The sequence below is a fragment of the Staurois parvus genome, unplaced genomic scaffold (genome assembly GCF_062004578.1).
Source record: "Staurois parvus isolate SC_StPar_1 unplaced genomic scaffold, SC_StPar_1.0 ptg000068l, whole genome shotgun sequence".
Lineage (NCBI taxonomy): Eukaryota > Metazoa > Chordata > Amphibia > Anura > Ranidae > Staurois > Staurois parvus.
This window is the reverse complement of record NW_028317864.1, coordinates 9,819,684-9,963,862: the sequence shown is the minus strand read 5'-3', so window position 1 is coordinate 9,963,862 and position 144,179 is coordinate 9,819,684. Positions and strand designations below refer to the sequence as shown.

The window sequence follows — 144,179 nt, the reverse complement described above, 5'->3', positions numbered from 1 at the left end:
TACTGACACTGATGGTAGGGCACTTTTCCTTTTACTGACACTGATGATAGGGCACTTTTCCTTCCACCGACACTGATGGTAGGGCACTTTTCCTTCTACTGACACTGATGATAGGGCACTTTTCCTTTTACTGACACTGATGATAGGGCACTTTTCCTTTTACTGACACTGATGATAAGGCACTTTTCCTTTTACTGACACTGATGATAAGGCACTTTTCCTTCCACCGACACTGATGGTAGGGCACTTTTCCTTCCACTGACACTGATGGTAGGGTACTTTTCCTTTTATGGACACTGATGGTAGGGCACTTTTCCTTCCACTGACACCAACAATGGGGCACAATTCCTTCTACTGACACCAACAGCACTAATGATAGGACACTATTTCCTTACACAGACAATGGGGTACAATTCCCCTTACTGACTCCAGGACATTTTCTGCTCCCATTGGCCACAGTCCGGTCCCCCCTAAAAAATCTGAGGGATACTAACCTGGCCCTTACGTTTTGAAAGTTTGTTGATCCCTACCCTAGACACACAAAAGCAATTAACCCTTGCAGTGCAGGCATGGCCCCCCCCCCCCCGAAAGGAATAATTTTGTCCAGATTCAGGGTTTAAATAATCTTCTGCACAATCTAATACACCTTGGTTTTGTTTTGCAGTGAATATTGTTAGGATTACTTGGGTTATCTACATTGTTCTACTGCAGCAGTATATTTTACACATGGAGACGGGAAAAGTGTGATGAGCATTGTTTTTTCTAAAAAAAAAAAAGAAAAAAGAAGAAACAAGGCCTTTATGTGTAAATCTCTAAAATCCCTGCAACCGTTCACCAATGTGCTTCACAGTAACATGTTCAGTCTTACATCTTCTTGTTTGCTCTTTTTCTTCATTTCTTCCACCTTCTCCAGGAAAGCTCTGAAGAGGCCTGGCACCCTGGGAGTTCTCATGCCTGCACCAAGCGCTCTTTGGGCAGCGGAGCCGCGCATCTACAGACAGGAGGTGGATATTTTGGCCTAAGCTTTACTTGTCCTAGTCTCAAAAACCCTATTAGCAAGAAACCGTGGGCTCGCAAATTAAAAAGCTGGGCATGCAGGTTGCGGCATTCCAACAGCTTATTCAAGAGGTCAAGAGTCCGCCAAGGTAGTGTTGCTTACAGTTAGGCCCCTACCATAGGAAACATCCCTTTTGGTTATTTCCGTACGTATATATTTCTTTTTAATGCGTTCCCTTATTATTTTTGTTTTTACTCATCCTCAGAAGTGTTCCTCACGTCTCTTGCTCCCTCACTTTGCCTTTTTTTTTTTTTTTTTTGTGTTTGTCTAGCTTTGTGTCTTAAAAGGCACGGTTGTAAGAGCCCTGGGCTTTCATTGCTTTTTTTTTGTCTTTCATGTGTTACCACTGGTTTCGGCCTGAGCATGGCAATGTGTATTATCAACTGGAAGCCGCACTCGTCGTTGTATTCTTCTGCCGTATCCCCCCTTTATTTTTGGTAGGAGGTTGTAAGTCACGAAATCTACTGAGCAGTGTGACCTGTTTTTGTCTTTTTTTTTTTCTTTTTTTATTAGTAGCGGATGAGGATGGCACAAGACGGGAAGTATCTGATGCCACGCAAAGGGTTGTAGAAGCACTGGCTGAATGTGCCTTGTCCGAGGGGACCACCTCTGGAACCAGTGCCTTCAAGCGTGGGCGGTTTCAGGTGTGTAGCCTGAATAGCTTAACCAACAGCAGTCTTCATATGCATAAGAATTTTACCCGATAAGTTGTTTGCAGTTGTATGTGACAGCCAGCCGCAATGGCCAATCTTTCTCGCCCCCTGGCATTCAGACCTTTTAAAGGGACGCTGGCGTGGCCAGGAATGGGTCAAAGACTTATTAACATAATAGAAAAAAAATGATCCCCAACCATAGTTTCATTTAAAATGAGAACTCCAAACAATACAAGCCTTACAAGCAATTTTAAAGAGATACTTTTAGCAAGGCGGATGATAAGGCAATACAGCCGGCCCTCCTGTACCAAGCCTTGGCCCTATCAGTTCAAAGGAGGGAGGGGGGGCCCAGACATTTTTTTGAGTAGGTGGGCCGGCTTTACTGCTTTGTGACTCCTGTGGATACCCCTGTAGCGCATCTGGCTTTTTCCCTCTTGCTGCGCTGCTGGGATATCGATTCTAGTATCTGCTTCCATCTGCTGTCGGGCCCCCCTATGTATCCCCCTACCCTTGTAGTGCTGCTGGCTACCCTCCTCTCCTGCCGGCAGCTGCTGAGGGCACATAGAGGGGGGGTTGTTTCAGAATAGAGAGCTGGGGGCTAGTAAATGTAATACTTCCTTTCCTGCATTAACACAGTGAGTGATCGACACCAATCACTTCTGTGTCCATTCATGACTGAAGCATAGTAAACAGTGTTTACTATGTTTGTTTGTGAATGCACAGGAAGCCTCAGAGCGCTTCTATTCATTCATCTGCAGCTGAGGTTGTAGAGAAAGGGACTGATGAATCTATGTCTCTTTCTCATTCTCAAATGAGACATCAGGGGTCTGATGTGATGTGAGATCCCTGAGTTCACTAAAGTGCCCCCAACAGGGCAAAAAAAAAAATACAAAATGTGTGAAAAAATGTAATTCTAAAAAGTAATAAAAAAAAATTAAAATCTCGTTCACATGTGCTTTGCTTTCTGCCAGCTCTTGGATCGCTCTTCAGAGAACATTTGACAGGTGGTGAGGAGGCATATTGCCTCCTCACGGCCTGCTTTAACCCTGTACTAACTCACATGTTTTGCCCACAGGTGGGGGGGGGGTGCTTGCAGAGCAGTGCTAATCCATGGCGTCACTAGGTTTAATGTCACTCCCCCACACACCATGGTTTACCGCATCGCCGGATCTAGCCTGTCTGATATGGGGGTGCAGTAAAAATGTCAAGGGGGGCAGAGGATGCAATGCCAGCAGTGCAGTGTATGAGAGTTGGTAGGACAGTGTACAAGGGATCAGCAGGGCAGAGAATAGGGTCGGCAATTTGTAGGGCAGCTGTGTACAGGGGCCATATGTGTGTAGGGCAGTGTTCAGGGGCCATTAGTGTGTAGGGCAGTGTACAGGGGCCATTAGTGTGTAGGGCAGTGTACAGGGGCCATTAGTGTGTAGGGCAGTGTTCAGGGGCCATTAGTGTGTAGGGCAGTGTACAGGGGCCATTAGTTTGTAGGGCAGCAGTGTACAGGGGCCATATGTGTGTAGGGCAGCAGTGTACAGGGGCCATATGTGTGTAGGGCAGCAGTGTACAGGGGCCATATGTGTGTAGGGCAGCAGTGTACAGGGGCCATATGTGTGTAGGGCAGCAGTGTACAGAAGCCACTAGTGTGTAGGGCAGCAGTGTACAGGGGCCATTAGTGTGTAGGGCAGCAGTGTACAGGGGCCATTAGTGTGTAGGGCAGCAGTGTACAGGGGCCATTAGTGTGTAGGGCAGCAGTGTACAGGGGCCATTAGTGTGTAGGGCAGCAGTGTACAGGGGCCATTAGTGTGTAGGGCAGTGTACAGGGGCCATTAGTGTGTAGGGCAGCAGTGTACAGGGGCCATTAGTGTGTAGGGCAGCAGTGTACAGGGGCCATTAGTGTGTAGGGCAGCAGTGTACAGGGGCCATTAGTGTGTAGGGCAGCAGTGTACAGGGGCCATTAGTGTGTAGGGCAGCAGTGTACAGGGGCCACTAGTGTGTAGGGCAGCAGTGTACAGGGGCCATTAGTTTGTAGGGCAGCAGAGTACAGGGGCCACTAGTGTGTAGGGCAGCAGTGTACAGGGGCCACTAGTGTGTAGGGCAGCAGTGTACAGGGGCCACTAGTGTGTAGGGCAGCAGTGTACAGGGGCCACTAGTGTGTAGGGCAGCAGTGTACAGGGGCCACTAGTGTGTAGGGCAGCAGTGTACAGGGGCCACTAGTGTGTAGGGCAGCAGTGTTCAGGGGCCATTAGTGTGTAGGGCAGCAGTGTACAGGGGCCATTAGTGTGTAGGGCAGCAGTGTACAGGGGCCATTAGTGTGTAGGGCAGCAGTGTACAGGGGCCATTAATGTGTAGGGCAGCAGTGTTCAGGGGCCATTAGTGTGTAGGGCAGCAGTGTACAGGGGCCATTAGTGTGTAGGGCAGCAGTGTACAGGGGCCATTAGTGTGTAGGGCAGCAGTGTACAGGGGCCATTAGTGTGTAGGGCAGCAGTGTACAGGGGCCATTAGTGTGTAGGGCAGCAGTGTACAGGGGCCATTAGTGTGTAGGGCAGCAGTGTACAGGGGCCATTAGTGTGTAGGGCAGCAGTGTTCAGGGGCCATTAGTGTGTAGGGCAGCAGTGTTCAGGGGCCATTAGTGTGTAGGGCAGCAGTGTACAGGGGCCATTAGTGTGTAGGGCAGCAGTGTACAGGGGCCATTAGTGTGTAGGGCAGCAGTGTACAGGGGCCATTAGTGTGTAGGGCAGCAGTGTACAGGGGCCATTAGTGTGTAGGGCAGCAGTGTACAGGGGCCATTAGTGTGTAGGGCAGCAGTGTACAGGGGCCATTAGTGTGTAGGGCAGCAGTGTTCAGGGGCCATTAGTGTGTAGGGCAGCAGTGTACAGGGGCCATTAGTGTGTAGGGCAGCAGTGTACAGGGGCCATTAGTGTGTAGGGCAGCAGTGTTCAGGGGCCATTAGTGTGTAGGGCAGTGTACAGAAGTTTATCAGGGCAGTATACAGTATCTGTAGGGCATTGTACAATACAGTGGTCAGCAGAGAAGAGGACAGGATCAGTGATGGCAGGGCACTTAGCTGATCCCTTTCTAGCACAAATTCCCCTTCCCCCCCCCCAATACAAATATCCTCCCTTTCCTAATGAAAATATCTTCCCCATTCCCCCTCCTAATACAAATATCCAACCCCCCCCCCCCCCCCCATCCTAATTGTGACTTCTAACCTCCCAGCACATACCCTTCCCCCATTAGAACAAATTATTGTTCACCCGTCATCACCATCCACCCCCCCATTGTGTTACCAGTACAATTCCCAACTCCCCTCCCCCTGAAACATACAGGCTTTCTGCCTATACAGGAGAAGTGGCAGCGGTTCAGGCTGAGCTGTGCTCTCTCTCCTGTCATAACAGCGATTCTTCATCATGCAGCAGATAACACTGGATCGCTTGTTAACATCAAACTGCGCACTTTATGACTACCTATCCACATTTCCTGCTGCTAGGAGAACAAAAGTCCTTGGAGGAGATGGGGACGCATAGGTCTGGCAGTGCTTTCCCCCTAGCCTGCCACAGTGCTCTGTCTTGCCACTGCGAAGCGACAGCAGGACAGAGCAGCTGCTGATCAGTGCTGTGCTGTCATGGATATGATGGTGTGACTCCTCTGGCGGGTGTCACCCGGGTGAAGTCCTCACACCCCCATAGCGACACCACTGGCACTATTCACTTCAATGAGACTTGTTTGACAAGGGTATCATTTCTGCCATGGCTTCAAAGCATGGCATCCAGGCTGTGGTATTTTAGCAAATATATCTTTTGATATTTTCAGGGATGTGGGGTCAGGTAGGCTGTACGGGGCCCTATGATTTCTAACAGCAGCCCTGACTGTTAGCATGGATGGCTAAACAGGTATTCTGTATTTTTGCTCTGCACTGTATGGCAGACTCCACTGCAGTGTGGGCACCAGTACAGCCTTGGCCAAAAGTTTTGGGAATGACAAAACCTGCTGCCTCAGTTTGAAATAATGTCAATTTGCATATACTCAAGAATGTTATGAAGAGTGATCACATGAATTGCAATTAGTTGCAAAGTCTCTCTTTGCCATGAAAATGAACTTATTCCCAAAAATCTGTTTCCACTGCATTTCAGCTCTGCCGCAAAAGGACCAGCTGACGACATGTCAGTGACTCTCTTGTTAACACAGGTGTCAGTGTTGATGAGGACAAGGCTGGAGATCGCTCTGTCATGCTGACTGAGTTAGAACAGGGGTCCTCAAACTTTTTAAACAGGGGGCTAGTTCACTGTCCCTCAGACCGTTGGAGGGCCGGACTATAGCTTAAAAAAAAAAACTGAACAAATGCGGACACAGTATAGGAGATGACCAGAGACTGCGGACATACAACGGCGACAGGAATACTGGGCCGGACACTCAATAAGACGCACAGACATTTCCCCCCAAGTGTGTCTTATGGAGCGAAATATACGGTAAATGCAGGACACCTTGTTGGGTCAGATCTGTGTACAATATAAAGAGAGAGAGAGGGGGGGGGGAGGGAGAGAGGGGGGAAATCGATCATCTATTGCACTTATCTAGGGTCCGTGGCCGTGATACCCGACATGCAGCGATGGAGTCTCCTCTCTTGCTCCCCCTCTTCATGGTCAGCTCTAGGCTCCGCCCTCCGGCCATGACGGTTGCATGCACTGATCAGAATAGATGACCGGCTGGCTGCAGAGAGGCCAAGTGAGTGGTGCGGGTTCATAAGCCGAGCCCACCTTCCCCTGTTCTAGAATTGCTGATCCCGCCCTCCTGCCTCCCGCCCTAGCCCTGCTGAGCTCTCCCGACCTGCCAAACCCTAGTCCCTTGCCTCGCGGCAGATACGCCCCTGCCCGGCAGGCCGGATAAATGTCCTCGGCGGGCCGTAGTTTGAGGACCCCTGAGTTAGAATAACAGACTGGAAGCTTTAAAAGGAGGGTGGTGCTTGAAGTCATTGTTCTTCCTTTGTTAACCATGGTTACCTGCAAGGAAACGTGCAGTCATCATTGCTTTCCACAAAAAAGGATTCATAGGCAAGGATATTACTGCTACTAAAATTGCACCTAACTCAACCATTTATGGGATCATCAAGAACTTCAAGGAGAGAGGTTCAATTGTTGTGAAGAAGGCTTTAGGGTGCCCAAGAAAGTCCATAAGCGCCAGGACCGTCTCATAAAGTTGATTCAGCTGCGGGATGGGGGCACCACCAGTGCAGAGCTTGCTCAGGAATGGCAGCAGCAGGTGTGAGTGCATCTGCATGCACAGTGAGGTGAAGACTGTTGGAGGATGGCCTGGTGTCAAGAAGGGCAGCAAAGAAGCCTCTTCACTCCAGGAAAACCATCAGGGACAGATATTCTGCAAAAGGTACAGGGATTGAACTGCTGAGGACTGGGGAAAAGTCATTTTCTCTGATGAATCCTCTTTCCAATTGTTTGGGGCATCCAGAAAAAACCTTGTCCGGAGAAGAAAAGGTGAGCACTACCATCAGTCCTGTGTCATGCCAACAGTGAAGCATCCCGAGACAATTCGTGTGTGGGGTTGCTTCTCAGCCAAGGGAGTGGGCTCACTCACAATTCTGCCTAAGAACACAGCCATGAATAAAGAATGGTACTAAAACATCCTCCGAGAGCAACTTCTCCCACCCATCCAAGAACAGCTTGATGATGAACAATGCCTTTTCCAGCACGATGGAGCTACTTGCCATAAGGCAAAAGTGATAACTAAGTGGCTTGAGGAACAAAGCATCAAAATTTTGGGTCCATGGCCAGGAAACTCCCCAGACCTTAACCCCATTGAGAAGCTGTGGCCAATCCTCAAAAGGTGGATGAACAAAAAAAAAAACCCCACAAATTCTGACAAACTCCAAGCACTGATTATGGAAGAATTCGCTGCCATCAGTCAGGACGTGGCCCAGAAGTTGATTGACAGCATGCCTGGGAGAATTGCAGAGGTCTTGAAAAAGAACGGCCAGCACTGAAATATTGACTCTTTGCATAAACATAATGTAATTGTCAATAAAAGCCCTTGACATGTATGAAATGCTTGTAATTATACTTCAGTAACATCTGACAAAAAGATCTAAAAACACTGAAGCAGCAGACTTTGTGAACAATATTTGTCATTCTCAGAACTTTTAGCCAAGGCTGTAGTCAGTTGATTTACAGGTGTCACTCGGGTTAGCGTGCACAGCCCCACACCCCCAAACGGCTCCCCTTTTCCACTTCCAAAACCGGGAATGGGGAGGAGGAGTTCTTCACCTTGATGGCTTCAATTGCTCAGCCGCATCATTCATTCACAGGAATCTTTACATGGAAAAAAGGAAAATACTACTGCGTACTACCATTAAAGATCTGTTACAGAATACTTGGCTCTTGGGGCCCGCGTCTGCTTTTGTTGCATGAATGCTTGTTATACATGGTGTTATGTTTTAACTGCATTGCAAGAATGGACTTAAGCACCTTCACACATGGATATTGTAGTTTATCAAATGTATTTATTTCAAGTACTTCTATAGCGCCGTCAATTTACGCAGCGCTTTACATACATATATATTGTACAATCACATCAGTCCCTAACACATACTAGGACCAATTTAGACAGGAGCCAATTAACCTACCAGCATGCCTTTGTTTTGTGGGAGGAAACAGGAGTACCTGGAGGAAACCCACACAGGCACAGGGAGAACATGCAAACTCCAGACAGGTGGTGTCGTGGTTGGGGTTTGAACCAGCGGCCCTAGTACTGCCAAGTAGACGTGCTAACCATTAAGCCACTGTGCTGCATGATGGTAGTACTTTGATATGTTGCATTGAATAAAAATGTATTGAAAAATACCACTGCAGCAGAGGGACTGTAGGTCTCAATGGAGCACAAGCATGGGGATGTCACACTTCCTCATGTCACACTGTGACACTTTCACCAGGCCGGTGGCAGAAGGTGTGTACCTTTTAGTACAGTCCAGTGGCTGCAGGAGTAGTCAGCATTGTACCCATGATTCACTGATCCTATGCAAAAAAAACCCCAATAAACCCACTTTTTTTTTTTTAAATAAAAAAGGGTGCATTTATTATTTATTATATAGTGCTGAGAATGTCTGGTGTTGCCTCGGAATAGAGCAGAAAGTTCTAAAAGGCAATATAAACCATCACAATATGCATCTGATTTAGTCCTTGCAACTTTGTAGGCACAGTCATTGGAAACCGCTATTAGGCCTCATTTGGACGTGTGGTGGGGTGGGGGGGGGGGGAGTTAAAATGCACGGTTGAGCTACATTTTTACTGCCCCCCTTAAGCCACAATTGTCAGTGGATGTGGGGGTGTTTTGCATGCCATGGTCGCGATACTTCGCTCCTGTAGCAAAGACTACCTGGCATAGCGATGAGGAAAATGGTAAAGTACAGCCAATGCCCCAGAATCGCGTACAATGCACACGGTTGTGGCAAGTTTGTAGGCAAAAATAGGGTTAAAACAGTTGGTAAGGAAATGTCACATCACCTTCTCGCCACCTGACAATCGCCTCTGAAAGGCGTTCTGGATGCGGATTGCACTTCAAAGGAGAAATGGATTTAGACCCACATCTAAATCTACCCTTTGGGCCAGTTCACACTACAAAAGCGCACTCCGGATACATTTTGGATACGTTTTAGCTTGCAGTTCATACCACGCTCCGTTCCGGTGCAGTTTTGATGCAGTTTGTCATGTTTCAGTACAGTTCTGTACAGAAAAAATGCAGCATGTTCTACTTTTTTTTTCTGCACTGGAAACTGACTGGAACTGATTGCACTGGGGTAAACTAGAACCATTGGAATACATGGAAAATACTGTGCATGCGTTTTTGATGCAGAAAAAAACGCACTGGACTGCATTTAATGTGAACTAGCCCTTAGAGTGCAAGTGCTCATTTAGACGTGCTTTACAATTTCAGATACCATGGACACCCAATAACACGCCTATCGTGTTAAGATGCGTTATTGACGCATTTTGCATGGCGTGCTTGCATCACATTATAAATACTTTCCAGGTGCCTCCTCTGTGTCGGTTTTCTATTGTATGGTATCTTTGTGGCACACTTGCAGCGTGTTTACATTGACCTGATTGGAGGCGTATGGAGAGCAGTAAAGCCGGCCTGCCCAATGCTACATGTTGGATATATTTGGCACAAAGCGATGCAAACTCAACATTGTGAACAACACTGTCCGCTGCAATGCATATAATTGATGCAGTTTCTTGACAGGCATCTGTGAGGCTTCAGAAATGCAGATTAACCCCTTGACGCCGACGGCACACAAATATGCGGCCTCACGGAACTGGGCTACCTGTCTTTGTCCTGGGTGCACACAGCACGGCGCGCTCCCAGCACAGAGACCGCGGTGTCACTGAGAGCCCCAGGTCCCGTTCTAATAATCGGGACCAGGGACTCCCGATTCTGGGTCACGTGATCGCTGTGATAGCCTCTGATTGGCTACCACAGTGATCAATCCCTGTGCAGCCCGGAGCCCCTTGTTTTTTCACTGTCTATGAATGGAGAAGAGAGATACATTGTATCTCTCTAACTCCTGACATAGAGAGATGAAAAAATGTTTGTAAAAACAAAATAAAGATAAATATTAAAAAATAAAGTAGATCAAGGTTTGATCTAGTTCAGTGCCAGAGTTAGTGTTTGGGTCAGGGTCAAAGGTCAGGATTTAAAAAAAAAAAAATTGGTATTAGTGTCAGTTAGCGTTAATGTCAGTGTCGGTGTGTTTTAGGTAAAAAAAAAAGACAAAAACAAAATGCGTACTATTGTTTCTGGGCTGTACTACTTGTACAAATAACATACACATACAGTGGGGCAAAAAAGTATTTAGTCAGCCACCAATTGTGCAAGTTCTCCCACTTAAAAAGATGAGAGGCCTGTAATTGGCATCATAGGTAGACCTCAACTATGAGAGACAAAATGAGAAAAACAATCCAGACAATCACATTGGCTGATTTGGAAAGAATGTATTTGCAAATTATGGTGGAAAATAAGTATTTGGTGAATATGAAAAGTTCATCTCAATACTTTGTTATATATCCTTTGTTGGCAATGACAGAGGTCAAACGTTTCCTGTCAGTCTTCACAAGGTTGGCACACACTGTTGCTGGTATGTTGGCCCATCCTCCATGCAGATTTCCTCTAGAGCAGTGATGTTTTGGGGCTGTCACTGGGCAACACAGACATTCAACTCCCTCCAAAGATTTTCTATGGCGTTGAGATCTGGAGACTGGCTAGGCCACTCCAGGACCTTGAAATGCTTCTTACGAAGCCACTCCTTCGTTGCCCGGGCGGTATGTTTGGGATCATTGTCATGTTGGAAGACCCAGCCATGTTTCATCTTCAATGCCCTTGCTGATGGAAGGAGGTTTGCACTCAAAATCTTACAATACATGGCCCCATTCATTCTGTCCTGTACATGGATCAGTCGTCCTGGTCCCTTTGCGGAGAAACAGCCCCAAAGCACGATGTTGCCACCCCCATGCTTCACAGTAGGTATGGTGTTCTTTGGATGCAACTCAGCATTCTCTCTCCTCCAAACACGACGAGTTGTGTTTCTACCAAACAGTTCTATTTTGGTTTCATCTGTCCATTAGACATTCTCCCAATCCTCTTCTGGATCATCCAAATGCTCTCTAGCAAACTTCAGACGGGCCCGGACATGTACTGGCTTAAGCAGGGGGACACGTCTGGCACTGCAGGATCTGAGTCCCTGGCGGCGTAGTGTGTTACTGATGGTAGCCTTTGTTATGTTGGTCCCAGCTCTCTCCAGGTCATTCACTAGGTCCCCCCGTGTGGTCCTGGGATTTTTGCTCACCGTTCTTGTGATCATTTTGACCCCACGGGGTGAGATCTTGCGTGGAGCCCCAGATCGAGGGAGATTATCAGTGGTCTTGTATGTCTTCCATTTTCTAATTGCTCCCACAGTTGATTTGTTCACACCAAGCTGCTTGCCTATTGCAGATTCAGTCTTCCCAGCCTGGTGCAGGTCTGCAATTTTGTTTCTGGTGTCCTTCGACAGCTCTTTGGTCTTCACCATTGTGGAGTTTGGAGTGTGACTATTTGAGGTTGTGGATAAGTGTCTTTTATACTGATAACAAGTTCAAACAGGTGCCATTGATACAGGTAATGAGTGCAGGACAGAGGAGCCTCTTAAAGAAGAAGGTACAGGTCTGTGAGAGCCAGAAATCTTGCTTGTTTGTAGGTGACCAAATACTTATTTTCCACCATAATTTCCAAATAAATTCTTTCCAAATCAGCCAATGTGATTGTCTGGATTTGTTTTCTCATTTTGTCTCTCATAGTTGAGGTCTACCTATGATGCCAATTACAGGCCTCTCTCATCTTTGTAAGTGGGAGAACTTGCACAATTGGTGGCTGACTAAATACTTTTTTGCCCCACTATATATGGTATCGCTGCGATCGTCAAGAGCTGGAGAATTTATTTTGGGTTGTTCTATGGAGGTAGGTTATGGTTGTCACTAGAAACACACAGCTAAATAAAAAAAAATGATTTTGTTTTACTATTTTGGGCCAGTTTTCCTTTGATAATAAAAAAAAATTAGGAGCTATCCATTACTATTTACCACCAAATGAAAGCCCAGTTTGTCCTGAAACAAAGTAGTTGTGATGATATGGACAGTTTTTTACTAACACATGTCAACGTTGCAGAATTGTGCTTAGGCATTTAGATTTGTTTTACCCTTAGGTGTGAAGGGGTTAAACATCTGATTTTGACGCTAGTGTGAACTTATCCTTAAATTTCAAAGTTTCAATGTCTTTTTTTTTTTTTTTTCCCCGCTGTAGGTTGTTACTATCCCACAACAAGAGCAACGTGCTACTAATGAATCTGCCAATGTTCCCCCCACATCCCTGCAAACACAGAAACCCATCCCTTTTGAAGAAACGGGGTCTGCTGGTGCCAAAGCCGAGGAGACGCCGCAGTCGGCTAGCACGGCATATGAGACCGATAACTCTTCCCTAACCCCTGACCAGGAGCTAGAAGAGACCTCTGTAACTGGCAGCAGTGCTCAGTCTAGGCCGACAATGTGGATGAAGGACAGCAAGGAGGAGGATAACTTTCCGAAGCAGCCAAGTAGTGATTCTGAAATGTCTGCAGCTCCCAGCAAAGAGCCGGAACATAATGCTCGAGAGGCTGGACAAAACTCCCATGGAGACAAGGCATTTACTCCAAATCAAAATGCCCTGCTGTACTCGCCATCATCTCCCATGAGCAGCGATGATGAGTCTGAGCTGGAAGATGAGGAGCTGAAGGTGGAGCTGCAGAAATTGCGAGAGAAGTTAGTGTGTTTTGATTACATTTGTGGCTGTTTTGTATGTGTTTTGTATTTAGCCCAACTAAAACTTCTTGATGTGTCATGGAGGGTTTCTCACGTTCTATTAAAGTGTTATTAAACCCCGGACCCTGCATTCACTATATCTTGGCTCCCCGGACCCTGCATTCATTTTATCAGGTCTTTCCGGACCCTGCATTCACTCTCTCTGGTCTCCCCGGACCCTGCATTTACTCTGTCTGGTCTCCTACAGTACACAGAACATGGAAATGCAATTATTTTAGTAAATATAAACTGCGATATACCTTTTCTCATCAGCGGTTAGAGCAGTCTTGTGACTTCTATCAGTGTCCAGCAGAGCACTGGTTAAAGCTTGTAGGAGGAGTTTTATTCTGCTCTAGGAGGATGCAAAACCCCTGATCTTCGTCTGGACAGTGCTGATTGGCCCTGTGCTGATCACATGCACTCTCCTAAGATAAAAAAAAAAACACCTCTAGCAATACACACTAAACTGAGCATGTGCAGAATGGCTACGGTTCAGTCAGTCTTATCAGGAGATAAGATGTGGACATTTGAACAAGAGGAGGAGCAGAGAAGACAGGATCAAACAGTCTTTTTACATAATGTGGAGGATTAACCCCTTAGATTCCACAGTGAGTATAACAAGCATGCTTTACTGCATCTACAGACTGATTTTACTATTGTGGGTTTAGTAACACTTTAACTATTTTCTAATGTAATGTTGGCCCCCAGCATAATGATTTACTAAACTGCCACTTGTATTTCCCCTTCTTCAAGCTTTTTGTTCCATTGCTTTGTGCAGCTTGTTGTGTTTAACATAGTAGAGACGAAGTAAGGCAGAATGGGGCCCTGTGCAAACTGCTTTGGCCCCTCCCTGATTGCGTGGATTGGCATTGATAGAGATTACATTAAGCACAGAAAAGCAGTACTATGTGCGTGTGTTGTCTGTAATGGCGGCACCCCCTCCCCTCCCCCCCGCCCCTTCATCAGACACAATACAGAAGCACATTCTCCATTGTGAAGTGTCAGGGAGATGTGCAGCTTTCTAAAAAGGTGATTCTTGAAGTAAACTTTTTATTTTCTAACAATAACAAACATATGAAACTTACCTGCTCTGTTTAATGGTTTTGCACAGAGCAGCGCTGTTCCTCCTCTTCCCAAGTCCCCCTCTGGTGCACCTGGCTCCTCCCCCTTGCAGAGTGTCCCCATAGTATGCCCCTTGCTATGGGGGAACTCTGTCGTACTCACTCTTGAGGTGGCTGTGTGTGTGTGTTCCTAGAACAAACAGAGCATGGCTTGGCCCCACCCCTGCTCCCTCCTCACTGGCCGTGATTGACAGCAGCAGGAGCCAATGTCTCCTGCTGCTGTGAGCCTATGAGGAGAGCAAGAATGGAGATAGCCTCTGCTCTCATGCACATTGCTGGATCAAGATCAGGCTCAGGTAAGTGTTTAGGGCGGGGCAGGGGTTGGTGGGAGGAGCTGCTTGCATAAGGTTTTTCACCCTAACGCATAGAATGCAATTTGCGAAGTGCACAGTGATCTGCAATATGCGAAGTGCACAGTGATCTGCAATTTGCGAAGTGCACAGTGATCTGCAATTTGCGAAGTGCACAGTGATCTGCAATTTGCAAAGTGCACAGTGATCTGCAATTTGCGAAGTGCACAGTGATCTGCAATTTGCGAAGTGCACAGTGATCTGCAATTTGCAAAGTGCCCAGTCTATTTGCCTTTAGTAAAACAACCCCTATGTTTCACGCTTACAATTTATACAATTGTTTCCTTTCAAAGTTGAATTATATTACACACTCCTCCAAATAGTTTGGTAAATTTTGTGTCCATTCCCTCCACAGGCACATTCAAGAGGTTGTAACGTTACAGGCCCAGCAGAACAGAGAACTCCAGGAAGTATACACACGCCTGCGTTCTTTGAGAGAGAACAAAGCACAGGTCTCCGATACGTCATCCCAGCCAATGTCCCCACGTCGTCCCAGGTCACTAAAAAGTAAGCAGCGAAGCAGAACCCATTCTTTCACCCATATGGACAATGGAATTGCACTTTCAGGTGGGTACACTAAATGTAAAATACATGGCGGGCATTGCATGGCATGGAAAGTGTCTTCTACTCTGTCGGTGTTACTTGGCACTATTGCTATATGATTTTTGGAGTTGATTTGTCTGATATATGTTTTGTCATTGATATATCATAGCGCATAGCTTTGATTTATTGTAAGAAATCGACTAATGGTGAACAAAAACAAACAAGCTAGCTCTGAGGAAGGGGGTTCGTCTCCCGAAATGCGTTAGCCTATCCCTTATAGGGTGTTTGAATCCATTGGACTGTTCTTACGGATCACCTGTTCTGTTTTTATCCCTTTTTGGTTTGTGAGTATATATCTACAATTTTTCAATAAATATGTGGTGTACCACGTTAATGCACGATGGGAGTGCGCCCTTGTTTGTTTTTGTTCACCATTACCTAGATTTCCCGATCTCTGAAGGGCTGCACCTCAACGTTTGGCATTCAGAATTTCCTTTAGTCTGCATTAAGATTTGGGCGCTGGTTTTGTTTTGTTCTTTAAGAAATCGACTGTTCAATAGTAGTATTCATGTTGGATTTATGGGTTTGCTTAGGTGTCAGAGTTGGGGTGTTAGGATAAGGTTTAGGGCTTGGAATTAGGTCCCGGTTTTGAGGTAAAGTTATTGGTTGGGGTTAGAGGATCCATGAAAAGGGATTATGGATAAAGTTATGATTCAGCTATGGGGTATCAACCCTCCATCCCTTACAGCTGAAAACTGCACCATCTTGGATTCTACTTAAAGCGGAGCTCCACCCAAAAGGGGAAGTTCCGCTTTAAGTCTTTGTCCCCCACTCCCCATTAAGGATTGGCACCTTTGGGGAACGGGTACTCGAATTTGACAGGTTCCCACTTCCACTGCGATCGCCTAAGGCATGTCCATGTCCTAGAAGACGACAGGGCCATTCACAAAGTGCAGCGCTTCTTGCGCATGCGCAGTGGGCACCCGTCTGTGAAGCTGCAGGGTGCCCACACTGAAAATGCCGGGGAGAGAAAACGGCCGGTGAAACCAGTGGTGGTGAGGACACCACTGGACCGAGGGACAGGCAAGTGGCTTTATTTTAAGAGTCAGCAGCTACAGTTTTTGTAGCTAACTTTTTTTTTTTTTTTCATCTGGAACTCCGCTTTAAGTTTGACTCCAGTTGCCATGGTGCTACCCACATTATCAGCTATGACCGCAGTCATTTAAGGGCTTGACAGTTCAGTCAATGTGTTCTGCAATAAAATACACCTACCTGCCAGCTTGCTGTCTTTTGTTGCATATAAACTGAGCTGCACATGTGCAGCTCACTTGCATTGCTGGCACAGTTCCTGTGTGCCAGGATGACTTTCTCCTGTTTATGTACAGTAGTGAGGTTATTCTGTGTCAGCCAACGAAGGAGGACAAAGACTGGTGCCTTGCAGAAGATGCCAACAAGGCACGGGGACCATTAAAGAAAAGATCAGTTTAGCTCCGCTTAACCGTTTCCCGTCCACCCTATAGCAGAAGTACTGCTACAAGGTGGCACAGGTGCGCAAAATCACGTGTGTGTGTATATATATATATATGTGTGTGTGTGATTTTGCAGTTTCGGATAGGGGTTGCGTACGCCCTACCTGCTGTCAATCACCGGGTCCCAGCCGGTGATTACTTGCCTGGGCATGGTGATTGTCAAGCATCTCCGACAGAGGGGAGAACTGTTTGTAAACAATACAGTTCTCTTCCCTGTCAGCTCCTGCACACTGCTTTGCATGGCTGTGCATAGCACAGCCATACAAAGCAGTGTGCTTACAGTGAAGCACTAACACAGCACACTATGTAAAACCACACACAGTTAACCCTTTGATGACCCCACATGTTAACCCCTTCCTGCCCAGTGTCATTAGTGCAGTGTCAGTGCTTTTTATTAGCACTAATCACTGTATTGTTGTCATTGGGGATGTCAGTGACACCAAGTCAGTTCCCCCAGTATCAGACTACCCGCCGCAGGCCCGCTATAGGTCGCTGATCACTGCCATTACTAGTAAAATAAAAAATACACCGCCATTTGTATACGCCATAACTTTCACGTATGTTTTTTTTTTAGCAAAGACATGTAGTAGAATAAATTTTTTACTGGACATGTTTAGTGGCAAAAAGTAAAAAAATATTGTTTTCTCAAAATTGTTGGATTTTTTTTTGTTTATAGTGCAAAATATAAACGCACAGGTGATCAAATACCTCTGAAAGAAAGCTCTATTTGTGGAGAACAAAGGACATACATTTCATTTGGGTGTAGCATTGCATGACCGCGCAATTGTCAGTTACAATAACGCAGCGCCGTATCGCAAAAAACGGCCTGGTCAGGAAGGGGGGTAAATCCTCTGGAGGGCAAGTGGTTAAATGGTTTGCTTGGTCCATAGCTACACTGCCCTGAAAAAGTATTCATACCCCTTGAAATTTTCTACATTTAATCATGTTACAACCAAAAATGTAAATGTATTTTATTGGGATTTTATGTGATAGACCAACACAAAGTGGCACAAAATTTGTGAAGTGGAAGGAAAATGATAAATGGTTTTCAAAATGTTATATCTGAAAAGTGTGGCGGCATTTATATTCAGCCCCCCAGAGTCAATACTTTGTAGGACCCCCTTTCGCTGCAATTACAGCTGCAAGTCTTTTTGGGGATGTCTCTACCAGCTTTGCACATCTAGAGAAGACATTTGTGCCCATTCTTCTTTGATTGCAGAATAGCTCAAGCTCTGTCAGATTGGATGGAGAGCGTCTGATCAGCAATTTTCAAGTCTTGCCACAGATTCTCAGTTGGATTGAGGTCTGGACTTTGATTGGGCCGTTCTAACACATGAATATATTAGAAGGTTTCATTGGCTCACTGGCTGTGATTGACAGCAGTGGGAGACAATGGCTCCTGCTTCTTTCTCAGCCAATGAGTAGAGGGCGTCCTGGGATAGCCGAGTCTCCAGTGCACGTCGCTGGATCGAGAGGGGGCCTAGGTGAGTATTAGGGGGAGCTGCTTCATGAATGCTTGAATGTAAAAAATCTTCAGCCTTTAGAACCACTTTAAAGACCGTTTGTATTTGTAAAGTACTGAGTGAAAATGCAGGCTGGATACTGACCTTCTCTCTTCACTTTTTAGACCAGCAGTGCACGGAGAGCAATTCTGATGCTGGTCAGCAGTCTGTCACGGGGAAGAAGAGCATGTTCACAGATGACCTGCACAAATTAGTGGATGACTGGGCCAAGGAGAATGCAGGCAATATCCATCAAAAACCCAGTCTGAATCAGATCAAACAGAGCCAAAGCCGCCCAGAGTCAGAAAGCTGGAATCGGGTTCATGAGGTAAGGAAACGCTTGCCTGGCTTACAGTCATCTACCTAAATCTATGTTACCCAAGCATTGTATATGATCTCATTTTGTACCTTTTTAGTTTGCTTTATCTATTGCTGAAACTTTTTTTCTTAAAGATGAGCTTCATGCTCATCGTAACATTACAACAAAGGCACCTTTAAAAATGTTTTTTAATGGCAATGTACAAACAGGTACTTGGAGATAATAGAGATTTTTATGTATTCTTTGCACACTTTGCTTTCTCACAGTGACCACCATCACTAAGGGCAGATGAATCCATCTCCTTTTACTTTCTGGAGCACTGGGTTTGTCTCTCGGAACATGTGACAGTGCACATTATCTGAGGTTGAGGGGGGGGGGGGGGGGCGTTGGTGATGTCTTGCCTCCAAGATGTCACTCAGTGTACCAACAATATCCCAGGAAAGCACTGGTGATGTTGCCTTCCCAGGATGCAAGTGTGAGGCCAGGGCTGATTCTCCAGTGCCTTACTCAACCAGGAAGTGGAAAACAGTAATTGTAAGTAAACGCAAAAAATTTTTAGCTTCTGAATATCAGGTGGTTTTATACTGGCATGTCTCCTTTAGGCGGAATAGGAAACTGTCAAAGAAAAAAAATTGCTGATGGCCAGTCCCGTATAACCCCTAACACTCCCATGATTCTTTAGTTTTTTTTTGCTAGTGTCCTGGGAAGATGGACGTCTTGTTTTCATTGTAGAAACATTTCCCTATTTTTTTTCTAGACATTGTTACCATTTTCAGTCTATTTTCCTTTCAGTCGGGATTCTTTGTTAAACTGCGTAGCTGGGATCAGCTGATCTTCGGCGCTGCCTTGAAGGCCATATCCTAACAACACTGGACCTAGGTTTACAGGGCTAGCCTGTAATGTGACCTCGGCGCTGAGCTCTGCTTCTGTCACACTCCAGACACTTTTGTGTATTATTTTTGTTTTTTTTTTTACTTTAACAACAATCAACTTAGAGGTCCAGGGCAGTGACAGTTTGCCTCTGGTGTGACCCTGATCCCCAAAGACTCCCTTGGTATGTCTGCAGTGGGGCAAAATATTTTTCACCATGTGACCATTTCCCTGGATTTTGCATGTGGCATTCTGTAGTACTTACACTGCTTATTAGTCATAGAACACTGTCCCATGCCTATGACTGTGGTAAGTCTGGGGATTGTCATTGTACGAGTGTGACATTATTATTCTCTGCAGTCATTTCCTGAAAGGCATTGAAGATTTTAGAATAAACAAACTTAATGCTGCGCTGCTAATGTAAAGTATAAATACCAAATCATCAAACAATTGGATATGAAAACATCAAATATACATTAAAAAAGTGCATAAATCATATAAATAAAACACAATGTCCATAGAAACAAGTCTATGTGAATATGAATTAGAATGGTGAATCGTGGATATAGCTTTACACAACTCCACAGGATTTCTCACGTGCTCCTATAACCAACACCATCCTAGAGTGCTGCAAAACATGCAGGTTGTGCCAACTCTCACTTTAAGAAAATTTGAGTGCACTTATAATAATTAATAAATTGGGGTTCTTCCTCTCTCCTGGTCATCCACCAGTTTAAAACCACTGGGTACCCTCCTTCCTTTTTCTTGATCTCCGTACCCGGTTGAGCAACCGGTCTCTTTAAGGGTTGCTTGGGATCAAATCTCCTACACTCAATGGAGGAATCTCCAAACACAGACCGCAGTTCTGAATATGTCTCTTCCGGTTCACGTCTGCCTACGGCCACGTCCTATGCGTTCTATCACGCCCACTTGGCGTCATCTTTATCCCATGGCTGTTGAAGCCCATGTTCTATAGGAAAGGGGGCATCTCTGTGTCTTTGATTCCTGTGATGCTAAAGGCTAGAAATCCACTTCTCACAATCCATATCTCCATAGTCTTATCATGGTTGTTTTTTAATTCTCTAAGGTCTCCTTTGTTATTTGACCACTGCTCCCAAGTTACCAGCTTCTCTTGTGAGTATCCCTGGCATATCCTTTTATATGTATATATCTCTGCTTTTTGTTGCACGTCATCAGCCCTGTATTGCTCTGAATCCGGCGCTCTTAGTGTTAACCACAGCCCCTCCGCTTGCTGTGAGGTTTAATTGACTTGACAGCTCCGCCCACTTGCTTTGCCCATATTAGCCCACACTAAGATGGCCGCCGCATGCTCCGAACGTGCACCATCTTGGAAACCTGGTCCATGTGGTGACGCCATCTCTGTGAGCCTCCCTGCACCTCTCTGCAACTCCCCGAGCCCTGAACCAGAGTGGCAGGGATACACCCAGAGCACGGCTAAGGACTTCCTCCTCCACCGGACCTCCATTCTCTTGACATGCCTACTTGCTACCTGCCTATGTGAGTGCATTTTACCATTAAATGTGCCTGATTTTAAACCTACACTTTTAGTCTTGTAAAGGTACAAGTTGGTGTTGATGCCCAGGACTTCCTTCTTGCCTAGGCTAGTCTTTGCCTTTCACGTTAACCAGGGCATTGCTCTACCATCTCTGTGCAGCTCTGATTCATCATAAGAAAATGTTCTGGACATGCATTAGACAGTGAGAGTCTGTTTTTCTTTCAGAAAAATGGATTCCCTTCTTGTCCTTTCAGATGTGCCCAGGAAGGATGCCTTGGCTTCTGGTTTCATTGTCTTTAGCTGGTCCAGACACACCATCCTTCAATTTATGGTCTCGAGGATTAGGTTCCCGCCTTTTCTGTGAAGGCTAACTTCACTAGTTCTGGTGCTTTTCTGCATCATGTAATGGTTTCCCAGATTTGTAAGGCCTGCCACCTTGTCTCCTGTTCACACATTCTGTAAGCTTTACCAGATGGATGTTTCTGCCTCATCTGGAGCCGAATTCGGGTGTAGGTTCACTGAGCTGCAGGCAGGCCCCAGTTTTCTGTTTGCATTTGGCCTGTTAAGCTAATGTTATATGAATCAATATTCAATCGTGTCCCCTCCCCCGTTTGACAGAACTCGATGGGGCATGTTGGAGAATTTTCAGATGATCCGTGGCTTCAGTCAGTCAGCTTCTTTCAGAGTACAATATCCTGGTTTGTGGGGGGATTTCCTCATCCACTTTGGATGGAGGAATCCATTTGTGTGTTTGTTTTTTTTGTTCAGTCCAGGGGCGGACTGACAACTCATGGGGCCCCCGGGCAATAGAGTATCATGGGGCCCCTGTGTCCTTGGCCAAACTCAAAAAAGCCTATGAAAAAGGTACCAGGGGCATCTCATGGGGCCCCCTACTGACCCCAGGCCCTCGGGCAGTGCCCGAGTTTCAAAATGGTCAGTCCGCCCCTGGTTCAGTCCACTATTCAGTGTACGGCCAGCCTTTACCAGGTTGGGCCTGCTTGGCCTCAGATTTTTTTTTGCCGAATCTCCTGCAAGTGTCAGTATAACTCAGATTTAAAACTTTGTGATTCCTTCAGTGAGTACAAGAATCCTTTTTTCTCCAGTAATATACAGGGTGATATTTAGAGACCAGTTTTATTGCAGAGAGCGGATACTGCTCTACGCCGATCACCGTAGTTGAGCAATTCATAAAATAGAGGCTACAGTGTGGGTACCTTGATGCCCAAGGCTGCAAATAGCACTCCATCATTGAGTAAGAGGCTGATCACATAACTGTGACAGGTAATGTGGATGGTCTCTCATCCTCCTCATTTTTTGTTTGCAGTACATTTTTGAGTATACAAAATGAAGTCACAACGTCAAGCCAACATATTTTCTAGTACAGCAATACACAATGGAACATGACATATGACACGACATTCAAAAAAAAAAAAACCAACCTTAGTCAGAAATTACACATCTTGACAGCATACCATTAAAGTTCTTCGGTAGTACCTGGGGGAGAAGCTGAAGAGTATTTGGGCCCATCAAACAGATAAGGGAGGCATGGACTTGAACCTCATATAGAAGTGGCATGTGGGAACCGCAAACCAAGCAGTCGATATGGTTCGCTTCATATGGCTATAGTTGTGCCTGTGCCCTGTAGTAGGTATGGGACTGGGGAAATTCCCCAGCCTAGAGGATTACGGTGACCAGGCTGTGGGTTTGATGTAAATGAACAGGGAGAAGCATAGTGCAGAGTCTAGAAAGAAGAACAGAAAAGAATAAAGGGAGAGGAAAAGGGAAAGAAAGAAAGTGCTCTTTTATCATATGAATAAGGCTTTACTAGAGTATTCAGGCAAACAAATTTCTAAACACATTTGTAAAAGACATATCTGTTCTTTTATGTGAGGTTGTGTTTTTGGCCACAGTAACCATACCCCTGCTTTTTAATTGGTCCTGTTATTTTTATGCAGTGTTTGCCAACTTTTAAAAACAATTGACTAATTTTTTGCCAAGCAGAGTCCACTTTTCATTTTGTAGGGATAGAAAGAAATTTAAGCCGATTTAACTTGGTATTCTACATATAGTGAATGAGCAAAACTTTATTTTATTTGGCTTGTGGATGTCTTTTTCCAATAACGTTTTGTATTTTGTTTGCATTTGTTTCTTTCCTAGAATTCATCAGCTGCCCCTGGCTTCACATCGACCTGGATGCCCACGATATCTCCGATTCACGGGACTGTTCCTGCTGCTATTTCTTCATCTCTTGTACTCCCCAACTACCCAACAGGAGGAATTCAATCATACCCTGTATCACACACCTGCCAGTTCAATGCAATAGGCAGCACTGGCTACCCAGTACAATGGCCTACCCAGACACCGGGACATCCCTCACAGCATCTTGCAGCATTCCAACCTGGAATCGGGATGCAAGCATTTCCCTCTGCTACAGCCCAGAAAGCTGCTACAATACCAACATCCCCCAAATGAATCCCACAAAAGACTTTGGACTGTTCTCGGGGATTCATCCCACCATGCACCCATGCGCTCTTGGTTTAGTGGTTTTTAGCCTACCTGATTGAGGAATGGCTGTGAAGCAGAGGGGGCTATGTTGTAATTTTCCCCTCTGTTTTGGGGATGTTTTTCTTTTTTCTTTTTTTTTTTTTTCCAGTAAGTGCTGTGTTGTGTGAATTGGATTTCTAAGTAGCCAATCTGCTACGTCTAGTCACTCTACAATGTTATTCACTTTTTACATTTGTTGTGGATGAAAAATTCCTGGTGCCATACTGGTTTATGAATGTTTTCCAGCCTACAACAGAAGCTGCAGCCAATCCAGTTATTGGGTGAAATGTTAAGGGGGATAATTCACGTGACTGCGTTCTCCAAACAGCACCCCGGCCTTTTGTACAGGGTTGCATACCGCACAACCGTATCCTGTCTTTTTACTGGAAAATTTCATTATGGCTTCACAGTCTCTTATTCCCATGTTTGGTAATTGGTGCAAACAAGGTTCCTCAGACACCTATTTTCTGTTCTTCATTATTTTGTAAGATGGGAAGTTTGCTGATGGTACACTATTATGCCTTTTTTTTTTTTTTCTTTTTTTTTTTTTACTCCACAAAGAGAACATGACAAATGACTCCATTGTGGACTGTTCTAAAGCAGTGATATCTTTTCACCAGCTAAAAGAAAAATGTGAATGGTTTATGCTGTTGTACGACATTTGTTAGTGACCTCTTCCACATTGGTTAAAAAAAAAGTGTCTGTTATATGCTTTATTTTTTTCATTGCCTTTTCATCAGTGACTTGGGTTTGCTGCCCCTGAAATGGGGGCTGTTTGATTTGGTCAGTTCTTGTAAGGCCTTGCTTTATTGTACAATTTTTACAACTTCTCCAGCTTGCATGTGCTACCCCCCCCCCCCCCAGTACCTGTAAAACAAAGAGGCCTTTTAGTGTCTTCTGTCTTTAGCACAACTGCTGCTTCTGCTTTGCCTGCAGACTTCTTGCTGTGCCTTTTGGGGGATATTATTGCCATCTCTGAATAAATAACCTGTCAGATTGTCTTTCTGTGCTTAGACACAGTGTATGGGCTAAGGCAGTTTTAGTTTAGCTTATTGTAGTTAAGTTCTATACTTGAATTTATTTTTTTTTTTTGCCTATTTTGACCCTTTCTGCTTGTATTCTTCTTTTCAATGAGGGCTATTATCAATACACAAACAACTCTGTAACACAGAATGTCAACTCTTTTTTATAAAACCTGTCTCTAATTTTTTTTTGCTTAAAGCAAAGCAATTCTCAAACTAAAATATCTGTCCAATAAATGGCTGCCTGCAAAAAAGACATGGGATGCTCAACTCTCCTGCCAACCGGCTAAAGAACCTAACTAGTCTTAAAAATGTCCCCTTCAAACGCCTATTCTGGTTAACCTATTGAAAAAAATGATGTATACACTTACCTATTCTCAGTCCGGTCCAGTCACATGATCACCTGTGTCGGTCAGTGGCAGCCACAGGGGAGAGGAGAGAGGCATGCTCAAAAGCGGCAAGGAATGCCTGGGAGTGGTGACATCACCCATAGTCTGCAGAATGAAATGGTACTCACAAACAGCGAATAAAATCAGGCATGTAAGTCCTCCAAGGGACTTCAGAGACAGGAAGCCAGCGCGAATCCCATCATGGGGGTAATCACTCAGTACAGCTGAAGCGTTTTGAAGGCCATGCCTTCTTCATCAGAGCTAACTGGACTTACATGCCTGATTTTATTCGCTGTTTGTGAGTACCATTCCTTTATCAATAAATTTTGGTTACAAGGTTGTGCGCTTCTCGGTTTTGGTTTCATTCTGCAGTATTGGTCGGGCTTCCCCAGCCTTGTGTGGAGCTGCACAACCTTTCATGCACTGGTGGTCGCTTTTTCTGGTTTTGGTTCCATCCATTTGCCACCGGCCTGAGTCCTGGAGTGCAGGAGAAATCATTATTTGGTCCATCACCCATAGTCTCCCATGTCCCAGCTGTTGTTAGCGCTCCCTCCTGCAGCAGCTGATGACTGACAAAGAGAAGCCAGATCACGAGCTGGGCTGGAGCGAGCTGAAAATAGATAAAACATATATATATTTTTTACACTGGTTAGTCAGCATAGGTGTTTGGGACATTTTTAAGACTAGTTAGAATTGGGCTGGAATTTTACTTTAGGAATTTGACACTTCCTGGAGTGTCAAATTCCTGTCCTCCCATTGCCCATTACAGTAGTGATTTACGGGCCAGTGGATTGAACCACTGAGTGAAGCAGGGGACTAGGAAAAGAACAGACCTAAAAGTTTTGAATGCTGATGTGTAGCTGGTGGCTTCTATTCGCTACTGACGAGACTAGGCAAGAGAAGAAGTGAGTGTTGTTTTTCTTCTTTTGCAGGCAGTCCTTTAAGGGACATATTTAGATTTGCACTTTAAAGCAAACCTGTCTGGATCGAAATAAAGGGGCTGCCATTGTTGGTTTGTTTTTTTTTGGGATTCAAGCTGTGGGATTGTCATTCTGATCCTTACTTTGCTACCTGGAAAAAGAATTCAGCTAGCGAAGTGTCGGGACACCACGTATTCTAAGCACTTGTTTCTAGGTCGACAATTTACCAAGTTGTGAAACAAGAGGAACGATAACAGCTTCCATAGTTTGTACCTTGAAGAAACCTCTGCAATTACAGCTGCTATATTTCTGTCCCCCCGGTTCCTTGTAAGGGTTGTGTCACATGAGTGCTCTTCATACCTGGGATTTGTACCTAATTGAAAGTTGCATAATATCAATTCTTCCTGGACCATCTCTGGTTGGAAGTCAGTGGAAACATTCTTAGCCCTTCTGACATGCATTGTTGTTTGGGTATTTAAAACCTCTATGGATCACAGACTGAAAATCTCTGAGGACCTTGGCCTAGTTTAATGTAGTAGCATGAACAGTTTTGAACAGAGATTTACTCCAGTTAAGGAGGATCTATATTTCAAGAAATGAATCCATGCTTCTGACTTTCTGTAGTAGCACACACACTTCCCCACTACCAGTCTAAGCAATACTAAGACCTTTTCTCTATATTGCATTTGGTGGACTGTCCATGCTGACATGAGTGCTTATAAGAGCATCAATGCACCTGGATGACTAAAAAAAAAAGCTGGTATGTTTATGGTGTCATAGATAAACCAAGCAGGGGGCACTTTGTTCTTGCTAAATGGGAAAGAAACAGAGAGGTCCACTTTGGAGCAAACTACATTCCCCAAGCATATAGCTGTGACAATATCATCTTGATTCTCATTTCACTACCTGGAAGAATCCAACTGGTAGAGTGTTGGGATACCACCTATAAACCTTTGTTCAAAGTTAGCAACATACCAAATTGTGAGCCAAGGAAATGGATGACAGCCCCATAGTTTGCACTTTGGCAATTTCAGCTGCCATATTTCTTTCCTGCTCAGTTCCTTGCAAGGTCCTTTTCACCAGGGCGGTGTATGGCCAGTTCTGCAGGCAGGATCCCCTGCTGAACCGAAGTAGAGCGGGAACAGATGTCACTTTTGTGATATCCATGTCTGTTCAGTGTCTATGAAAAAAAAAAATCTGAGCTTTCCATGTTGGATCTGTGGGTGGCTGGATGTAAACAGACTTGCATCTGGGTAGGCAGACTACCTCCATCACTCTTAGGTCTTGAAAAGGATGCAGACTATTTCCGTGTTGTTTTTTTGTTTTTTCCAGACCTGGATGGTATTGGAGGCAAATGGATGTAAACACTGGCATGTCCTTTTACGTCTGTCTGTCCATAGACTTACATGGAGCTTCCGCTTAGATCCTCCTAAAAAACTGATCGGCCCAACTGTGCAAAGGGGCCTTGGAGATGTGTCAACTGAGAGCTTTTCATGCCTGGAATTTTTTTTTTCTAAATGAGTATTTTTGTAAATTGCAATATGTAATTTCTTCATGGACCAGCTGTAGATGGAAGTCTATGGAAACATTTTTATCCCTTAGACTTTGGAACACAAAGGGGGAGATTTACTAAAACTGGGGCGCTCAGAATCTGGTGTAGCTGTGCATGGTGGCCAATCGGCTTCTAACTTCAGCTTGTTCAATTAAGCTTTGACAATAAAACCTGGAAGCGGATTGTTTTCTTTTCTCTTCAGTTTTAGTAAATCCCCTCCAAAGGTTTACATACATTGAAATAATATCAGAGTAATAAATCCAAAGTGTTGCCATCCTGATTTGTTTCTTATAAGGAGATCAGAGTTTCCTCTTTGTTGGCCATTCTCAGGTTTCTCTCATTGGATAAAAACTTGAGTATCTAAATGTGAAGTGATGGATAGTGACATTTCATGACTTTTAGGGCAGATAGTCTACACATCACTTCATTATTCAAATGTGAACGCAAGCTCGTAAAGGTTAGCTCTGGCTGTATAATGTGTGTTTTTTTTTTTTTTGTTTAAATCTTTTTCCTTCTATTAGTAGAATGTATCACTTAAATTTTTCTGCCGTAATGGCCGCATCTATTTTCTCCCCCTCGTATGAGTTTGCTTGTAATCATTTTATTTTAAATCTACCTCGTCTTGTAGTGCCCATCCTAGACAGAAAACGTTCACCTTGACATGGTTTCATCCATTAGAAGAGGGTCTTCCCATTATTTTCTGCCTTCCTCTAGACTCTTCCTCTAGCTGATTGGCTAGAACGTACTCTTAGCATTTCCTCAATATCGCCCGTGGCCTTTTCTATAACCACGAGACAACTGCCACGCAAGAAAATCTCATAATAGGGAAAGATTATTTCTTACTGCTTCCAGAAAGACAGCTTTAGCAGAAGGTTTTCATTGCAGGACATTGCAATGTACAATATCAGTTACTCCGGTAAATTGTTAATTTTTATTTTGTGCTGATATGTTCAAAATATTTTGTGATGAGTGTTTCCTGTCGTTATTTAAGAGGACTATTTTGTGTAAAACAGGGATAGGTGAAAAAGATTGCATTGCATTTGACCTTGGTTAACATTTTCTTTGGAGAACATGAGGTTTAGTTGGAAGGGCATTCAGTATTTGAATCCATCAGGAATATAGGATTCCTTTAGAAGGAAGACTCCAAGAAGCAAAAGAAATCCCTGTTGATTAACTGTGACACCTTTAGCCTACATGCACACGGGTGGTTTGGGTCCATCTGTGTTTAATCCTGTTTCTTGTCAGGTGACAGAGAGGCGCAGGTGCAGCTTCCAACTCCGCTACTGGTAGCCTGTCAATGTTTGATAGACTGAATTACTCAGCCGCTGGATGCGACTGGAAGCTATAATGAGCAATACTCACATTTATGGCCGTACGCGCTCAGGGACGTATCCCCAAAATGCAGGAATTCTGTGTTTGAGGAATATGTCCCTAAATGCAAATACCACTCACTACAGCATCCAACAGCCATGTATTTCAAAATCTATAACAGGCTGCTGGCAGAGGGGCAGTACCAAGGTCGGACTGACCATTTGGAAACTTGGGCACTGCCCGAGGGCCCGGGGTCAGTAGCGAGCCCCATGAGATGCCCCTGGTACTTTTTTCATAGGCTTTTTTGAGTTTGGGTCCCATGATCCCCTATTACCCGGGGGCCCAATGAGTTGTCAGTCCGCCCCTGGGCAGTACACTACACCTGTTTCCTCTGGGCACATGAAACCAATGGGGATTTGGCGCTGGCGTGCCAAACTGCCCGTGTGCAGGAGGCCATAAGTGTTACCAAAGAAGCTCCACCATTCACACAGCTTCCTTTTCTTACCGGACTTCAGGGCTAACATTTTCATAGATCACAAGGAGTGCTTGGCATTGCAGCACGTTACTACAGCTGTTTACTATGGATCCCAAGGTATTCTAGTCTGATTTAAACAATTTCCAAGGGGAAGGTGACGGGTAGGATTTGCAGGCCCCTCTGTGGTTCACACATATAGGCAATTTCTCTCTCCCTCAAAAAGTCCATTATTGGCAATTCCACCTGCTTCTGGTTCAGATGAATATTTTCCGTTGATGTACCTTTTTAATTTAATACGTTTTTCTTTTGTATTCAGTGTTATTTGTTTAGGAAGAAGTAGCAGCATATTGTTAGCAAGCTGTTTTGCAACCATAAAACTGTCAGAATGGAAACAGAGGAATGAAGAATTCTTAATGGTTTTTGTTACCTTCCCTGCTTTGAAGTGTTATAGAAAGTTCCTTTCAACTATTGTCTTAGGTGTCCTTAATTTGAAACTCAGTCCTGCAGGTAAGGGAGAGTGGTAAAGTTACTATTCGAGTCTAAATGTGAATTTGCTATGTTGAACCATGTGGTTAGTGAATGTTAAGGGGCCCAAACATGTGGAAATAGAAAATATAAACTTTTTAAAGGATTGCTCACCCAGCATCAAATTTCCCCTGCTGAAAGTTGTAGTCTGTGGAATCCATTGAAAGCACGCAGCCATTGTGGGTCAGGACTGGTCCCTTTTTTGTTTGTTCTTCTTCAGATATACTGAACCGCAAAATATTGTAACAAATCTGTGCAATTCTGATTTCTGTACCATGGAAATGGTTTTTGGGTACAGCATTGCACCCATTTCCGGGTGGAAAATAACTTGACTTGCAACAGCTAAAGTGGGCAGTCCATTCCATTTTGGTTTGCATATGTGTCACCGGGTTTACCAGCAAGCTAAATCATAGTTAGGATCCCTTACATTTTTGTACTGTATTGTACGCTTCTTGTAAAGGAAATTCCCCCCCCCCGTGTCATTTTTAGTCTCTTTTTTTTAGGCTGGCCATACATAAGATTTTTTTCAGGCTGAACAGATTCCTCCATCCACCCTCTACAGCTTGGATGGGTGTAAAATTCACTGTTTTCAACACCAGCAGCTGTCAGGATACCCGAACTGTGGTTGCCTCTGATTGGATGCAGCTGCTGTTTGGCTGGCAATTTTCCACCCAGCCCAGGGGTGGACTGACCATTTGGAAACTCGGGCACTGCCCGAGGGCGCGGGGTCAGTAGGGGGCCCCATGAGATGCCCCTGGTGCCTTTTTCATAGGCTTTTTTGAATTTGGGCAAGGACACAGGGGCCCCAAGATCCCCTATTGCCCGGGGGCCCCATGAGTTGTCAGTCCGCCCCTGACCCAGCCTCTTCAATTTTCAATCAAAGGAGGTCATATTGGAGGGGGCAACAAAGCCAGCAAAGCTAATTTTGGCTGGTTGATCTAGAACCTGCTGAAATTTGATTAGTATATGACCAGCTTTATGGTTTTTCTCAGTTAACCCATTGCCATCTGCCACTGCATCCCTTTATAAAGTTCTCAACGTTGGGGAGCAGGAAGGCTTGGCAATCACAGGACCACTGTGATTGGCTGCCACTTGATTGGGAGACAGTCCCACTGGCCACTGATAGTTAGTGGGGGCTGAGAGCTGTCATTGACAGCTGGGAGCACGCAAGGAGCGCACTCTTATAGGCTGCCCAGTGACTCATATGTGCAGCATGTAGGTGTTACATCTCACCCCTTTGCACCTTCCTATGTGTGCTATATGGGCAGCAACAGGTTAACATAACTGCCCAGCAAATCCAGTACTGATCTGCTGTGATCTAACGCTCTGCTGTCACCTACCAGGCCCTGCATCTCCATCCTCTCCCTACATTTTTGAGAGCCAGCAGTCTCTTCTGTTTCTTTTGCTGGCCCCCTGATGTGGCACCAGGTCCTTCCTCTTTCAGCTTCTATGAGGAAGCTGATGCCTCCTGGGAAATGTGAAATATATCCTAGCAGGCATCAGGAACAGGACACTCATTTCTCTTTGCCATTGTGATGGTTGAAGTTTGGTCAAAATAGCTCCAGTATCATTCATTTACACTTATCGTGCTCGGGTCCCTTTCACAACCTATACCTAGCATGCTTTGAAGATAAGAGAATGAGAACCAAATAGTAAATATTACTATTTAGTAAGGGGGGTGGGGGGATGTGCAGAAAGTGAGACTTCATTTAAACTAACCTCTATAAAAAAAATTAACACAAAAAATCCCCCCAATGCATAAAAAAAAAAATACTGTAGATATCCCCTTCCCCCCAAAAAAAAAATGAAGTAAAACCAAATACTGTAAATCTACTTCAAAATATGTTACAATGACAATCGAACATGGCTGCAATTACAACAGGAATGTGACTCTGCCCAAAAGGTAAGCTTGGCAAGCAAGTGCAGCTGACTGCATTGGGCTTTGTAGTTGTAAACGTGAGTCTACATTGTGAGGAATTCCCCTAGAAAAGGGGGTGGTTGTGTTGATCAAAGGCACATTCACATGGCTGATAAGGGCTGGACAGTGGCAAGAATCAGTGTATGGCTTACAGGTGAATGCAATCAGCTAAGGCCAAGAATGACAGGCTCTGCAGCGGACTGCAACTGTTTGCATGTGACCGCACATCCAATGTTATCCCCCGGTCACATCAAGCCCGACTTTGAAATTGTAGGACTTACAGTGAAGTTGCATGATTTCAAAGTCAGGGGAGCATGTCGATTTCAGGTGCGATTTGTAAGACATCTGACACAGATGTCTATGCAAATCGCACCAAAAGTAGTGCATGTACTGCTTTGGAAATCGGTGTGGCTCCGATCAAGTCGAAACCGCACCGATTTGACCGCTGTAATTGCAGACAATAGGGTGCGACTTGGCATATGATTTGCAAGTCGCAGCCGATGTGACCGGCTGTTGGGGGAATATGTATCAGCCGCACTCCACTCTTCACTTCTTTTGCCATATTTATTAGTTCTCAACAGACTGGCTGCATACAGCAATGTCTCCACCTGGGAGTCAGCTTTTCTTGACGCGTTTCACCACTCCTGGCTTGCAAGGACTTTCCCTTTATTTGTGAGCTGGCCAGGAGTGGCGAAACACGTCAAGGAAGGTTGGTTCCCAGATAGACATTACACATCCATTCTGTTGATTACAGTAATGTCTGCACCTAGGAACCAACCTTCCTTGATGCGTTTCACCACTCCTGGCTTACAAGGACTTTCCCTTTCTTTGTGAGCAGGGCAGGAGTGGTGAAACGCGTCACGGAAGGTTTTCTTTCCCCCAGGTGTAGACATTGCTGTATGCATCCATTTTGTTGCTAACTAATACAGCAAGATGAGCTACGAGTGGAGTGCGGCTGATGCATTTTTTTTTTTCTTAATTCTGAGGGTGAGTGTAGACAGACTACATTGGCCGGCACCCCATGTGCAGGAGGGGGTCAGATTTGAGCAGTGCTGCAGATTTGGGTTTGTTTCCGCACGTCTAGTGGTTCTATGCAACTAAGGACAGATGAATGGCCTGTCACTGTCTGCATCCAAGGCCGCTCATCTGTCTCTAGCTGCATGCAACTGTTGGATATGTGAATACTTGCCTACACCCACGGACAGCTGCGGGCCCGTGTCATTGATTTGTACAGGCTTCCTGTCTGTGGCTGATCACAATCTAACGTTGATTCTTGCCGCTGTCTGTGTGAATGAGCCCTTAAACGGTTATAAAACTTGTAACACATTTTGAAAGGAATCTGTTTGTTGTTTTTTTTTTTTTGTTGGTTAGTTATTTTAGCCTCTGTTCACACTGCTGCACCCCCATTGTGCGTTATCCAGTGCGACTTGCATGTGATATTGACGTCTATGGGACTCTTAAGTCACACTTAAGTTGCATCAAAGTAGCACAGAAACCTTTTTAAAAAGTCACTGAGACTTGAGCCACATTAAAATGAATATGTTTTCACTTGTCATGCGTCACAAGTCACACCAGGGTGAAATAGGACTTATTGGGGCATGTCGTCTGAATTTGTGTCAGGTATTTCCTTTCTTGTTCCTGTTGCATCTTTCCCGTGTAGGTAGAAGCCTATATACTTGAAAACCCACGCAGACTTATTCTGCTATTTGTTTTTTTTTTATTTGTTTAAGAAACTGAATAGATACTGTAACTTTATTTGCTGCGCCCCCCCCCATCCTTAAGCACAGAAAATATTGCAGCAACTGAAGCTGAGGTTGTTCATTTTTGGGGTCTCCATGTAGCGCGTTTGCTGCTCTGGCAGCTCAGAATATTGTGTTGTAGCATTGGTCTGCTGACTGTGCATTTTATTTCACCGTACTGTGAGGCTTTACCATGCCGGTAATTGATGTTTTGGTGGCTGCTATAGACCTGGTCATATTCAAGTGACCATTACTTATCCCTGTTAACATGTTTTGGGTTTTTTTTGGCAGTTTTCTTAATTGTGTTCTAAGGTGAATGTTGCCTCGTGGAATGTAATCTTAAATATCTCATTCTTCTCGTTTCGCTCGTGAAGCCATGTGAGCAAAAAAAAAAAAAACATCAGTCAGTTTTTTCTGTGTTCCAATCAGTCTCCATCAGTGGTTTGAGTTGATCAGAACAGTTGTATTTGGTGTTTGCTGCGCTATACGGTCTCTTTGTGCGGTAGGAAGACTTTGTTTTATATATATATATATATATATATATATATATATATATATATATATATATATATGTATATCAGGGGCGGACTGACAACTGATGGGGCCCCCGGGCAATAGGGGATCATGGGGCCCCTGTGTCCTTGGCCAAACTCAAAAAAGCCAGGGGCATCTCATGGGGCCCCCTACTGACCCCGGGCCCTCAGGCAGTGCCCGAGTTTCCAAATGGTCAGTCCGCCCCATATATATATATATATATATATATATATATATATATATATATATATATATAATGAGTTAACAACTGGAGGAATGCCATGAACCAAGAAGGGTGAAGTCTTTGTAAAATTCCTCACATTTTTATACTTTGCCATTTGAGCTTATAAGTAGTTTTGATAAATTGAATCATTTTGCTGTTGATTAGCAAAGTTTTTCCTGTACCAGCATCAAGAGCAAAGCTTTATTTGTAACATGCAATGGTTTAGGGTCATGTTGACATTTGCCTTCAAGTGTACATGTAGGACAGTGAACAAGTTGGCCATAAACAGGACAATTTTTGATGCATCTAAGATTTTGGATACTGCTTACTAGAATATTTTAGTTTTATATGGGAAGAAGGATTTGAAATGACTGCTGTGGAGCAAGACAACTCTGTAGCTTTAGTGGAATGCAGATCTTTGGCTGACCATACACTTAGATTTCTCTTGTTTAGCCCCACAGGCTAAATTAGAGAAATCTATGGATTCCTCCATCCACTGTACAGTATGGATGAAGGATTCTGCCTTGCCGGTTATTGTATTCTGACAGCCAACATCTGTGGCTGTCAGAATACTCAGTTCAAAAAAGGCTGCACTGCTCAAAGCTCCGTATCGCATTCTCTGGTCCTTCACTGCAACAGGTGCCGGTTTCAAAGGGCTCCTCTCAATCAGGTTGTATGGGAAGGTAGAGAACAAAACCGCACTCAGCAAATGCCGAATCGTTGCATTTATTCAATATACCAGGAGTCTGAGACACGTCCAAAGCAATTATCCCAACGTACCTGAGAATGTCTGAAGAGTGAATGCTGTAGTGTCCTCTGGCTGAGGACTTGAATGTCTTAAATCAAGGAATATGTCACCAGCACACGAAGAAACTCCATTAAAAAGGACGCTTCATTGAACGATCACAGCAGAAGATAGTGACGTTTCAGAGCCATGCAGGACTCCTGTATGATGACCCCTGCCTGATGAAGGGGTCCTGCGTGGCTCCGAAATGTTGCTATCTTCTACTGTGATCATTCAGTAAAATGCTGATTTTGTTTTTAATGGAGGTCCTTGGTGTGCTGGTGACATATTCCTCGATTTGAGACTTCTGACATAGTCCCTGCTGACGTGTTTCACCCCAAGTGGGTGTATTCATAGAGATTACCGCTACGAAAAAGCCCATTTGGAGTGAAACACGTCAGAGTTGTGGCTTAGGGTGGAAGCCTGTACATTGGATAAACTCAACAGTTTGACATTTGCTGAGTGCAGAGTTTTGCTCTCTAACTTTCCATAGTCTTTCAGCGGCTTCAATCACTGTTGGGCTGACAGTTTTCCACCTGGCTCCTTTCATTTTCAGATCGAAGGAGGTCAGGCAGAGTTTTGCCGAGAAGGCCAGTTTTGGCCGGTTCTCTTAGAATTGGCCAGTGTATGCCCAGCTTTCAAGCCTTCCCGGCACATGATTTCCACTCTATATGGAAGTACCTAAGGGCATGTTGCAGCTTCTTCCATGAAACCTACAACACCTAGCCTAAGGTAGGTATCTCATAATAGAGATTTATTCTACCACAGCTGTCAAGTCCCCTGCTATGGACCTTTGTTGGGAGTCCTGTTCAGTAGAGGTGAATGGTGCTCACAGCAGATGTGACGGTGTGGCAAACAACAACAACATGACCTGGTTGCCTATACCTACTCTAGGTGTCTAGTACCAGACATGGCTGAATGTTCTCCCCAGCCTGACCCTGAAATTGTTTTAATAGCAGTTGTAAGACTCTGACACTGTCCTCTCTATAGGAGTTCGAGATGTGTAACATCTGCCCAGGAGATGAAAGGCGATCATCTTGGTCTCTCTGCTCTGAGATCCTCTGAGGAAGAAGCATAGAGCATGGTTGGCCAAAGATCTACATGTGTATGGCCAGCATGAGCACCTAGTTGTGAAGGCAAGATACCGTTTCACTGCTGAACATTCTAGGGTTTTTTTTTTCACAGTGAACACATTTGTTTCTTTTCCTTTTTATTTTAAACGTTTTTTTTTTTTTTTTTTAATTTCTAATAATAAAAAGTTGCAGCTGTCCATGTAGTGAAAAGATGCTGGTTGTGAATTATAACTGCTGATTTAGAACGACGTTAATGTACACAATTTTGTTCCTGTCATTTCCAAACTGTGAATATTTTTTTTTTTTTTCCACTTTACAGGGATTTGTTCAGAATGTCTGCCCCTCTTTCATTCCCCTTCATTCCTTTACTGCTGGAAACCAAATAGCAGTGAACATTGCAATGTTTAAAGGGCCGGAGCTAAAACTGCATTTCAGTTCTGTAGAAATGGCCGCTCTGGCTCTCTCTGTCCCCCCTTCCTTGCCTTTTTGTATTATTTCTTACAAATCTGAACAGATCCCTGCTTTAAAATCTACCAGTGGTTTGTGTTTTATACATAATATATATATTCTTATTACAAGTACTGTGTTTATTTTTGAAAGTTTGTCTTTTACTGCAATATACTTATGTTTAGAGACGCAGCATGCACTTTTTTGGGGTATTTTAGAATACTAACATTCCATCACTGGAATTGTAATAATTGTTTAACTACAGGAGGGTCTTGTAAAGTTTGCATTAAAAAAAATTCATTAAACAGTCATTATTAAATTGTGTTTTTGTATGTTTTTCTGAAGCAGCTGCTGGACGTTTACAAACGACTGGAGAACATTTGTTTCTTAAACAGGGGTTAAAATTTTGAGTCCAGACCTACTAGCCGGTCACAAAACTTACTCTCCACCAGTTGCCCCACCCAACCTTGCCCAGGTCTGCCCCCAACCCCACCCCCGGTCCTCCCCAAACCCCACCCCAGGCCCACCCCCAACCACGCCCCCTTAAAGCTTATGAAATTACATTTTTCGTTAGAATAAATAGTCCAAAATATAAAACTGTACACAGTAATGTATATCCCAGCTCCCCTGTACTCCATTATAGTGATATGACATGTATACAGTAATGTATATCCCCCTCCCCTGTACTCCATTATAGTGATATGACATGTATACAGTAATGTATATCCCAGCTCCCCTGTACTCCATTATAGGGATATGACATGTATACAGTAATGATTACTGTATACATGTCATATCACTATAATGGAGTACAGGGGAGGGGGATATACATTACTGTATACACGTCATATCACTATAATGGAGTACAGGGGAGGGGGGATATACATTACTGTATACACGTCATATCACTATAATGGAGTACAGGGGAGGGGGGCTATACATTACTGTATACACGTCATATCACTATAATGGAGTACAGGGGAGGGGGATATACATTACTGTATACACGTCATATCACTATAATGGGGTACAGGGGAGGGGGGATATACATTACTGTATACACGTCATATCACTATAATGGAGTACAGGGGAGGGGGGGATATACATTACTGTATACACGTCATATCACTATAATGGAGTACAGGGGAGCTGGGATATACATTACTGTATACATGTCATATCACTATAATGGAGTACAGGGGAGGGGGGATATACATTACTGTATACATGTCATATCACTATAATGGAGTACAGGGGAGGGGGATATACATTACTGTATACACGTCATATCACTATAATGGAGTACAGGGGAGGGGGATATACATTACTGTATACACGTCATATCACTATAATGGGGTACAGGGGAGGGGGATATACATTACTGTATACACGTCATATCACTATAATGGGGTACAGGGGAGGGGGATATACATTACTGTATACACGTCATATCACTATAATGGGGTACAGGGGAGGGGGATATACATTACTGTGTACACGTCATATCACTATAATGGAGTACAGGGGAGGGGGGATATACATTACTGTATACATGTCATATCACTATAATGGAGTACAGGGGAGGGGGATATACATTACTGTGTACACGTCATATCACTATAATGGGGTACAGGGGAGGGGGATATACATTACTGTGTACACGTCATATCACTATAATGGGGTACAGGGGAGGGGGATATACATTACTGTATACACGTCATATCACTATAATGGGGTACAGGGGAGGGGGATATACATTACTGTATACAGGTCATATCACTATAATGGAGTACAGGGGAGAGGGATATACATTACTGTATACACGTCATATCACTATAATGGAGGACAGGGGAGGGGGATATACATTACTGTATACACGTCATATCACTATAATGGGGTACAGGGGAGCTGGGATATACATTACTGTGTACACGTCATATCACTATAATGGGGTACAGGGGAGGGGGGGATATACATTACTGTATACACGTCATATCACTATAATGGGGTACAGGGGAGGGGGATATACATTACTGTATACACGTCATATCACTATAATGGGGTACAGGGGAGCTGGGATATACATTACTGTATACACGTCATATCACTATAATGGGGTACAGGGGAGGGGGATATACATTACTGTATACACGTCATATCACTATAATGGAGTACAGGGGAGGGGGGATATACATTACTGTATACACGTCATATCACTATAATGGGGTACAGGGGAGGGGGATATACATTACTGTATACACGTCATATCACTATAATGGAGTACAGGGGAGGGGGGGATATACATTACTGTATACACGTCATATCACTATAATGGGGTACAGGGGAGCTGGGATATACATTACTGTATACATGTCATATCACTATAATGGGGTACAGGGGAGGGGGGGATATACATTACTGTGTACACGTCATATCACTATAATGGGGTACAGGGGAGGGGGGGATATACATTACTATATACACGTCATATCACTATAATGGAGTACAGGGGAGGGGGATATACATTACTGTATACATGTCATATCACTATAATGGGGTACAGGGGAGGGGGATATACAGTTGTGTTCAAAATAATAGCAGTGTGTTGAAAAAAGTGAATAAAGCTCAAAATCCTTCTAATAGGTTTTATTTCCATACACACAAATGCATTGGGAACACTACACATTCTATTCCAAATCAAAACATGAAGAAAAATATATCACATTTGTGTTGTTCCTCTAAAAAAAATTGAAGAAAAGTGAATATTAGACGGTTCAAAAAAATAGATTTTGTATTCTTTACAAACTCAAACATTCACTATATAAACTGAAAAATGTTTGAAGATTTTGCTTTCCTTTGAATCACTTAATGAATATTTGGTTGTAGTCGCACTGTTTCTGAGAACTGCTGTACATCTGTGTTGCATGGAGTCACCCAACTTCTGGCCCCTGTGATCAGGTATTCCAGCCCAGGATGATTGGACTACATTCCACAGTTCTTCTCTATTTCTTGGTTTTGCCTCAGAAACAGCATTTTTGATGTCACCCCACAAGTTTTCTATTGGATTAAGATCCGGGGATTGGGCTGGCCACTCCATAACGTCAATCTTGTTGGTCTGGAACCAAGATGTTGCACGTTTACTGGTGTGTTTGGGGTCGTTGTCTTGTTGGAACACCCATTTCAAGGGCATTTCCTCTTCAGCATAAGGCAGCATGACCTCTTCAAGTATTCTGATGTATTCAAACTGATCCATGATCCCTGGTATGCGATAAATAGGCCCAACACCGCAGTATGAGAAACATCCCCATATCATGATGCTTGCACCACCATGCTTCAATGTCTTCACAGTGTACTGTGGCTTGAATTCAGTGTTTGGGGGTCATCTGACAAACTGTCTCCGGCCACTAGACCCAAAAAGAGCAATCTTACTTTCATCAGTCCACAAAATGTTGCGCCATTTCTCTTTAGGCCAGTCAATGTGCTCTTTGGCAAATTGTAACCTCTTCAGCACGTCTTTTTTTCGACAGTGGGACTTTGCGGGGGCTTCTTGCAGATAGCTTGGCTTCACATAGGCGTCTTCTAATTGTAACAGTCCTCACAGGGAACGTCACACCTTCTTTCATCTTCCTGGAGCTGACTGTTGGCTGAGTCCGCGCCATTTTGGCTATTCTATCCATTCAAATGGTAGTTTTTCGCTTTCTTCCACGTCTTTCAAGTTTTGGTTGCCTTTTTTCACCCGGTGCGTTCTTTGGAAAGGGTCAGGGACTTTTTTGAACGCAAAAAGTTGCTTTTTTGGGTCTATAAACTTCAATGGAAATGCTGCAGAAAAGCATGTATTGTGTTTTTAATGCGTTGTTGCTGTGTGTTTGATGTGTTTTAAATCTGCCTAGCAACAAGAAAAAAAAAATGCAAACACATCAAAAACGCAACATGCATAGGTGTGAACCTAGCCTTAGAACCAAGAGGCCCCCATTCTATCCCTTTCCATTTCATATATATTGTTCATGGCAGACCTGGGATCAGCAGGTGACCTGGACCACGGGTTTAGGAAGCTCCTCTATCCGCTTCAATGAGCTGGCAGGTTGCAGCATACTGCGCATGCGCGGCCTTTTCCCAATTTACCCTAAGGCTAGGTTCATACCTAGTCAGTTTGCGTTTGATTTGTTTCTGTGATGCTTTTTGCGATGCATTTTTGCACATGAGCTTTTGCCCCATTTTGCGGGGGGGGGGGGGGGGGGGGGTTTCAAGCTTGTTGCTGGGCAGCTTAAAACGCATCAAAAACGCACTACATGCTTTTCTGCAGCATCTCTATTGAAGCAACGTTTTGTGTTTAACCCCTCACCTACAGGGCACTTATACCCCTTCCTGCCCAGGCCAATTGCACTTTGAATGACAATTGCGCGGTCATGCAACACTGTACCCATATGAAATTTGTATCATTTTTTTGTGACAGAGCTTATTTTGGTGGTATTTAATCACCTCTGGGTTTTTTTTATTTTTTTCTTAAACCAAAAACCACTGAAAATTTTGAAAAAAAAAGTTTTTTCTTAGTTTTTGTTATAACATTTTGTAAATAAGTGATTTTTCTCCTTCACTGATGTGCGCTAATGAGGCTGCAGTGATAGGCACTGATAGGTGGCACTGATGAGGAGGCACTGGTAGGTGGCACTGATGGGCATGGACAGGCATCACTGATGGGCACTGAAAGGCAGCACTGATATATGGCACTGGTAGGCGGCACTGATGCGCACTGATTGGCATTGATAGGTGGCACTGACTGGTACTGATGGGTGACACTAAGGCAGCTCAGATGGGCACTGATATGTGGCATTGATGTGGCACTGATGGGCACTGGCACGTGTCACTGATGGACACTGACAGGTGGCACTGCTGGGGCTACACTGATCATCAGGGCACATGTCCCCTCCGCGGAATGCCGATTACCGGCTCTCCTCTCCTCTGTCAGCGTGACAGCTCGAGAGGAGAGAAATGCCGATAACCGGCATTTCCCTGTTTACATGTGATCAGCTGTGATTGGACACAGCTGATCACATGACCGAGCCGACATCTTCGGCTCTTTCCATTGATCGGTGATCCACTGTGTCTGAGGGACGCGGTGCACTGCCGATCGCCGCGCTGCAGGAGCCACGCATGTGCGGTTAGAATGGGAGGACATCATATGACATCCTCCCAGAACGAGAGAACCGCCTTCCGTCCGTCATATTACTATATGGCAGGCGGGAGGTGGTTAAAAAAATAACTCCCTGACCCCTTCTAAAAAAAACGCACCGAGTGAAAACGTGGAGATATGAACCCGTCCCATAGGCAATCATGTTAAATGGACTGCTGTGCGTTTCTGCAAAACGCAACAGAAAACGCATAAGTGTGAACCTAGACTAAGCAGTCTACTTCCAGGCCTATAAATCGATGGTTTCTCTATGAGGATCTATGGAGAACATTTTTCTTCAAACATTTATGCCAGAAGATTCTGTTGTGACCGATCTCCGCCTGTACGCCGCCCAATGTGAAACATGGCAACGCTAGGTGCAGGAACTCCCCCTTCTGAATCCCCCGTGTCTCCGCCCCCTTCTCTCCCTCACTATTCCTTGGTTCCACCCCTGCCCACCTCTCAGTACTGCCCTTTTTAGAGAATGCAGAACCAAATCTAGTTTTGTGGTGGTCATTTGTAAGGAATTTGTTAATCACAAGAAAGGCAGTAAAATAGATCCACTGTGGCTAGCAACAGCAACCCCCCCAAGTGACAATAGATCCTTTCCAGCATCAATAGACCCTCCAGCAGCCAGCAACAGTAGACCCCTCCCGCAGCAGTAAATCCCTCTCAGCATAGATTGACCGCTAAGCAACATAAGACTCATTCTAAGCAACACTAAAAAAAAAAAATAGATCCCCTCCAGCAACCATAGACCCTCCCAGCACCCCTTGCCAATAAATTCAGTGCTGGCGGTGCCGGAACTGCGTTTCCCCTGAAAAAAAAAAGGCCCTGATGGCCGCTAATTCCTTCAGATGGCTACAGATGCCAAGTAATCAGCGCCACAATTAAGACTACATCCACACTGAGCTAAGCGGTTTCAGGAGTTTTTGAGCATTTTTTTTTTTGCAGATTTGCAAATATAGATGTTTTTTCAGGCATTTTCATTTAGGCATTTTTTGCTGTGGCTTATAGAAATAGCTCCTGTTTGAGCTGAAAATGCCTGAAAAAAAAGTCTCATTCCCACTGTTCAGGCATTTAACATTCCAACTCTTTGGCTGCATTCACACCTGAGCGTTTTGTAGCGCGAAGCTGCAAAACGCTCAGGGGGGGCAGGAAAAAAAAAATCAATATTACTCTATGGAGGTGGTTCACATCTCCGCTCCAAGTCGCCTGAAGCTCAAAAAAGTTTTGAAGCTCCTTTTGTAGCTCAAGTTGGGTCGATTGTGCTTGTTGTTTTAGCGTGTTTTTATTTCCATAGAAAAGAATAGAAACCCACGATTGACACATTTGTGCGATCTTCTGCTCATATGAAAAAATGTGAAATAAAAAATAGTAATAGTATATAAATAAATAAATGTAAAAAGAAAATACATATATAAATAAAATCATGATAAATCATAAATAAATACGTACCTTAAAAAAATGAAACAAACTATTAATAATAAGGATAGTAATAATAAACACCCAAACAATAAAATACATTATTAATAATAAATTGCTATTTTATTACTTTTTTAGGTTATGGGTTAATTATTATTAATATACTAATTTAATTTAACAGTGGCTAAATGATTAGCACTTCCGCCTGGCAGTACTAGGGTCGTTGGTTCAAATCCCAACCACGGCACCTCCTGCCTGGAGTTTGTATGTTCTCCCTGTGCCTGCGTGGGTTTCCTCCGGGTACTCCGGTTTCCTTCCACACTCCAAAGACATGCTGGTAGGTTAATTGGCTCCTGTCTAAATTGGCCCTAGTATGTATATGTATGAATGTGAGTTAGGGACCTTAGATTGTACACCTCTTGAGGGTTAGGGACTGATGTGGATGTACAATATATGTATGTAAAGCGCTGCGTAAATTGATGGCGCTATATACAGTGGGGCAAAAAAGTATTTAGTCAGCCACCAATTGTACAAGTTCTCCCACTTACAAAGATGAGAGAGGCCTGTAATTGGCATCATAGGTAGACCTCAACTATGAGAGACAAAATGAGAAAAAAAATCCAGACAATCACATTGGCTGATTTGGAAAGAATTTATATGCAAATTATGGTGGAAAATAAGTATTTGGTGAATATCAAAAGTTCATGTCAATACTTTGTTATATATCCTTTGTTGGCAATGACAGAGGTCAGACGTTTCCAGTAAGTCTTCACAAGGTTGGCACACACTGTTGCTGGTATGTTGGCCCATCCTCCATGCAGATCTCCTCTAGAGCAGTGATGTTTTGGGGCTGTCGCTGGGCAACACGGACTTTCAACTCCCTCCAAAGGTTTTCTATGGGGTTGAGATCTGGAGACTGGCTAGGCCACTCCAGGACCTTGAAATGCTTCTTACGAAGCCACTCCTTCGTTGCCCGGGCGGTATGTTTGGGATCATTGTCATGTTGGAAGACCCAGCCATGTTTCATCTTCAATGCCCTTGCTGATGGAAGGAGGTTAGCACTCAAAATCTCACAATACATGGCCCCATTCATTCTGTCCTGTACATGGATCAGTCGTCCTGGTCCCTTTGCGGAGAAACAGCCCCAAAGCATGATGTTGCCACCCCCATGCTTCACAGTAGGTATGGTGTTCTTTGGATGCAACTCAGCATTCTCTCTCCTCCAAACACGACGAGTTGTGTTTCTACCAAACAGTTCTATTTTGGTTTCATCTGACCATATGACATTCTCCCAATCCTCTTCTGGATCATCCAAATGCTCTCTAGCAAACTTCAGATGGGCCCGGACATGTACTGGCTTAAGCAGGGGGACACGTCTGGCACTGCAGGATCTGAGTCCCTGGTGGCGTAGTGTGTTACTGATGGTAGTCTTTGTTACGTCGGTCCCAGCTCTCTGCAGGTCATTCACTAGGTCCCCCCGTGTGGTCCTGGGATTTTTGCTCACTGTTCTTGTGATCATTTTGACCCCACGGGGTGAGATCTTGCGTGGAGCCCCAGATCGAGGGAGATTATCAGTGGTCTTGTATGTCTTCCATTTTCTAATTATTGCTCCCACAGTTGATTTGTTCACACCAAGCTGCTTGCCTATTGCAGATTCAGTCTTCCCAGCCTGGTGCAGGTCTACAATTTTGTTTCTGGTGTCCTTCGACAGCTCTTTGGTCTTCACCATAGTGGAGTTTGGAGTGTGACTGTTTGAGGTTGTGGACAGGTGTCTTTTATACTGATAACAAGTTCAAACAGGTGCCATTGATACAGGTAATGAGTGCAGGACAGAGGAGCCTCTTAAAGAAGAAGGTACAGGTCTGTGAGAGCCAGAAATCTTGCTTGTTTGTAGGTGACCAAATACTTATTTCCACCATAATTTGCAAATAAATTCTTTCCAAATCAGCCAATGTGATTGTCTGGATTTGTTTTCTCATTTTGTCTCTCATAGTTGAGGTCTACCTATGATGCCAATTACAGGCCTCTCTCATCTTTTTAAGTGGGAGAACTTGCACAATTAGTGGCTGACTAAATACTTTTTTGCCCCATTGTAAGTACCTGAAATAAATAAATAATTTACTTTTACAAGTATTTGATTATTTTTATTTATGTGTATTTATTTTACATTTATTCATTAATTATTAATGTATTTTTGTGTTCGGTTTAGATGTTTAGATTTAGGTGTTCAAATATTATTATTATTATTATTAATAATAATGATAATAATTGTTATTATTTTCTAAGGATTAGGGGTTAATTATGTATTTATTAAAACCTAGTATGTATTTGATTTTTTTTTTTTTTTGCTTGTATATTTAATAATAAAAAAATAATAAAATACTAATCTCAACCCAAACCCTAATCATAACCCTAACCTAACCTTAACTCTAACCCCTTACACTATCAAAAAAAAAAGAAAAAAGAATAGCAATAAAAACTAAAGCTAAAAAAAGAAGAACCTAGCAACAAATTCTAATTATAATCTAAGGATTAGGGATTAATTATTCATTAAAACCTAGTATTTATTTGATTTATTTTTTTTCGCTTGTATATTTAATAATTAAAAATTAATAAAATACAAATCTCAACCCAAACCCTAATCCTAACCCTAACCTAACCTTAACTCTAACCCCTTACGCTATCAAAAAAAAAAAAAATAGCAATAAAAACTAAAGCTAAAAAAAGAAAAACCTAGCAACATATGGTGTCACTCAAAGGATGCTGTTTACATGGATCCTAAGGTGTCACTCGCAGGATGTTGTTTACATGGATCCTAAGGTGTCACTCGCAGGATGTTGTTTACATGGATCCTAAGGTGTCACTCGCAGGATGTTGTTTACATGGATCCTAAGGTGTCACTCACAGGATAATGTTTACGTGCATCGTATGGTGTCACTCAAAGGATGAGGTATACGAGGATTGTATGGTGTCACTGAAAGGATGAGGTTTACATGGATCGTATGGTGTCACTCAAAGGAGGATGCTTACATGGATCTTGAGTTGCCACTTCATCCCTTTAAACTCCAAACTCCAAACCCCAAACACATATTAATTACACGGGTTCTGAGATTAATCTATTGCAGATAAGGCACTGAGTGAGTTTATTTACCATCTTAATCAGTCACAGAACCTGAGTAATGTGTTTGGTTTTAAAGGGATAAGGTAGCAGCCCTACATGGATCATATGGTGTCACTCAAAGGATGAGGTTCACACGGATCGCATGGTCACTCATTGGATGAGGTTTACATGGATCGTATGGTGTCACTCAAAGGATGAGGTTCACATGGATCGTATAGTGTCACTCAAAGGATGAGGTTCACATGGATCGTAGTGTCACTCATTGGATGAGGTTTACATGGATCGTATAGTGTCACTCATTGGATGAGGTTTACATGGATCGTATAGTGTCACTCAAAGGATGAGGTTCACATGGATCGTATGGTGTCACTCATTGGATGAGGTTTACATGGATCGTATGGTGTCACTCAAAGGATGAGGTTCACATGGATCACGTGGTGCCACTCATTGGATGAGGTTCACATGGATCGTATGGTGCCACTCATTGGATGAGGTTCACATGGATCGTATGGTGCCACTCATTGGATGAGGTTCACATGGATCGTGTGGTGTCACTCATTGGATGAGGTTCACATGGATCGTGTGGTGTCACTCATTGGATGAGGTTCACATGGATCGTGTGGTGCCACTCATTGGATGATGTTCACATGGATCGTATGGTCACTCATTGGCTGATGTTTACATGGATCATGTGGTGTCACTCAAAGATGGAGATTGCAGGAAAAATGGGAGTTGGGGCCCAGTACAAGCTGTGTGCTTCATAAACCCATAGCAAACGAAGATTTCTATTTTCGAGGTGAATCCCTACCATCTGGTGCACATAGCGATTACCTGCAGAAGCTGGCAGCCCCCTGCAGCTAATCGCTGGGACCCCCTCCCCCGCTGGGGAATCTTGCAGGTAGATGCTGTAGGGCAAAACCTTTAGGTATGAATGCAGCCTAAGCCCTGCGACTTGTCATGCGATTTGACAGTTCCAAACCGCATGACCGGTCACGCCCTCTTGTCAGCAATGGAACCGTTCAAATCGATTTTGAAAATCGTTCCTACGCTATTTTTGCCGATATCGGGTGTGACTTCCATCGACCTCCGTCCATGATATCGCACTGACCTGTGGTTTTAAAATTGCGCTACTTCGAGTGAATTAGTGTGATTTCAAAGTCGCATTCAGTGAGAACCGGGGCTTAGCCTACGCTCACGTGTGCGGGAGTGCATGGAAGGCTCCAAAATCGTGCAATTTTCATCGACTTGATGCGACTTTGGCTTCGATCGGGGAGGATTGTTGGTGCTGTCCAGTCACATGTCTATCATTCAGGTGCGACTTTCATGCAGCCCTGGAGGGTTTACATTAACCAGTTGCCGACCGCTGATAGCTGAATGACGACTACACTGCGGCCGGCCAGTTCTGGGAGGGCGTCATATGACGTCCTCCCAGAACGCGCTCCCCTGCGCGCCCCCGGCGATCTCCGTGGTCGCTGTGTTCTACGGACACAGCTGATCATGTGATGTGGTAAAAGGCCAATCACAGCGGCTTTTTACCATGTGATCAGCCATGTCCAATGACACGCTGATCACAGGGAAATGCAATTGCCGGTTCTCGGCTGCACTTTCCTCACGCTGTCAGATCGTGAGGAAAGTACTGTCAAGAACCGGCAGTTGTCAGAGCGAGGATCGGCACCGATCATCAGGGCACTGATGATCACTGCCCTGATGATCGGTGCCCAGCAGTGCCACCCAGCAGTGCCCAGTGGTGCCATCCGCCTGTGCCCTTCAGTGCCATCCACTTGTCACCCAACTCTGCCCATCAGTGCCACCCACGTGTCACCCAACTCTACCCGTCAGTGCCACCCACCTGTGCCCATCAATGCCACCCACCTGTGCCCGTCAGTGCCTCCCACCTGTACCCATCAGTGCCTGCCAACTGTACCCATTAGTGCCACCCACCAGTGCCCATCAGTTCCACCCACCAATGCCCATCAGTGCAGCCCAGCAGTGCCACCCACCAGTTCCACCCACCTGTGCCCATCAGTGCCACCCACCAGTGCCCATCAGTGCAGCCCAGCAGTGCCACCCACCTGTGCCCATCAGTGGTGCCAGTCTGTGCCCATCAGTTCCACCCACCTGTGCCCATCAGTGCAGCCCAGCAGTGGTGCCAGTCTGTGCCCAGCAGTGCCACCAGTCAGTGCCTAGCAGTGCCGCCAATCAGTGCTGACTATCAGTACCCATCATCAGTGCCGCCTATCCGTGCCACCTCATTAGTGCTGCCTATCAGTGCCCATCAGTGCAGCCTCATCAACTCACATCAGTAAAGGAGAAAATTACCTGTTTGCAAAATTTTATTATAGAAACAAAGAAACCTTTTTTTTTCAAATTTTTTGCTTTTTTTTGTTTGTAGCTCAAAAAATAAAACCCCCAGCGGTGAGTACATACCACCAAAATAAACCTCTATTTGTGAGAAAAAAATTATAAAAATTTCATATGGGTACAATATTGCATGACCGCGCTATTGTCAAAGTGCGACAGCGCTGAGAGCTGGAAATTGGCCTGGGCAGGAAGAGGGTAGAAGTGCCAGGTAGGCGAGGAGTTAAAGTCTGTGGTCCTCAAGTCACATGAAAGTCGGACCAAGGTAGTGCAGGAACTATTGACTGGAAGTCCCACAGATATGAATGGTACTCACTGGGAAACGTGGGGTGCGACTTTGTCATGTGACTTTGGACCCCAGCCATAGTGGCGGGGAGAGGTGAAAGAGATAAGGGGTCGGTCACAAATGGGGTTCACGGATTATTTTTAATACAAAAACTTTATTGGTGCTTGAACTGTAACAAAAAGTTAACAACTCTGACACCTCAGCCCCCTCCTGAGGTAAAATGAAGGCTTGTGTGGGACATAATGGGAAGGAGAGTTCTGCAGCGCTCGCAGAGGGCGGTTGGTAAAATTTTGGCACAACCACCTGTTCTTTTACTACCTCTGTGTGGATGAGGCCTTGTGGAGTGAACAAGCCTGAGAAAACAATGGTCTTCGAGGTGGTATTGCCCTGAGCTCCGGCAGCCATAGTGGTGGGGAGAGGGCTGGTTACAGAAATGTTCATGGGTGAAGTATATTCAATAGGCCATCGCAGGGTGATTTTAAACAAAAACTTTATTTGAACTTGAACAGTGCTGGACGGGAGACGCCTCCACCACCTCGTGAGGTAAAAAGAAGGCCCGTGTGCGCGCGCGAGGCATGACGGGAAGAGGAGCTCTCCCGACAGCCGCCATTTACACGAAGCGGGATTTCACTCCCAGCATGCCCCGCGGTGGCCGCCCTCCCTCACACAAGCGTCTGAGTTGCCCTCTTTCGGGTGTTGGAGGGAACCCGGGCTCCGCGGGAGGCCCGTGTATAGTTAGTAATAAATACAATTGCCGTCTCTGTGACTCCGGGCTCGGGCGCGCTCCCGTGAGGGGGAGGAGGCGCGGGGCATGACGGGAGTTGTAGTTCTCGGGCCGCGGCTCGGCAGCGACGGAGGACGGGGGCTGGGACTGCATTTCCCGGGCTGCACCGCGCCTCTCAGGGGCGTAGTAAGCCGAGCCGTGCTGAAGAAGAAGAAGGCGATTAAGATGGCGCTTGGTGGCGCGCAGGGACCGTCCCCCCGCAGCCAGGCTCTGTGAGGGAGGAAGCCGCTCGCCGCGTACCGCCAGCTCCGTCCTCTCCCGAGCGCCCCTCCTCCTCCTACCGTGCACAGCCCCGGGCTCGGTTCCGCCGCTCCCCTCCCCCCGGGACCGGACACACAATGGGGGTGCAGGGCTTCCAGGAGTTCCTGGAGAAGCGCTGCCCGGGGGCCGTGGTGCCCGTAGACCTGCTGAAGTTGGCCCGGACGGTCGCTCGACAGCAGCACCGGGCCGGTTACCCCCCTCCGCCTCCTCCCCCAACACAGCCCCCCTCCCCGGCGGCGCCCCCTCCCTGCCGGGTGCTGGTGGACGCGGACTCGGCCCTGCAGCGTCTGTACGGCGGATACCAGACGGACTGGGTGTGCGGGGGCCAATGGAACGCCATGCTGGGCTACCTGGCGGCCCTGTCCCAGGCCTGTCTGTACCAAGGCGGCCTGGAGCTGGTGGCCATGTTCAACGGCACGCTGGCCAAGGAGAGGCTCCCGGAGTGGGCGAGGAGGGCGCAGGGCGAGCGGCAGACGGCCCAGCTCATTGTCAGCCACATCGGGAACAAGGGCACCCCGCCCCCCCGGGCCTGGTTCTTACCGCCCGCCTGCCTGGCCCACTGCATCCGCCTGGCCATGATCCGGTTCAGAGTCAAGGTAACCGGGGACACCTACCTACTGCACCCCTGCTACCTACCTCCCCCGCTACCTACCTATATCACCCCTCCGCCTGCTACCTATCTACTGCACCCCTCCCCATCTGCCTGGCCATGATCAGTTCAGAGTCAGTAATCGGGGACACCTACCTACCGCACCCCTTCTACCTATCTACTGCATCCCCAGGGGCGGACTGACAACTTGTGGGGCCCCGGGCAATAAGGGATCATGGGGCCCGTGTCCTTGCCCACACTCAAAGCCCACCCAAAAAACCCTATGAAAGGTACCAGGGGCATTTCATGGGGCCCCTCCTAACCTCGGGCACTACCTGAGTGCTCGAATGGTCAGTCTGCCCCTGTGCACCCCTACTACCTACTGCACCCCTCCCCCCACTACCTACTGCACCCCTCCCCCATCCGCCTGACCATGATCCGGTTCAGTCAAGGTAACCGGTGACACCTACCTACTTCCCTTCCCCCACACCTACTTCTCCCATCCGTCTGGCAATGATCTGATTCAGAGTCAAGGTAACCGGGGACACCTACCTCCCCCCTACTGCACCCCTCCCCCATCCGACTGTCCATGATCCAGTTCACAGTCAAGGAAACCAGGGACACCCACCTACATCACCCCTCCCTCATCCACCTGACCATGATCTGGTTCAGAGTCAAGGTAACCGGGGACACCTACCTACTGCACTCCTCCCCCTGCTACCTACCTACATCACCCCTCCCCCTACTACCTACATCACCCCTACTACCTTCTGCACCCCTCCCCCATCCGCCTGGCCATGATCTGATTCAGATCAAGGTAACCGGGGACACCCACTGATATACCTACATCACCTCTCCCTCCCTAACTACCTGCCTGCATCACCTCTCCCTCCCTAACTACCTACATTACACCCCCCCCCCAACTACCTACCTGCTACATCCACCTAACCATGATTTGGTTCAGAGACACCTACCGGCATAGCTACATCCCAACTACCTACCTATATCATCCCCTTCCCCACTACCTACCTACTACACCTATCTTCCTGGCCATGATCCGGTTCAGAGTCAAGGTAATCGGGGACACTCACTGACATACCTACATCACCTCTCCCCCTAACTACCTACCTGCATTACCCCTCCTTCCCAACTTCCTACCTACTTCACCTACCTCTATCTAACCATGATCCAGTTCAGAGTCAAGGTAACCAGACTCTACCGACATATGTACACCCCAACTACCTACCTATTACACCTATCTGCCTGGCCATGATCTGGTTCAGAGTCAAGGTAACCGGGGACACCTACTGACATACCTACCTACACCCCTCCTCCCACTATCTACCTATACCCCTCCCCTACCCACCTGGCTATGATCCAGTTCAGTGTCAAGGTAACCAGGGACACCTACTGACATACCTACCTACACCCCTCCCTCATCTGCCTGGCTGTGATCCAGTTCAGAGTCAAGGACCACCTACTGCTATATCTACACCCACCTACCTACACCCCTCCCCCCTACTACCTACCACACCCTTCCTCTCACATCTCCCCCGACTGCCAACTTACTACCCTCATCTATCTACACCCCTCCCCCAACTATACCCCTTTCCCATCTATCTGGCCATGATCTGGTTCAGGATCAAGGTGACCAGGGACACCTACCTACACCCAACTACCTACCTATTTCACCCCACCACTTCCAACACTACCTATCTACTACATCCCTCCCCCTCTTACCAGCCTACTATATCTCTTCTCCCATCTGCCTGGCCTTGATCTGGTTCAGAGTTAAAGTAGCCGGGGACAGTGTACATACCAAGCCTCTTCTACTTGTACAGAGTACCTACCTCCATACTCCACTAGATACCTAGCCCCTCACACCCCCCCTTCTACGTCCCCTCCCCCATCCACCAGGCCATGTTCTAACACCCCTCCCTTATACCCAACTACTTGCCTACCCCTCCCCTTATTCCATCTATTTGTGTCCCCCTCTACTTTCCTTACCTCCCCATCCCTCTGCCCAGAGGCAGTTCATCAGAACAGGGCAGTGTACTCATAGGTGTGTGTACCCCACCCTGTCTACTTCCTTGTCCGGAGACAAGCCAGTGTCCCCAATAACTGTACTCCCTCCCCCATTACCCAGATACAGGCCTACTTACAGGACAGTATCCCTTATCTTCATCCCTGTACCCCTCCCCCACCCCTTCTACTTTCCTCCCCAGAGACAGACCTATTTAATAGGACAGTTCCTCCCCAGACCTGTACCCACCCCGCTTCTTCTGCTTCCCTACCCAGATATGGGCCTGCTATCGCCCTGCCCAGAGACAGGGTCCCTTCCCCCACCTCTTTTACTTTCCTACCCCCTCACCTAAGTACAGGTCTATCCAACAGGTCAGTGCTCCCCAAACCTGCATTCCAGTTCCACCAACAGTTCCTATGTTATGCATAATCACAGACATGGTTACATTGTTTGAGTACCCCAAAACTGATTTTATTACTCTACCTGTCCATGCCCCCAAAAGGTTGCCTGCCAATGTTTTTTTAGTTGACATTGCAGTCTTGTTGGGGTGCCTGTTGATATGCTGTGCTGTTAATTGGTACTCCGAACATGTACTCCAGTCCCAGCAACAGTTCATGTTTGTGCATATAGATATAATAGTAATATATAATTAGTTACATTGTTTGGCAACTCAAAAAGGTTGTGTGCTTTTCTTAAGGCATTGCAATTTTGTTAGGCCCCGTTCAACGTGGGCGTATCGGAAATGAGCGTTTCTACAAACGTGCTCACGGTGCCATTATTTTTTTAAAGGCACCCCAGATGCAGTTGTGCAACAAAACATGCAAAAATGTGCATCTAAAATTTGAGTACATGAGTTTCTTTTATCGTATTTTTGGAGCAGATGGAGGCCCATTCGAGTGAATAGTGCCGCTCTAAAAATATGCAAAAAAAAAGTTCTCGCAAGCTCAAGTGTGAACCAGGTTGATTTTTCTGTCTGCTGTGTTGGCAATTGGTACCCGAAAGCTGAACTCCAGTCCCGGCAACACGTCGTGCTTTATGTGTGCAAACAAATTTACACACTATATTTTAATAATATACTAGACCATGCTCCATAATACCCCGGTCACATCCGGTGCAGCTTGGCACGCTATGCGATTTGCAAATCGCATGCTAAGTCCGCAATTAGAGCGGTCGTATCAGTGCTGTTCCGACTTGGTCGGAGCCACACCGATTTCTAAAGTAGTACATGCACTACTATTGGTGCGATTTGCATAGACATCTGTGTCAGATCGCAAATCGCACCTAAAATTGGCTTCTCACCCGACTTTGAAATCGTGTGTCTTCACTGTAAGTCGCACGATTTCAAAGTCGGGCTTGATGTGACCGGGGTGTAAATGTCATGGTGGGGATGTACTAAAACTGGAGCATTTAGAATCTGGTTCAGCTCTTCTTGGTGGCCAATCAGCTTCTAACTTCAACTTGCTCATTTAAGCTTTGGCAATAGAACCTGGGAGCTGATTGGTTTCTGTTCAAAACTGCACCAGATTTTGCACTCTCCAGAATGTGTCTATTATTTTCATTCACATTGCCAGGGCGCATATTGACCCTTCCATTTCCTGTGTCCTTAAGATGGTTAGACCCCCCCCCCCCCCCCGGTACATGTATGAGGCTTGTTTGGGAACATAGAGGTATAGAAAAACTGGAGATCTCTGAGCATAATGCTTAAATACTGAAGACTCATGTTAAATCTGTAATCTATACCAAAAAACATCCTAAAAATTATAGAATCAACATTGTACATGGACACTCACTGATGCCTCAACAAGTATTAGAAAAAAGTACATTCTTAAAAATAAGTGTGCCTGTTTTCAAAAACACCCAATAAAAACTACAGCCTGGAAGACTTGAAAGAAAAAAAAAAAAAATCTGAAAATAAAAATCTTCATTCAAATATATTCTTCAATAGCCACAGAAGATATGAATCCACTTGGTGTGAATCCAATCTTTGCAAACACAGATTGTCTTATGATTTCATTGTGGGAGGGACCAGCAGGCTTCATCAACTACAGGCTGCCTGGAGAGAACTACAGGAGGGGGCGGAGTTGAGACCAGTCAGCCTGCGCAAGGAGAGTGAGCAGCAATGAGAGGTTGGTTCATTACTGGATGTTCCTACAAAGGGGAAAGTCTCACACTGGATTACTGCACAGATCTGGAAGAAATGCGCAAAGCACCCGAAGATTCAAGAGGAATACACATGAGGAATGTATTTAGCCAATATTGTCTTATCATGCAGTTCAGCTCTAAGGCCTCATTTACATGGGCAGGTGAGGGGTGGTGACAGCTTTACCACTCCCCAAATACCAAGCTGCATGTTAGTGAATGGTGCTGCAGTGAAAATTATGCCATTCATTGCATTTAGTAGGTGGCACTGCCACCGACCATGAACCATTCAAATGCATGGGTCTGCTGAAAGGGCAGGTCTTGATATTCCCATTCAAAATCTTCGCATTTGAGAGTGGTGGTGGATACTGCCCCTTGTCTCATCAAGTTGCAGATCATAATTGTCCTTATATGAGGCATTAGGCCCCCGTTCACACTGATGTGATTTGACAGATCAAATTGCATGCCAAGTCGCTCCCAATTATCGGCAATGGAACCGTTCTAATTGGTGCGACTTTGGCGGAGTTGCACCAATTTGAGATGTAGTTCCTGCACTACTTGTGGCGATTTCCGGTGCGACTTGCATAGACATCTCTGTGTGAAGTTGCACTGACATCTGACTTTGAAATCCTGCAACTTCAAGTTATATTCAGTGTGAACCGGGGCTTATTCTTTTGTGTAGTGAAGTTCTTTTGTTTTTGTAATTCTTAGATTTTTTTTTGTTGATTCCTGAATAAAAAATTTTGTGTTTATGTACTGTGCTCTGAGATCTCCCTTATTCTATAATACTTCTATGGTGCAATTTTTCAGTTGGCGATCATTTCATATATATATATATCATAAATAAGACAGTATAATCTGTCATTATGTGAAACATGCACTGCAGGTAGGACTGGAGAACAGGTGGGAACCACTATAATGTATTCTTTTTCTAACAGGTATTTGTATAGTGCCAACAATGTACGTAGTGCTTTATATAATGTGTATTCAAGTCGGTCCCTACCCCAAGGATGTTCCCTATCTCACATACAGGTGCATCTCAATAAATGAGAATATCATCACAAAGTTATTTTATTTCAGTACTTCAGTTCAGAAAGTGAACTTCTATATAGATTCATTACACATGGGATATTTCAAGCATTTCTTTCTTTTAATTTTGATTATGGCTTACAGCTAGCGAAACCCCAAAATTCAGTAACTCAGAAAATTAGAATATTAAATAAAAAAAGGGTTTTTAATAAAGACGTGTGTCCATGTACAGTGCATCTTGAAAGTATTCACAGCGCTTAGCTTTTGCCACATTTTGTTATGTTACAGCCTTATTCCAAAATGGATTAAATTCATTTTTTTTCCTCCATATTCTACAAACAATACCCCATAATGACAACGTGAAAGAAGTTTGTTTTGAAATCTTTGCAATTTATTAAAAATAAAAAACCCCATGTACATAAGTATTCCCAGCCTTTACTCAATACTTTGTTGTTTAGCACCAATTACAGCCTGAAGTTGTTTTGAGTATGATGCTACAAGCTTGGCACACCTGTTTTTGGCCAATTTCTCCCATTCTTCTTTGTAGGACCCCTCAAGCTCCATCAGGTTTGATGGGGAGCGTTGGTGCACAGCCATTCTCAGATCTCGCCAGAGATGTTCAATCGGGTTCAAGTCTGGGCTCTGGCTGGGACACTCCAGGACATTCACAGAGTTGGCCTGTAGCCCCTTCCTTTATTATGTGGGCTGTGCTTAGGGTCATTGTCCTGTTGAAAGATGAATCGTCGCCCCAGAGCGCTCTGGAACAGGTTTTCATCAAGGATGTCTCTGTACATTGCTGTATTCATCTTTCCTTCGATCCTGACTAGTCTCCCAGTTCCTGCCGCTGAAAAACATCCCCACAAATATGATGCTGCCACCACCATGCTTCACTGTAGGGATAGTTTTGGCCAGGAGGTGAGTGGTGCCTGGTTCCCTCCAGACATGACATTTGGCATTCAGGCCAAAGAGCTCAATCTTTGTTACATCAGGCCAGAGAGTTTTGTTTCTCATGGTCCGAGAGTTCCTCAGGTGCCCTTTGGCAATCTCCAGGCAGGCTGCAATTTGCCTTTTACTGATGCGTGGCTTCCGTCTGGCCACTCTACCATACAGGCCTGATTGGTGGAGTGCTGCAGAGACGGTTGTTCTTCTGGAAGGTTCTCCTCTCCCCACAGAGAAACGCTGGAGCTCTTTCAGAGTTACCATCGGGTGCATGGTTACCTCCCTGGCTAAGGCCCTTCTCCCTCGATGCTCATTTTGGCCGGGCAGCCCGCTCTAGGAAGATTCCTGTTGGTTCCAAACTTCTTCCATTTACAGATGATGGAGGCCACTGTGCTCATTGGGACCGTCAATGCTGCAGGAATTTTTCTGTATCCTTCCCCAGATCTGTGCCTTGATACAATCCTGTCTCAGAGGTCTACGGACAATTCCTTTGACCTCATGGCTTGGTTTGCGCTCTGACATGCACTCTTACCTGTGGGACCTTTTATAGACAGGTTTATGCATTTCCTAATCATGTCCAATCAACTGAATCTCCCACAGGTGGACTCCAATCAAGTTGTGGAAACATCTCAGATGATCAGTGGGGACAGGATGCACCAGAGCTCAATTTTGAGTGTCATGGCAAAGGCTGTGAATACTTATGTACATGTGGTTTCTTTATTTTTAGTAAATTGCAAAGAGTTCAAAACAAACTTCTTTCACGTTGTCAATATGGGGTATTGTTTTTAGAATGTTGAGGAAAAAATGAATTTAATCCATTTTGGAATAAGGCTGTAACATAACAAAATGTGGCAAAAGTTAAGCACTGTGAATACTTTCTGGATGCACTGTACAGTACAGTATGCACTCAATACTTGGTTGGGGCTTCTTTTGCATGAATTACTGCATCAATGTGGCATGGCATGGAGGTGATCAGTCCGTGGCACTGCTGAGGTGTTATGGAAGCCCAGGTTGCTTTGAAAGCGGCCTTCTACTCGTCTGCATTGTTGAGTCTGGTGTCTCATCTTCCTCTTGACAATACCCCACAGATTCTCTATGGAGTTTAGATATGGCGAGTTTGCTGGCCAATCAAGCACAGTGATCCCATGATCATTAAACCAGGTATTAGTACTTTTGGCAGTGTGGGCAGGTGCCAAGTCCTACTGGAAAATGAAACCAGCATCTCCATAAAGCTGGTCAGCAGAGGGAAGCATGACGTGCTCTAGAATTTCCTGGTAGAGGGCTTCACTGACTTTGGACTCGATAAAACACAACTAGCCAACACCAGCAGATGACATGGCTCCCCAAATCACTGACTGTGGAAACTTCCCACGGGACCGCATGTAACTTGGATTCTGTGCCTCTCCACCCTTCCTCCAGACTCTGGGACCTTCATTTCCAAATAAAATGCAAAATTGACTCATTCAAAAAGAGGACTTTGGACCACTGAGCAACAGTCTGGTCCCTTTTCTCCTTAGCCTAGGTATGCCGCTTCTGACGTTTGTCTCTGGTTCAGGAGTGGCTTGGCACAAGGAATGTGACAGTTATAGCCCATGTCCTGGATACGTCTGTGTGTGGTGGCTCTCGAATCACTGACACCGGCTGTAGTCCACTCTTTGTGAATCTTCCCCAAACTCTTGAATGGCCTTTGCTTCACAATCCTCTCAAGGCTGCGGTTATCCCTGTTGCTTGTGCATCTTTTTCTACCAAACTTTTTCCTTCCACTCAACTTTCTATTAATATGCTTGGATACAGCTCTTTGTGAACAGCCAGCTTCTTTAGCAATGACCTTTTGTGGAGGGTGTCGATGATTGTCTTCTAGTCAACGGTCAAGTCAGCCATCTTCCCTATGATTGTATAACCTACTGATCCAGACCAAGAGTCCATTTAAAGGCTCGGGAAACCTTTACAGGTATTTTGAGTTAATTAGCTGATTAGAGTGTGACCCCACGAGTCTACAATATTGAACTTTGTCACAATATTCTAATTTTCTGACATACTGAATTTTGGGTTTTCACTAGCTGTAAGCCATAATCATCAAAATTAAAAGAAAAATGCTTGAAATATATCACTGTGTGTAATGAAACTATATAACAGGGGTCTCCAAACTTTTCAAACAAAGGGCCAGTATATGGTCCTTCAGACTTTAGGAGGGCCGGATTAGGGCCAGTTAGGATAGAAAATGTCCTGGCCCCAGCCTCGGGGAGAATAAACATGGCCTTGGGGTTGATGGTCATTAGGAATAGTGCCCCATCATTGGTATTAGTGGGAGGAATAGTGCCCCATCATTGGTATTAGTGGGAGGAATAGTGCCCCATCATTGGTGTCAGTGGGAGGAATAGTGCCCCATCATTGGTGTCAGTGGGAGGAATAGTGCCCCATCATTGGTATCGGTGGGAGGAATAGTGCCCCATCATTGGTATCGGTGGGAGGAATAATGCCCCATCATTGGTATCAGTAGGAGGAATAGTGCCCCATCATTGGTATCGGTGGGAGGAATAATGCCCCATCATTGATGTCAGTAGGAGGAATAATGCCCCATCATTGGTATCGGCGGGAGGAATAGTGCCAGTGGGAGGAATAGTGCCCCATCATTGGTGTTAGTGGGAGGAATAGTGCCCCATCATTGGTGTCAGTGGGAGCAATAGAGCCCCATCATTGGTATCTGTGGGAGGAATAGTGCCCCATCATTGGTGTCAGTGGGAGGAATAGTGCCCCATCATTGGTGTCAGTGGGAGGAATAGTGCCCCATCATTGATGTCAGTGGGAGGAATAGTGCCCCATCATTGGTATCAGTGGGAGGAATAGTGCCCCATCATTGGTATCAGTGGGAGGAATAGTGCCCCATCATTGGTGTCAGTGGGAGGAATAGTGCCCCATCATTGGTGTCAGTGGGAGGAATAGTGCCCCATCATTGGTGTCAGTGGGAGGAATAGTGCCCCATCATTGGTATCAGTGGGAGGAATAGTGCCCCATCATTGGTGTCAGTGGGAGGAATAGTGCCCCATCATTGGTGTCAGTGGGAGGAATAGTGCCCCATCATTGGTGTCAGTGGGAGGAATAGTGCCCCATCATTGGTGTCAGTTGGAGGAATAGTGCCCCATCATTGGTGTCAGTGGGAGGAATAGTGCCCCATCATTGGTGTCAGTGGGAGGAATAGTGCCCCATCATTGGTGTCAGTGGGAGGAATAGTGCCCCATCATTGGTGTCAGTGGGAGGAATAGTGCCCCATCATTGGTGTCAGTGGGAGGAATAGTGCCCCATCATTGGTGTCAGTGGGAGGAATAGAGCCCCATCATTGGTGTCAGTGGGAGGAATAGTGCCCCATCATTTGTGTCAGTGGGAGGAATAGAGCCCCATCATTGGTATTAGTGGGAGGAATAGTGCCCCATCATTGGTATCAGTGGGAGGAATAGTGTCCCATCATTGGTATCAGTGGGAGGAATAGTGCCCCATCATAGGTATCAGTGGGAGGAATAGTGCCCCATCATTGGTATCACTGGGAGGAATAGTGTCCCATCATTGATATCAGTAGGAGGAATAGTGCCCCATCATTGGTGTCATTAGGAGGAATAGTGCCCCATCATTGGTATCAGTGAGAGGAATAGTGCCCCATCATTGGTGTCATTAGGAGGAATAGTGCCCCATCATTGGTGTCAGTGGGAGGAATAGTGCCCCATCATTGGTATCAGTGAGAGGAATAGTGCCCCATCATTGGTGTCAGTGGGAGGAATAGTGTCCCATCATTAGTATCAGTGGGAGGAATAGTGCCCCATCATTGGTATCAGTGGGAGGAATAGTGTCCCATCATTGGTATCAGTGGGAGGAATAGTGCCCCATCATTGGTATCAGTGGGAGGAATAGTGCCCCATCATTGGTATCACTGGGAGGAATAGTGCCCCATCATTGGTGTCAGTGGGAGGAATAGTGTCCCATCATTAGTATCAGTGGGAGGAATAGTGCCCCATCATTGGTATCAGTGGGAGGAATAGTGTCCCATCATTGGTATCAGTGGGAGGAATAGTGTCCCATCATTGATATCAGTAGGAGGAATAGTGCCCCATCATTGGTGTCATTAGGAGGAATAGTGCCCCATCATTGGTATCAGTGAGAGGAATAGTGCCCCATCATTGGTGTCATTAGGAGGAATAGTGCCCCATCATTGGTGTCAGTGGGAGGAATAGTGCCCCATCATTGGTATCAGTGAGAGGAATAGTGCCCCATCATTGGTGTCAGTGGGAGGAATAGTGTCCCATCATTAGTATCAGTGGGAGGAATAGTGCCCCATCATTGGTATCAGTGGGAGGAATAGTGCCCCATCATTGGTATCAGTGGGAGGAATAGTGTCCCATCATTGGTATCAGTGGGAGGAATAGTGCCCCATCATTGGTATCAGTGGGAGGAATAGTGTCCCATCATTGGTATCAGTGGGAGGAATTGTGCCCCATCATTGGTATCAGTGGGGGGAATAGTGCCCCATCATTGGTATCAGTGGGAGGAATAGTGCCCCATCATTGGTGTCAGTGGGAGGAATAGTGCCCCATCATTGGTGTCATTAGGAGGAATAGTGCCCCATCATTGGTGTCAGTGGGAGGAATAGTGCCCCATCATTGGTATCGGTGGGAGGAATAGTGCCCCATCATTGGTATCGGTGGGAGGAATAGTGCCCCATCATTGGTATCGGTGGGAGGAATAATGCCCCATCATTGGTATCAGTAGGAGGAATAGTGCCCCATCATTGGTATCGGTGGGAGGAATAATGCCCCATCATTGATGTCAGTAGGAGGAATAATGCCCCATCATTGGTATCGGCGGGAGGAATAGTGCCAGTGGGAGGAATAGTGCCCCATCATTGGTGTTAGTGGGAGGAATAGTGCCCCATCATTGGTGTCAGTGGGAGGAATAGTGCCCCATCATTGGTGTCAGTGGGAGGAATAGTGCCCCATCATTGGTGTCAGTGGGAGGAATAGTGCCCCATCATTGGTGTCAGTGGGAGGAATAGTGCCCCATCATTGGTGTCAGTTGGAGGAATAGTGCCCCATCATTGGTGTCAGTGGGAGGAATAGTGCCCCATCATTGGTGTCAGTGGGAGGAATAGTGCCCCATCATTGGTGTCAGTGGGAGGAATAGTGCCCCATCATTGGTGTCAGTGGGAGGAATAGTGCCCCATCATTGGTGTCAGTGGGAGGAATAGTGCCCCATCATTGGTGTCAGTGGGAGGAATAGAGCCCCATCATTGGTGTCAGTGGGAGGAATAGTGCCCCATCATTTGTGTCAGTGGGAGGAATAGAGCCCCATCATTGGTATTAGTGGGAGGAATAGTGCCCCATCATTGGTGTCAGTGGGAGGAATAGTGCCCCATCATTGATGTCAGTGGGAGGAATAGTGCCCCATCATTGGTGTCAGTGGGAGGAATAGTGCCCCATCATTGGTGTCAGTGGGAGGAATAGTGCCCCATCATTGGTGTCAGTGGGAGCAATAGAGCCCCATCATTGGTATCCGTGGGAGGAATAGTGCCCCATCATTGGTATCAGTGGGAGGAATAGTGTCCCATCATTGGTATCAGTGGGAGGAATAGTGCCCCATCATTGGTGTCATTAGGAGGAATAGTGCCCCATCATTGGTATCAGTGAGAGGAATAGTGCCCCATCATTGGTGTCATTAGGAGGAATAGTGCCCCATCATTGGTGTCAGTGGGAGGAATAGTGCCCCATCATTGGTATCAGTGAGAGGAATAGTGCCCCATCATTGGTGTCAGTGGGAGGAATAGTGTCCCATCATTAGTATCAGTGGGAGGAATAGTGCCCCATCATTGGTGTCAGTGGGAGGATTAGTGCCCCATCATTGGTATCAGTGGGAGGATTAGTGCCCCATCATTGGTATCAGTGGGAGGAATAGTGCCCCATCATTGGTATCAGTGTCAGGAATAGTGCCCCATCATTGGTGTCAGTGGGAGGATTAGTGCCCCATCATTGGTATCAGTGGGAGGAATAGTGTCCCATCATTGGTATCAGTGGGAGGAATAGTGCCCCATCATTGGTGTCAGTGGGAGGAATAGTGCCCCATCATAGGTATCAGTGGGAGGAATAGTGCCCCATCATTGGTATCAGTGGGAGGAATAGTGTCCCATCATTGGTATCAGTGGGAGGAATAGTGCCCCATCATTGGTATCAGTGGGAGGAATAGTGCCCCATCATTGGTATCAGTGGGAGGAATAGTGTCCCATCATTGGTATCAGTGGGAGGAATTGTGCCCCATCATTGGTATCAGTGGGGGGAATAGTGCCCCATCATTGGTATCAGTGGGAGGAATAGTGCCCCATCATTGGTGTCATTAGGAGGAATAGTGCCCCATCATTGGTGTCAGTGGGAGGAATAGTGCCCCATCATTGGTGTCATTAGGAGGAATAGTGCCCCATCATTGGTGTCAGTGGGAGGAATAGTGCCCCATCATTGATATCAGTGGGAGGAATAGTGCCCCATCATTGGTGTCATTAGGAGGAATAGTGCCCCATCATTGGTGTCAGTGGGAGGAATAGTGCCCCATCATTGATGTCAGTGGGAGGAATAATGCCCCATCATTGGTATCAGTGAGAGGAATAGTGTCCCATCATTGATATCAGTGAGAGGAATAGTGCCCCATCATTGGTGTCATTAGGAGGAATAGTGCCCCATCATTGGTGTCATTAGGAGGAATAGTGCCCCATCATTGGTGTCAGTGGGAGGAATAGTGCCCCATCATTGATATCAGTGGGAGGAATAATGCCCCATCATTGATATCAGTGGGAGGAATAATGCCCCATCATTGGTGTCAGTGGGAGGAATAGTGCCCCATCATTGGTGTCAGTGGGAGGAATAGTGCCCCATCATTGGTGTCAGTGGGAGGAATAGTGCCCCATCATTGGTGTCATTAGGAGGAATAGTGCCCCATCATTGGTGTCAGTGGGAGGAATAGTGCCCCATCATTGATATCAGTGGGAGGAATAATGCCCCATCATTGGTGTCAGTGGGAGGAATAGTGCCCCATCATTGGTGTCAGTGGGAGGAATAGTGCCCCATCATTGGTGTCAGTGGGAGGAATAGTGCCCCATCATTGGTGTCAGTGGGAGGAATAGTGCCCCATCATTGGTGTCAGTGGGAGGAATAGTGCCCCATCATTGGTGTCAGTGGGAGGAATAGAGCCCCATCATTGGTGTCAGTGGGAGGAATAGTGCCCCATCATTTGTGTCAGTGGGAGGAATAGAGCCCCATCATTGGTATCAGTGGGAGGAATAGTGCCCCATCATTGGTATCAGTGAGAGGAATAGTGCCCCATCAATGGTATCAGTGGGATGAATAGTGCCCCATCGTTGGTATCAGTGGAAGAAGTGCTGCCCTATTGTTGGTCTTAGTGGGAGGAATAGTGCCCCAAGGGCTAGATAAAGGGTAGCAAAGGGCCATATCTGGCCCTCAGGCCGCAGTTTGAAGACCCCTTCTATATAATAAGAGTTTCACTTTTCAAATTGAATTACTGAAATAAATTAAGTTTTTGATATTCTAATTTATTGAGATTCACCTGTAGATACCTATACTAGAGTCAGTTATCCTACCGACATGTCTTTGGAGTGTGGGGAAGAAACCCGCACAGTCACAGGGAGAACATGCACACTCTGGTAGTGGCCTGGTTGGAATTCAAACTAATGATCTTAGTGCGGCAAGGCAGAAGTGCTAACCACTGTGCAGCAAAGAGAATAAAAGCATGGTGTAACCCCTTAAAGTGTAACTAAAGGCAAAAAAATATCTGGGATTTTCTTCTACTATCATTCTCTGTGATATTGGTAAATGGGGGCAAATAGAGAGGATGAATCTCCCTGATGGGGGCACAGACACCAATAAAAACCTGAAAAAAAAGGTTTGCCTGTAGTTACACTTCAGTTACATTTGTACATTTTCCTATTGCGGTGCCCCGTAATGTGCGGGCTACCATCCCCTCCCCCACTGGACAGACAGCAGAAAGCTAAGGGCTATATACATCTCTGTACCTGAACATGCTGGTTGTAGTATATGTGTGCGGCAGAGCTGATACGCTTTATTCACTGCTCATGTGTTTTGTTATCAAAGGTTGTAGATTTCAAAGCTTTCACCATTCTTGATTTCTTAAAACAGCCGGGTTCCAACAGAATGAATGACCTGTGAAGTGTGTACACCCATAAACACGAGTCTGAAAATCTAAGTTTCAGCATAGTAATACATTTTTAGTAAAGAATTGACACTATTAACGGCTTGGCCATCATATACCATATTTGCCGGCGTATAAGACGACTGGGCGTATAAGACGACCCCCTACTTTTCCTGTTAAAATATAGGGTTTGAGCTATACTCGCCGTATAAGACTACCCCTCTTCCAACGCACACCAAATAAAAATGAAAAAACATCAGATTTGATTTCAATATGGTATGCTATTTCATTATGGCATTCCAATGATGGGGTGCTATTCCTCCCACTGACACCAATGATGGGGCATGATTCCTCCCACTGATACCAATGATGAGGCACTACTCCTGCCACTGACACTAATGGTGCCCCATCAGTAGTGTCAGTGTGTGAGGAATAGTGTCCCATCATTAGTGTCAGTGGATGAAATAGTGCCCCATCATTAGTGTGAGTGGGAGGAGTAGTGCCTCATCATTGGTATCAGTGGGAGGAATAGTGCCTCATCATTGGTATCAGTGGGAGGAATCATGCCCCATCATTGGTGTCAGTGGGAGGAATAGCACCCCATCATTGGTATCAGTGGGAGGAATCATGCCCCATCATTGGTATCAGTGGGAGGAATAGTGCCCTATCATTAGTCAGTGGGAGGAATAGTGCCCTATCATTAGTCAGTGGGAGGAATAGTGCCCCATCATTGGTATCAGTGGGGAGGAGGAATAGTGCCCCATCGTTGGTGTCAGTGGGGAGGAGGAATAGTGCCCCATGTTTGGTGTCAGTGGGGGAGGAATAGTGCCCCATCATTGGTGTCAGTGTGGAGAATAGTGCCCCATCATTGGTATCAGTGGGGAGAAAAGTGCCCCATCATTGGTGTCAGTGGGGGAGGAATGGTGCCCCATCATTGGTGTCAGTGGGGGAGGAATAGTGCCCCATCATTGGTGTCAGTGGGGGAGGAATAGTGCCCCATCATTGGTGTCAGTGGGGGAGGAATAGTGCCCCATCATTGGTGTCAGTGGGGGAGGAATAGTGCCCCATCGTTGGTGTCAGTGGGGAGAATAGTGCCCCATCGTTGGTGCCAGTGGGGAGGAGGAATAGTGCCCCATCGTTGGTGTCAGTGGGGGAGGAATAGTGCCCCATCGTTGGTGTCAGTGGGGAGGAGGAATAGTGCCCCATGTTTGGTGTCAGTGGGGGAGGAATAGTGCCCCATCATTGGTGTCAGTGTGGAGAATAGTGCCCCATCATTGGTATCAGTGGGGAGAAAAGTGCCCTATCATTGGTGTCAGTGGGGGAGGAATGGTGCCCCATCATTGGTGTCAGTGGGGGAGGAATAGTGCCCCATCATTGGTGTCAGTGGGGGAGGAATAGTGCCCCATCATTGGTGTCAGTGGGGGAGGAATAGTGCCCCATCATTGGTGTCAGTGGGGGAGGAATAGTGCCCCATCATTGGTGTCAGAGGGGAGAATAGTGCCCCATCATTGGTGCCAGTGGGGAGGAGGAATAGTGCCCCATCGTTGGTGTCAGTGGGGGAGGAATAGTGCCCCATCGTTGGTGTCAGTGGGGAGAATAGTGCCCCATCATTTGTGTCAGTGGGGAGGAGGAATAGTGCCCCATCGTTAGTGTCAGTGGGGGAGAGGAGCGGCTGCTCCTTCATTCAGTTCGGCAGCTTGATTTTCGCAGGGCCGTTCGGCTCCGCCTCCTCGCCGGTGATTGGTCGCCTGTGTGCGCTGGCGCCCAATCACTGGTGAGGCGGAGCCGAGCGGCCGCGCGACCATCGAGCGGCCGAACTGAAAGAAGGAGCAGCCGCGATTCCTGGACCGGATCATCGTGGGACCGGGACCGGAGCCAGGTAAGGTACAGCAGCCCCTCTGCCCACCCCTGTACTTAGGACACCGCCCCTGGAAAAAGTGCTGCCCTGACACCGGCTCGCCGTATACCGGCGTATAAGACGACCCCCGACTTTTCAGAAGATTTTCAGGGGTTGAAAAGTCGTCTTATACGCTGGCAAATACGGTAGTTTATCATGTCTACTGTGCGATGTGGATGACCGTGTTGTATTAAGGCAGTTTATGTACTGCCGTCTGTTTTATGCAGGCCATAGACGGGTCGTTTATCGGCTGAATTTTTGTCCGCACGTAAAAACGACCGATATTCACGCCGTTAGTGGGGCCAGTGGGGCCAGCCCGGCGCCCGTTTTTCGCGGATGTTCTCATTTATTTTTATCGGTCATGCTGGAAAATCCACAAAAAATTATTATTATTATACAGTATTTATAAAGCGCCAATGGTTCGCTCAGCGCTGTACATTACAAAGGGGGACAGAACATGTGACAGAACAATACCAATACAATGCAAAACATGAGGGGATGGAGGGCCCTGCTCTTTTGAGCTTACAATCTAGGAGATGGACGTTTTTCATGGACATTGGTGGCAGCAACTGCACCGACCGATTTTTCGTTTATCGGCCGACAATTCGGCCGATAAACGGCCCATCTATGGCCTGCATTAGTACCCGATTTGGGAAGGTGCATATTTTACCTATCCAGATGGTATGCCACATCTACTTGTCCGGGCCAATTCTGACATTCCTTATACATGTAGAAAAACAAGTTTTTGTCTAGAAAACTATTTAGGACCTCCAAATATATGTATTAAGGCAGTTTATGTACTGCCGTCTGTTTTATGCAGGCCATAGATGGGTCGTTTATCGGTCAAATTTTTGTCCGTCCGAAAAATCGATTGATATTCACGCTGTTAGTAATAAATATATATATACACACCTTTTTTTTTTTTTTTTTTTTGCAGAGGCCCTAGAGAATAAAATGGTGGGTGTTGCATATTTTTATGTCATGATATTGTCACAGCAGTTTTTTTAAAAAATTTTTGGAAAAAATACACTTTAATGAATTTTAACTGCTTCCCGTCCACCCTATAGCAGAAATACTGCTACAGGGCGACACGGGTGCGCAAAATCACGTATATATAAAATTGATTGATATTCACGCTGTTAGTAATAAATATATATATACAGTGGGGATCGAAAGTTTGGGCACCCCAGCTAAAAATTTGTATTAATGTGCATAAAGAAGCCAAGGAAAGATGGAAAAATCTCCAAAAGGCATCAAATTACAGATTAGACATTCTTATAATATGTCAACAAAAGTTAGATTTTATTTCCATCATTTACACTTTCAAAATAACAGAAAACAAAAAAATGGCGTCTGCAAAAGTTTGGGCACCCTGCAGAGGTAATATCTTGTACTGCCCCCTTTGCCAAGTATCACAGCTTGTAAACGCTTTCTGTAGCCAGCCAAGAGTCTTTCAATTCTTGTTTGAGGTATCTTTGCCCATTCTTCCTTACAAAAGTCTTCCAGTTCTTTGAGATTTCTGGGCTGTCTGTCACGCACGGCTCTTTTAAGGTCTATCCATAGATTTTCAATTATGTTGAGGTCAGGAGATTGTGAAGGCCATGGCAAAACCTTCAGTTTACGCCTCTTGATGTAATCCCCCGTGGATTTCGAGGTGTGTTTAGGATCATTATCCATTTGTAGAAGCCATCCTCTCTTTAACTTCAGCTTTTTCACAGATGGCATCAAGTTACCATCCAAAATTTGCTGAAATTTTATTGAATCCATTTTTCCTTCTACTCGTGAGATGTTCCCTGTGCCACTGGCTGCAACACAACCCCAAAGCATGATTGATCCAACCCCATGCTTAACAGTTGGACAGAGGTTCTTTTCATTAAATTCTGTGCCCCTTCTTCTCCAAACGTACCTTTGCTCATTCCGGACAAAAAGTTCAAGTTTAACCTCATCGGTCCACAGAACTTGTTTCCAAAATGCATCAGGCTTGTCTATATGTTCATTTGCAAAGTTCAAACGATGATTTTTGTGGTGAGGACGTAGAAGAGGTTTTCTTCTGATGACTCTTCCATGAAGACCATATTTGTACAAGTATCTCTTTATAATGGAATAGTGACCACAACTCCAGTGTCTGCCAGATCTTTCTGGAGGGATCTTGCAGTCAAACGTGGGTTTTGAATTGTTTTTCTCACAATCCTGCGAGCTGTTCTGTCTGATATTTTTCTTGGTCTTCCAGATCTTGCTTTAACTTCCACTGTTCCTGATGACTGCCATTTCTTAATTACATTCCGAACAGAGGATATTGACATCTGAACACGCTTTGCTATCTTCTTATAGCCTTCTCCAGCTTTGTGAGCGTCAACTATTTTCAGTTTCAGTTTTCTAGACAACTGCTTAGAAGAACCCATGGTGCTGATTGTTGGGGCAAGGTCAGATGAGTCTGGGCATTTAAAACCTTTGAGATTGACATCACCTGGTCTTCCCAGACGATGATTGAGAACAATCCATGACACTGGCAGGTCTCAGCTTGGCAAAGGGGGCAATGCATGCTATAAATTCTGCAGGGTGCCCAAACTTTTGCAGACGCCATTTTTTTGTTTTCTGTTATTTTGAAAGTGTAAATGATGGAAATAAAATCTAACTTTTGTTGACATATTATAAGAATGTCGAATCTGTAATTTGATGCCTTTTGGAGATTTTTCCATCTTTCCTTTCTTTATGCACATTAATACAAACTTTTAGCTGGGGTGCCCAAACTTTTGATCCCCACTGTATATATATACACCTTTTTTTCGCAGAGGCCCTAGAGAATAAAATGGTGGGTGTTGCATATTTTTATGTCATGATATTGTCACAGTAGTTTTTTTAAACAATTTTTGGGAAAAAATACACTTTAATGAATTTTAACTGCTTCCCGTCCACCCTATAGCAGAAATACTGCTACAGGGCGACACGGGTGCGCAAAATCATGTATATATATGTGATTTCGCCTTTCTGGGTAGGGGGCACTCGCCCTGATCACTGTGTTGGTGTCACTGGGGATGTCAGTGACACCAAATCGGTTCCCCCCAGTGTTAGAATGTCTGCCACAGTCCCGCTATAAGTTGCTGATCACCATTACTAGTAAAAATTTTAAAAAATCCCAGTATATGTATACCGCCATTTGTAAACTCTATAACTTTCATGCAAACCAATTAACTTTTTTTTTTAGCGAAGACGTAGCAGAATACATATTGGCCTAAATTTATGTCGAAATTTGATTTTTTTTTACATTTTTACTGGACATATTTAATAGCAAATAGTCAAGCGCAAAAAATAAAAACCGCACAGGTGATCAAATACCACAGAAAGAAAGCTCTATTCGTGGGAAAAAAGCATGTAAATTTCATTTGGGTGCAGCATTCCATGACCACGCAATTGTCAGTTAAAGTAACGCAGCGCCGTAACGCAAAAAATGGCCTGGTCAGGAAGGGGGGTAAATCCTCAGGAGGGCAAAGGGTTAAAGGATAAGTTCACCTTTGGGAACATGTTACATGTTCCACCTGTTTTTAGGGTGGAACATGTAACATGTTCCCATAGCTGCCCCCACCCCCCTCCCTCTGACAGTACGGGGAGAAGTCTCCCACATGGCCGCATCATTCATTCACAGATTTCCATGAATGAGTGAACTGCAAGTCCCGATATATATTACCCTTCCCATCCAGTGACATATGGACAGGAAGTGGTTAAAAGGTGCCTGCGGTCAGTATGTAAAATCATATGTTTATTTCCACTTTGTATTTCAATTATTTCTAGCCTACTCCTATTAATCTGAAATAACAGAAAACAATTCTCTGGCTCCCTTTCTGATTAATCTGAGTGATTTTGAAGTTTGAAAACTTTTTAAAGGCCCGAAAACATTTAGGCTGCTTTCACACCGATCCTTTTTTCATCTGCTTTTACGTTAAAAAAAACAAAAGAAAAACGCGTGACCATGTATTCCTATGGAACTCTTCACACTGATCCGTTGCCGGTCCAGTGTGTTTTTTTAAAATCCTGCTTACTGCATTTTTGGTGCAGGTTTGGTTTGGTAAAAAAAAAAAAAACAAAAACACCTCCCCATTGAAATCAATGGAAAATGTATCAAAAATGCAACGGAGTTGCGGTTTCTGAGTCACATATCCTATAAAAGATGCACCGCAAACAGGACAAAAACACATGCGTTTTTGCCACGGATCAGTGTGGACGTAGCCTTACTTCCTTTAATACCTGTGCCCTGTGGGTAGACACTGCTGTGTCACACATTTCACAGAGCCTGCCTTCTGAGGTGCAGAGAGAAGGAGTTTCTGGAGGTGGAGTCAGTACAGGAATCGGGGCATGAAGGCATCAAGGTACCTTGGGACATGTAGTTCTTAGAAATTGAGGAGAAGCAGCAACGCATGCAGGAAATTCGGGAAGTTGTGGAAAGCGATGATCAGCAGAAAGCAGCAGCACCATGAAAGGAGAATTTTCAAGAAAGCTTATACTGGATTATGAATAATAACTTGTTTTATTGCAGTTACAATGCTGAGGTTATAGAAGGAAAGTGCATGCTGTGGCTATAGATCACTTTTTAGGCCACCACGTCTTTGGCCACTGCAGGCCATACTTACTTAGGGTGACCATACAATCTAATTGTACAATCTTGTTTAGATTGGCCTATGTAATACAAAGGTCTGTCTGATTTGATTCAAATTGAATATATTGTTTAGGCGTGTCCTCCTATTAAATCGTTTTGGTAAATCTAACCCTAGGTTCACACTTAAGCGTTTTCCGCAGCGTTTTGCAGAAACTCAGTACAATCCATTTAACATAAAAGAAGAAGAGAATAGTACTGCGCTAACAAGCAAGATAATAATAATAATGCGTATAAAGTGTAATAAATAAATAATATCCTCAAAAAATAAGCAAAAAATAAATACAGTGACTGTATATTACCCTATAATAACAGTTGTAAATGAGGTCCACATAAACAGAAAAACTCCCCCCTATCCCGAGGTATACAGTGCATCCAGAAAGTATTCCCAGCGCTTAACTTTTGCCACATTTTATGTTACAGCCTTATTCCAAATTGGATTAAATTCATTTTTTTCCTCAACATTCTACAAATATTACCCTATGATGAAAACGTGAAAGAAGTGAATTTTGAAATCTTTGCAATTTATTAATTTTAAAAAAAAACCCATGTACATAAGTATTTACAGTCTTTGCCATGACACTCAAAATTGAGTTTTGGTGCATCCTGTTCCCACTAATCATCCTTGAGATGTTTGCACAACTTGATTGGAGTCCACCTGTGGGAAATTCAGTTGATTGGACATGATTAGGAAAGGCATAAACCTGTCTACATAAAGTCCCACAGCTAACAGTGCATGTCAGAGCACAAACCAAGCCATGAAGTCCTAGGAATTGTCCATAGATCTCCGAGACAGGATTGTATCAAGGCACAGATTTGGGGAAGGGTACAGAAAGATTTCTGCAGCATAGAAGGTCCCAGTGAGCACAGTGATTTCTATCATCTGTAAATGGAAGTTTGGCACTACCAGGAATCTTCCTAGAGTGGGACTCCCGGCCAAAATGAGCCATCGAGGGAGAAGGGCCTTAGCCAGGGAGGTCACCAGGTGCCTGATGGTAACTCTGAAAGCTCCAGCGTATCTCTGTGGAGAGTGGAGAACCTTCCAGAAGAACAACCATCTCTGAAGCACTCCACCAATCAGGCCTGTATGGTAGAATGGCCAGACGGAAGCCACTCCTCAGTAAAAGGCAAATGGTAGTCCGCCTGGAGTTTGCCAAAAGGCACCTGAGGGACTCGGACCATGAGAAACAAAACTCTCTGGTCTGATGAAACAAAGATTGAGCTCTTTGGCCTGAATGCCAAGCGCCATGTCTGGAGGAAACCAGGCACCGCTCACCACCTGGTCAATGCCATCCCTACAGTGAAGCGTGGTGGCAGCATCATGCTGTGGGAATGTTTTTCAGCGGCAGGAACTGGGAGACTAGTCAGGATGGAAGGAAAGATGAATGCAGCGATGTACAGAGATATCCTTGATGAAAACCTGTTTCGGCTTGAATGCCAAGCGTCATGTCTGGAGGAAACCAGGCACCGCTCACCACCTGGCCAATACCATCCCTACAGTGAAGCATGGTGGCAGCATCATGCTGTGGGGATGTCTTTCAGCGGCAAGAACTGGGAGACTAGTCAGGATGGAAGGAAAGATGATTGCAGCAATGTACAGAGACATCCTTGATGAAAACCTGTTCCAGAGTGCTCTGGACCTTAGACTGGGGCAACGATTCATCTTTCAACAGGACAACGACCCTAAGCACACAGCCCACATAACAAGGAAGGGGCTATGGGCCAACTCTGTGAATGTCCTGGAGTGTCCCAGCCAGAGCTCAGACTTGAACCCGATTGAACATCTCTGGAGAGATCTGAGAATGGCTGTGCACCGACGCTCCCCATCCAACCTGATGGAGCTTGAGGGGTCCTGCAAAGAAGAATGGGAGAAATTGGCCAAAAATAGGTGTGCCAAGCTTGTAGCAGCATACTCAAAACAACTTCAGGCTGTAATTGGTGCTAAAGGGGCTTCAACAAAGTATTGAGTAAAGGCTGGGAATACTTATGTACATGGGTTTTTTTTTGTATTTTTAATAAATTGCAAAGATTTCAAAACAAACTTCTTTCCTGTTGTCATTATGAGGTATTGAATGTAGAATGTTGAGTAAAAAACTGAATTTAATCCATTTTGGAATAAGGCTGTAAAATGTGGCAAAAGTTAAGCGCTGTGAATACTTTCTGGATGCACTGTATAACTTATTGGACCAATAATATACAGTATATAATATACATTCATTTAACATGAATAAAGTGCAACGTAACTGTAATAGTAATTGGATGGTTTGTGATGGTAAGTCGTGCATCTCAAGTAAAAAGGGGTGACAAGACAGAGATATGATTTTTCTACCTGTTGTGTAAAAGGGTCTTTTTGCTTAAGACTCACCACTTTCCGTCACAAAGCATCCGATTACTATCCAGCAACCAAGTGATTACGGCTGTGGTCAGTGTGGTGGAGAATGCCTTGGATGTTCATGCTAACAGCATTGAAATAAAATGAATTATACCTGCTGGACTGATTTCGGTTATCTGGTCCCATTGACCAGAATACATCGAGGATTATTGCTGTCTTGACCTATGTGATGTGGGTCAATTGATGAGGTGAGCATCAGGGTGGATTTGATTTAAATCCCGATTTAAATCACTAGTAAGTAAGGCTTGATTTAAATCCTAGTTTTCTACATAAAGACTAATTCTTGCTGGTATAACTTTAATATACAAGTAGATGAAGATTTTTAGAATAACAACTTTTCATATTAGTTTTTTTATCCCCAGTTTAATAGGTTAATCATTCATATTTGGACAACTTTTCTGTTGTACTTAGGAAGGAGAAAAATAATCATTACCTTAATAATAACAATTTAAATAGATTTATTCATCTGAAACAATAACATTCCAGCATATCTTATTTGCTTAAACATCCATGTTTGTTAACTAATTTGGCTAAACAAAATATATATATTTTAAGAAACTTAGACTGTCAGCCCCTTCCTCCTCACACTTAGTTTCCCTTTCTTCCTGTGCAGATCTATTCCACTCCAAACAATCAGAAAAATATTGTTTCTATTCTATTCACTGAACTTCTTGAAACTTAGCAGTGAAGGGGTTGATTCTGTATTCATAGGTTTGTAGAAGTGAGGATTAAGGTCTTTTTCTTAACTCTGTTTATGTTATAACATTTTTGCTGTGAAGAAGAGGCATGTGATCTCCGCTGAGTCAAATTCAGTTTTGAGAACTGCAAAAGTAAACCAATCATCTGTGATAATATCTTGTAGGCAGAGAAACTGCCCAATAATCTTACAAAAACCTCTGGAAGAGCATGACATTGTGAATGGATTCATGGAATTTATTTACCAAAAAAATTAAACATATACAGCCTTATTCTACATAATAAAAAACTAATCTTTATTTCATGATGGAATGACCTTTGGATGGTAATATATTTTCCTCAAAAAGCATTTTATTTAAAAAAAATCCGATTTAAATAAAAAAAATCAGATTTTTTTTATTTTTGTAAAAAAATCATTGATTTTTATCCACCCTGGTGAGCATGCATGGCTGGTGATGGTGAATATCACACGAGCACAGTAAAGGAGAAAAGTCACAAGGTTTTTTTTTTTTGCTATTCATTTATATGGACTGTTACGTTGCACTTTATTCATGTTAAATGAATTTCTCTATATTTATTTCATCCACTATACGTTATATACCCTGTGATGGGGTGATTTTTCTGTTTAGGTGGACCTCATTTACACCTGTTATTACACCTGTAGGGTAATATACAGTCACTGTATATTTATATTTATTTTTTGAGGATGTTATTTATTTATTACACTTTATACGTATTAATATTATTATTATCTTGCTTGTTAGCGCAGCACTATTTTCTTCTTTTTATTCCTTATAGTGGTGGAACACCTTACGGGTGCTTTCTGCTTTCTTGATTGGTTTTTATTTGTAGTGTAGGTTTTTAGTTGGTTTGTGTGGTAGCGCATAAGACCTTTTACCATTATAGTTCATTTAACATGATTTCCTATGGGACATGTTCACATCTCCGCGTTTTCACCCGGTGCTTTTTTTGGAAAGGGTCAGGGACTTTTTTGAACGCAAAAAGTTGGGTTTTTGGTTCTACAGACTTCAATGGAAACGCTACAGAGAAGCATGTAGTGTGTTTTTTCTGCGTTTTGTGTTTTAAATCTGCCTAGCAACAGGAAAAATACAAAAAACCCCTGCAAAACGCTTAAAAAACATAAGTGCAAAAACGCAGCGCAATGCACAAATGGATCAAACGCAAACTGCATACGTGTGAACCTAGTCTAAGGGCCGGTTCACATCCTGAATTGCACAGGAATGCATTGTGCAATTCAAATGCATTCTAGGTGCAGTGCGATCTTAGCCTTTTCATTTGATTTGGTTTAAGTCGCACTGGACCGGAGAAAATAAAGTGCGTGCACTACTTTATAAAACACACAGCAACCGAATTGCATGGTGCTACTTTACCATGCGATTCGGTGTAGGCAAACGCACTCTGCTGGCGACCTGTGTATGGGATGTCATTAAGTTAACACTGACGCCTGCTGCAGATTACATCTGCATTGCGTCTTGATCTTAGTTCGGAAAACGCACAGAGAACTCGCCTTGTTCTGGTGTGAACTGGCCCTAAGAGGATTATATAGAAATTGTACAGTGTGTGGCTAGTTTACAGGCAATACCCTCCTGTTTTTGAGCTGGCTGGTTGATATAGTCTAGACCAGGGCTTAAAATTTCAAGTCCTGAGCTACTAGCCAGGCCTTAAGAGGTACTCGCCACCAACAAACAGAGACACCTGTGCACACACACACACACACACAAACATGTACATACACACAGACACATGTATACAGAAACATGTATACACACATACAGACACATGTATACACACAGATACATGTACATACACAGAAATACACACGCACAGACACATGTACATACACACAGACACATGTACACACATACACAAAAACACATGTACATGCACACAGACACATGTACACACACAGACACATGTACACGCATACACAGACACACACACATGTAGACACACACACACCCCCCCATAAAAAGTTGCAGTACTTCCTTGTTCACTCACAGAGCCGGGTACTGCACTCTAGTCTGCCGGCTCCCAGTGCCAATGACAGATCTGGCCTGAGCTCCGAGCCTTCTCAGCAAGACGGCCCTGGGGGATACACTCGCCCCCACCATAATTTCAACTCGCCATTGGCGAGCAGGCGAGTGGAAATTTCAAGGCCTGTATATATATATTGCCACCGCAGCACATGAACTTGTATTATTAATGAACTGCAAGCGCACTGCTCAGCGTGTTCATAGTTCATTCACACTGCCTACAACTCAGGAACTGTCTGCCCACACAGAGCAATAGGCAGTGTGTTCAGGATCCTGATACTGCATGGGTGCTGTGCTCTGCAGGCTCCTGTTAAAAAAATAAGTGCACATTTCTGTAAAAAAAAAGTGCATTTATTTATTTTATTTTTTTTAGAAAAGGTGAAGTTAGTCTTCAGCGCTCTGTTAATGTTCCATGATGCTGTGTTTTAACAGGAAAGGGGCATTTAAATAGCAGACTTTGTACCAAGTGCAAGGTCCATTTGAAATCATTATTTACATTTGATCTTTGCAAACTGTCAGAAGAGAAGGGAGTTTGGAGTTCATACAATTCTTTTAGGACAGCTGGGTTACTGTATCAGGAATATCACTACTGGTCCGCCCTAAGTATTATATCTTTAATTCAGCAGTCAGCTTCCATATTTTATTTGCCATTTTCTGGGACCCCAATTACTCTTCTTTTCCTGAACTTGAAAAGACATATAGTTCCAGAAAGCTTGAAGTGCTTGTAGTTTATCATATAATTTGGACTCCCAACAAACCGTTCTGTCATTTTCATTGACCTGTCTGATGGACGGGCCAGAAGTAGCCCATTCATTAGGATAGGTTCTGTAATATGTGAAAGACAAAAACAACATTGGAAGAGTAATTGTAAGGTCTGTATTCCAGGTGTTGTGTGTTATGATGCCATCCTATGCCGTAACATTGTACAGTAAAATTATTATTATACAGTATTTATAAAGCGCCAATAGTTCGCTCAGCGCTGTACATTACAATGGGGAACAGAACATGTGACAGAACAATACAATACAATGCAAAACATGAGGGGATTGAGGGCCCTGCTCTTTGGAGCTTACAATCTAGGAGGAAAAATGTAGAATCGATGGACAGAATGTTCCTCCACAGTCACAATACAATTGATTTATCAGGGAAATGGCGTTGTGAAGTATATGGATGCATTGCCTGTGTTCAGGGTTACCGTTGTCCTTGGTGGATAGTATAGAACAGGGACAGGTAACCTCAGCACTCCAGCTGTTGTGTACTACAAATCCCATGAGGCATTGAACGACTGACAGGCTCAGCCCAGAGGTATGATGGGATTTGTAGTTTCAGTTGGGTGCTGTGGTTGCCTACCCTGTCATAAGAAATCATTGTAGGGGTTGTAAAGGTCCATTTTTTAAAGCCAATACTTTTTTGCACTTGGAAGAACTCAGATGACTCAGTCAGGTTGTGACATCATCAGCCCGCTTTCTATGAATGGCTGAGTGCTGCTGAGACAGATGCTGTTGTGCTCCGGATATGAGACAGAAATGTCTCGGCTTGTGCCTGGAACACAGTTCTGTATGTAGCATTAGCTACATACAGTTTATACCAGCCTTTCTCAACCGGGGTGCCTTGAGGTTTCTTCAGGGGTGCCTTTGCAAAATGCCAAACAATTGCCCAAAACTTGTACACAAGCCAGTAGGTGGAACAAGCCGGCCTTTTAGTTACACAAAGCCACGTTTTCATTTTGCATCCTTACGACCTTCTAGAAATCGGCGTCCTGACAACTAATTACATCAGTTGATAAAGAAAATGTCAGCTGCCTACAAAGCATCCTACTTTGACCCTCCCCCGTCCCTCTCTGTCAGTGCTGGGGTCACATTAGCTCAGTGATGAAGAAAAACTGAGGGAGAAGAGAAACCATGGAATACTAGTCAGTACCAATCTGAAAGAGTGTATTTGCTTTGGAAGAATAAATCACTTCTAACAATTGGGTGTCCTACATGTATGGATGTTACATACATGTACATAGTACCATTGGGCCAGCTTGGCCCAAACAAACTATGTAAAGTGTTAACAAAAGCTGGAGATCAGCTTTAAGTTCCCTGTCCCTACCCAGTGTTGTGTAATAGGTAAAACAATCCTTTAAGACCCCTCTATGCCTAGTACCCATGATCAGAAAATCAGACGAAAAAACCTGCATTTGGAGCAATCATTCGATAATCTATTTGTTAGTGCACAGCTTTAGAGAGCCAATCAGGACAATTCACAAGAAAATTTGTAAAGGGGCATGCAGGTAACTTTTTTTTGTTAGGTAAAGTGGTTGTAATGGCCGAAGGTTTTTTACTTTCATGTATTTTATGCATGAAAGTAAAAAACCTTCAGTGTGCATCTCCCCCCCCCCCCCCCCAGTACTTACCTGAGTCTGATTCTGATTGAGCACTGTTCCTGAGAACAGCAGCTCTCCTGGCTCTCTCCCTTCTTATTGGCTCAGACACAATCGTAGCCTTGGTCAAGGCGGGAACGTGCTCTATGTGTCTATGGACACACAGAGCTTGGGAACGAACCCTCATATGTTCCCCCAGAGCAAGTGTCTTCCTATGGGTGAGGAGCCAGAAACGCTGATGGGAGACCAGAGAAGAGGATCGAGGCTGCTCTGTGCAAAACCACTACACAGAGCAGGCAAGTGTGACTTGTTTATTTTCTTTAAAAAAAAAATAAAAAAAAAAACCCTTTACAATAAATGTAACAGAATTAATGATTATTGTATAATTAGTATAGCAGTGGTTCATCAAAAATCGAGTGACCAAGACAGTGCATGAATAGAGAATGACCCAGAAAAAGGAAATGGCAACGAAAATGTTTTTTCATAAATAACGGACAATGTTCTTTTTAATACACCACATTGTTTGTACAAATGTGTAAAGAGAAATGTTTGTTATTAAGAAAAAAATATTTCACACTTACCTGCTCTGTGTAGTAGTTTTGCACAGAGCAGCCCCGATCCTCGTCTTCTTGAGTCACCCGCTGGTGGTCTTGGCTTCTACCTCCTGCTAAGTGCTTCCAAATATCTTGCTATGGGGGCACCCCTCTTTCCTCATTGACTCACTGGCTGTGGTTGACAGCAGCGAGAGCCAATGGTTCTCGCTGCTGTCTCAGCCAGTGAGGAAGGAGAGTCCCTGGAGAGCCAAGGCTCTCATGCACATCGCTGGATCGCGATGGAGCTCAGATAAGTATTGGGGGGATGGGGTGGGTTGCCACGCACAGATGTTTTTTTTACCTTCATGCACTGAATGTAAAAAACCTTCAGCCTTTACAACCACTTTAATAGCAATAATGGAATGGAAGTTTCTAGTGCTCTGATTATCTGTAGATCTTCCAATAAAAATTGATACCCTTGTTATTTTTTTTTTTTAAAGAAGAGGTGCCACAAGTACATTTCCGATTCCACACAGGTACATGTGCGGGAAATTGAATTTCCATACCTATAGTAGCGCTTTTGTTTTCAATATGAGACTAGCATAAAAAAAATGAGGATCGTTCGATTTTCTAATAGTGTGTACTAGGCATAAGTGTTCTCTTCCACATTGTGTGTAATGATTAGTCTTCCACACGAGTTTCCTTCAGTCTGTAAAAATAAATGTTCTCTAACACAGCGTTTTTCAACCACTGTGCCGCGGCACACTAGTGTGCCGTGAGATATTGTCTGGTGTGCCGTGGGAAAAATTCCAATTTCATCTGTAACATGTGGCTTCGGCTCACAAATAGACCAATCATTAGAATCTAATGATTCAGTGGTCGGCAAGCCGCGGCTCGCGAGCCACATGCGGCTCTTTACCCAGTCTAATGCGGCTCTTCTGTGTGCCGGGCGCCTGCTCCCCTCCCTCCTCTCGGTCGGCCGCTCCCCTGCCTCCTCTCGGTTGGCAGCCCCAAAAGTCCGCGCGGACCTTTTAATCCGGCTTGCGGATGTGGCTGTCAGGATGTGTGTAGGCGGGGCAGCGTGCCGAACGTGAGGGGAGGGGAGCTAGGCTCCTCTCACAGTCCGCCCTGAAGACCCGAACGGCGCGGGAAGACAGCGAGAGGAACGCAAAAGGTAAGTGAATTGACACGGGGGACTTGGCTTACTAGAAGGGGGGGGGGGGAATAGTACTGTGGGGGATGAAATACTATATGAGGGATGAATTACTTTATGAGGGATGAAATACTATATGGGGGGATGAAATACTATATGGGGGATGAATTACTATATCAGGGATGAATTACTATATGAGGGATGAAATACTATATGGGGGGATGAAATACTATATGGGGGGATGAAATACTATATGGGGGGATGAATTACTATATGGGGGATGAAATACTATATGAGGGATGAAATACTATATGAGGGATGAAATACTATATGAGGGATGAATTACTATATGAGGGATGAAATACTATATGGGGGGATGAAATACTATATGGGGGGATGAAATACTATATGGGGGGATGAAATACTATATGAGGGATGAATTACTATGGGGGATGAATTACTATATGGAGGATGAATTACTATATGGGGGATTAATTACTATGCTTACTATGGGGGAATATTACTATACTTACTATGGATGACACATACACATCATTCATCTACTCTTGGTCCGGCCCCCGGGTCCAATTATAAAATACTTTATTATTTCATAATAAAGTAATTATAAAATAATTTCTTTGTGTTTGATTCCTATTCAAGAGAATTACTTTATATATAGTCAATATAGGCACAGAGGTAAATTTTTTTAACATTTTCTAATGGTGGTGTGCCTCGTGATTTTTTTCATGAAAAAAGTGTGCCTTTGCACAAAAAAGGTTGAAAAACACTGCTCTAACACACAAAAATAATCAAAATATGCCCGCCGACCTTTTGTTTTCCCCTGTACGTGACACACATTGGCCAAGTGGCAGTGCAGCTTGTGCTGGCGCTCATTAGCCGAGGGCGTTGACAAGTGATAGGAGACACAGTTTAATTTGCAATCAGCTGATCCTTCTCCAGATTTCGCACTGCTTCCAGTGACTTTTATTAAAAGATGCTTTCAATATCACGTCTTGCTGAATACATTTATAAAGCATTGCATTTGCAGTGATAGATCAAAACACAAAGTAAAGGCTTGCGTATGTAAGATTTCATTCAAAGCTTGCAGTAGATTCCAGCTAAAGCCTGTATCTTATTGATCCCTCTAGTAAGGGAGATATAAATATGCCGATCTTGTTAGACAACAGAGCATAATGTTGGCGGCTGGCAGCTTGATTCTGCTTTTGTTGCCTCATGAATAGGTTTAATGACCTGGAACTCCAGGTTGTGAGACTCCAGCTACCTGCTGAGTGGTTGCAAATTGCTTGCTAAAAAGTGAGCAGGATTGTTTCCTTTTGTTAAAGCCCAACTCCGGGTTACTGTTAAATTTAGTGCATGGATCAGGGGCAGACTGACAACTCATGGGGCCCCCGGGCAATAGGGGATCATGGGGCCCCTGTGTCCTTGCCCAAACTCAAAAAAGCCTATGAAAAAGGTACCAGGGGCATCTCATGGGGCCCCCTACTGACCCCGGGCCCTCGGGCAGTGCCCGAGTTTCCAAATGGTCAGTCCGCCCCTGGCATGGATTAAACACTTGTTTGGTTAGAGGAAGAGAAAGTATGAGTACAAATATAAAAGATCAGGTTCAGCGAGCGCTTAGATTTGAAGAAGCAGCTAGAACACTAAAAAGGGAAACCATAAAACCTTCTATAAAACCATATAAGATGTAGTGCAGCGCTAAATATACGTGATCTTAATCATTAATACTTGTAACACACAATTTAAATCTCCATATAAAGAATTATAAAGGCATGTGGATATGGATAACGTCCGTATAACCATATATCAGAAAGAATTTCCCACAATAGTGTGAATTATTCCAATATTAAATTTCAACAGGTGTGTCAATAGGTGACTTCTCTTAATCCCAGTAATAACTGTAGTCCGGTGACGTGCGGGAAGAAATTATAAGATTGCACACTCACCAGAGGTGCAATATATATGCGCATTTAAGTCAGATAAGCCCGAGGAACCCTCAGTTCTGGGAAAGATGCAGCCTGGAATGGACAACCTCTTCTATAGCTTCTAGAGGTCCCCTTTAGGTCTGCGGTGAGGGTCTGCAACAGGTGTCTCTCCTCTGGGCCCTGGGATGGTCACCTTGGGTACCAGCTGGTTAAAAAGATGGCCGCCGGACCTCCATGATCCGGCGGCGTGATGCCTCAGCGTGCGGGGCTCCTCCTTAATGCATTTCGTACAAAACGTACATTTTCAAAAGGGGTGTGCGCCCAGTTAACAGGTTCCCTGTGTGCTGTGTTCGTTTTACTACAGAGACATGCTGCTGTTCGTGCTGACAGGGGAGAGATCTGTGTTGTTTACATACAGACCACTCCCCTCTCAGCTCCGCCGATGAGGCCGGGACTTGGTGATTGACATGCCGAAGGAACCAGTAGCAGCGTGGGTGAGGAGTGCGCACGTGTGCCCCCTACCCGAAAATACAAGATCGTGTATTACACGTGATTTTGCGCATCCCTGCCACCCAGTATTTCTGCTATAGGGCGGTCGGGAAGCGGTTAAACTAGGATCATGGATAAGGTGAATTACTGTTGCTAATATGCAGTGCCAGTTATGTCACAGTACTTTTTTTCTGACACATTTGTGGATGTAAAAGGGAGGTCATAAAGGAAAAGACTTTGAAGGCTTAACCACTTGAGCACCTGAGGATTTACCCCCCTTAATGACCAGGCCTCTTTTTGCTACTCGGCGCTGCACTAATTCAACTGATAATTGCAATGCTGCACCCAAACGAAATTTACGTCCTTTTTTTCACACAAATAGAGCTTTCTTTCGGTGTAATTTGCTCACCCGTGCGCTTTTTATTTTTCACGCTATAAACAAAAAAAAGCCAAAAATTTTGAAGAAAAACAATATTTTTTACTTTCAGCTATAAAAAATATATAGTAAACTCAAAGTTGGTTATAAATTTAGGCCAAAATGTATTCTGCTCCATGTTTTTGGTAAAAGAAATCCCAGTAAGTGTATATTGATTGCTTTGTGTGAAAGTTATAGCGTCTACAAACTATGGTATAGATACTGCAATTTACACCATTTTTCTGCTATACAGAGCTGCGCTAGTTTAACGAACAATTGCGCGGTCATACAATATGGTACATAAATGAAATTTACCTCCTTTTTTTCCCCACAAATTGAGCTTTCTTTCGGTGGTATTTGATCGCCTGTACGGTTTTTATTTTTTGCGCTATAAAAAAAAAAGGCTGACAATTTTGAGGAAAAAAAAAACAATATTTTGGACTTTTTGCTATAACATGTCCAGTAAAAAAAAAATGCAAAAATAAAATTTAGTCATAAATTTCTGCCAAAATGTATTCTGCTCCACGTCTTTGCTAAAAAAAAATCCCAATACGTGTAAATTAATTGGTTTACGTGAAAGTTATAGCGTTTACAAATGGCGGGAAAGATACTGGGATTTTTAATTTTTATTTATACTAATAATGGCGCCGATCAGAGACTTTTGGTGGCAATCAGCGACATATGGCGGCGACCAGCGACTTATGGCAGGACTGCGGGACAGCGGCGGACATTTTGACACTGGGGGGGGAACTGACTTGGGGTCACTGACATCCCCAGTGACACCAATACAGTGATCAGTGAAAAAAACCCACTGAAACTATACTAATGTCACTGGGGAGGAAGGGGTTAACATTTTTAGAATTTGCAGTGTAAGGGGAGTGTTTTACTAGGGGGCGGGGGTGTGTACTGGGAGGGGGGAGCTGATCGAGGGAGAGAAACTCTGCAGCTTCTCACAAGCTGTCAGAGAAGTGACACAGAACAGGGCTGTGTGTAAACAATGCAGCCCTGCTCTGTGTTAGCGATCACCAGCAATCGCGGGAAAACGGCCGGTAAAAACCGGCCGTGCCCCGTCGGCTGACACCCGCTGCTGACACCTGCGGGACAGGTAGGGCGGGCGCGCGCCCCCTACCTGTTTTAAAGGCAGCCGTTTTAAAACGTGCTTTTGCCTACGAGCGCCGCCCTGCCACCGTTTATATGCAGTGGCTGGGCGGCAAGTGGTTAAAATGTTTATTATTTTTTTTTTTTTATGTTGGTTATTAATGGAGATAGGGCCTATTCACACTTTGCTGCACACGCTGAGCCTTCTCCCCACTGCACCACGATTCATTGCACGCCTTTTTGTAAGAGTTCTTTAACCCTTTTGCTGGCACCAACGTATGGCATATGTTGGCAGCAGCGGGACGTTTTTTTCACGTAAACTTTGTAAATTTGGCAAGCTGACTGCCTGGACAGCTAGGTCCCCTGATAGCGTGTACCCCTATGTTTCCTAGACTGCTTATCCCCTATGAGGTGAAAACTTTAAAAAATTAAGAGTTCCACCCAAACACTTAAACCCCCCTCCCCACGTGCACACACATACAAACACGTCGGGACGCCTACGTAAGAAAACGTTGATTGTGCAACACATATGTTGCATATGACTGCACGGGCAATAATTCTAGAGCCGCTATTCACAGGTATTTGATGACCTGTAAAATCTTACTTGTCACGTATGGAAAGTTTTGGGTAACAACGTTTATTGCTGTTTTATGAGCATGTTCAATTTTAAGACCTGACATAGTTGGTATTGATTTAATTTCTGCATCCTCATCCAAAAAACGCGTATTAGTTTGTGTGCACTGAAATTACAGTGGAAGTTCAGTCAAATTCTAAGGCTAAATCCACCATCTGTATTCTAAGACAATTCTATCTACCCTGTGAAAGAAAAGATTTATTTATTTCAGGTACTTATATAGCGCCGTCAATTTACGCAGCGCTTTACATATATATTGTACATTCACATCAGTCCCTAACCCTAAAGGGGTGTACAATCTAAGGTCCCTAACTCACATTCATACATACACATACTAGGGACAATTTAGACAGGAGCCAATTAACCTACCAGCATATCTTTGGAGGAAACCGGAGGAAACCCACGCAGGCACAGGGAGAACATGCAAACTCCAGGCAGGTGGTGCCGTGGCTGGAATTCGGACCAGTGGTTCAGGTCAGGATTTTATCCTGTTCACACCTGATTTCTATGGGTTTAAACAATACCCATAGAAATCAATAGCTTGTAATCTGCACCTGAACCGAACTGCACTGCTCAGAAGTTGGACAGGACTTTTTATCATTCCGCACTGCCTGTACACTGGACATATGTGATCAGACACCATAGGAAGCAATGTTATTTCACGTCATGCAGATTGCATGCGGTTCAAAGAGCATATATATGAACCGGCATTTACACAGCATCTCTGAGCTCCAGTAGGCAGGGGGTGGGGATCAGATGTCACACTGCAGAGCAGGGATCTGAGTGTAGTCTGAGACCTGAGTGGAGGGAAACGTCTGTAAAGTCTCACAGGGAAACATGCACAGCTGAGGTTGTCTAATCACCTTCTGCTTGAAGAAAAAGGGATTGGTGCATGCGCCTGTAAATGTAACATCATTTACAAACATATACTCAAGCACAGCATATTTTGTAATTAATTTCTATGGGCAGAATCACTCAGCACCTGGATTCCCCGGATGCCACAAATACAGGCATATGTTATGTTGTACGCGTGCAAAAAATGTGCATGACCCCTTACTGTTGAATAGGAGATGAATATTCTGTTGTTTTGGCATCTAGGTGTTTAACAGGTTCCCGCCCGGCCTATAGCCGGATGGCGGCCGGCAAAACACCTCGTCCCTCCGGGTGGACGTCATATGGCGTCCTTTCAGGAATGCACAGTTTGCTTGTCCGCAGAGCCGCACAGCGGTGCGATCTGTCACTGGCCATGTACCTTGAACACGGCCGATGCCAGATCTGTGTACCGGCACCATGTGACCTGCTGTGACCAATCACAGCAGGTCACATGACAGTTGTATACAATGGATGGCTTCCTTTCACGCCATCCATTGTATACAGGTGTGGCTAGCTGTGAATGGTCACAGCGATCACATGCACAAGCTGGGCCAATCACAGCCCAGCTGTGTCATGTGATTAGCTGTGGTCAAATAACAGTTAAGAAAAAAAAAATCCTGAATGAATCGATTTCATTCAGGTAAATGCTTGCTTATAGCAAAGTAATTATTTTCTATAAGCAAATTGTAAAAAAAAAAAAAAAAAAAAAAATACTGATCGCTTCCCCAAAGCAGTACAATGTTACTATGGTAACATTATACTACTTTGGTCATAGTGAAATATGAAAAATAATCTTAAAAAAAGAGAAAAAATGTAATAAAAAAAATCAATTTTTTTTTCGTACTGTCACCAGTCAGTGTCCCTGATCACCGCCATGCCAGTTATATGATGACGCTGTACTGCACTGGTGACAGTATATAAAAAAAAATAGTGAAAATCATTTTTTTTATTTCTTCATTTCTGAAAAATTATGACAAAAAAATTACAACTTCAGATCGGCCGTCAGTACTTCAGGATTGATCAATTTTCAGATATATCCCATAGTTTGTGAACTCTATAACTTTCCTACAGACTAAATAATAAATATTAATTTGGGTTATTTTCACCAAAGACATGTAGCAGAATACATTTGGCCTAAATTTATGAAGAAAAATTATTTATTTGCAAACTTTTATACAAGAAACAAAGTAAAACGTGTTTTTTTTCACAATTTTTGGTCTTTTTTGGTTAATTTAGCAAAAAATAAAAACCTCGGCGGTGATTAAATACCACCAAAAGAAAGCTCTAGTTGTGTGAAGAAAATGATAAAATTTTAGTTTGGGTACAACGTTGTATGACCGCGCAATTGTCATTCAAAGTGTGAGAGCGCTGAAACGTGAAAAATGGCCTGGGCAGGAAGGGGGTAAAAGTGCCCGGTATGGAAGCGGTTAAACAGAAGATACATTTCTGAAAAGTTTTCATGTCAGAATTTAGAAGATGGCAAACCTTGACCTCCCAAATACTAGTGTAATAACAGAGATGGATATACAGGCGTACCTCGGTTTACGAACCTAATGCGTTCTGCGGGACAATTCGCATTGCGAAAAATTAGTAAACCGAAATGCGGTTTCCCATAGGAATGCATTGAAAACCAATTAATTCCGGAGGTCAGATAAAAGTCAAAAGTCTTATCTGTTCAAAACTTTTTACAAAGTGCACTTTAACCACCTCCCGCCCGCCATGTAGTAATATGACAGACGCAAGGTGTTTCTCTCGTTCTGGGAGGACATCATATGACGTCCTCCCATTCTCACTGCGCATGTGTGGCTCAGGGAGCGTGCGGCAATCGGCGGTGCGCTGTGTCCCTCGGACACAGCCGATCACGGAAAGAGTCGAAGATGTCGGCTCGGTCATGTGATCAGCTGTGTCCAATCACAGCTGATCACATGTAAACAGGGAAATGCCGGTTATCGGCATTTCTGTCCTCTCGAGCTGTCACGCTGACAGAAGAGCCAGTAATCGGCTTTCCACGGAGGGGACATGTACACTGATCATCAGGGCACTGATGATCAGTGTAGCCCCAGCAGTGCCTCGTGTCATGTCCATCAGTGCCTCGTGTCAGTGCTCATCAGTGCCACATCAATGCCACATATCAGTGCCTACCAGTGCACATCAATGCCACATATCAGTGCCCATCTGAGCTGCCTTTCAGTGTCACCCATCAGTGCCAGTCAGTGCCACCTATCAATGCCAGTCAGTGCCACCTATCAGTGCTTCCTATCAGTGCCAGTCAGTGCCGCCTATCAGTGCCATATATCAGTGACATGTATCGGTGCTGCCTTTCAGTGCCACCTACCAGTGCCACCTATCAGTGTCCATCAGTGCAGCCTATCAGTGCCCATCACTGCAGCCTCATTAGCGCATATCAGTGAAGGAGAAAAATCACTTATTTACAAAATTTTATAACAAAAACTAAGAAAAAACTTTTTTTTTTTTCAGAATTTTCAGTGGTTTTTGGTTTGTTTAAGAAAAAATAAAAAACCCAGAGGTGATTAAATACCACCAAAATAAAGCTCTATCTGTCACAAAAAAAGATAAAAATTTCATATGGGTACAGTGTTGCATGACCGCGTAATTGTCACTCAAAGTGCGACAGCGCTGAAAACTTTCAATTGGCCTGGGCAGGAAGGGGGTATAAGTGCCCGGTAGGCTAGTGGTTAAAGGCACAGGGCTGGCGCTATAAACGCTTTGTATTGCGAGAAAAATTTGTAAACCGAGACATTATTTTCAATGGATTTTCATTCGTAAACTGAAAATTACGTTAACCGAGGCGTTTGTAAACCGAGGTACCCCTAAAGGATTGTGTCAACTGGCTTTGGTCGTGTGTTGGTGGGCAAAAGCAAGGTGATTTCAGGCACATGCAGATTTCATTTGGGATCTTTTAGAGCTGCTTCTGTGATCAGACGTCATTGACAGGTTTTGTATATTTGACCTCTTAAGCTTTGAGCTGCTTTTTTGGTTGAATGGGAAGAGAAGCAGTACTAAAGTGAGCAAAAGCCTGTTGACACAGACCCTTCACCGTGTACTATGTCATCAACGTTTTCATGGACTGCTATTCTTACACAAACATTTCAGGTGCTCTGTAAAAATCTTCCCCTTTCAATGCTCGGTTCTATCTCCTGATATGCATGTTAAAACAATGAGCTCAGAGTGTTGTTTAGTAGCTTTATGAACCTTGTGATCTTTACTGTTTTTTTTTTTCAGGTATTTCAGAGCTTGGAGGATCATCACCTGGAAGTGGTTTCTTTTTTCCGGGAAAACGGATTTCACGGCCTCATCGCCCACGACTCTGAGTATGCTTTGTGTAACATCCCATCGTACTACAGCTCTCATGCTCTCAAGCTTAGCTGGAATGGGAAGAATCTTACCACCAACCAATTTCTAATGCAGGAAGTGGCCAAGCAGCTTGGCCTGAAGATGATCAACTTCCCAATCTTTGCTGCTCTCTTGGGTAAGTTGACAGCCAGTGAGCAATAACGCACTATAATGAAAAACCTCTGTTCCACTTATGAATGTATGTGTTTGCATTTAGTAACAGACAAATGCCTATTTGATATATTTAAATCGGTAATATAATCTTGCTTTAGGTAATCATATTCTTCCTGATGAAGATTTAGCTGCGTTTCATTGGAGCTTGCTGGGACCAGATCATCCTCTTGCATCTTTGAAGGTGATAGTCTTTAAATAAATTACATAAATACATTCTTGTCTGAGTTTAAATCAAAATGAAGTCCAGAAACAAGGGAAATCATACTGTACACCGGTAGTGGACTCCAAAGTACTTTTCAGACTTTATCTAATTCTCTTTTCCTTGTTCCAGTCAGTTAGAACAGGGCTTGTGGGTTAGAAGGTGTTTGTGGGTAAGACTCCTTGCTGCTTTTGATGGATAAACTGTAGTAAAGACACAAACAAAGGTACAAATAATATCTGAATGGCATGGAGTTCAGATTCCGATTGAGAATTCCAAATCAGAATACTTTATACTAAAAGGGACATTTTTAAGGTACAGTTACAATCAACAAGACAACACAGAATCACAATAAAAAACAAAAACAAGACACAATAACAACAATACAAATTACCAATAACAAGTTAATATAAACAATAGTCATGAATTAAAACGAAGCACTATACTGTAATAAGCTATCCCATCCTATTAAAACACCACACAGAATATTCACACCAATTGAAAAATAACAGAGAATCAAACTACAAAATGTACTTCCTCTAAACATTACCCTAAAAATGATTACACTTAATTAACCAATACTATAAAACTACATAAGAAACTGGATCATAAACCAGATTAAATCCTCACTCACAGAGAAGTAGTTTATAATCTGATCATTTGATGGCCACAAGTAAAAATGATTTCCTGTGTCATTCTGAGGTGCATTGTGGTTGTACACAATTAAATATAATGATCCTGCAACCTGCACAGTTTTTAGAGGACTTGTATATTTTATACCACCCCAAGTATATAGTTTGCCACTGAGGGTTGTATTTCAAAATCCATAACCTGAATAGTCTCAGGGTGGCCTGGTGTATATACATTATACTGAGGTGAGAACAAAAGGTCCTGAGACAGAATGTTGTGTGTCCTCTATGTACTGTAGGTGGAACTAAAATCCGTAATTCTTACCTCTGGTCCAGTATCTGCAAGGTCCCTCGCTGACGTGGCATCTTCTCCTTCTTTTCTTCTATGTGCCAGTCTTCGGCTGTCTTCATTGGCTGGTGCAGGTTGACATAACTCATTTGCATTCACAGGAGTTGAGTCATTCCGGCACAGTACCTGTGTGCCGGAATGAGTGAACACTTGCACATGTGCAGCTCAGTGTACATTTAAGGAAGACAGGGAACAGGTGGGTTTGATTTTTATTGTATAAGGGACATTGCCTCTCTCTTTTACAATAAGGAGCCTGTCTGCTCACAATAATTTTTTTATTTAGACCTTAGTTCCACTTTTAAAAAATCCCCTTATATACAGTGAGGATTTAAAGGCACCTGCTGTGAAACTACACTTCTGAAAGGTTTGAAGTCCCCTGCAGCTCTCACTGGTTCTTCCTGCTGAACTCCATGTCACTACAGGAGATGGTGGTAACATGGATGTCTTCAGAAGGAAATAGAGATACCAAGGACCCAAGACTGTCACTCCAGGAAGTGTTAGTTTTCCAATGGACCTTTGCGGAACAATAACCTCAGGTGGGCAGCAGTAAAGCTTAGTATTTACAGCCTTCTTTTACAGGTTTGTCTTGCCTTAAAAGTGAAATTCTGCCCAGACTATGCACACTGAGGTATTTACATACTCTGAACAAGCAGCAAATCATCTCTCAGCAGCTATAGGCATTGTGGAGAAATTAATTTTTTTTTGCAACATTGTCCTTAAGCCGGCCATAGATGGAGCGATTTTCTTTTCTGCAACCACAGGTTGGTGGGGGAGCTGCCTCCGCCTGGAGAACACAGTGATTTCTGCTAGCGGCTATAATAGCCGCCAGCAATAATTGCATGGAAAATCTTACAGGATGGTTGTACCCAAGTTGATCAATCACTTAACTTGGGTACATTCTGCCCGCTCATACATGGTTCGAATTTTGACCTGGCTGAGATTTGTCGTACAATTGCACATAAGGAGCAGGCAAGCTATATGTACATGTCAGAGCTTTGCCTGTTCAGAAAAGCCCGACATTCAAGCATTACCTGTGCTATGCTTCTTTCAGGTCCGTGCCCACCAGCTGGTCCTACCGCCTTGTGATGTAGTGATAAAAGCCGTTTCTGAGTATGTGGCCACAATCAAAGATGCTTCTAATTTAGACGTGGTCGGGAAGGAAATATTCAGACACTCTCAGGTGAGAGTTTGTAATGTTTTCTGCATTTTTGTTCACCAAGTTTCTGAATATGAGAGCAGCGTAATGAGATTCAGCCTAGATTTGTACTATGCAGTTGTTGCTGCTGATCTGGGAACTTTCTGCCTGATGCATCTGCTTTTTTTTTTTTACAATTCATTTAAAGATTTGAATGTTTTAAAATTTTGATTTGTTTTCCAGTCCAGGACAGAAGATAAGATTGAACGATTTAAAAAAGCTGTGGAATATTACTCAGTTGCAACCAAACAGCGTCCACCCCAAATGAACCCATCGCCTTTTGTTGGTGAGTATATGTAACTGGCTGTGTAGTTCAAATCGCTGACGTGTAGCACCGCTGCCTCATTCGCTGTCATGTGAACGCCTGAGGTGCTCATAGAATTTGTCTGCATTTATCATCTAGGCCAGGGGTGGGCAAACGTTTTGACTTGAGGGCCACAATGGGTTCATATATTGGACCCGGGGGCCGGACCAAGAGTAGATGAATGATGTGTATGTGTCATCCATAGTAAGTATAGTAATATTCCCCCATAGTAAGCATAGTAATTAATCCCCCATATAGTAATTCATCCCCCATATAGTAATTCATCCCCCATATAGTAATTCATCCCCCATAGTAATTCATCCCCCATAGTAATTCTTCCCCCATAGTAATTCATCCCCCATATAGTAATTCTTCCCCCATAGTAATTCATCCCCCATATAGTAATTCATACCCCCTATAGTAATTCATCCCCCATATAGTAATTCATCCCCCATAGTAATTCATCCCCCATATAGTAATTCATCCCCCATAGTAATTCATCCCCCATATAGTAATTCATCCCCCATATAGTAATTCATCCCCCATAGTAATTCATCCCCCATATAGTAATTCATCCCCCATATAGTAATTCATCCCCCATAGTAATTCATCCCCCATATAGTAATTCATCCCCCATATAGTAATTCATCCCCCATAGTAATTCATCCCCCATATAGTAATTCATCCCCCCTATAGTAATTCATCCCCCATAGTAATTCATCCCCCATATAGTAATTAATTCCCCATATTAATTCATCCCCCATATTAAGTCCCCAAGTCCCCCCTGTGTCAATTCACTTACCTTTGCTCCGCGCGTTCCTCTCGCCGTGTTCCCGCGCCGTTCCGGTGTAGCATGAAAATCTGTCTCCTATGAGGATCTGTCCCCCTCGACGTATCTGCGCATGTGCCAGTTTCAGGCATTAGCAGCCGATCGGCGATCTCCAGCACATGCGCAGATACGTCGAGGGGGACAAATCCTCATAGGAGACAGATTTTCATGCTACACCGCAGGGCGGACTGTGAGAGGAGCCTAGCGGGAGCCTAGCTCCGCGGGCCGGCTTAAAAGGTCCGCCGGGCCGTAGTTTGCCCATTGCTGATCTAGGCATATTAGTCAATTCAGGCCGCACGCAAAATTCTCTTTTCCTCCAAAGCTTTTTATTTTGCTCTTAGTGATACAAATGCATCCATGTTGTCCCCACCTAGGAATGGCCCCTCAATGCCTTCCACCATTGAAAGCTTGATCGCAAGCATCCCTGTATAGCAGAGCAAGAGTGTAAAAGCAAGTAGCAGCACAAGGAACCAGTCAGTTCATGTGCTGAGAGGAGGCATGCTGATAGCAGGAGAAAGCAGGAAGGAAGAAAAGCTCATCAGCTTCTTGCTTCCTTTACTGTTCAGTTACAGGCTGGGGTAGGTCCAGTGGGTTAAATCATGCTCATCAGACTGAGGACACCTAGCAGCAATTAAAAAAAATGTATTATTTCCTTTAGTTGCAGGATACCCACCCAATCAGTTTGGAATTCCTCATCTTCCTCATAACCAGATGGGGGGAATGCCTGTTGGGAAGCCCATGGTGAGTTTTGCATAAAATATATCTTAACCTCTGATAAATTATGTAATATATTGTAACTGCTTACCAATCCTTAGATGTGGTGACTGCGTTTTTGTTTGTTTTTTATTTCTTTTGTTATAAAGGACTGCGTTTGTTTAATTCCTTTCTCTTTTCGTACCTGGTAATCCTGCAAGTAACAAATGTCTTGTGCTATCCTTGCTGTGTGCCTGGACTGCTGTAAGCTGCCATGAATATGGCTCCTGTATGAAGAAATGTGGCCACCATACAAGTGTATTATTGCTTATGGAGTTATAATTTACTTTTCACTCTAACCTACACTAGTGGGGTTTGTTGTAGCTGCTGGACAAGTATGTAAAGGGCTCTTAAAGCATTTGAGGTTTTGCATTGGATTGTTGATATCAGCCATTCTGTTGTGCACTGATATTCCACTAATTATCTTCTTTAAGCCCTGGTTCACACTAGAACGTGGTGTGGGAAACCCGCAATACGTTCACATTTCCAGCACCACATTCAAAAAGCACTGAGCTAGCAGTACTTTTGTGTGATGCTGCGTGATTTGCGTCCATTCAAAATGAATTGTCTCAAATTGCACCACACCGAATTGCATGTGAATTGCACCGGAATGCGGTGCACATTCTTGTTGCGATACATAGTATGAACCTAGAGTAAAAAGCAGTGTCTGGTGTTTTTCCATTATATTTTCTTATGGTAATGACTTAAAAAATACATTTTCACATGTACCGTATTTTCCGGCGTATAAGACGACTTTTTACCCCTTGAAAATCCTCTCAAAAGTCGGGGGTCGTCTTATACGCCGGTAAACGGCATACTGACACTTTTTAGGGGGGCGGTGCGGTGCCGTCGCCGCCCCCCCCCCCCCCCTTCCAGCGGAAGGAACACTAAGTACAGGGGTGGGCAGGGGCTGCTGTTTCTTACCTGGCTCCGGTCCCACGACGATCCGGTCCAGGAAGCGCGGCTGCTCCCTCAGTATGGCCACTGGATGTTCGCGCGGCTGCTCGGCTCCGCCTCCTCACCGGTGATTGGCCGCCAGAACTGTAGCTCAGGAAAGGCACACAGGCGGCCAATCACCGGCGAGGGAATGGAGCCGAGCGGCCCCGCGAAAATCGAGTGAAGGAGCGGCCGGTAAGTGTGCTGTGTAGAGGTGCTGCTGCAACCACATATGCTGGCTGCAGCAGCACCATACTAGAACAGGGGTCAGCAAGTGTAATTGATGTCAGTGGGAGGAATAGTGCCCCATCATTGGTGTCACTGATACTAATGATGGGGCATTATTCCTCCCACTGACACCAACGATGGGGCACTATTCCTCCCCCCCACTGACACCAACGATGGGGCACTATTCCCCCCCCCCCCACTGACACCAACGATGGGGCACTATTCCACCCCCCACTGACACCAACGATGGGGCACTATTCCACCCCCCACTGACACCAACGATGGGGCACTATTCCACCCCCCACTGACACCAACGATGGGGCACTATTCCACCCCCCACTGACACCAACGATGGGGCACTATTTCACCCCCCACTGACACCAACGATGGGGCACTATTCCTCCCACTGACACCAACGACGGGGCACTATTCCTCCCACTGACACCAAGGTTGGGACACTATTCCTCCCACTGACACCAATGATGGGGCACTATTCCTCCCACTGATACCAATGATGGGGCACTATTCCCCCCACTGATACTAAAGATGGGGCACTATTCCTCCCACTAATACCAATGATCGGGCACTATTCCTCCCACTGATAACAATGATGGGGCACTATTCCCCCCACTGATACCAATGATGGGGCACTATTCCGCCCACTGAAACCAGTGATGAGGCACTATTCCTCCCACTGATACCAATGATGGGGCACTATTCCTCCCACTGATACCAACGATGGGGCACTATTCCTCCCACTAATACCAACGATGGGGCACTATTCCTCCACTGACACCAATGATGGGGCACTATTCCCCCCACTGACACCAATGATGGGGCACTATTCCGCCCACTGAAACCAGTGATGAGGCACTATTCCTCCCACTGATACCAATGATGGGGCACTATTCCTCCCACTAATACCAATGATGGGGCACTATTCCTCCCACTGAAACCAATGATGGGGCACTATTCCTCCACTGACACCAATAATGGGGCACTATTCCTCCCACTAATACCAATGATGGGGCACTATTCCTCCCACTAATACCAATGATGGGGAACTATTCCTACCACTGATACCAATGATGGGGCACTATTCCTCCCACTGACACCAATGATGGGGCACTATTCCTCCCACTGACACCAATGATGGGTCACTATTCCTCCCACCGACACCAATGATGGGGCACTATTCCTCCCACTAATACCAATGATGGGGAACTATTCCTACCACTGATACCAATGATGGGGGCACTATTCCTCCTACTGATACCAATGATGGGGCACTATTCCTCCCACTGATACTAATGATGGGGAACTATTCCTCCCACTAACACCAATGATGGGGCACTATTCCTCACACTGATACCAATGATGGGGCACTATTCTTCCCACTAACACCAATGATGGGGCACTATTCCTCACACTGATACCAATGATGGGGCACTATTCCTCCCACTGACACCAATGATGGGGCACTATTCTTCCTACTGACACCAATGCTGGGGCACTATTCCTCCCACTGACACCAATGATGGGGCACTATTCCTCCCACTAACACCAATGATGGGGCACTATTCCTCACACTGATACCAATGATGGGGCACTATTCTTCCCACTGACACCAATGATGAGGCACTATTCCTCCCACTGACACCAATGATTGGGCACTATTCTTCCCACTGACACCAATGATGGGGCACTATTCTTCCCACTGACACCAATGATGAGGCACTATTCCTCCCACTGATACCAATGATGGGGCACTATTCCTCCCACTGGCACCAATAATGGAGCACTATTCCTCCCACTGATACCAATGATGGGGCACTATTCCTCCCACTGACACCAATGATGGGGCACTATTTTTCCCACTGACACCAATGATGAGGCACTATTCCTCCCACTGATACCAATGATGGGGCACTATTCCTCCCACTGACACCAATGATGGGGCATTACTCCTCCCACTGATACCAATGATGGGGAACTATTCCTCCCACTGATCCCAATGATGGGGCACTATTCCTCCCACTAATACCAATGATGGGGCACTATTCCTCCCACTGATACCAATGATGGAGCACTATTCCTCCCACTGATACCAGTGATGGGGCACTATTCCTCCCACTGATACCAATGATGGGGAACTATTCCTCCCACTGATCCCAATGATGGAGCACTATTCCTCCCACTAATACCAATGACGGGGCACTATTCCTCCCACTGATACCAATGATGGGGCACTATTCCTCCCACTGATACCAGTGATGGGGCACTATTCCTCCCACTGATACCAATGATGGGGCACTATTCCTCCCACTGACACCAATGACAGGGCACTATTCCTCCCACTAATACCTATGACGGGGCACTATTCCTCCCACTGACACCAATGATGGGGCACTATTCCTCCCACTGACACCAATGATGGGGCACTATTCCTCCCACTGACACCAATGATGGGGCACTATTCCTCCCACTGATACCAATGATGGGGCACTATTCCTCCCACTGACACCGATGATGGGGCACTATTCCTCCCACTGGTGTGCATTGGAAGAGGGGTAGTCTTATACGGCGAGTATAGCCCAAACACTACATTTTAGCAGGAAAAGTAGGGGGTCATCTTATACACCCACTCGTCTTATACGCCGGAAAACACGGTATTTGTGTAGTTAAATGTTATTTCATATCTATACATTTCCAGGCAGCAGGTGGAGTGCTAGTCTTCTTTTCACATATTTACCATGTTAACCTTAACTGCTTAGCTACATGAAAGTCTAAAAGGAAATGCATCTGTTCTCTTTAAAACCCATAATTTTTTTCACAAACGGTGTTGTGAATGCATCCTATAATAAATATTTATTTGATGGTTGTAGACTGATTTTAAATAATGGTCAAATTCTTCCAGAGCATCATGGAAGTTCCTTAGATCTTCCAGGTTGGTTATGGGTTTGCAGGAAATGCCACGTCCTTGACAGCCAACAGTCCATTTTACATTGGTGTGAGATGAGGGAGAGTCTGTTCAGCTTAAAGCTGGGAGCTGCTGAGGTGCAGCAGAGACAGAAAGGTTGTAACCTCACTCTTCAAAACAGCTGACCAGTCTAACGTCCCTTCTTTTTTCCTACAGGTACACTTAAAAAAATGTTTGAATTTCTAATTCTAATCCAACTGCAGGACGTAACATACAATATATTGTCAAAAGTATTGGGCCTGCCCTCCAAATCACTGGATTCAGGTGTTCCAATCACCTCCGTGCCCACAGGTGTATACAATCAAGCCCCTAGGCATGCAGACTGCTTCTACAAACATTGGTGAAAGAATGGGTCGCTCTCAGGAGCTCAGGGACTCCAAGCGTGGTCCTGTGATAGGTTGTCACCTGTGCAGTAAGTCCATACGTGACATTTCTTGGCTACTAAATATTCCACGCTCAACTGTTAGTGGGATTATAACAAAGTGGAAGCAACTGGGAACAACAACAACTCAGCCACCAAGTGGTAGGCCACGTATCATGACAGAGCGGGGTCAGCGCATGCTGAAACGCACAGTGCGCAGAAGTTGCCAACTGTCTGCAGAGTGAATAGCTAAAGACCTCCAAACTTGGTGTGGTCTTCAGATGAGCATAACAACAGTGTGTAGAGAGCTTCATGGAATGGGTTTCCATGGCCGAGCAGCTGCATCCAAGCCTTACATCACCAAGTACAATGCAAAGCGTCGGATGCAGTGGTGTAAAGCACACCGCCACTGGACTCTAGAGCAGTGGAGACCTGTTCTCTGGAGTGACCAATCACGCTTCTCTGTCCGGCAATCCAATGGACATGTCTGGGTTTGGCGGTTGCCAGGAGAAAGGTACTTGGCTGACTGCACTGTGCCAGTTGTGAAGTTTGGTGGAGGGGGGATTATGGTGTGGGGTCCTTTTTCAGAGGTTGGGCTTGGCCCCCTAGTTCCAGTGAAGGCGTCAGCATACCAAGACATTTTGGACAATTTCATGCTCCCAGCTTTGTGGGAAGAATTTGGGGAGGGCCCCTTCCTGTTCCAACATGACTGCGCACCAGTGCACAAAGCAAGGTCCATAAAGACATAGATGAGTGAGTTTGGGGTGGAGGAACTTGACTGGCCTGCACAGAGTCCTGCCCTCAACCCCATAGAACACCTTTGGGATGAATTAGAGCGGAAACTGTGAGCCAGGCCTTCTCATCCTACATCAGTGCCTGACCTCACAAATGTGCTTCTGGAAGAATGGTCCAACCTTCCCATAGACACCCTCCTAAACCTTGTGGACGGCCTTCCCAGAGGAGTTGAAGCTGTTATAGCTGCAAAGGGCGGGGCCAACTCAATATTGAACCCTCCGGACTAAGACTGGGAGGCCATTAAAGGTCACGTGCGGGGAAAGACAGGCCGACCAATACTTTTGACAATATAGTGTGTATAATTTTTTTTTAGTTTAGATAAAATGGTGAAGGTCTAGAACCACTGCCAGGTTTTTATTGCTGTCTGTGTATCATTTAGGTAGATTCACTCTCTCCCTGTTTGTCCTGATCACCATTGTCATCAGAATTAGAGCGAGAGTGAATCCATTTTAATTTGACCCCAGAACAGGAATAGATTGGAAATCTTTCCAGTGAGGAAACTTGTTCCCTTGATAACGGTCATAGAGTGGATTTCCCTCACATTTGGTAAGATATCCTTTCACTTCCTGTTGTGTCTACCGAATGGGAAGTGAAGGGAAATCTCCCTAATGAGCCATTTTAACTTTTCTGTATTCTATCCAAAATGACAAAAAATGTTTGAGCTTTAGATATACTTTAAATGGTAGGTGGTTATTGGCATTTGGAGAGGTGGGACAGGAGGGTCACTTGGACAGATGCACCTTGTAGGACTGGCCATGTTATGTTAAGGGTTCATAAACATTATACTTCTGAGACAAAGTTTACATTGATTTAGCTACAGTTGTGTCCAAAATTATTCAACCCCCAATGCTGTAAAGGGGTTTAGGGACTATAGTGTACATTTGGAATTGTATTCAGAATCAAATCCTACAAGGACGTTGTAACTACCCAAATGCAACTAAAATGACATCAATTGTTTATGTAATACAGTAGTAAATGGTTCTTATGTGGTTTCTTCATTGCCACAATTATTCAACCCCTTAAAGACTACCACTCTGAAGAACAGAGGTTCATACAGGTGCTTTCCATCAGGTATTGAAAACACCTGTGGATGTCACCGAGCAGCAATCAAGCATAATAAGCACCAATTAGGCAGCTTTAAAATGACTGTGATACTCAGCTCCTTCTAGACATTTACTGGTGTGGTTACAAACATGGTGAAGGCAAGAGAATGGTCCAGGAAGACAAGAGAAGAGGTGATTTCTCTTCACAGGAAGGGCAATGGCTATAAGAAGATTGCAAAGATGTTAAACATACCAAGAGACACCTTAGGAAGCATCATTCGCAAATTCAAGGCAAAGGGCACTGTTGAAACGCTACCTGGTCGTGGCAGAAAGAAGATGCTGACTTCGACTGCTGTGCGCTACCTGAAGCGTAGAGTGGAGAGAAGTCCCCGTGTGACTGCTGAGGAACTGAGAAAAGATTTGTCAGATGTGGGTACAGAAGTTTCAGCCCAGACAATAAGACGCACACTGCGTAATGAAGGCCTCCGTGCCAGAACTCCCAGGCGTACCCCCTTGCTGTCTCCAAAGAATAAGAAGAGTCGACTGCAGTATGCCAAAAGCCATGTGGACAAACCACAAAAGTTGTGGGATAGTGTTCTGTGGACTGATGAAACAAAATTAGAACTGTTTGGGCCCATGGATCAACGCTATGTTTGGAGGAGGAAGAACAAGGCCTATGATGAAAAGAACACCTTGCCTACTGTGAAGCATGGTGGAGGGTCAATCATGCTTTGGGGCTGTTTTGCTTCTGCAGGTACAGGGAAGCTTCAGCGTGTGCAAGGTACCATGAATTCTCTTCAGTACCAGGAGATATTGGATGGAAACGTGATGCAGTCCGTCACACACCTGAGGCTTGGGAGACGTTGGACCTTTCAACAGGACAATGATCCCAAGCATACCTCCAAGTCCACTAGAGCATGGTTGCAGAGGAAAGGCTGGAACATTTTGGAGTGGCCATCGCAGTCACCAGACTTAAATCCGATTGAGAACCTCTGGTGGGACTTAAAGAAAGCAGTTGCAGTGCGCAAGCCTAAGAATGTGACTGAACTGGAGGCCTTTGCCCATGAAGAATGGGCGAAGATACCCGTAGATCGCTGCAAGACACTTGTGTCAAGCTATGCTTCACGTTTAAAAGCTGTTATAACTGTAAAAGGATGCTGTACTAAGTACTAAGATTGAATGTCACTTGGGGGTTGAATAAAACTGATAATGCTGTGAGCACAGAAAAGACATTTGTGGTTATTTCATTATAACTGTTATGTTATATTTGTCTGACCTACAAGTGCCTCTTTAATGTAAATGTAAGCAAGATGACTGAATGATCAAAAGCAATGTCAAACTGGCCAAAACACTCAATTTCAGTGGGGGTTGAATAATTTTGGACACAACTGTATAATCTTTTTTTTTTTTATTTTATAGTTTAGCCATCAGATGCCTCCAAAGCTTCCCTATCAGCATCACCCGTTTCCTCCAGGACCCAACTCTGGTTTTGTGTTTCCTCCTCACCCCATGGGTGACCTATCTCACTTTCATGACGAAAACCTTCTGAAAGGGGGACCATTCTCAGGCTGGTCCATGCCGTATGACACAACTGCCTCCAAGTTCCCCAACCACTTGACTTTGAAGCCTTCTCCTTCATCTGGCCATGACTCATCCCCGTCCTCTTCTTCTGATGAAGATCAGAATAGTGCAGCATCAAAGTAGGTCTATGAATTTATATGATGTTTCTGCAGTTGACAGCTTATGTTTGTGTGTTTTGTTTTTTTAATATATGAGTGTAAAATTAATTTGGCAAGGCTAAAGGTTGAGTATACTTAACTTAGGTCTCCCTTAAACTCTCTGACCATCTTACAACCAGCGTATGAATTTGGCAAGGTTAACCGCATGCCGCCCAGCCACTGTAGATATACGGCGGCAGGGCAGCACTCACAGGCAAAACCACGTTTTAAGACGTGTGTTTTGTAAACAAATAGGGGGCGCGTGCGAGGCGCGCCGCCACCGTATTTGTCCCGCAGATCACCGCCGCAGATGTCAGTCGCCGGGTCACAGCCGCTCCTTAGCGGCTATGTCCCGGCGATCGGCGGCAAACAGTGACAGACAGCACAGCTGCAGTAGCTGTGCTGTCTGTCACTTCCTTCTCAGCTCGAGGATGAGCTGATCGAGAAAGAACAGTTTCTCTTTCTCGATCAGCCTTGTCCCGCCCAGTACACACCCCGCCCCCTAGTAAAACACTCCCCTCACTCCTATAACCCTTCCCTGCAAAATAAAGTTAACCCCTTCCTCCCCATTGCCATTAGTACAGTGTCAGTTTTTTTTTTTTTGCACTGATCACTGTATTAGTGTTTTTGGGGATGTCAGTGACCCCAAGTCAGTACCCCCCAATGTCAAAATGTCTGCCGCAGTCCCGCCATAAGTCGCTGGTCGCTGCCATAAGTCACTGATCGCCGCCATACTTCGCTGATCGCCGCCATTATTAGTATAAAAAAACCCTAAAAATCCCAGTATCTTTACCGCCATTTGTAAAAGCTATAACTTTCACGTAAACCAATTAATTTACACTTATTGTTTTTTTTTTTAGCAAAGACATGTCGCAGAATGCATTTTGGCCTAAATTTATGACTAAATTTGATTTTTGCATTTTTTTTTTACTGGACATGTTTTATAGCAAAAAGTCCAAAATATTGTTTTTTTTCCCTCAAAATTGTCAGCCTTTTTTTTTTATAGCGCAAAAAATAAAAACCGCACAGGCGATCAAATACCACCGAAAGAAAGCTCAATTTGTGGGGAACAAAGGATGTAAATTTCATTTATGTACCGTATTGCATGACCGCGCAATTGTCCGTTAAACTAGCGCAGCGCTGTATAGCAAAAAAATGGCGTAAATTGCAGTATTTATATCATAGTTTGTAGACGCTATAACTTCCATACAAAGCAATCAATATACACTTATTGGGATTTTTTTACCAAAAACATGGAGCAGAATACATTTTGGCCTAAATTTATTACCAACTTTGAGTTTACTATATATTTTTTATAGCTGAAAATAAAAAATATTGTTTTTCTTCAAACTTTTTGGCCTTTTTTTGTTTATACCGTGAAAAATAAAAAGCGCACAGGTGATCAAATTACACCGAAAGAAAGCTCTATTTGTGTGAAAAAAAGGACGTAAATTTCGTTTGGGTGCAGCATTGCATGACCGCACAATTATCAGTTGAATTAGTGCAGCGCCGAGTAGCAAAAAGAGGCCTGGTCATTAAGGGGGGTAAATCCTCTGGAGGTCAAGTGGTTAAAGGATGAGTATACTTGAGGTGATGGGAGCTGCCATAAAAATGTATTAGCATGCTGCTGGTGTAGGAGCTTCCATCTTGGTCATCGGCCCTGGAGCATGCACCAGCAAGTTGTGCAGTTTTATAGAAGCCTCCTGAGCCCTCTTGTCCTGAATTGTATTGTAATTGTACTACCTCCTTTTTGTTTTGTAAGGCTCTACAAAAACTGAGGGCGGTATTTAACCATTTGACGCCCGGCCTATGGCCAAATGGCGTCCGTAAAAATGTATTAGCTTTCCGGGAGGCCGCCATATGGCGTCCTCCCGCACATGCGCAGGTCGCGCGCTTGCAGAGCCAGATCTGTCACCGGCTGTGTACCTCGGACACGGCTGATGACAGATCTGAGTACCGCCTCCGTTGCCGGTACCATGTGACCTGCTGTGACCAATCACAGCAGGTCACATGACAGTTGTATACAATGGATGGCTTCATTCATGCCATCCATTGTATACTACTGCCTAGCTGTGAATGGTCACAGCAGGTCACATGCACATCTCATGTGATTAGCCGTGGCCAAATCACAGCTAAGCACAAAAAAAAAAAAAAACCCCTGAATGAATCGATGTCATTCAGGTAAATGCTTGCTTATAGCAAAGTAATTCTTTGCTATAAGCAAATTGTGTAAAAAAAAAAAAAAAAAATACTGATCACTTCCCCAAAGTAGTACAATGTTACTATGGTAACATTATACTACTTTGGACATAGTGAAATATGAAAAAAAAATCTTAAAAAAAATGTAATAAAAAATTTAAAATAAAAAAAATATATATATATTTTTTTGCACACTGTTACCAGTCAGTGTCCCTGATCACCACCATGCTAGTTATATGATGACGCTGTACTGCACTGGTGACAGTATGTAAAAAAAAAAAATTGTGAAAATAATTTTTTTTATTTTTTCCGAAAAATTATGACAAAAAAATACAACTTCAAAAAACTCGCCATGCCTCTTATGAAGTACGTCGGACTGTCTACTCTGCAAAAAGGGCTCATTTGGGGGATATCTGTACTTTTCTGACATTCTCGGACCTCAAGAAATTAGATTGGCTGTCAGTACTTAAGGATTGATCAATATTCAGATCTATACCAAATGTGGCAAATGTTAAGCGCTGCGAATACATTCTGAATGCACTGTAACTTGAGTAAATACAGCTGGAAACAGAAACTGTGTCGGTCTTCATTTCAGGCTGCAAAGCAACAAAATGTGATTGTTTTAAAGGAGGTGATTATTTTTTCTACTCACTGTACCTCCTTTTTTGGAGGCCACGCTGGCGCTTTTTACTTCTTCCAAATGCCCCCTCAGCAAGCCAGGCGGGGCACCTATCTGAGCCAGGCTGTGTGCATCCATAGACACACACAGTGTGGATCGGCTATGCTCCTCTTTCCCTCCTCACTGGATTTAACTTACAGCAGCGGGAGCCTATGGCCTGTGAGACCGGTGACAGGAGCAGTGCTGCAGATGGAGCAGAGCTGGATCAGTGTGAGGATCTAAGTACATTTGTAGGGATGGGGTTGGGGGAAAATAGGAAGTAGAATGTTTTTTACCTTCATGCAGGGAATGTATAAAAGTAAAAAACATTTACACTTTAAACCACTTTAAGCTTGTAAATGTACAGTATTGTGCAGACATGTCCAGCCTGGAGAAAGTGGCTGAAAGTCTGTATATAGAGGGGGCTAAGTGTCGCATACAACAGTACCTTGGCTAATAGCTAAAGTGGCCTTAATGCAGGCAGCATCACCACTCCTTGTCTGTTCTCTCAACCACAGGGTGTACTTACAGAACCAACAGTGCCATGTATAGAATACAACTGCATATTAAAGTCTGTGGTTTTTGCTACATTCCTTTTGAAAATCTTTTTCATTCTTAAAGAAATATATGGATTCTCTAAAACCCCAATGCCCAACCTGCAGCTCGAGAGCCACATGCAGCCCTTTTTGTACTTGCTGTGTGGCCCTTTGCAGGACCCAGCAGTCAGTAGGACAAGCAGCCGTTTGTAAAGAGTCTTCAATGACAGTGATCTCTAGCAGTCTCATGTAGCATGTCCCCAGTCTCTATCTACTGTAGTGTCTATTCCAGGGTTTCTCAATCAGGTTCCTCCAGAGATTGCTAGGAGTTCCTTGAATAATTTAGTAATATCCGCCTCTCAGACACTGACACCATTGATCCTTTTAGCCATCTATAAGGGGGTAATTCTTCCCAATGACCACAAGAGTAAGGAGCATTCTTCCCACTGACCATCACACTAATGTATCATGAGTTGTAGATATAGTAATTTTTAGCAGGGGTTGCCTTACACCAGAAATTTATTTCAATGGTTCCTCTGTGAAGAAAAGGTTGAGGAAGGCCGACCTATTCACAGGTGCCCAGGTTGCATGTTTGCAGTCTCTGATCATCTCATCTCATATGTGTGAAGTCTCTGATAGTCTTCTGTGGTATACTGGACATTATGTGTGGCCCTTTAGAGCTGCCATAGTGGAGGCCCCCCACTCCTCGTATGTTGACAACCACTGCTGTAAAAGACTAAAATAGTTTTATACTATGGTGTGCCTTGGTAGTATTTAATTTTTTTTTTCTTTACTCTCCATCATACAGTCATGTCACAGAGGCACGACAGCACAAGACCAATTGGGAGGAGTCCTCCGGAGAGAAAATGACACAGAATTGGGGCCACCAGTCAGGATCTGGAGAATCCCAACAAAATATGGGGCAAAATGAATCCCAGATTCCATCCCTGCTATCCATGGCGACCAGAAACCACATGGATATCACCACACCACCTTTACCTCCTGTGGCTCCTGAAGTATTACGAGTGGCAGAGCACAGACATCGAAGGGGTCTCATGTACCCATACATCTACCATGTCCTCACTAAGGTTTGTGCAGCACAAAAAATGCCGTATAAAGGAACCTCTGGGGAAGTCAAGCATTTGGGGTTGTTACTCTAGCAATTCCACCTGTCATATATTCCAGTACAAGTTTGCACAACTAAATAAAGGACTTCCCCTTACATACAATCCAACCCCATTCAGGAGTATATTTAGGTTATCTTTTGCAGTCACTTAGGCTAAGAAAATGATATTTGTCAACAATACAACCAGTTTAATTGCAACAATTGTGCAGTTTGACTTTTAAGCAGTAATTTGCACTTCCAACATGTACATGGAGTCCAGGAAGGTCCCATTGTTTGTTAGGCTGAAGACGAGCAGATCTCTTGCCATCTTTCATTTTTGATGAGAAATCTGCACGTCTGTGGCAGTCCTGTTACTGAAGGTGGTATACACAGCTTACCTTTATCTGGCTTTCTCTTCTTCCCATAGGGTGAGATTAAATTGCCAGTGTGCATAGAGGATGAATGCAACACTGATCTCCCCCCTGCCACCATTCTTTTCCGCCCAGCACGCCAATATGTATACGGAGTCTTATTCAGCCTGGCTGAGACTCAGAGGCGGCTTGAGCGGCTAGCCATGCGCAGGCGTCTGCCAGTGGATGGTAAGGGAATTGTTATGTTTTGTTTTTTTTCATTGATGTAGTTGTTTTGGTATGTTCTATATGTGTTGTGTGTATTGTGGGGTTACACAGTTCTGAGTACATTACAACAGTCGTGGCAAAAACACAGAATTTGTATGCCTTGTTAATTTCCTGTCTTGGCTAGTTTCCTCTTCTCTTAGTCCCTATAAGTCCTTTGTTCTACTAAGCAGACTTATCTGAAACCTAATCTTCCTAAGGATATTTTTGTCTGTTGTTTTGCTGTCATCCTTTCTGCTTAGTTGCCGAGTTGTCTTCAATTATTTGCCATGTCATTGCCAAACTGTCCTTTACCTGTCATGTGATTGAGTGTTAAAGGACCATCTTATTATTCCCACTTGTGCATGTAAATGTACCTGTAACTCTTCATAAATTGTCCGACTTTTTGTCCTGTTCACCCGAGCTTTGCTCCCTAAAAAACGAGCTGTGTTCGGATCGTTCTTCAGAAAGCATTTGACAGGTGGTGAGGAGGTGTTGTATCAGCCTCCTCATCTCCTGCTTTTTACCCCTTGAACCCCACATTGGAGCGCTGCAACCGTGTGCATTGCATGCACTAGTGGGGTGTTTACAGTGCAACCCCAGTCACTTGGAAGCAACATTTGTTATGATTGCTGCCAACCCTTGGCTGCTGCCAATGCGGGTAAAGAGGGTAGCAGTTGAGGGTGGTAAAAGCACTGCTCAGCTGTGAGGTTGTACTGCCCCCCTCCCCCCCAACGTCACATGTGAATGAGCCCTTATGTAACTTTACACTTTGATTGCTTTCATTCTTAGTGTTTTTTACAGAACATTGAAATCTGTGAAGAAGCTGAGATGTAAGTCATGACATTCGCAGGCTACAAATGTCCAGGCATTAGCTACAATTACATTCAAACCTCCTCCTTCCCCTCTGGACCGTGTCCTATTTTTCTTTTTCCTTGTTCCAGTAGCAAGAAACTTGCTTACTGTGACATCATCCAAAGGCTTGTCAAATTCCTAAAAGGCAGCTGAAGGGAGGTCAGTTCCTACTAGTGCAGACTTGCCCCCAAATTCCCCAAAAACTCATTCCCACATGGAAACTTGTATGGGCAGCTCCTGGGACTCAAGGCATCAGCATTCTTTTAGTAAGCAATGTACGCATGAGGTAAGGACAAAGGTGTAGTCTGGGAGGCAGGGTGGACAGTGCTGGTTGGGATTTGGCTCAGAAGTTGACAAACCCAAACAGGAAGTTATGGGCAGATCAATGGGTATGTTTCTGTACCTGCTGCATTTTAAAGGGATGAAACATGGGGAATTTTGCATGTATTGAGGACTTGAACTACATTTGTGTTTCTTTTTCCCTAAGAATAAGTTTCCATGATATAATCCTGACATTTTACACCTTCATTCAGTTTTGAGTCTTCCTTTCATGACCGGTACCTTTATCCTAGATTTCACGATAGAATGCGGTGTGGGAAACCCATGATCCGTGTGTTTCCTGCACTGCATTCAAATCGCACTGCCCTTGCGATCTGCAATGGGTAATGGGTGTCAATGCAATTTTAATGATAATGACACCCTAAATGCAGGTCGCAAAGGCTGTGCGTTTGCCTGCACTGGGTCGGATGGTAGAAAACAACCACGCAATCTGGTTTCAGTGCGGTTTCAGTATTGCTGCATGCACAAGTTTGGTGCATGCCAATCGCACCGCACTGAATCGCATGTGAATCGCACAGCAATGTGGTGCCGTTCCTGTGCAACTTATATGTGGTTGATAGTGTACACCGAGGCTTTGACCTCGTAGATTGGTAATAACTGATATGTTGCTCTTCATCCATGTTCTCATAATTGCATTTGCCACTAGACAGGAGCTCACCCCTACAGTGTGAGCGTCTTCTGCTGGTTTTCCCAGGAATATTCAACCTGGGTTATGTGTTTTGCTTCCATATTGCACATTTTGCTATGGAGGGGGTTTATTGAGTCAGCATGTCTTCCATCATCTGGTTAGCAAAATCTGGACCCCTTGCCATGCTCAGATGCAGTATTGCATCCAGGGAATTTTAATAGTTTCAACTCAAGTTCTTCCAACTCCTCCACTGTTAAAAGGCTTTCAGAGAAGTATGATTTCTTTTATTTCTCCTCTTGACTTCATTATATTCTTTTGTTTACCAAAATAATGTTACTTCCCCTATACCTATGTAATAATCAGAATGTTGGCTGCATGTCAAACCGTTTCTGTTGAATAGCCCTGGCATATGTTTTATTTTGCTTGTCAATGAAGGTTTTGTAAGAGTTGTGTACATTTTGGTTATTTAGATTAGATAGGTGTGGAAGGCTTCTAGACTGTACTCCTGCTGACACATAATGTTTGTGGTTTCGTGAGCTCCCAGATTTTGGTATCTTGAGTGTGGGGATTTCTGGAAAGTTGGAGTTATGCAACAATTTTCCTTGTATTACATCTGATACAACCCCACATGGACATCTTTTGGCCATTCCACAAATTATCTGCACCGACAGGTCTTTCCCCTTACTAAAAGATGACAACCCACGTTTCTGTGATTTTGCTTTTGCAGTTCCGCCAGTGATAATTAAAGAATGGTCTGCCTATAAAGGGAAGTCACCTCAGACTCCAGAGTTGGTATCGGCCTTGACCTTCAGAGAATGGACTTGTCCTAATTTGAAGAAACTGTGGCTTGGAAAAGCCGTAGAGGACAAAAACCGCCGGATGAGAGCTTTCCTGGCCTGTATGAAGTCAGACACACCCAGCATGTTGAACCCAGCTAATGTGCCCACCCATCTCCTCCTCATGTGCTGTGTGCTGCGGTGAGAAGAGTCAGCAAATCTATAGGTTAAATGTCCGTCGTTCCTTCCGGAGGGTGAATAGTCATGGCCTGTTCTTTATTTGCAGGTATATGATGCAGTGGCCTGGAGGAAGAATACTACTTAGGCATGAGTTGGACGCATTTCTAGCACAGGCTGTATCTGCACAACTTTATGAGCCCGACCAGCTACAGGAGCTCAAGGTAGGTCACCTTTATAATATCTTCTACATAAAAGATTGTGCCAGAGATATATTGTGTAAGCGACTTATGAAACTCTGACTTGTTTTCATTGGCCAGATTGAGAAACTGGATACTCGGGGTGTGCAGCTTGCAGCTCTGTTCATGAGTGGAGTGGATACCGCACTATTTGCCAATGACGCCTGCGGCCAGCCTGTTCCCTGGGAGCACTGCTGTCCGTGGATTTACTTTGATGGGAAGCTGTTCCAGAGCAAGCTGAACCGAGGAGGACGGGAGAAAGCACCTTTAATTGATCTTTGTGATGGCCAGGTAAGAAATCACAAGTCTTTGTGAAATGCACAGGACTACAGGTAACATCAAAGTTATGTCATTATATTTCAGGTAAGGTTTCTGTAGTACATCAATTAATGTAAGTGCCGCAATATGACTTGGTATCAGCAATCCCCTGCACAGAAGAGTTCAGCTAATGAGATTTACTTATAAATAAATAAATTATGAGATGGGTGAATTTGTATGATGAAAAATCAATTGTGCAGTCATGTTCACGTGATAACATGGGACATGCTAAGGAGGAGAGAACAGGGAGATACGCTATCAGAGGGCTGGTTTTCCTTTCACTGTCCTGTCATGGGGTGGGAGGACAAGACCTGTAAGTGAAATTGCCCCCCTCCCCTGTCAGACTGTGGTGTGTAGCAGAGCTGTAAAAATCTCCGACCTGGAGAAACAGAAATACAATTTCTTTGCAGTGGTAACTTGCCAATCTATAGGCTCTCTCTTTGGTGTCTGATTACATAAAACGCCTATAATGTTCCTTGTAGCAGGGGACGAGGGACACATCTTTTTCTTCTTTCTTGTATATCCAAACCTAAAACCAAAAATGTAATATATTGCAGGTTGCTATTAGTGGCTGGATGCTTTTTTTTTCCCCTTTTCTTTTTTCCAGCTGTTTTTCCTTAATTTTCACCAGGTAATCCTGACAGAAATACACGTTCTGTCCTAGGATGGCAACACCCAACTGTATTTATGGAGAGAGCAAGGGTTGTCACACTAGACTCTACAGGCTGAGGACATTTTCCCAGTCAGTAAAGTGATGCGACCACCACACCTATGAACTGATAAACAATAATGTGTTACACATTTTTATTTTTGGGTTTGGATATCTTACAGCTTGTTGGTGCTGGCATGTTCCCTGTTTAACCACTTGCCCTCCCCCCTTCCTGACCAGGGCATTTTTTGCGTTATGGCGCTGCGTTACTTTAACTGACAATTGCGCAGTCATGCAACACTGCACCCAAATTAAATTTACGTCCTTTTTTTCCCACTAATTGAGATTTCTTTTGGTGGTATTTGATCGCCTGTGCGTTTTTAATTTTTTGCGCTATGAAAAAAAAAGGCTGTCAATTTTGAGAAAAAAAATATTTTAGAATTTTTGCGGTGTAGATACTGGAATTTTTTTCATTTTTCTTTTTTTTTTTACTAGTAATGGTGGCGATCAATGACAGGGAGGAGAACTGTTTTGTTTACAAACAGTTCTCCTCCCAGTCGGAGATCCTTGCCATTCGGCAGGCGCCAGCGAGTAATCACCGGCTGGGACCCGGTGATTGACATCCGTGGCCGCGAATGGCGGTGCGGGTAGGGCGAGTGCGCTCCTCACCCGGAACTGCAAAATCACGTATAATCATACGTATATGTACGTGATTTTGCGCATCCGTGCCGCCCTGTAGCAGTATTTCTTCTATAGGGGGGTGTAGAAGCGGTTAAAAGAACAGATCAGTGTGAGATGAGTGTAATTATGTTCACTTCAAATATCTGGAAAAAGTGATAAATGTAGTAAACGGGGGGGGGGGGGGGGGTAATCACTCCTGCTGAACTATTGTGTTCCGACAGTGGGAAGACTTTTCCCCTGTCAGAATACAATGATCGGCGGTGATAGAGCAGCATTTATCCAAGAGTGGTTGTATAAAAGTCAACCAATATATCGACCTCTGTACAACTGCTCTCCCCATGCATGGATTGATATTTCAATCAGGGGAGACCAGGGAGACTACAAAAGGTAAACCATAATTACACTTCACTCTATAGACCTTTAACTGAGAGTTGGACCAACATTCGGCCTGTTCAGCAGGGACCGGCCAAATCTCAGTGTATGTATGGGCTGACAGGTTCTGCCGGCAGTGAAGGCTCCCCGCCAGCAGAACACAATATCACCGTGGGCGTAATTCCACCATCAACACTGACTGTGCTGATGGAGGAATTTATCTAAGGCTTGCCTTACTTTTTAACATGGATTATGTTCACGTTCTAAGATTGTATCTAATGGTTCTTCCATTCATTGAGAACATGAACTCTTGCTCCGGACACCTGTGGTAACGCAGAGGGATCCCACTTTCTACTCACCTTTTGTAAGGTCCTAGTAAATGGGGAGTAATTTGTGCTCCTTGAGGAGGACCTGTCTGTCTTACTAAGAAGGGAGGTTTCAAAGAAGGTTCTGCTTTTTTTTTTTTCTCCATAAAGCTTTATTGAATAAATCTACAATGAGGATGCATAGACAAGAATGTAATATACAGTAATACAGTAACCAAGAGATGAAAGGAGTGGTCACCCCTGACAGATACAGTTGCAAGAAAAAGTATGTGAACCCCTTGGGATTACGTGGAGTTTTGCATGAATTGGGCATAAAATGTGCTCTGAACGTCATCTAAGTCACAACAATAGAAGAACACAGTCTGCTGAACATAATACTACACAAACATTAGATGTTGCCATGGTTTAATTGCACATAACATGTAAACATTCACAGTGCAGGGAGGAAAAAGTTTGTGAGGCCCTAGCTTAATGACTTCTCCCAGAGCTAATTGGAGCCAGGAGTGAGCCAACCTTGACTCCAATCAGTGTGATGATATTGGATGTGTTGCTGACAGCTGTCCTGCCCTTAAAAAACACACACCTGTTTTGGGTTTACTGGTTTCAAGAAGCACTGTCTGATGTGAACCATGCCTCGCAGAAAAGAGCTCTCAGAAGACCTACAATCAAGAATTGTTGACTTGCATGAAGCTGGAAAGGGTTACAAAAGTATCTCCAAAAGCCTTGATGTTCATGTGTCCACGGTAAGACAGACTGTCTACAAATGGAGAACGTTTAGCACTGTTGCTACTCTCCCTAGGTCGTCCTGTAAAAATGACTGCAAGAGCACAGCGCAGAATGCTGCATGAGGTAAAGAAGAATCCCAGAGTGTCAGCTAAAGACCTACAGAAATCTCTGGCACATGCTAACATTTTTGTTGACACATCTACAATAAGGAAAACATTAAACAAGAATAGAGTACATGGGAGGACACCACGGAGGAAGCCATTGCTGTCCAAAAAGAAGATTGCAGCACGTTTGAAGTTTGCAAAAGAGCACCTGGATGTTCCACAGCACTACTGGCAAAATATACTGTGGACAGATGAAACCAAGATTGAGTTGTTTGGGAAGAACACACAACACTATGTGTGCAGAAAAAAGTCACAGCAAACCAACATCAAAACCTCATCCCCACTGTAAAACATGGCGGAGGGAGCATCATGGTTTGGGGCTGCTTTGCTGCCTCAGGGCCTGGACGGATTGTTGTCATTGATGGGAAAATGAATTCCAGAGTTTATCAAGACATTTTGCAGGAAAACGTACGACCATCTGTCCGCCAACTGAAGCTCCGCAGAGGATGGGTGATGCAACAGGACAATGACCCAAAGCATACAAGTAATTCAACAAAACAATGGCTGCAACAGCACAGAATACGCCTTCTGGAGTGGCCCAGTCAGAGTCCTGACCTCAACCCGATTGAAATGCAGTGGCATGACCTTAAGAGAGCGATTCACACCAGACATCCCAAGAATATTGCTACACTGAAACAGTTTTGTGAAGAGGAGTGGTCCAAAATTACTCCAGATCGTTGTGCCGGTCGGATCTGCAACTACAGGAAACGTTTGGTTGAGGTTATTGCTGCCAAAGGAGGGTCAACCAGTTATTAAGTCCAAAGGTTCACATACTTTTTCCTCCCTGCACTGTGAATGTTTACATGTTATGTGCAATTAAACCATGGCAACATCTAATGTTTGTGTAGTATTATGTTCAGCAGACTGTGTTCTTCTATTGTTGTGACTTAAATGACGTTCAGAACACATTTTATGCCCAATTCATGCAAAACTCCACGTAATCCCAAGGGGTTCACATACTTTTTCTTGCAACTGTACATAGACTGTCACCAAGGTTCCATTAGAATTCCAGTATATAGTTAGAAAGCAAACATTTGGTAAGGTCAAATGACAACCTAGAATGAATAAAACCTAAAATAGAAAAGTACTTTAACCACTTGCCCTTCAGAGGATTTACCCCCTTTCCTGACCAGCCCATTTTTTGTGCTACGATGCTGCATTGTTTTAACTGACAATTGCGCGGTCATGCAACGATGCACCCAAATGAGATTTATGTCCTTTTTTTCCTCACAAGTTGAGCTTTCTTTCATTGGTATTTGATCGCCTGTGCGGGTTTTTATTTTTTGCGCTATAAAAAATTTTGAGAAAATTTTTTTTTATATACTTTTTGCTATTAACCACTTTAGCTCCAGAGGATTTACCCCCCTTAATGACCAGGCCTCTTTTTGCTACTCGGCGCTGCACTAATTCAACTGATAATTGCGCGGTCATGCAATGCTGCACCCAAACGAAATTTACGTCCTTTTTTTCACACAAATAGAGCTTTCTTTCGGTGGTATTTGATCACCTGTGCGCTATTTGTTTTTCACTCTATAAACAAAAAAAGGCCAAAAATTTGGAAGAAAAACAATATTTTTTACTTTCAGCTATAAAAAATATATAGTAAACTCAAAGTTGGTTATAAATTTAGGCCAAAATGTATTCTGCTCCATGTTTTTGGTAAAAAAAATCCCAATAAGTGTATATTGATTGCTTTGTGTGAAAGTTATAGCGTCTACAAACTATGGTATAGATACTGCAATTTACGCCATTTTTCTGCTATACAGCACTGCGCTAGTTTAATGGACAATTGCGCGGTCATACAATATGGTACATAAATGAAATTTACATCCTTTTTTTCCCCACAAATTGAGCTTTCTTTCGGTGGTATTTGATCACCTGTGCGGTTTTTATTTTTTGCGCTATAAAAAAAAAAAGGCTGACAATTTTGAGGAAAATATTTTGGACTTTTTGCTATAAAACATGTCCAGTAAAAAAAAATCAAATTTAGTCATAAATTTCTGCCAAAATGCATTCTGCGACATGTCTTTGCTAAAAAAAAACCCAATACGTGTAAATTAATTGGTTTACGTGAAAGTTATAGCTTTTTCAAATGGCGGGAAAGATACTGGGATTTTTAGGTTTTTTTTTATACTAATAATGGCGGCGATCAGCGAATTATGGCGGCGATCAGGGACTTATGGCAGCGACTTATGGCGGGACTGCGGCGGACATTTTGACATTGGGGGGTACTGACTTGGGGTCACTGACATCCCCAAAAACACTAATACAGTGATCAGTGCAAAAAAAAAAAAAACTGACACTGTACTAATGGCAATGGGGAGGAAGGGGTTATTTTTTAGGGAAGGGTTATAGGAGTGAGGGGAGTGTTTTACTAGGGGGCGGGGGGGTGTACTGGGCAGGACAAGGCTGATCGAGAAAGAGAAACTCCTCTTTCTCAATCAGCTCATCCTCGAGCTGAGAAGGAAGTGACAGACAGCACAGCTACTGCAGCTGTGCTCTCTGTCACTGATTGCCGCCGATCGCCGGGACATAGCCGCTAAGGAGCGGCTGTGACCCGGCGACTGACATCTGCGGCGGTAATCCACAGGACAAATAGGGCGGCGGCGCGCCTCGCGTGCGCCCCCTATTTGTTTACAAGACACACGTCTTAAAACGTGGTTTTGCCTGTGAGTGCCGCCCTACATGTACAGTGGCTGGGCGGCATGCGGTTAAACATATCCAAGGAAAAAATTTAAAAATCAAATTTTGTCATAAATTTAGGCCAAAATGTATTCTGCTGCATGCCTTTGCTAAAAGAAAAAAATCGTAATCCGTGTAAATTAATTGATTTACATGAAAGGTATAGTGTTTACAAATGGTGGTATATATACTGGGATTTTTGTTTTAATTTATTTTTACTAGTAATGGCGGCGAACAGCGACTTATAATGGGACTGTGGTGGGCATTCTGACACTGGGGGGAACTGACTTGGTGTCACTGACATCCCCAGTGACATCAGTACAGTGATCAGTGCTGGAAAAAAAAAAAAAAAAGCACTGACACTGTACTAATGCCACTGGGCAGGAAGGGGTTAATATTAGGGGGGATCAAAGGGTTAACTGTGTGCTGTTTTACTATGAGACTGTGTCTGTGTGCTGCACTTAAGCACACTGCTTTGGATGGCTTTGCTGTGCACAACCATCCAAAGCAGTGTGCAGGAGCTGACGGGGAGAACTGTTGTGTTTACAAACAGTTCTCCTCCCCGTTGGAGATGCTCGGTAATCACCGGCCAGGGCCCGGTGATTGACAACCGTGGCTGCGAATGCGCGTCCCCTACCTGGAGATGCAAAATCACATCATATATATATATATATATATATATATATATATATACACAACGTGATTTTGCGCACCTGTGCCGCCCTGTAGCAGTATATCTTCTATAGGGCGGTCAGGAAGCGGTTAAAGTTGCCTTTGTCAGGCTATCTAGCACATGAGCCCTGTCATTTAATTACTGAATGTACATAAGGAAAACATCCCCCTTTTTGTACATCCAACCAAATTCTGAGGTCTTCTGTGCCCGTCATTGAATGTTTGTAGAGAAGTATGTTAGCTGGTCTTGCATTAATTTATTTGTATGTATTTCTTTTACTCCAGGCGGAACAGGCAGCCAAAGTGGAGAAGATGAGACAAAGTATCTTAGAGGGGATCAACCTGAACCGCCAGCCGCCTCCACCACTTCTGCCTCCACCGCCTTTCATGCCCCCCATGATGCCACCCTTTTACCCTGTTCCACTGTACCCCAGAGCCATGGGCTCCATGCCCCCACCTCCTCCTGGAAGAAACCGAGGTTTTTCAGGTGTGTATTGTACTCTTTAGATGTGTTTGTATTGTGTGTATTTCCACACTGGTTAACTGTGTGCATTCCATGCAGGCGTGCATCCTATTCCACCACAAGGGGGAAAGCTGGAGATCGCTGGTATGGTGGTTGGTCAGTGGGCAGGCAGTAAACCTTCCCGTGGTCGGGGAGCATTTGGAATGCAGGTGGTCTCAGTTGGGGGTCCAGGAAAAGGGTAAGCATGCAGATACTATTTTTATGTAGAAATTCCAAGTTTTTTTTTTGCATTGCTGATAATACATAAAGCGAGTATGAATATACTATAGGAGCTGCTAGTGGTTTTTTAGTGCTCTTCACATGGGTTTGCTTTTCACATGGGTTGCTTTGACTGTGCGAGTTGTGTGATGGAGCCGGCCATTTTTAACCGTCCTTAGATTACAGACAGAAAGGAGGGGGAGACACTGCTGCCATCGCACGTTCCATACCATAGGCAGTAGATGAAGAACTGTACTGGAAGAGGGCTATCTTTTTATCAGTTCAGTATTACATAGCACTTTAGGTTACCGTATGTATTTTTTTTCATGCAGGGTCTGCTTTCACATATCCCAGTATACTTAACCCCGTCATGCCTAAGGGTAAAACAAATCTTAAAGCCAAAGCACAATTTTGCAACTTTGAGATGTGTTTTAGCAAAACTGTACATATCACAACTACTTTGTACATCCAGGTGGATTATATCATTTTTTTTTCAGGGCAAATTGGGCTTTCATTTGTTGGTAAATGGCAATGGATATCTCCTTTTTTTTATTATCTAAGGAAAACTGGCCCAAAACAGTAAAAAAAAAACAATTTTTATTTAATCGTATATTTTTGCTACTACCATAACCAACCACCAAAGAACAACTGAAAATAATTTCTACTCCTGAAAATTGCAGCGATACCTCATATGTGTGTGTTAGTTGTTTGTACCCGTACTACAGCCCAGAAACAATAGTGTGCATTTTGCTTCTATTTTGTTTTGTTTTTTTAATCCTGCCTCTAACTGACACTGATACTAATTAAAAAAAAAAAATCCTGACCAAAGAAAAGAAAATACTGACCCTTGACCCAAACACCTTGATCTAGGTTATTTAATTTATTTTTTTTACACTTTTTTCTCCCTGAAAAGACAGGAGAAATCTCTCTCCATTCATATAGAGAAAAGGGGTGCAGACTTTCCAGTGACTGATTGCTGTGAAAGCCTCTGATTGGATATCACAGTAATCATGTGACCTGGACTCGGAAGTATCACGTCCCGATCCTTAGAATGGGACCTGGGGCTCTCACTGACACCCCGGTCTTTGTGCTGGGAGCGTGCCAATAAAAAGACAAGTACGCAAATTAGAGGCCCTGCGTAAAAAAGCCCAGTCCAGTGAGGCTGCTCATTTCGTACACCAAGGGGTTCATTTTAGTATATCAGATAATTAGTTTCTAGTTATATTGCAGTGCTTTAACCACTTGCCTATTGAGCACTTTTACCCCCTTCCTGCCCAGGCTAATTTTAAGCTTTCAGCGCTCTCACAATTTGAATGACAATTGCGTAGCCATGCAACACTGTACCCATATGAAATTTTTATCCTTTTTTTTCCTCCATACAAATAGAGCTTTCTTTGGTGCTATTTAATCACCAATGGGGTTTTATTTTGCACTATAAACAAAAAAAAGACTAAAAAAAAGCACTGATAGGCAACAGTGATGGGCACATTTGGGGCTGCACTGATAATCAGGGCACTGATCAGTGTAAATTATTCCTTTCACAGATGCCGGTTATCGGCTGTGTTTTCCTCACACTGTGACAGCATCTCCCAGAACTAGACAACCTCCCTGTATCCGTCATTCGGCTATAGCATGATCAAAAAGTGGTTAACCGCTTTCCCGCCGCCCTACAGCAGATACACTGCTACAGGGCGGCAGGGCTGCTCAAAATCACGTATATATATATGGTATTTTGTATTTCTGGGTAGGGGGTGCCCTATCTGCACCACCGGCTTGAGCTGTCGATGACTGGATCCTGGCTGATTATTCCCCGCCGGCACCTGGCAATCGCCGAGTATCACTGACGGGAGAGGTCTGTATGTAAACAATACAGATGTTTCCCCTGTCAGCTCCTACACACTGCTTTGTGTTGCTCTGTATAGCAGAACAATACAAAGCAGTGTTCTTATACAGTAAAGCCCACACACCGCACACAGTTAACCCTCTGATCACCCCAGATGTTAACCCCTTCCTGCCAAGTGCCATTAGTATAGTGTCAGTGCTTTTTATTAGCACTGATCACTGTATTGGTGTCACTGGGCATGTCAGTGACACCAAGTCAGTTCCCCCCAGTGTCAGAATGCCTGCCGCAGTCCCGCTATAAGGTCGCTGATCGCCGCCATTACTAGTATAAAAAAAAATTTCCAGTATCGATTCCGCCATTTGTAAACGCTATAACTTTCACATAGACCAATTAAGTTACACGTTTTGGGATTTTTTTTTTTAGCAAAGACATGGAGCATTTTGGCCTAAATTTATGAAGAAATTAGATTTTGAAAATTTTTTTACTTGATATGTTTTATAGCAAAAAGTAAAAAAAATCTATATATTTTTCAAAATTGTCGGTCTTTTTTTGTTTATAGCGCAAAAAATAAAAACCGCAGAGGCGATCAAATACCGAAAGAAAGCTCTATTTGTTGGGAAAAAAATTGGCCTGGTTAGGAAGGGGAGGGTAAATCCTCTGGAGGACAAGTGGTTGAAGTGTATGTACACAAGCGCTTCCTTATCATAATTTATATATATATATGCAAACATAACTCCTATACACCCTTATTGCTGGCCTGTCTGGGAGTGGACAGTGTGAACAGGCCAGCCTGTGGTGAACTCTGTATTTTCTACTTCCATAGACGATTATGGCTATACCTTACACATGTTTGGTACAGGCACACGTGTAGTTTTATTTATTTATTTTGTTGTTTTGTTTCTTTTTGTCAATCTATATTAACCGCTTGCCACTCGCCAACAGTAGATATTCCGCTAGTGGGCGGGTATCTTGTAGGCTAGGTGACGTACCGTATGTCCCTGCCTGCTTCTGGGTTTTTGGGTGTGTTTGCAGATACCCCTTGCTGACCTGTGCTGTGATTGGACACAGCACACGTTTGTCAGCAAGTTTCAGCCAAAGATTTTGGTTGCATACCTGCTGATTGCTGTGACCAATCACATCAGAGAGTTCTGTGATTACAAACACAGAAATCTGTACACTGAACAGTGATTTGGCTATTTCTTCTCCCAGGGAGATATGTACAGTTTTACTCTGGTCAAAATTGCAAAAATGAAGGTTTGTGTTCCCCTCTTGTCATGAAGGGGCTTGAGTGACTAATGTACAGTAGCTATAAATGCTTGAGGTGTTGTCCCAACACTTAGGACTAAGCAAATGGAATGATGTTACAAAACTAGTCCAGCTGATTACATGGTACCCCTAATTTGTAGAACTGAAAACCTCCACTAACAAATCATAAATCAGTGCTTGAAAGTACATTGATAAAAAAGGTCAGTTTTTATTGATTTCAGAATTATATTCTTAAAGTATAACTAAAGGCAAGACTTTTTTTTTTTAAGTTTTGGATAGATTGGAGAGAGATTAGAACCCTGGTCAGATGTCCCTGTTCAGGAGATTCACCCTCTCTGTTTGTGCTGCTTACCATCATCACTAAAAGTAAAAGAGTCCCAAATTTTGAATTGCCCCCAGAAAAGTATTAGAGGGGAAGTCTTTCAATGGAGACACTAGTCTCTTAATTTGCAGGTATTTCCCTTCACTTCCTGTTTTGTATATGGGACAGGAAGTGAAGGTAAATCTCCCCAATGGAACACAGATGACAAGAAAACTGACGGGTGAAAAAAATAAGTTTTGCCTATAGTTCTACTTTGACAAATCGAGCCAATAATGTGGATATTGAATTCTTTTGTGGTAGATCTGATTCCCCTCTCCTTCTCCTAGGCGTGGAAGAGATCCTGCTGCTAATAAAATGGCAAAAACAAACAAAAAAGTGAGCAAGCAGGTTTGTAGTAACATACCATAGCTGTGTGCATGGTGATATGTGGTTTTTATATTGGAGTGGCTGGTACCTAACTTTTAAAGCTAGGCACACACAGATCGCATTTCAGCTGATTCATCTTCAATCAGCCAGAAATTCGAACCGTCGATGGCCCTGTTATTAATTGGGCTGGGTGAAAATTGTCATCTGAACATTGGTTGCAATCTTGTTAGATGCAATCACTGTTGAGGTATTTGGACATCTGTGTGAATAAAATAGCCGGAAGTGCAGATTCCTCCATGCTGTGGAATTTATTGATTTTCTCTTGCGCTTCCCACGGCCTGAACAAGTGACATCTAGAAAAGTATGAGAGAACTGGGTGCTGTAGGTTGGTAACAACTTACCTGTCTAGATTCCAAATGTTTTTTTTATTTTTGTATGGCCGATCTTGAATCAACAACTTGGGGTTTTCCTGTGAAGTGAACAAACATAAAATGGTGCTTAAAAAAAGAGAAAATTTGTGTCTTTTTGGTTAAAACATTTGTAGAAATACCAGTTAAAGGTGCAAAAGCATCATAGTGTTTGTAAATGGAACCATACTCATAATTAAAGTGACCCCGTCACAAGGGAAATATGAAGGCTGCTATTCCTGGCTAAGGCTGGCCATACGTTATACAATTTTATTGAGAATTTACTAAAAACCATATAATACGAGGTCAAACCAAAACACTTTCAATTGTATCCAGTTAGGCAGGCCCTTGCACTACATAGCTGAAGGTAAATCTAAAGGAAATTGGGCAGAAATTGTAAGAAAATTGTATAGTGTATGGCCAGCCTAAGTCTGGCTTAGGTCCCTTGTGTACTGGCATAATATTTGAACCCCTTGCCCTCCAAAGGATTAACCCCCCTTCCTGACCAGGCCATTTTTTTTACGTTACGGCACTGCGTTACTTTAACTGACAATTGCGCAGTCATGCAACGCTCATGTCGTTGTTTCTTTCCCCCACAAATAGACCTTTCGTTTGTTGGTATTTGATCACCTCTGGGGGTTTTACTTTTTGCGATATAAACAATTATCTGCTATAAAACATATCCAATAAAAACATTTTACAAATCAAATTTCTTCATAAAATCCCAATAATTGTTACAGCGTCTCCTAACCATGGTACATATACTAGTATTTTCCCTTTTTTTCTTTTTTATGCTAATAATGGCGGTGATCAGTGACTTATAGCGGGACTGCGATATTGCGGCGGACATTTTTATAGTAAGTGACTTTTTGTGGGAGTCAGTGACACTAATCCAGTGATCAGTGCTAAAAATATGCACTGACTCGGTACTAATGACACAAAGTGTGTACCTAGTTATGTGCTTGGTGTACAATAGGTGGTGCTTTTACTATGGGAAGTGATGAAACGATTCATGACATTTCCCTGTCAAAACAGTACGATGTAAACAGCCTTAATACTGTTCTCCCTCCCTGGCTGAAAATCCCCCCTTTGTGGTGGAAGTGCAAAATGACAATTTTTAACGTGATTTTGCACAGGAGAGCTGCCCTGTAGCAGTAAAACTACTATAGGGCGAATGGAAAGTGGTTACTAATGTTTACTGAAGAAACTTGTGACACCTTTGTGCAAGGGACCAAAAACTGATTGTAAAGACCTGAGTAATGTTGAGTATAGACAAGTAAAATTCTTCATTGCCATACTGCATTGCACATGGGCATCACAAGCTCCTGAGTATCCATCAGTAAATTAGAACGCTTGTGTGCAAGGGGCCTAAACAAGTGAACACCCGAGTACGTTCCATTTTTGTTTTAGTGCTCTGTACTCTGTAATACTGATCTTTACTCAGCTGTGTGCAGTGTCCCATAGACAACAATGCATCTCATTTCAGATGAGACAGGCTTTAAAGAAGAAGTATGGACAAAGCTCTTTTGGTCCTACTTCTATAGATCACAGGAGTGCACTTAGTTGTGCACTCCTAGGACCCGTTAAAATCCGCTGTCAGCTGATGTCGCAAAGCCTGTACAGACTCTGTAAGGATCTGGACCATATTGTTGGTATCCACCCAGATGCCTGACCAGCAGCTGGCTCAGCCTCTCAGTGTGCTGCTGAGAACCTGAGCCAGCCGCTCCTATCTCCTCCACAGCCCGGCCCTCCAGTGAATGCTAGAGTGACAGAGCGGCTCTTTGCAGGCTGCAGACCGAGCACTGAACAATCAGCAGTGTTTGATTGCTCAGTTCTCAGTCTTAGAGATGGCAGGGAACCAATGCTGCTTCCACCTAGGGGAGTATGACTGTTTTTTTTAATCCCGAACCTCTATTTTAAAAAGTAGAGCTCTGCAAGATATCCACCTTCAGTTTCCAGTGATGCACTGGTTACATTCCATGCCAACCACTGTCATCTTCCAATTGGCCTATTTCCAAGTGCCGGGTTTTGGGCCTTTTTGATTGGCCAGCAGGGATGATAGGAATGTCACGAATGTATGCTGATCTGGTACACCTCACTGTACATTCATTAAAAGACTTCAGGCAGGTAGGCTAGTGCGTCTTATTGCATTTCTCTTGTACAATAAAGAACTGCCAGCTCGCAATTATTTTTTAAAGTTTAGGTTGCCTTTCACTTAAAGTATTTGTTAAGCACAGACATTGTTCCAGGTCAGCTGCTCAGGTGGAATGCAAGCCAAAACATCAACATGACTGGCTGGGAACAAGAGTTCATCAATGGAGGCCTCCATGATCCTCTTATGACGGTGTAGAGCAGTGGTCTCCAAACTACGGCCCTGAGGCCAGATGTGACTCTTTGCTTGCCATCTCATTCAATGATACTAACAATGGTGCATAATTCCCCCCACTGACACTAACGATGGGGCACAATTCCTCCCAATGACACCAACAATGTTGCCCACTGGGACACTAATCCTTCATATGAAATTCCTCTCAATGACACCGACAATCGAGCCCAATGACACCACTCATGGGGCACAATTCCTCTGACACAATTGCTCCCACTGATGCCAAAGATGGGAACTGACTTCAGGACCTTTTCTACTATTACTAATGGCCACAGTCTGGCCCCCCTAAAGTCTGAAGGACCGGAAAATGGGCCTTTGCCTAGAACGTTTGGAGACCCCTGGTGTAGAGGGTTCAACTGGAAAGGATCTAGGGTTTGTCAGGCTTTAGTCTTTGAGTGTGGATTATTCTAACGCCAGTTATCTTTTGATTTTTTTAATTTTTTTTGATGTACAGTACCTACACTGGGTAGACAGCTGAAATTTTAAAATGACCCTTTGAGTAAATAAAACTTGCTGCAAAGGAATATATACTTAGCTCTCCCGTGGTCAGAGGAGAGGTAAGTATAGACAAACCAGCACTTCATCTCCTGTGTCCCCCACTACTCTCAGTGGTTCCTTTTATTGACCATTAGGTGACTGCAGGACATAATAGTGGCATGGAGGTCATCAAAATTGAAGCCAAAGTTAACTTTTATATAAATATATAAAATCGGATCATTTTAACCACCTCCCGTCCGGCCGTTGTATATAAACGGCCTACCCGCACCCTGCTTGTGCTCGCTCCCAGGCGCAACGCCGCGATCCGGTGCCCGCTGTGTCCTCCGGACACAGTGGAATACCGATCATGTGATCACTGATTGACCAATCAGTGATCACATGCAAAGTAGTAAGCAAGATGTCACTTGTGACATCATTGCTTACTACATGTGAAATCTGTGAATGATAACAGATCACATGGTACAAGGCTATTCACAACAGTCTTGTACCATGTGACAAGCTGTGACCAATCACAGCTCACACAGTAGTTCTCAATGGCTGCAAGAATGCAGCTAGAGAGAAGGAGAAATGATTGCTTTTACATCCTTTATGGGTGTAAAAGCAATCAGTGTAAAAAAAAAAAAAAAAATCTTCATCACCCCCAAGTAGTACAGTGTCACCATGGTGACACTACTGCTAGGGTGACAGTATGTAATAAATAAATAATATAATAAAAAATGTAAAAAAGAAAATGTTTAAAAATTATACATTTTTGGTTATAAACTAATTTGGGTTATTTTTTTTTTACTAAAGATATAACGGAATACATTTTGGCCAAGATTTATGATGAAATGCTATTTATTTGCAAAATGTTATAAGAAAAACACTTTTTTTTCAAAATTTTTGGACTTTTTAATTTACATAGCAAAAAAAATAAAATTCCCAGTGGTGAATAAATACTACCAAAATAAAGCTTTATCTGTCTCAAAAAAAATGCTAAAAAATTCATATAGGTACAGTGTTGCATGACCGCACAATTGTCATTCAAAGTGTGATAGCGCTGAAAGCTGAAAATTGGCCTGGACAGGAAGGGGGTGGAAGTGGTTAAGCACCCCTGTCAGTGGTAAATGGTTTGTTTCATCTCTGTAACTGATGCATTCTGCTGGAGATCTTGTTCTTTTGAAAAAGGATAGACTTGCTGGTCAGATCACCAGGTGAAAATAAAAGAAAGCTTACAAAAAGAAAGCAAATGCAGCCATCGCATATGAGAGCTGGTTCACATATATGCGGATTGTTTGAACCGCATCCAGTCCACGTAAAATAACATTGCTCCCTATTGTGTCTGTTCACATATGTGCACAGTCGTGTCCGATTTCTGAGCAGTGTGGTCCGCTTCAGGTGCAGATTGCAGGTTCATTGACTTCTATGGAAACCGCTTCTGAATTGCACGTCATGAGTTTGTGAACACAATTTTCAGGCCGGTTTTCTCTCCTGATCCTGACCTGCTGAACAACTAGCTGGTAAGCTGCAATATAATAAGTGTCTGCTGTTGGGCTGAATACTGCTTTAACCACTTCCTGACCGCCCTATAGCAGAACTACTGCTACCGGGCGGCAGGGCTGCGCAAAATCGCATATATATATATATATATCTATCTTGTATTGAACTGTATTGTTGCTGTATTGTCTCCCGTTATATTGTAAAGCGCTGAGCAAACTATTGGCGCTATATAAATCCTGTATAATAATAATATAATTTTGTATTTCCGGGTAGGGGGCACATGCCTGCTCTGCTCACACCACCATTGTCAGCTACACCTGTCGATCACCAGGTCCTGGCTGGATATTCCGCGCTGGCACCCGGCAATCACTGAGGAACACTTGATGGGGGAGAGGTCTGTATGTAAACAATACAGATCTCCCGTCAGCTCTTGCATGCTGCTTTGTATTGCTCTGCAGAGCAGTACAAAGCAGCATGCTTACAAAGTAAAACACAGCACACAGTAAAACCTTTGATCACCCCAGATGTTAACCCCTTTTTGCCCAGTGCCATTAGTACAGTGTCAGTGCTTTTTATTAGCACTGTTCACTGTATTAGTGTCACTGGGATGTCATTGACAGTCAGCCCCCCCCTCCCCCCAGTGTCAAAATGCCTGTCGAAGTCCCACTATAAGTCGCTGATCGCCGCCATTACTAGTATAATAATTAAATTTAAAAAAAAGTCCCAGTATATATACACCGCCAATTGTAGATGCTATGACTTTCACGTAAACCAATTTAGCAAAGACATGTAGCAGAATACATTTGGGCCTAAATTTGTCATAATTTTTTTTTACTGGACATTTTATAGTAAAAAAAATAGTTTTTTTCTAAATTGTTGATTATTTTTTGCTTATAGGGCAAAAACTAAAAAAAAACTGCACAGGTGATCAAATACCACAAAAAGAAAGTTCTGTTCATGGGAAAAAAAAAAAGGACACAAATTTCATTTTGGATGCAAAGTTGCATGACCGAGCAATTGTCGGTTAAAGTAACACAACGCCGTATCGCAAAAAATGGCCTGGTCCGGGGGGGGGAAATCCTCAGGAGGGCGAGGGGTTAAAGCCGTGGTAAACTTAAGTTAATGGTATAATGGTACTAAATTTCTTCTGCTCTTTTCCAGGGGTCAACAGACAGCCGCAGCCCCTCTCAAGTCAATGGGACCAGTGGAAACACTGTTACAGAAGAAGAATCCAGCTCACAGACGATAGCATGTGCCTTATCCAGAGATTGCAGTGACCCTTGCAGCAATGGCAATGCCTCTCACTTTACTGGAATAAGTAGTGAAGGCGGGGACAACTGCCGTGATGACAAACTGGGTCCAACTGCCCTCCAGAAGGAGGAGTGAGCAGTACAGGGCAAGCGCTGGAGGAGGAGAGTGCTTGAGGGAGGTACCGCCCAACACCAAAACACCCCGAACAACAAAAATCAGCGTATTTCAGTTTGTTTTTTTTTTTCTATTGCCGTATTGAAATGAAATCTTAAAGGCCTACAGCTGGTAAACGGCGCCTGTTTATATCTGCCCCAAGATTTATTTATTTTTTTTAAAAATGTATTCCAATTCCTTACCGGACACACGACTCTGCTTTGTGTCTCTTCCCTCACAGATCAGCATAGTGCAGAGACATGGATTGCATGATGTCTATCTGTATTACAGAGCTGCTCACCCCTCCCATGGGAAGAGTAAGCTATATGATTGAGCAAGCGATCGCAGGATAGCCGCTCTCACAGTTTGTGTTTCCTAGGAAGCTGTAGGAGGATCCTGCCCTATGGAAGATATTCAGTGGCTCTCAGTATTACTGTGAGTGGATTCATGTTCTTGCTGTATTTGCTGTACCTCCCTCCCTCTCTCCGTTCTCCATCCTCCTAGGAGGAAACCTCCTGCCAGACTACCAGAACCTGTAGATAATGTTGGGCTTTTTGTCTGAATTTTATTAATATTATTTTTTATATGTACATATATATATGTATAAATATATATATAAATATGGCCTTTGTACAAAAGGGGATTTCAGGAAAGAAGCTGTTTTTTTTGGGCAGATTTTTCCTGCCTTAAAGTTAAGGTCAAGCCTGTGTCATGCTGGGTCATGTCATTTGATACAGTAAAAGCCACCTCCATCTGCTTCATACAAAATCTCGAGCACCTTTAATCATGTTGCTGCTGCTGCTAAGATGCACCTTGTAATTGCTTTCACCCGCAGAAGGCCAAAGCAGTCCCAATCAGTACAATTGTATTTGCCTTAGCTGTTCTTTTAAGTCCCTGAAAAGTGAGCAGGACAGAGTTTTTCATTTTACGTCTGTCCAGTGATCATTAACTATCGCCATAGAGCCTTCTAGGACACTTAGAGGATACCTAAGCCATTTCCAAAGCGTTATATACATTCTGACATTGTGGTTTTTATATAATTGGCGGGAGAAGATCGCCCACAAAGCGCAGGGACTCATGGCAACCAAACTAATTTTTTTTTTTTTTTTTTCGTAAGTCTGATTGCACTAAGCCACTGAAATCTGGTTGCCATGGGTAACTGCGTTTAGGAAATAAAGGCCTCTGTGTTGGAATGTTAGAAGGAGAAGGTGGTCGTGTAAAATCGAACACGATGGCTCCTATTACAGCAGTTACTGTTTACAAATGAGATCACCCATTGCAGGAGTGGAGAGCACCACACATTGCTTGACGCCAAAGAGGTGACACCTGTCTTGCTGAAGGTGTAATGTGAATGATTGTATGTGCATAATGTGTTATCTGCCGGCACCGACCGCAGATGGGATACGTGCAGAGTACGCATCTAGAACTTGTCTGACAAGGCTCACTGTGTATATTGTGAATATGCATATGTTTGTGCACAGACCTAATGTACAGAGAGAGGCAAAGAGAGATCTATTTATGTAATCTATAAATATATATTTAGGTAAAAGCCACATTTGCATCCTGAGCAGAACCAGTATTCCTCGAGAACGCTGCCGCTGCTGGGGGGAGGTTTGTGGTGAATCGGAACTTGTACTCCGGACGTGTAACTCAAATGAACAGGAGAGGGCAAACTTAGCTCTCGTGTCCAGAGCTCCCGCTGGAAACTTCACTTGATGCCCACCTCTCTGAAACTTAACGGAAACGAGAAACTTTTTTTCTTTTTTTTATTTTCGTACGGTATTTGTTTTTGAACAAAAAAAAAAATACCCCAAAGCCCATCAATGTTTTTTTCTGGTTCAAGGGCTTACAATGTTTTGCTCTGCACCTGTTGTTAGAGATGAAATAAAAGGACCCTTTTTTATGTATTCCAACTCTAGGAACAATAGGGAAAAAAAAACCCAGTTATGGAACACGATAAAGCAACCCTCCTCTTCCATATCACGTTTGTTTTCATTTGGACATTCTAGCTCAGAGGAATTTGTAGTAGATAATGATTTGTTTGTTTTTTGCATCCTCTTGGCTCATTGGTTTCTCTACCAAAACTGCAGAGTTTACTTTCTCTCTTAGGGCCTGTTCTCACTTTGCTAGTTTTCTTGCAGTAAAAGTTTAAAGCAAAAATCCTATTCATCCTTTATGTGGCCATCTGCTGCAAAAAAATAGAACATGTAGCATTTACTGTGTTTATGCATGTTAAACAGGTCAAATGTTTAATGAGAAAAAAAATCTGAATGCTTCTCCCTCACTTTGCACGTTGCATGAAAAAAAAAAAAAAAAGGCCCATATATACACATTTAAAACACAAACCCACAGTAACGGTGTCATAAATGCATGGCGAATACTTACTGCTTAACGGTGTTCCATCAAGATTTCTAGTTCCTAAATAGTTATATGAGAGATGGGTTAGCCAGTCACAATATCGGAAATGTGGAGTTCCAACAGTTTTCAATTCCAGACACAATTTGGCTGAAGCTGGACTCCTGTAAATACGGAAAGAAACACTTTAGTTAATGATTGGAACTCTGCTCACGGTCCCTCTAATGTTGAGGGGATTGGGTGTTAGAATTGACCAAACTTACTTTCTGCATGTACTTGGTATGGCATAAAACTTTTTTTCTTTTAGTAAATCTATATTCTACTGCGAAGAATTTCCCTTCCTGTTGCTTTGCAGTATCTCTATAACCCCTATCTCTATATCTATACTCCCTGCCTAATGATGTGGGGTAAGACACTTCATTCAGGACCTATAGGTGTGAGTGTGTGTAAAAGCCCCCAGTGCTGTGCAGGTATTATAATTATTAAAAGCCTCGGTTTGTTTTTCCCTAGTACAGTGAATATAATTGTCAGATTAATTGGAAGGCTTCAGATGTCTCCAGGGGTTAACAGATGCAGCTATGCCTTGTCATCTTATATCCCTAGGGCTGGCCATAGACGGTTCATTAGTGGGTTGATTGAAAAGGAGGAATCCTCCTCACTCTACCATTGTATTCTGACAGTGGGATTCCCCCCATGTCAGAACACACTGGTCAGTTTTCCAACATTCCGTTTGACAGAAGTTGGTCATTATATCAACTTCTGTCAAGCAGGAACGGCCATCCAGGAATCGAATTTCAGCCAGTCCTTGCTGAATTGGCCATATTTCAATCCATCCATGGCCAGCTTAAGTTGTTATTGAGATAGTGGAACTTGGACCTTGAAAGTCAATGCGTTTAGATCTGTCTGGTGGAGACATACAGGAAGGCAGCAATCCAACTAGTCAGCATATATCCCCCAAAAAAAAAAAACAGAAAAAAAAAGAATAGTCACTGTATATGTATTCGTGTAGAAAGCAACTTAACATGACTCTAGTCAGCATATCGTATATCTAACAAAGCCAATCGTAGTATATTGCCTGTTGTAGAAAGCTATGCAGCCTTGAGCCCCGTGATAAGATGCGTATGTATTCATTGCATGCTATGCTTCTTTATTAGTGTGCCATAACAAGTTCAGATCTAGATTGTCTGCTACAATGAAAACAAGTGATTTAGTAAACATAGATACCAGTTACTGATTTCAGCCAAAAAAAAAAACACTTTGTTTTTTTTTCTTTACCATGAGATTTTCCCTCCAACCCTTCATGACTTTACTAGTAAGCAACCAGTCTGTTGGCAGAAGAGCTCAGCTGTTTTCCAGTGCAGAGCTGGTGAACACGTTACTGCAGTGTTGTGGCTCTGAGAACAGCCCTGACATTGCATTGTTGTTTTTTTTCCAAGATATTCTTTTAAAAAAGAAGGGAGGTATCCTTACAATGGTCTTTCAAACTTCAGCGATACAGTTCCAGCAGTGTAATCGTCTTGTCACCGAGATTCCTGTCTAGGACTAAAGAATAGCAGTGGCCGTGATGACAAACTGCTCTCTTCCGACGTTGACATCGATTGATACGCTGCTGCTGCTCGGACCTCTTCTTTTAGACATTATCAATCGTGTCCTGGGAACATAAAACCCCAGGAATTGTGACGAAAATTCCCCTCTGTTTATGACGGCCACCAGATGGACTTCAATTCTACTTGGAGAATTCCTTTTTTTTTTTTTCTTCTTCAAACAGTGGCCTCTGAAGTTGTCCATTTTTTTTTTTTTGCAATAGCCAAGATGGCTAACAAAGGGCAACGCAACTATAAAGGGGGGAACTTGTTATTTCACAGGGGAAACCAACAGCCAGTTCCCACCCGAGGTGTCAACTTGTGATATATTGAATCTTTTAATTTTGTAAGCCGTTACAACTTAATACGTTTTTGTGTTTTTTTTTTTTCTTTTTACTGCATTTCACAATAACTAATTTTAATCACACATGAACATCCACTTAATGATCCACCATTAATTGCCGTTATTGATTTAGACTCTTTGGGTTTTATTGCAAAATACACCCTCTATATGTCATTTTTTGTTATCTGAATTAGTAATTCACATTATTTAGCTGGTGAGCAACTAAAAAACGAAAAAAAAAAAAGGTTTTAGTCACCAGGGCTTGTTTAAATGTTTATCACTAACCATACTCTGATGTCGAATTATTAGTGATTGCTAATCTCATTGATATCACATGATAGTATAAAGCTGCACTTTCCCTGACACCTTTCTGACATTGAGCGCACACTTTTCTTGGGTCATCCTATGCTGATCGGAGATCATAGATAATGGTATAATGTAGACGTTTCTTTATTAAAAAATAAAAGCATACTGAAAGGCCTAGTTTGATTTCAGAAAGGTAACTTGAACATATAGTGCTGGTTTGAATATATTAACTGCAAGTTACAAAGATGGTTCAGTGCTCAAGTAGCCTGCTAGGTTCTGCCCTGACATGTAAAGGGGAGGGGCGGGTGGCTACTTTCTTTGATAGAACACTTGTTCTTTATTCTGTATTTAGATTATGGTAAGAACCCCTGTGGTGTAAAAGAAGCCAGATTAGCTTTGTTCATAACCTGGAAGGGGTGGTTAGTATGTTAAAGGAGCAATCATTAAAGTATTGCTTCATTCCTTCTTGATTGACCGTTTATCTGACGCTGCCCATCAATGCAGCACCTACATGTATCAAAGATGAGCACCCACAATGACTATTCTGGGCCAACTTGGGGTCAAATGCATTGTCCATAGGCCTTTCAGTTTGAGCAAACTGTTCACATTTAACTCTGTTCCTTTGCCTTAGTTTTAGTGCTTTTGTAGTTTGATCATCTAAAAGCTTGGATTATGTTGTGCGAGGAAGATGGTGGATAGTATTGCTGTCTGCTTTTATTTTGCGCTTTTTGTTTTTATTTTCTTTTACCACAACCAGACATCAGATTTTTGATGTCTTAAAAAAAGGACAGCCAGCTTACCTATTTCCTCCTATTTTTATTTTATTTACTTTCATATATTTTATTTCTTTTAATTTCAAGGATGCGACACATCCTAGGGGATAAAACTTAACACATAACTGCTGAATTAATGTCTTTTAAATGTTCTTCTTTTAGGTGTTCTACGAAACTAACAGATCATTTTCTTGTTAAGGTTTTAAATGTAAGAAACCGTTTAAAAAATAAAAAAAAATATAAGAAAAAAAATTCCTTGCACCTAATTCCTTTGGGTGTAACCTTAACCCATCTGTATCTGCTGAACATGTACTTTGTGATATACTGCTTCTTTTATTCCTGGTTTAGTGGTAACTAATTGCTGATCTTTTTTTTTTTTTCTCAAGAAGAAACAGAGCCTTTGAAAGTAAATATTGCTGACTTTCAAAGTGTACGTATATATTTCGTAAGCCCGCTCCCTGTTGACCCCAATTAATATAAACTTCTGCTTTTCTCTTTTGAAGTTTCTTTATTGAATTTTTTTTTAGCTAGGTGAATCCTTCACTGCAATGAATCTTTGGTAGTAATTCATGATGTTTAACGGATTCTGTCTGTGTTAATTACAATGGAAAAAAAAAATAAATAAACCATGGCTTCTGGATTATATTTTCTCCCCTGTTAATAAACGCCCCTTTATGCTAGTCACCTGTTTAGTGGATGGGTAATGTGTAACTATCTCCCACTTCCCAAAATCTTCCTGTCCTGTAATTCCCCACCCCCAGCATCTCCATAGTTTATCAATGTAAGTTAGAGCGGCTAAACTCTGGGAATGTCTGTCGTTGCTGAGATGGTGAACTTATGATGCAGAATGTTTAGGAATGCTTCATGGAGGAGCTTGGTTTTCCAGTTAGAAAGACTTACAATGCTTAATAAAGTCTATTCTTTTAGTAAATCTATGGCTGCTGTCATTCTTTTAGTGTCTTTACTTTTGATATTTTCCATATAAATGCATTTACAGCTTGCTGTACCTGGTAAGAAAAAAAATATATGGAAGTGGCTTGGGAATTGGCCACATGTGCTCACAGTTTGGGCCTTACCCTAGGCTCACACCTAAGCGTTTTCTAGTACAGTCCATTTTACATGATTTCCTATGGGACAGGTTGACATCTTTCACGTTTTCACCCGATGCGTTTTATGGAAAGAGTCGGGGACTTTTTTCAATGCAAAAAGTTGCATTTTTGGTTCAATAGACTTCAATGGAAACTCTGCAGAAAAGCATGTATTGCGTTTTTAAAGCGTCAGAAACGCCTCAAACGCAACCTGCATAGGTGTGAACCTAGACTTGATGTGGAATTCTAGGTTAAATCCTAACCAACTTTAAAAATGCTGCCTCCTCTCCCAACACCTATGCTGACTAAGCGGTGTGTGAAAAATGTGTGTACTTACCTCTTTTTAGGCCAGTTTGCTCATGTGATCTTCCCTGTGTCAGCCAGTGGCAACTGCAGGGGAGAAGAGAGGGCGCTCAACATTGGCTATAATGCCTGAAGCAGTGATGTCGCCCACTCGGCACTCCCTCAGAGTGGAGCAGAATCAAGTGGCCAAACCAGAAAGGCCTGAAAACAGGTAAGTATATACAGCTTTATTTTAGCGGTACACCAAAATGAAAATTCTGGACCGAAACCTGAGTGCTATTCCCTATATATAACAATGATATCTGCACACTGGGTGCTATTCCCTATATATAACAATGATATCTGCACACTGGGTGCTATTCCCTATATATAACAATGATATCTGCACACTGGGTGCTATTCCCAATATATAACAATGATATCCGCACACTGAGTGTGCGGATATCATTGTTATATATAGGGAATAGCACTCAGTGTGCGGATATCATTGTTATATATTGGGAATAGCACCCAGTGTGCAGATATCATTGTTATATATAGGGAATAGCACCCAGTGTGCAGATATCATTGTTATATATAGGGAATAGCACTCAGTGTGCGGATATCATTGTTATATATAGGGAATAGCACTGAGTGCTATTCCCTATATATAACAAACGCTCTTTCAGCGTTACCTATAATGCTACCACCTCCCCCTCACTCCCCCTCTCTGTTGGGGTCCCTCAAGGCTCTGTCCTCGGGCCCCTTCTCTTCTCCATCTATACCTCCTCCCTTGGCCAACTCATACACTCTCACGGCTTCAACTACCACCTCTATGCCGACGACACACAAATCTATCTCTCAACCCCCCACCTCACCCCCTTGGTCTCAGCCCGAATCACACACCTACTGAGCGACATATCAGACTGGATGTCGCTCCACTTCCTTAAATTGAACCTCTCCAAAACCGAGTTTCTTGTCTTCCCCCCAGCCCGGACACCACCCCCCATTGATTTCTCCGTCACATCCAACAACGCTACCATCAAACCCGCCCTGCAGGCCAGAGTACTGGGTGTCATTCTGGACTCCAACCTATCCTTCCAGCCCCAAGTCCAATCTTTAACAAACTTGTGCAGACTCCACCTCCGCAACATCGCCAAAATCCGCACGTTCCTAACCCCAGAAACCACTAAACAGCTCATCCACTCCCTCATCATATCACGACTCGACTACTGCAACTCCCTCCTCACTGGCCTGCCTCGCCGCTGGCTATCCCCTCTTCAGTCCATCCTGAACACGGCTGCCAGACTCATTCACCTTTCCAACCGCTCTGTCTGTGCCACCCCCCTCTGCCAATCCCTCCACTGGCTTCCGATTGCGCAACGGATCAAATTCAAAATCCTAACGCTGACGTACAAAGCTGTCCACCATACTGCCCCGAACTACATCACTGACCTAATATCCAAGTACCGCCCAGCACGCACACTCCGCTCCTCACAAGACCTCGTTCTCTCTAGTTCCCTGGTCTCCTCCTCCCATGCCCGCCTCCAGGACTTCTCCAGGGTGTCACCCATCCTCTGGAACTCCCTGCCCCAACCCATCAGATTATCACCTACTCTCCTCTCCTTTAGGCGCACCCTGAAAACCCATCTCTTCAGGGAAGCCTACCCCACCCCCTGCTAACTTGCCTCCCTCCTCCACTCTTCCTACCACTCCATCCCCCACAGCTATCTCCTCCTGTGCCACCATCCCCTCCCTCCTAGATTGTAAGCTCGAAAGAGCAGGGCCCTCAATCCCCTCATGTTTTGCATTGTATTTGTATTGTTCTGTCACATGTTCTGTCCCCCTTTGTAATGTACTGCGCTGAGCGAACTATTGGCGCTTTATAAATACTGTATAATAATAATAATAATAATCTGCACACTGGGTGCTATTCCCAATATATAACAATGATATCTGCACACTGCGTGCTATTCCCTATATATAACAATGATATCCGCACACTGAGTGCTATTCACTATATATATCACTGATATCAGCACACTGAGTGCTATTCACTATATATAACAATGATCTCTGCACACTGAGTGCTATTCCTTATATATAACAATGATATCTGCACACTGGGTGCTATTCCCTATATATATCACTGATATCGGCACACTGCTGTTCCCTATATATATCACTGATATCTGCACACTGAGTGCTATTCCCTATATATATCACTGATATCTGCACACTGAGTGCTATTCCCTATATATAACAATGATCTCTGCACACTGAGTGCTATTCCCTTGGGGCACCTCTCCCACCCCAAAAAAAAACCTATCTCAGACGACCTCAAAAATCACCCCCCCCCCCCCCCCGGCCTCACCACCCCCGGGGCACCTCTCCCACCCTAAAAAACCACCTATCTCAGACGACCTCAAAAATCACCCCCCCGGCCTCACCACCCGGGGGTCAGCTCTCCCACATTAAAAAAAAAACATCTCAGATAACCTCAAAAATCCCTCTACCGGCCTCTCCATCCACCCCCGGGGCACCTCTCCCACCCCAAAAAAACACCTATCTCAGACGACCTCAAAAATCACCCCCCCCCCCCCCCAGCCTCACCACCCTGGGGTCAGCTCTCCCACCCTAAAAAAAAAACTATATCAGACAACCTCAAAAATCCCTCCCCCGGCCTCACCACCCCCGGGGCACCTCTCCCACCCCAAAAAAACACCTATTTCAGACGACCTAAAAAATCACCCCCCCAGCCTCACCACCCGGGGTCAGCTCTCCCACATTAAAAAAAAAACATCTCAGATAACCTCAAAAATCTCTCTACCGGCCTCTCCACCCCCGGGGCACCTCTCCCACCCCAAAAAAAACACCTATCTCAGACGACCTCAAAAATCACCCCCCCCCCCCGCCACACCACCCCGGGGTAAGCTCTCCCACATTAAAAAAAAACTATCTCAGATAACCTCAAAAACCCCGGCCTCACCACCCCCGGGGCACCTATCCCACCCAAAAAAAACACCTATCTCAGACAACCTCAAAAATCACCACCCCGGGGTCAGCTCTCCCACCCTAAAAAAAAACATCTCAGATAACCTCAAAAATCCCTCCCCCGGCCTCACTACCCCCGGGGCACCTCTCCTACCCCAATAAAACACCTATTTTAGACGAACTCATAAATCACCCCCCCGGCCTCACCACCCCGGGATCAGCTCTCCCACCCTAAAAAAAAAAAACGATCTCAGATAACCTCAAAACCCCCTCCCCCGGCCTCACCACCCCCGGGGAACCTCTCCCACCCCAAAAAAACACCTATCTCAGACGACCTCAAAAATCACCCCCCCCCCCACGGCCTCACCACCCCGGGGTCAGCTCTCCCACCCTAAAAAAAAAAACTATATCAGATAACCTCAAAAATCCCTCCCCCGCATCACCACCCCTGGGGCACCTCTCCCACCCCAAAAAAACATTTATCTCAGACGACGTAAAAAATCACCACCCTGGCCCCACCACCCCGGGGTCAGCTCTCCCACCATAAAAAAAAAAAAAAACTATCTAGTGATCCCTATCTTATCCACTGCATAAAAGTGATAACTCTCTAACCAAGTGCATAAAAGTGATCCCTCTCTTACCAACTGCAGAAAAGTGATCTCTCTCTTACCAACTGCATAAAAGTGATCCCTCTCTGACCAACTGCATAAAAGTGATCCCTATCTGACCAACTGCATAAAAGTGATCCCTATCTGACCAACTGCATAAAAGTGATCCCTCTGATCAACTGCATAAAAGTGATCCCTCTCTTGTTTACTGCATAAAAGTGATCCCTCTGATCAACTGCATAAAAGTGATCCCTCTGTTATCCACTGCATAAAAGTGATCCCTCTCTGACCAACTGCATGAAAGTGATCCCTCTCTTACCAACTGCATAAAAGTGATCCCTATCTGACCAACAGCATAAAAGTGACCCCTCTCTTTTTTACTACATAAAAGTGATCCTCATCAACTGCATAAAAGTGATTCCTCTCATAAACTGCATAAAAGTTATCCCTCTCTTACCAATTGCATAAAAATGATCCATCCTACTAACTGCATAAAAGTGATCCTTCTCTTACCAACTGCATAAAAGTGATCCCTCTCTGACCAACTGCATAAAAGTGATCCCCCTCTTACCAACTGCAAAAAAGTGATCCCTCTCTGACCAATGGCATAAAAGTGATCCCTCTCTGACCAACGGCATAAAAGTGATCCCTCTCTGACCAACGGCATAAAAGTGATCCCTCTCTGACCAACGGCATAAAAGTGATCCCTCTCTGACCAACGGCATAAAAGTGATCCCTCTCTGACCAACTGCATAAAAGTGATCCCTCTCTGACCAACTGCATAAAAGTGATCCCTCTCTGACCAACTGCATAAAAGTGATCCCTCTGATCAACTGCCTAAAAGTGATCCCTCTGATCAACTGCCTAAAAGTGATCCCTCTGATCAACTGCCTAAAAGTGATCCCTCTGATCAACTGCATAAAAGTGATCCCTCTGATCAACTGCATAAAAGTGATCCCTCTGATCAACTGCATAAAAGTGATCCCTCTGATCAATTGCATAAAAGTGATCCCTCTCTGACCAACTGCATAAAAGTGATCCCTCTCTGACCAACTGCATAAAAGTGATCCCTCTCTGACAAACTGCATAAAAGTGATCCCAATCTGACCAACTGCATAAAAGTGATCCCTATCTGACCAACTGCATAAAAGTGATCCCTCTGATCAATTGCATAAAAGTGATCCCTCTCTTGTTAACTGCATAAAAGTGATCCCTCTCTTGTTTACTGCATAAAAGTGATCCCTCTGATCAACTGCATAAAAGTGATCCCTCTGATCAACTGCATAAAAGTGATCCCTCTGATCAACTGCATAAAAGTGATCCCTCTGTTATCCACTGCATAAAAGTGATCCCTCTCTGACCAACTGCATAAAAGTGATCCCTCTCTTACCAACTGCATAAAAGTGATCCCTCTCTGACCAACTGCATAAAAGTGATCCCTCTCTTACCAACTGCATAAAAGTGACCCCTCTCTTTTTTACTACATAAAAGTGATCCTCATCAACTGCATAAAAGTGATTCCTCTCATAAACTGCATAAAAGTTATCCCTCTCTTACCAATTGCATAAAAATGATCCCTCTTACCAACTGCATAAGAGTGATCCCTATCCTACCAACTGCATAAAAGTGATCCTTCTCTTACCAACTGCATAAAAGTGATCCCTCTCTGACCAACTGCATAAAAGTGATCCCTCTCTTACCAACTACATAAAAGTGATCCCTCCCTGACCAACTGCAAAAAAGTGACCCCTCTCTTACCAACTGCATAAAAGTGATCCCTCTCTGACCAACTGCATAAAAGTGATCCCTCTCTGACTAACTGCATAAAAGTGATCCCTATCTGACCAACAGCATAAAAGTGACCCCTCTCTTTTTTACTACATAAAAGTGATCCTCATCAACTGCATAAAAGTGATTCCTCTCATAAACTGCATAAAAGTTATCCCTCTCTTACCAATTGCATAAAAATGATCCCTCTTACCAACTGCATAAGAGTGATCCCTATCCTACCAACTGCATAAAAGTGATCCTTCTCTTACCAACTGCATAAAAGTGATCCCTCTCTGACCAACTGCATAAAAGTGATCCCTCTCTTACCAACTACATAAAAGTGATCCCTCCCTGACCAACTGCAAAAAAGTGACCCCTCTCTTACCAACTGCATAAAAGTGATCCCTCTCTGACCAACTGCATAAAAGTGATCCCTCTCTGACTAACTGCATCAAAGTGATCCCTCTCTGACCAACTACATAAAAGTGATCCCTCTCTGACCAACTACATAAAAGTGGTCCCTCTCTGACCAACTGCATAAGAGTGATCCCTCTCTGACCAACTGCATAAAAGTGATCCCTCTCTGACCAACTGCATAAAAGTGATCCCTCTCTTACCAACTGCATAAAAGCGATCCCTCTCTGACCAACTGCATAAAAGTGATCCCTCTCTGATAAACTGCATAAAAGTGATCCCTCTCTGACCAACTGCATAAAAGTGATCCCTCTCTTACCAACTGCATAAAAGTGATCCCTCTCTTTTTTACTACATAAAAGTGATTCCTCTCATAAACTGCATAAAAGTTATCCCTCTCTTACCAATTGCATAAAAATGATCCATCCTACCAACTGCATAAAAGTGATCCTTCTCTTACCAACTGCATAAAAGTGATCCCTCTCTGACCAACTGCAAAAAAGTGATCCCTCTCTGACCAATGGCATAAAAGTGATCCCTCTCTTACCAAGTGCATAAAAGTGATCCTTCTCTTACCAACTGCATAAAAGTGATCCTTCTCTTACCAACTGCATAAAAGTGATCCCTCTCTGACCAACTGCATAAAAGTGATCCCTCTCTTACCAACTACATAAAAGTGATCCCTCCCTGACCAACTGCAAAAAAGTGACCCCTCTCTTACCAACTGCATAAAAGTGATCCCTCTCTGACCAACTGCATAAAAGTGATCCCTCTCTGACTAACTGCATAAAAGTGATCCCTATCTGACCAACAGCATAAAAGTGACCCCTCTCTTTTTTACTACATAAAAGTGATCCTCATCAACTGCATAAAAGTGATTCCTCTCATAAACTGCATAAAAGTTATCCCTCTCTTACCAATTGCATAAAAATGATCCCTCTTACCAACTGCATAAGAGTGATCCCTATCCTACCAACTGCATAAAAGTGATCCTTCTCTTACCAACTGCATAAAAGTGATCCCTCTCTGACCAACTGCATAAAAGTGATCCCTCTCTTACCAACTACATAAAAGTGATCCCTCCCTGACCAACTGCAAAAAAGTGACCCCTCTCTTACCAACTGCATAAAAGTGATCCCTCTCTGACCAACTGCATAAAAGTGATCCCTCTCTGACTAACTGCATCAAAGTGATCCCTCTCTGACCAACTACATAAAAGTGATCCCTCTCTGACCAACTACATAAAAGTGGTCCCTCTCTGACCAACTGCATAAGAGTGATCCCTCTCTGACCAACTGCATAAAAGTGATCCCTCTCTGACCAACTGCATAAAAGTGATCCCTCTCTTACCAACTGCATAAAAGCGATCCCTCTCTGACCAACTGCATAAAAGTGATCCCTCTCTGATAAACTGCATAAAAGTGATCCCTCTCTGACCAACTGCATAAAAGTGATCCCTCTCTTACCAACTGCATAAAAGTGATCCCTCTCTTTTTTACTACATAAAAGTGATTCCTCTCATAAACTGCATAAAAGTTATCCCTCTCTTACCAATTGCATAAAAATGATCCATCCTACCAACTGCATAAAAGTGATCCTTCTCTTACCAACTGCATAAAAGTGATCCCTCTCTGACCAACTGCAAAAAAGTGATCCCTCTCTGACCAATGGCATAAAAGTGATCCCTCTCTTACCAAGTGCATAAAAGTGATCCTTCTCTTACCAACTGCATAAAAGTGATCCCTCTCTGACCAACTGCATAAAAGTGATCCCTCTCTGATAAACTGCATAAAAATGATCCCTCTCTTACCAACTGCATAAAAGTGATCCCTCTCTTACCAACTGCATAAAAGCGATCCCTCTCTGACAAACTGCATAAAAGTGATCCCTCTCTGATAAACTGCATAAAAATGATCCCTCTCTTACCAACTGCATAAAAGTGATCCCTCTCTTACCAACTGCATAAAAGTGATCCCTCTCTTACCAACTACATAAAAGTCATCCCTCTCTTGTTTATTACATGAAAGTGATCCCTCTCTGACCAACTGCATAAATGTGATCCCTCTCTTATCAACTGCATAAAAGTGATTCCTCTCATAAACTGCATAAAAGTTATCCCTCTCTTACCAATTGCATAAAAATGATCCATCTTACCAACTGCATAAAAGTGATCCCTATCCTACCAACTGCATAAAAGTGATCCTTCTCTTACCAACTGCATAAAAGTGATCCCTCTCTGACCAACTGCATAAAAGTGATCCCTCTCTTACCAACTGCATAAAAGTTATCGCTCTCTGACCAACTGCATAAAAGTTATCCCTCTCTGACCAACTGCATAAAAGTGATCCCTTTCTGACCATCTGCATAAAAGTGATCTCTCTCTTACCAAGTGCATAAAAGTGATCCCTCTCTTACCAACTGCATAAAAGCGATCCCTCTCTGACCAACTGCATAAAAGTGATCCCTCTCTGATAAACTGCATAAAAATGATCCCTCTCTTACCAACTGCATAAAAGTGATCCCTCTCTGACCAACTGCATAAAAGTGATCCCTCTCTTACCAACTACATAAAAGTGATCCCTCCCTGACCAACTGCAAAAAAGTGACCCCTCTCTTACCAACTGCATAAAAGTGATCCCTCTCTGACCAACTGCATAAAAGTGATCCCTCTCTGACTAACTGCATCAAAGTGATCCCTCTCTGACCAACTACATAAAAGTGATCCCTCTCTGACCAACTACATAAAAGTGGTCCCTCTCTGACCAACTGCATAAGAGTGATCCCTCTCTGACCAACTGCATAAAAGTGATCCCTCTCTGACCAACTGCATAAAAGTGATCCCTCTCTTACCAACTGCATAAAAGCGATCCCTCTCTGACCAACTGCATAAAAGTGATCCCTCTCTGATAAACTGCATAAAAGTGATCCCTCTCTGACCAACTGCATAAAAGTGATCCCTCTCTTACCAACTGCATAAAAGTGATCCCTCTCTTTTTTACTACATAAAAGTGATTCCTCTCATAAACTGCATAAAAGTTATCCCTCTCTTACCAATTGCATAAAAATGATCCATCCTACCAACTGCATAAAAGTGATCCTTCTCTTACCAACTGCATAAAAGTGATCCCTCTCTGACCAACTGCAAAAAAGTGATCCCTCTCTGACCAATGGCATAAAAGTGATCCCTCTCTTACCAAGTGCATAAAAGTGATCCTTCTCTTACCAACTGCATAAAAGTGATCCTTCTCTTACCAACTGCATAAAAGTGATCCCTCTCTGACCAACTGCATAAAAGTGATCCCTCTCTTACCAACTACATAAAAGTGATCCCTCCCTGACCAACTGCAAAAAAGTGACCCCTCTCTTACCAACTGCATAAAAGTGATCCCTCTCTGACCAACTGCATAAAAGTGATCCCTCTCTGACTAACTGCATAAAAGTGATCCCTATCTGACCAACAGCATAAAAGTGACCCCTCTCTTTTTTACTACATAAAAGTGATCCTCATCAACTGCATCAAAGTGATTCCTCTCATAAACTGCATAAAAGTTATCCCTCTCTTACCAATTGCATAAAAATGATCCCTCTTACCAACTGCATAAGAGTGATCCCTATCCTACCAACTGCATAAAAGTGATCCTTCTCTTACCAACTGCATAAAAGTGATCCCTCTCTGACCAACTGCATAAAAGTGATCCCTCTCTTACCAACTACATAAAAGTGATCCCTCCCTGACCAACTGCAAAAAAGTGACCCCTCTCTTACCAACTGCATAAAAGTGATCCCTCTCTGACCAACTGCATAAAAGTGATCCCTCTCTGACTAACTGCATCAAAGTGATCCCTCTCTGACCAACTACATAAAAGTGATCCCTCTCTGACCAACTACATAAAAGTGGTCCCTCTCTGACCAACTGCATAAGAGTGATCCCTCTCTGACCAACTGCATAAAAGTGATCCCTCTCTGACCAACTGCATAAAAGTGATCCCTCTCTTACCAACTGCATAAAAGCGATCCCTCTCTGACCAACTGCATAAAAGTGATCCCTCTCTGATAAACTGCATAAAAGTGATCCCTCTCTGACCAACTGCATAAAAGTGATCCCTCTCTTACCAACTGCATAAAAGTGATCCCTCTCTTTTTTACTACATAAAAGTGATTCCTCTCATAAACTGCATAAAAGTTATCCCTCTCTTACCAATTGCATAAAAATGATCCATCCTACCAACTGCATAAAAGTGATCCTTCTCTTACCAACTGCATAAAAGTGATCCCTCTCTGACCAACTGCAAAAAAGTGATCCCTCTCTGACCAATGGCATAAAAGTGATCCCTCTCTTACCAAGTGCATAAAAGTGATCCTTCTCTTACCAACTGCATAAAAGTGATCCCTCTCTGACCAACTGCATAAAAGTGATCCCTCTCTGATAAACTGCATAAAAATGATCCCTCTCTTACCAACTGCATAAAAGTGATCCCTCTCTTACCAACTGCATAAAAGCGATCCCTCTCTGACAAACTGCATAAAAGTGATCCCTCTCTGATAAACTGCATAAAAATGATCCCTCTCTTACCAACTGCATAAAAGTGATCCCTCTCTTACCAACTGCATAAAAGTGA

The 144,179-nt window shown here is 43.9% G+C and overlaps 2 protein-coding genes across 4 annotated transcripts in view; both read left to right on the top strand.

Moving 5' to 3' along the window:
* Positions 1-36,601, top strand: part of WNK3 (WNK lysine deficient protein kinase 3) — a 190,185-nt gene extending 153,584 nt beyond the window's left edge. The window contains exons 18-23 of the mRNA XM_089669140.1: positions 914-1,145; positions 1,571-1,701; positions 12,544-13,037; positions 14,903-15,114; positions 18,247-18,449; positions 22,984-36,601. Coding sequence (XP_089525266.1) covers positions 914-1,145; positions 1,571-1,701; positions 12,544-13,037; positions 14,903-15,114; positions 18,247-18,449; positions 22,984-23,298 — 1,587 coding nt within the window. The 3' untranslated portion in view covers positions 23,299-36,601. The remainder of the gene's footprint in view (positions 1-913; positions 1,146-1,570; positions 1,702-12,543; positions 13,038-14,902; positions 15,115-18,246; positions 18,450-22,983) is intronic.
* A 12,838-nt stretch (positions 36,602-49,439) lies between these two features.
* Positions 49,440-133,335, top strand: FAM120C (family with sequence similarity 120 member C). Of its 3 annotated transcripts, none has more exons than XM_089669131.1 (16): positions 49,440-50,280; positions 89,033-89,279; positions 89,416-89,498; positions 91,546-91,674; positions 91,873-91,975; positions 93,481-93,563; positions 101,338-101,618; positions 105,838-106,117; positions 106,562-106,733; positions 109,298-109,547; positions 109,633-109,747; positions 109,844-110,053; positions 116,638-116,839; positions 116,915-117,053; positions 120,831-120,879; positions 126,802-133,335. In XM_089669131.1, exons 1-16 carry the CDS (start codon positions 49,762-49,764, stop codon positions 127,024-127,026), a joined length of 3,087 nt encoding a protein of 1,028 aa, XP_089525257.1. In that variant the 5' UTR covers positions 49,440-49,761; the 3' UTR covers positions 127,027-133,335. The 3 variants fall into 3 exon arrangements, with proteins under 3 accessions (XP_089525257.1, XP_089525255.1, XP_089525258.1); XM_089669129.1 differs by having other exon boundaries at positions 49,442-50,280; positions 120,831-120,891; XM_089669132.1 differs by lacking the exon at positions 49,440-50,280 and adding an exon at positions 51,303-51,346 and having other exon boundaries at positions 120,831-120,891.
* The last annotated feature ends 10,844 nt before the right edge of the window (positions 133,336-144,179 follow it).

Bases quoted from the DNA above. Each gene is read 5' to 3' on its own strand.
- FAM120C (XM_089669129.1), top strand. From the start codon at position 49,762: ATGGGGGTGCAGGGCTTCCAGGAGTTCCTGGAGAAGCGCTGCCCGGGG. The intron at 93,564-101,337 runs GTGAGTTTTGCA...TTTATTTTATAG, and splicing joins TGCCTGTTGGGAAGCCCATG to TTTAGCCATCAGATGCCTCC. The intron at 101,619-105,837 runs GTAGGTCTATGA...TCCATCATACAG, and splicing joins CAGAATAGTGCAGCATCAAA to TCATGTCACAGAGGCACGAC.